Source organism: Juglans microcarpa x Juglans regia, chromosome 7D (assembly GCF_004785595.1).
Source record: "Juglans microcarpa x Juglans regia isolate MS1-56 chromosome 7D, Jm3101_v1.0, whole genome shotgun sequence".
NCBI classification, from domain to species: Eukaryota; Viridiplantae; Streptophyta; class Magnoliopsida; order Fagales; family Juglandaceae; genus Juglans; species Juglans microcarpa x Juglans regia.
Window position 1 is genome coordinate 10,578,581 of NC_054606.1, and position 112,083 is coordinate 10,690,663.

The following is a 112,083-nucleotide window of genomic DNA, read 5'->3' on the forward strand; positions in this document are numbered from 1 at the left end:
GAGACAACTTTTTAATTTGTTAATGGTTGTGCCTTTTACCAACCATTGTCTCACCAATGTTTGTGTCCATTGCCAATCAGTGCCCCATGCTCTATAAATAAGGACTATTTGTGCACAATGAAAGCACTTGATTCCTCTTTATTCATCACCAACTTGAGCCACAAATACTCTACGGGAGTGTGATCATATTGTCAAAATTCTATCTAGTTTTTGTCCATTTTTGTTCTCCAAATTTTTACGATCATATCAAGAGCATGGTCATGACAGATGGGTTAATTTCGCGCATTGCAAAGACAATTAATAGACAAATACTTGGTTTGGCAACCATACTTGCATATTATAATCATCCTCAGAGATTTCCGAATCCAAGGGAAACAATTTTCCAAATTACAATGGAAGGCCTAGAGTATACTAGAAATTTTCAAAATCTTGTAAGTTGTTATTATTTTGAAGAAAATTATTGGCACATTTTTTCACAAAGAAATAGTGCACTATCAAGAAATTGTTCAAATATTATTGATGTTTCAGCTGGTCGCCGGAGTCCCTCACCGTCGTCGGGATTCGAGAGTGTCAAGGACACATCAGAACCTTGGTCTTCATCGTCCATCTCGCCGGAAGGAAGCACTAATCAGTCATTTACAAAGATCAGTTCTTATCTACGCGAGGAAGAAGAAGGCAACGTTTCTAGTCGAAACGACACCGTTTCAACTAACTGTCGGCAAAGTTCAAATCATTCTTGGCTAAACGACATTGTCGTTCAGCCAAATGAGGAAGAAAACGGCGTCATGTTACTTTATAGGAGTGGCTTCCAACATTCTTGGAAAGACGTCGTTTGGTCCCTTGCTCAAAAATACGTCAAAATGAACAACACCATTTTGTCTAGAATGACAGTTCGAATTCTGGCTAAACCTCCATCCCACTTCACCGAAGCTCGTGGGCTCATAAAGAACTGGGCTCAAAGCCCAAACCGAAGTCTCCAGCCCATAAGCCAACCCACCATCTACAAACTCAAGTCGAGCCACAAGCCGATCTATAAGCTAAGCCACAAGTAGAGAGAAGGAATGCGCCGTTCGCCAAGCCGTTGACCGAGCCACTAACAACTAGTTTGGGCTAGTTTTGGTATTTTGGGTCATTCGGTGTCATTTCAAGCCCAATTTAGTCCATTCAAAAGCCGTTAAGCTATAAATTTCGTGCCAAATCATTATATGAGATTGGTCGAGATTATCGCCAGAAATTCCTTGAAAGTGGAGAAACATCAAGAAATATTCGTAGAAATACTTGATCGAGACGTCACTTCCATTATTCTCCTTATTTAAAATATAATAGGAGAGTTACAAGTCTGCCACCTTGGATTAGATCCAAAGATTATTATTATTATTAAGTTTTTAATAATTTTATCTTCTCACAATTGAACTATTGTATTTAATTTATTTACAATAGAACACATTTATTATTTCTACATTTGTTTTTGTTAATTTTTTAAGATTTATTATTTATGGCGTTGAAGAAAGGTATTGATCCCTCTGGGATAGAAAAATTAAATGGAAGAGATTTTTAGTCCTAAAAAAGGCATATAACTTTTTTTCTAATCCATAAAAAGACCTTATATACATTGACAACACTAAAGCCATCAGAAAGTCTAGAAAATGAGCTGAATGGATGTGGAAACAGCGTACGAAGTAAAGATATGTGGGAAGAACATACTGCATGGCAAAATCTTTTAATTTTGCATTGTATGAATGATTATATCATTCCTTTATTTGAAGACTATGAAACTGCCAAAGAAATTATGGATGCAATTGAGGTAAAGTATGATTTAAATTTGGATACTTATATATAGTTATTATTGGATAAGATAACGGAACTTGCATTAAAGAGAACGATGGCTTGGCGATCATTTACTTCAAATGGAGTTGATTGCAAAATGGTTATATGATGTTGGTCATTCTTTCACTGATAAAATGCAAGTTACAACCATATTGAATAGTTATCCTTCATCTTGAGATCACACTGTTAATTCTTTAACACCTAGTGGAAATGAAATAAAAATGACATTTCTTCCAATACATTTAGTGCTTGAAGGAGAAAGAATGAAAAGAATTAATAAAGACAGTGAATCATCCAATTTGTGGATGGCTCGGGACAAATATTCTACACAAAACAAGATGATGCTAAAATCGTTTAAGAAAAAGAAATGGTTGAAAAAAATAAAGTAAACCATTTACTGGAAACGGTTTTAAATGTGGAAAGAATGGGCATTACAAGTTAAAATGTCCTAATATGGAAAAAGCACAAGAAAGCAAGAAAATTGTAATAACAGTTTCAGAAGTAATGCTCATGGAACCAACATCAGATTCATAGTAGATTGAGTTTGCAGCAACAAGACATATATGCAAGAATATAAATGTGTTTGTCAAACTTGAAGAGAAACAAACAGAAGAGCATAAAATGTATATGGGCAACAACATATACTGTAATGTTTTGGGACAATGTACATAAAATTTAAAGTGAATAGTTCCATTATTTTACTTAATGATGTATTATAAGTACCTAGTATTCGTAAGAACTTAGTATCAGTGCATGTATTAGATCAGAACGGCTACACAATTGAGTTTAAATCTAGAACCATTATAATAAGTAAGGGTAATGTATCAGTCAAAAACGTGAAAGATCAAGATATGTATGTACTAAATGTTGATATTAATAAAGTATTTATTTCTAATTATTTGAATGTGTCTACCGATTGTGCATATTGATGACATTTAAGATTGGGTCATATAAATAAAAATAAGACAATTAGAATGTATAAAAGTGAATTTATACCACAAATAAACTCGGGTAATTTTAATATATTGAACTATGTATCAAAAGAAAAATGAGTAGTAAATCTTTTTCTAAAAGTTATAAATCCACATATTTACTTGAAATTATATATTCTGATATTTGTGGACATTTTAAAACTAAAACCCATAAAAAGAATATAGTATTTTATTACTTTTACTAATGATTATTCAAAATATTGGCATATCTACTTACTCAAATATAAATTGAGCAATTGATAAATTTAAATAATATAAAGCAGATGTAGAAGTCTAGTTAGGCAGGCTCATTAAAAGTTTGAATAGTGATAGAGGAGGTGAATTTAAACTTTGGATGATTTCTGAAAATTGAATGGTATAAGACATATTTATACTACGTCATATAAGCTTTAACAAAATAACATTGCAGAAAGAAGAAATATAACTTTATTGGATATCACAAGATCGATGATGGCATATGCTAATTTGCCAACATATTTTTTGGGTGAAGTATTATCGACTGCGGCATATATACTAAATAGAGTTGAAACCAAATCAAAACGACTTATACCTTACGAGATATGGACGGGATATAAACCAAGCTTAAGTAAACTCAAAGTATGGGGTTGTAAAGCACAAGTACTTATTCCAATGCCACTAAAGGATAAATTGAAAAGTAAAACTTAGGAATGCAAGTTTATTGGGTATGTAGAAAATGGAAGTGGTTACAGATTTTATCATTCTGAAAGAGGATTGATAGAAAGTAGAAATGTCATTTTTTTGGAAAAGACAAATATTATTATTTCAGTTCATTATATAGATTTATTAAATGATTTAGAGAATCAATAGATCTCCACAAAGTTTGACAGTGCAAATTCTAATATTATTCAGATACAGAATAATAAAAATAAAAGAAATTCAGATGAAACTCAATCTTCAGGTATTAATGTTTGAGACAATGGGAGTAAAAGAATCAAACAATCATCGATATTATTTCAAGATCATTATGCACTAAATACCAGTTTGAAAAATTTTGAAAATGATCCTAAAAAATTTTCTAAGACAATCAATAGTATCAATTCAGATAAATGGCTTGAGGCCATAAAAGATTAAATAAAATCAATAAATAAAAATAATATTTGGGAATTAACAAATCTTCCAAAAGATAGAAAAACTATTGGTTGTAAATGCGTTCTCAAAAGAAAACTTTTGATGGTAGTTTGGGAATGTATAAAGTAAGGTTAGTGGCCAAGGGATATACTCAACAACCAGGTGTAGACTTTGTGGATATGTATTCGCCTGTGGTGAAGTTAACATCCGTAAAGATTATCATGTCTATTGTTGCTAGGATCAATTTTGAATTATATCAGATAGATGTAAAGACAACTTTTTTTAATGAAGAATTAAAAGAGGATATCTTTATGATCCAACTAGAAGGATTTCAAATTAAAGGACCTTACTGTATGGACTTAAGCAATCTTTAAGGCAGTGATACTTGAAGTCTAACCAAGCTATTTTGAAAATGAGATGTAAAATGAATCATCTAGATCATTGTGTATACATATGAAAAAATAATAGTAAATTAACATTATTATCATTATATGTTGACGATATATTAGTAACAAATAATTGTCTAGATATGATGAATGAAACAAAAGAATTCTTAAAATCTATGAAGCTGTCTATGTTCTTGGTATAAGAATTTATAGAGATAAAAGTTCAAATATGTTATATTTAGATTAATAAAAATATCTAGAAAAAGTACTTAAAATATTTGGTATGAAAAATTGTAAATCCTTAAATACACCTATTTGCAAAGATCATGATTTAAATAAAAGTATATGCCCAAAAGATGAGGAAAAAATAAGCGAAATGCTTAAAATTCCCTATACTCAAGCTGTGAGAAGCCACATGTATGCAATAATAAGTACAAGACTAGATATTCGTCATGCTGTAGAATTGGTTAGTATATATCAATTTGATCCAGTTAAGGAACATTGGCAAACAGTGAAGCATATTTGAAGGTATTTACAATGTATCAAAAATATAAAATTATGTTTTGGAATCAGTGATCTAAAATTAATCGTTATAGTGATGCTGATTTTGAAAGTGATATAGAAAATAAAAAATCTACAAGTGGATATATATTTCTATTTGGTGGAACAATAGTTTCTTAGTTGAGTAAGAAATAGGGCTGTATTGCTGAGTCTACTATAGAAGTAGAAATATTGCTTGTAGTACTGTAGTGAGTAATGCGGTGTGGATGAAATGCATTATTGAAAGCTTAAATTTATATACATCCACAGAACCAATTAATGTGTTTTGTGATAATCAGTCTATCATCTCATTAATAAAAAATGGAATATGGAGTTCCAAAAAAAAATACGTTGATGTGCATTATCATTATATTTTAGATATAGGGGAAAGAGATGAAGTCAATGTTAATCTTATTTTCTCAACCAAGATGGTAGCAGATTCAATGACCAAAGAATTGTCTCTAGAGAAATTCAGAGAACATAATAATAGAATGAGATTGAGAGATACCTAGATGAAGTAACCAAATGGTTGACATGCATAACTCAGGAAATTATAGGGACGCCTAGAAAAATGGATTTATGGTGATATCCAAATAAAAAATTTTGATCATTTGTAAAATCGTTGATAAGGTGATTAAGGAAAACCTCAGGAATGGCTTTAAGGTGAGTACTTGATAGAATTTCAATGCAGGTTGATTAACCAAATAATTGATTAATCATTTGTAAATTCGTTGATAAGGTGATTAGGGAAAGTCTCAGAAATAATATCTAGAGGAAGTACTTAACGAAAATTTAGTGCAAGTCGGTACATGTGTTATGTATTCGGCTGAAGTTTTCGATTGTGATAGGGATATTGATTATTAATCCAGTCACAAAGAATTGATATCTTTTACTAAAGTTTTAGTAAAATGAAGTCACCATTTATATGTGGTCAGTGAGAGCATATATGGTTGAGGGTGCGGTCTCAGTTAAGGTAATGACAAAAGCGTGCACACATAGAGGCTTGTCATGCTCTCATGTCAATCTATAAGAGTATGTAGATGAGAGTTAGGTAGTTAAAAGCTTATATTGGTACCAAGTTAAAATACTCAACTGGATCATCACCATTTTGTATGATCGAGTGAGAGATCTAATTCTAAGAGGTGTGATCACCAAGCAGTGTACCCATTAGAATAACACCCTCTCCATCGTGATGATTCCAATGGGGGTGATGGTTGAGGAAGTGTTAAGAGACACAACCTTTTAATTTAGTCAAAAGATTGTGTTGCTTATTAATGGTTGTGCTCTTTGCCAACCATTGTTTCACCAATGGTTGTGTCTCTTACCAACCGATACCTCATGGTCTATAAATAATGACCATTTGTACACAATGAAGATACTTGATTCCCCTTTATTTGTCACCAATTTATGGAACACATACCCTCACAGGAGTATTACCGTATTCAATGATGGAACCAACAATTTTTCTCGAGGGGGGCAACTTTTCTATCGCACGAGCTGTTTATGTAAAATAAAAAAATATTACAAAATCATAAAGCATATATAAAATTAAATTTTGATAATTTTCCAAATAACATAGAAATGAAAGTTTAAAAACACAACTTAATGTCTGTTTCAGATTTTTTACGACAATATTTCATAGAATAATATTCATTCATTATTATTTTTGTAAATATGAAATATTTAGAAATTATTTTCCTCATAGAAACTATCAAGTGATCTTTTAGAATGTCATCTTTTTTTTTTCTTTTTTTTTTTTTAAGAAGAGTTAGGGTCACCTGTCTAGAATGTCATCTTTTATTTTAATACTAATTTATTTTAATATTTAAACTAATTTATCAAATTTCAAGTAAAACCTATCTATTTTAGTGTCACATTAAGCATATAATACTACAACTGAAACCTTAAATAAACTTTTCCTTGCTCAATGAAGTTTAAAGGATAAATCATTTCCAATATTTTTCATATAAATCATCAATCTTAAATGGTTTTTCTGATATTTTCACTTTGGATTCTATATTAAAAAAAACTTAATATTATATAATAAAAAGCTTCGGGGTCAATGCTAATATTTTATTATTTCTCAAAATTTTAGTTTTAATTTAATTTTAGTGTGGCTACATTCTTGAAAATAGATCATATATAGAAATTATACAAAATCTAGGTGTTATAGGAAAATAAAAATAGAGATAGACATTTCTATGTATATTGAAATTTTACAAAATTTTAGAAAGCATATGGGAATAAGGAAATTATAAATTTTTTTGGAGGGGCCAATTTCTATATATATGGAATTATGAATAAAACTTAGGAGCTATTTTGAATTTTGAAACAAATTTGGAGGGGCCATGGACCCCTTCAAGCTATATGTAGATCCGCCAATAACCATACTGTCAAAACTTTGTCCAATTTTCATCCATTTTTGTTGTCCAAATTTCTACAAATAAAAGCCAAAATTATTGCCTATAAAAGTGGCAGGGCCGGCTATTACATAAGGCGAGTTAGGCACTTGCCTAAGACCCCGCAATGAAAGAAGGCCTAAAAAATACTAAAAGTTAATTATTAAAAAAATCTAAACTAAATGTTGTTAACCTTGAAAATTGAAAAAAATCAATTCTTAAATCCACGGTAAAAAAAAGATAGACGTTAACAGGTTTTATATAGACTCTGCAACTTCACTTAGAAAAGTCAAAAGTCACAATAAAATCTCAAAAAAAAACGTTCCAATCTATCTATAAAAAAAATTTTAGAACATCTCAAGTACTCTTATTTTATACCTGAAATTTACAAATTTTATTTCATCTCTCTTTGTACCCTAGATTCTAGTCTATAGTCTCTAATCTAACTCTCTTGCATCCATCTTATTCGTATTTGGCACTAGCAGCCTCACTCATCATTGCATCTCACTTACAGACGTTGAGCGGTATCTCTGTTGTGCTATGGTCAACGAAGGTAAAGGTAAAGATGAAAATTTTGTGTTATATATAGTGAAATTTTATAGCAATAAAATAGCCACGTGACTTATCTTCTAATCTCTAGAACATCCTTTGTTTTCTTTTTTTATTGTCTTACTCTTCAAGACTTCAACCGATCATGCATAGCTACTAGAGGTTTTATAATTGATTTCACATGGCCAATGGCCAATGGGCCACATATTCCTTGACTTTTTTGTCAAATTTTGTTTTTTCCTCAACTTCTATAATGTATAATTTATTTATTGATTTTGAATATTAATATTAATATATTTTATTTTATTCTACAGATTAACAATTTTATATAAAAGTAATGCTTATCTATTATATAAAAGTGAAGCCCATTTGCTAAACTAGGTTCTATTGATTTATGTTAATATTTATTTTATTTTAGAATATTCATAAGCAAGGTAAGAATATTCTAACCATATTATCAATTGAGAATGAAATATTAGAACTTGAATATAAAAATTTAATTAACAATTTTACATCTCAAAAAACAAGAAGAATAATTTTTAAATAAAAATATACTTTGATACAAAAAAAAATATCACATTTTAACTTTGGCTTTAGGCCTCAAAATCTATTGAGCCAACCCTGAAAAGTGGTAATGATTTATAATTTACATATCCGTTCCTCCTTACTGCATGAAACTGGATTTTATAAGTGATTTTGTGAATAAAAACTTCAAAATTACTAGTTTTTTGGAGTAATAACTCAGATGTAGCCAACGCAGGGCATAATTCTTTTAGCATTGACTGCAACTCTTGATTTCTTGAGACCACATCCAGGAATAAAATGAAAACAAAAATAAGATCCGGATCACATTCTGTAAATTGTCAATGCTCATGTCTACTTTCACCGTGAAAGCAGCCCCACTCCAACACCTCTGGCTATCGCGTTTTATTCTCCATCTCGGTCACCTTCTAATCTATGTCATTTACTATCTATATTTGTCTCCATCTCCATGAACGTCACGCCTACCACCGTGCTGTTGAGTGGTTATTGGCCTCCTCAATTTCAAAACTAGCTCAAGAGGTGAGAAAGTATAGGGGTTGTCCCACTTCCGATTGTACAAGAGGCTGATAATCAGTTTATAAGTATGAGGGAAAACTTTAAAACTAGCTAATACTTGGAGCCAACAATCAAGTTCACCCCTAATATGGATGGCAGAGAAGTAAACGTGCCAAACGCCAGTAGCAAACGAGGCGGATGGATCACCTTCACCTTCATCACCGGTCTCTCTCTCTCTCTCTCTCTCTCTCTCTCTCTCACACACACGCGAGCACAAAATGTTTTGGGCTGGCCAAATTCGTTAGTTGTTCACATGCATGTTATAACAGGGGCTGCGGCGGGCTTGACACTTGCAACGGGAGGTTGGTTGTCAAACTTGATTGTATATCTGATTCAGGAATTCAATGTCAAAAGTATAAATGCTGCTCAGATTTCAAACATAATGAATGGCTGCATCAATCTATTCCCCGTCATTGGAGCAATTGTTGCCGACTCTTTCATAGGTTCTTTCTTCGTTGCCTCCATCTCAGCCTGCATCTCTTTGATGGTAATACTCTCACGCTGTTACAAAACGTGCCTGCTGTTTCCTGTATTCTTCTCTCTTTCTTTCGACACTTATTTTTTCCCAACACAAGGGATGCTGTCTCTGAACTGTGTCTGCAATCTTTGTTTCCTTTTCATTTCCTTAAGTTCCAGAGCAATTTGTTTAAGTAGTAGGATTTCAACAACTATGTATTTACCTTTGCAGGGAATAGTTCTTTTAGAATTGACTGCAACACTTGATTCCTTGAGACCACAGTCATGTGATGATGGATCAAGCTTGTGCACACCACCATCAAGACTCCAATATGCGGTCCTTTACACAGCTTTGGCTCTGGCATGTATCGGGTGTGGATGTACTCGCTTTACTCTGGCAACAATGGGAGCGAACCAATTTGATAAGCCTAATGATCAAGGGAGGTTCTTTAACTGGTATTTCTTCACTCTTTACACTTCTTCAGCAGTAAGCAGCACGGCCATTGTCTACATTGAGGACAACTTGAGTTGGAGATTGGGATTTGGCCTCAGTGCCATTGCTAACTTCATCGGCTTAGCTTTCTTGTTATTGGGAAACCGTTTCTACCTTCATGTTAAACCACTTGGGAGCCCATTCACTGGTTTAATTCGTGTTATAGTAGCCACGATAAGGAAAAGAAAGGTGCAGCTCTCATCCAAAACCGAGGATTACTACTATGGTCAAGATGGAATTGCAGAAATTCCTCCACCATCTAAAAAGAGGTTCCGGTAGGAAGTCGATTTGTTAAGCTTTCTCGCTTTAGAATCATAATTACTTAATTGCTGTGCCACGACAGTTTTGTATTGAATTGAATTTGAGTCAACTTTTTTCAAAAAAAAAAAAAAAAAATTGAAAAATGCTAGAAGGGATTCCTTTTTTTGGGTAAATTATTGGGGGGAATTGTTCTCTCTATGCAATTTGCACAACAATTTCCAGGCTCATGGAAATGCATGCACCTATGATATATGCAGGTTTCTTAATCGTGCAGCGCTCAAAACAGAAGGAGATGTTCAATTGGATGGTTCAGTAGCAAAACCATGGAGGATATGCACAATGCAACAAGTAGAAGATCTCAGAAACCTGATGAGAATATTACCATTATGGTCAACAGGAGTCTTCCTAAGTACCCCAATAGGAATCCTGTCCAGTTTGGCAATCCTCCAAGCTCTAACCATGGACCGTAGCTTTGGTCCTCATTTCAAAATCCCATCTGGATCTATCCTGGTGTTGGTCTTAATCTGGACCTCGATTTCTCTCACCATTATCGATCGTTTCTTATGTCCCATGTGGCAAAAGCTCACTGGTTCCTCTCCAACACCCCTCCAACGAATAGGGGTAGGCCACGTGTTAAACACATTGAGCATGTTGACGTCAGCGCTAGTAGAATCGAAGCGGCTCAAAGTAGCCCACGCGCACCACCTCCGAGACCAGCCCAGCTCCATAGTGCCCATGTCTGTCTTGTGGCTAGTTCCACAACTAGCTTTGGTTGGCATTGGAGAAGCATTTCATCTCCCTGGACAAGTTGCATTGTATTATCAAGAATTTCCAACATCACTCAAAACTACATCAACAGCAATGATTTCAATGATAATTGGGATAGCTTATTATCTGAGCACGGCTTTGATTGATCTTGTTCGAAGGGTCACAGGATGGCTACCAGACAATTTGAATGGTGGAAGGGTTGATAATGTTTATTGGGCATTAGTGGTGGTGGGGGTACTCAACTTTGGTTACTACTTGATGTGCGCTTGTTCATACAGATAACAAAATGTTGGAAAAGGATCAGAAGATGCGGCACTGATAAATGATGCAGATGGTTAGGCTTGATTAATAATGTATTTATGAACAGTACTGTCTTAAAAAGTCATGTTCTTATGAAACCTTGCATAATGGAGAATCTATATATTGATGTTTGTGGTTTTATCTTTTTTTGACCAAAACAAATAGCTGGCCATAATCCTTGAAGACGCTTCCAGAGTGATTGAGGCACTCTACGTCTCGAAATCTATTGAGACAAGCCCCTTTGTTTCAAGAAGCTCTTCAGCAACATTTCAACAATACTTGGTCTACAAAAGAATCTTAAAAAATAACTTACAAAATTATATTGTCTGATACGATGCATTAGATAGTATAAAGAAGCATAGAATAATGTCTCATTTGGATCTCAATCTCATCTCCTCTAAAACATCACTCAAATACAAATATTTTTCAATTTCATATCTTCAATTTTTTCATTTAAACATTACGACTTTCCAAACTTTTAAACAAAACACAAAAAATAATTCAATTTTTTCTAATTATAAAAAAATATATATATTATAATAATATTTTATCTTTATAATATTTTTATTCAATTTTTTTCAATTCTCTTCTAAAATCTAATAAAATATCTTAACTCAAATATGGAAGCAAAAATATCGCTTGTAGTACTGCAGTAAGTAATGCAGTGTGGATGAAACGCTTTATTGAAATCTTAAATTTGGGTACATCCACAGAACCAATCATTGTGTTTTGTGATAATCAGTCTGTCATCTCATTGATAAAAAGTGGAACACAGAGTTTCAAGAAAAAAAATACATTGATGTGCATTATCATTATATTTTAGATATAAAGAGATGAGATCAAGGTTAATCTTATTTTCTAGACCAAGATGGTAGTAGATCCGATGACCAAAGAATTGTTTCTGAAGAAATTCAGAGAACATATGAATAGAATATGGTTGAGAGATACCTAGATGAAATAACTTCATGGTCGATATGCATAACTCAAGAAATTCAGATGACATGATGCCTAAAAAAATGGAGTTATGGTCATTTGTAAAGTCGCCGATAAGGTGACTAAGAAAAACCTCTGGAATGGCTTTAGGATGAGTAGTTGATAGAATTTCAGTGCAGGTTGATTAACCAAATAATTGGTTGATCATTTGTAAAGTCGTTGATAATGTGATTAGGAAAAACCTCAGAAATAATATCTGGACAAAATACTTAACGAAAATTCAGCGTAAGTCTATACATGTATTATATATTTGGCTGAAGTTGTCAATTGTGATAGGGATATTGATTATTGATTCAGTCATGGAGAATTGATGTCATTCACTAAATTTTTAATGAAATAAAGTCACCATTTATATGTGGTCAATGGGAGCACAGATGGTCGAGAATGCGGTCAGTTAAGGTAATTACAAAAACGTATGCACATAGAGGCATGTCAGCTCTCATGCTGATCTACAAGAGTATGCAAATGAGAGTTGAGTATTGAAAACGGTGTACCCCTTGGAATGACACAATCTCCATGGTGATTGTTCACATGGGGTGATAGTTGAAGAAGTGTTAAGCGACACAACCTTTTAATTTAGTCAAAAGGTTGTATCGCTTGTTAATAGTTGTGCCATTTACCAAGCATTGTCTCACTAATGGTTGTGCCCCTTGTCAATCGGTGCCTCATGGTTTATAAATAGGGACCATTTGTACACAATGAAGGCATTTGATTCCTCTTTGTCATCACCAATTTGTGGAACAAATATCCTCACAGGAGTGTCACCATATTCAGTGACAGAACCAGCAGTTTTTCGTAGGGGGCCAACTTTTCTATCGCACGAGCTGTTTATGTAAAATGAAAAAATATTAGAAAATCATAAAGCATATATAAAATTAAATTTCGATAATTTTCCAAATAGCGTAGAAATAAAATTTTAAAAACACAACTTAATGTCGGTTTTAGATTTTTTACAACAATATTTTATAGAATAATATTCATCCATTATTATTTTTTTAAATATGAAATATTTAGAAATTATTTTCTTCGTAAAAACTATCAAGTGATCTTTTAGAATGTCATCTTCTATTCTAATAATTAAGCTAGTTTATCAAATTTCAAGTAAAATCTATTTATTTTGGTGTCACATTAAGCATAGAATACTACAACTGAGACCTTAAATAAGCTTTTCCTTATTCAATGAATTTTAAAAGATAAATCATCTCCATTATTTTTCATATAAATCATCAATTTTAAATGGTTTTTCTGATATTTTCACTTTGAATTTTATATTAAGAAAGTTAATATTGTAAAATAAAAACTTTGGGGTCAATGTTAATATTTTATTCTTTCTCCAAATCTTAGTTTTAATTTAATTTTAGTGTGGCTACATCCTTGAAAATAGATCATATATAGAAATTATACAAAATCTAGGGGTTATAGGAAAAAAATTAGAATATTCTTAACATATTCCTTATTTTTTTCTATTTAAAGTATAACATAATAATTTTATTAAAATCCTACTAAATAGACAAAGGAAATATTAATTAAAATATTAGGCTCAATAGTATACTTTAAAATATATCTCAAATTCTTTAAACACTTTCTTATAAAAATGAGCCATGACTAATATATTTATTTAATTAAAAACTTTGGGTTTAAATTATCAACCTAGTCTTAATTGAGAAAACGGTCCATTTAAAATAACTAGAATAGTTTTTGTAAAAGTGTAACCTGGCCCATATTACTTTTAAAACACAAATTCGTTTGAAAATAAGCCTAGCATACTTAGGGCCCAAAGGCCCGTAGTGTAACGTTCGTCCTTGTGGTGAGAATTTTTATAAAATGATTTTAAAAAGGTCGACGGGAATTACCGTTTGATTTAAAAAATTTTACTTGCATACCCAGGGTACAAGACTCTACGTTTATAAAATAAAATGTGCTTTTAGAATAAAAGAGGTTTACAGTGGAAAATATTAATCTTATAATAAAAACGTATCTCGTACAATTAAAACTCATGCCTAGACTTCCGTGCTCTTCTCCATGGGCCGTGTTCGTCCTGATCATTCAGTTCTTGTGGGGGGAAGGGACATGCATAAAAACTAAAATGAATCGATGACTCGTAAGCATTACTTCATACAGTTAAAATATAAAACATATGTTTTCATTCATACATTACTCATTCATACATACTATACATACATGCGTGCATGCATACGGGCGTTCATTTGAAAATATCACTGGACGGGGTTTTCTTTTAAAAGGGGTTTTCTTTTCGTAGAACGTTTCTCCTATCAGTACCTTCATTTCTTCAAAGTTTGTGCGTTCATGCGTTCATACATTCTTTCTTATCACTTTCATAGGCTAGTACATACTATTACACCCGGTGTGTTGGGGTTAGCGGTCTTCCTTTGGACCCTGACTCCGCCCGTGGCCACGGATTGGAAATCCCTTTTCAGTCAGGGAGCAGCACTAGGTGCACTTTCAGTACTACTTACCCGGCATTGCAATCTGCCCATTCATTAGTACCCTTTGCATTCATTCATGTGGTCGTTACATATCTTCATACGTTAAAGCATTTATTCATTCAGTACTTTCTTACAGTTCAGTCATTTTCATTTAACAGTTCAGTTCATGGAAAAACATCGTTTAAGACATGGGTTTAAACTTTCAGTTCATTTCAGCTCTATCTTTCATTTAACAGTTCATTTATGGAAACCGTCATTTAAAAACATACATGGGCTTAAACGTCGTCTTTCATGGCATCCAGAAGCATCACCTCATGGCATTCATAAAAGCATTGGTTCGTAGGATCCATAAAAGCATCAGTTTAAGCTTGTCTTTCATGCATTTTCATCAGTTCATGGATTTTCTTAAAAAATACATACAATAGATACAGCGTATAGTCATCCATTCACATGTGTATAATTAATACTTTTTTTGCGTAAAAAGGGGCTGTCAAGGAGGGCTGTACATATGTATACCTTTGAACACTTAGCATTTTCTTTCGTAAAACATCTTTCATGTCTTTTCGTAAAGCATCGTAAGGAAAAACGTTTCGTTTCGTTTCTTTATATTTTAGAAGACTCTAGAAGAGTATGAACGTAACACTTACCTGGACTCCATGCTACTTGTATATCATACAGTCCATTCATGTGCATGTCAGATGGCAACCTACATGCATACACATAACCTTCACTTCATTCACTGTCTAATGCATAAGCAACTTAAACTATAAATAAAGCTACACATCACTTGGAACACTCTCCTTCTATCTCGTACTCTTGCGTGTACTTTACTATGCTAAACCCTTTAGGGACCACTTACGGTCACCACATCTTCCAACTCAAGGTCTTGTCTCGAGTGTTCATGCACTAAAGTGAACTCGTGATTCACCTTAGGATTAAGACACTAAGATCTTCGTTTTACTCTTCTTACTAACCATATTCGACGCATGATTCTAACCGATGGAATCACGCATCCCAATTCTAAATAATACACCCATCACTACCTCCATGCACCTTAGCTCACACTAAATCCTCATTTCCATCCATATAAGTCACACGACTGAGGCTTAAGCACTGTATAACTGTGCTAAGGACAGATTACCCATTACATAGGGTGAATCCGTTCGGCACACGTGTCTAACTAGATTACACATATACTTTACCCCTTTATCACCTAAGACCAACATATAACATGTTGATCACCTGCTCGTAGAGACAAGGGCCATACTCCGATACCAACCTTCTCTTAACCCGGCTAGCATGAGTTTTCATACTACCCGTCCCTTTTGACAGTTCATCCCAACACTTAACACGATGAGACTCCATTCACCACTACACCTTATATCACGTCATATAGCTCGAGACTATACCCAAGCTACACCATGACTTTGTCATGTCACCTGACATCCGGCTATGTCATTTCTATGCCAACTCCTAACTCATCACGAGTACGGTTCCTCACGTACTCCTGTCACAGCGTGACATCTCATCACGTTCCTGCTACACTATTTCTACACTAACTCTTCACCCATCATAAGCACAACTACCAGTGGTCATGTCACTTCATGGCATTCCCCATTCATGCTTCCACTGCACACTCTTACACTTGTTCTGCTGCTTCACACATAATCCTAGCCATAAGTCAATTACGTTGACACCTGGCACCTCAGATTATAGGCCACATCACAGCAACTTCGGGACACTGTTCCACACTTCCCGACACTACTAATCACGTTCCACACCCATCAATCACACAACAATCCTCATCTCTGCGACACGCCACCTCGTGGAGTACACTCCACACATACTCCCTTCACACACACTAGGCCACATCACTATTATGGCATACCCGCCATATGGTGCATCACTCCACCACTTGGAGTACACTCTACATGTACTCTTCCTATTCCACAATACGCTAAGATGGTATATTTTACATATACTCTCCTTATCTCACACTACGCCACACACAGAGTACACTCAGCATGTACTGTTCCCATTTCACATGCCATGTCACTAATACAGCACATACTCCAAAACCACACTACACAGCACAGTCCACAACACTTCAATGCACACTTCCCAACTACGCCCAACACTTCACAGCACACTACATAGATATGCCCAACACTTTACTACATAGAACATCACATCTCCATACAACACAACGAACTCCACAATACTAATAGTACAGTCCACAACCTAATCAACCAATTAACATTTAATATAAATAACAAGGGATAGAGGGTTATACCATTGACGGGATAACCCGTGCATTGCTCGTTGACCGTCGCAGCCGATGATGTCAAAAGGGTCGTACGTGGCGGCTAACCCACGTACGATGACTGTTTGGGCGTTTGGATAGCGTTTGGATAGCTAAATGTGGTCTTGGAAGGGCTCAAGGTGGCCTTGTAATGGTGGCAAGAAGCGTAACACGGCGGATCTAGCCGTGTTCAGTGGCGGTCAGCCACGCGTAGTGGCTGTCCATCACGTGCAGTGGCTACCCACCACATAAAGTGGTGGTTCAGGCTTAGGGTTAGACTCAGGGAGGTTGCTGGTGGAGCCGTGGAGGCTCGGTGGTGGTGGCACGGTAGTCCACAGTGGTGGAGAGAGGAATGGCCGTGTGAGAGGGAGAGATGCCGTGAGAGAGAGTGAGGGAAAGTGTGCATGCATGGGTGGCAGATCGGGGCCAAGGGTGGTCGGGATGTGTCGGTGGTGGCTAGAGGAGGCTGGAGATGGCGGTTACATGCCGTGGGTGGCGGCGTACGGTGGTGGAGGGTGAGAAACCCATGCGGTGGAGGAGTCCCATGCGATGGATCTAGGGAAGGTTACCGGTCGTGGGTCCAAGGGAGGAGGAAGGGGGAGACCAGGAGAAGCTTGTGGTGTGTGTCCAGTGGCCAAGGTGGCCGCGCACGGCTGTGCTAGGGACGTGCACAGTGAACCTGTGCATGGGGAAGGTGGCTGCATGGAGGGGGCCGAGCTCGCTGGAGGGTAATGGCCGGTGGGAGGAGGAGCTACCGTGGAGGTGGTGGCGCCAGAGGACAACGCACTGCAGCGCAGCAATGTGAAGCCCATTCGGGCTGTGCACTACCGAGAGAGAGGAAGAGAGAGCGTGAGAGAGAAGGGCCGGCATGGGAGAACTCACCGGAGGGAAGAGGTGCCGACGGTGGCGGAGGTGAGGTTCACCTGCACAAGGCAGCGCCGGGCTGGGCAGTGGAGGAATCGGGCATGGGGAGGGTGTCATGCAGTGCAGCCACGAGGGAGAGGGAAGAGAGAGAGAAGGCTGGGAAAAAGTGAGGGAGAAGGAAGAGGGGTCTGGGTATTTAACCCAGTCCCTTCATCTTGGGATCTTCAAAACGATTTAACGGTGGGGGACTAAAATACTGATTTGAAAATGCGTAAATATTAACTTAATTAAAAGCACTTAGAGGAATTAAGAATTAATAACACAGATGTAGCCAACGCAGGGCATTATTCTTTTAGCATTGACTGCAACTCTTGATTTCTTGAGACCACATCCAGGAATAAAATAAAAACAAAAATAAGATCCGAATCACATTCTGTAAATTGCCAATGCTCATGTCTACTTTCACCGTGAAAGCAGCCCCATTCCAACACCTTTGTCCATCACGTTTTATTCTCCATCTCTGTCACCATCTAATCTAAGTCATTTACCATGTATATTTGTCTCCATCCCGGTGAACATCACGCCTACCACCGTGTTGTTGAGTGGTCATTGGCCTCTCTCAATTTCAAAAACTAGTTCAAGAGGTGAGAAAGCATTGAGATTGTCCCACATCAATGAGAAAGCAGTATGAGGAAAAGTCTCACCTCTTAAACTAGCTTTTAAACTTGAGAAAGGTCCATGACCACTCAACAAAACTCTGTGACTTGGTTTTGACTCCCCTCCAACCCAATTTTGCATTTTCAATATTATGTTCAATTTTTTACCACATTTTGCATTTGGCCCATTTTTTAGAAGTGCCCTAAAACGATCTAGCTTCTTCATTTTCTTTAATTCAACTTAATTTACTGTAGCATGTGCTACTTCTAGTTTATAGTAAGAGACGTGTGCCTGACAAGACTCTTTACCAGACAGGGCAGTTGTAGCATGTCCTACTTATATTTTATAAAAGTGCGGCTATACATCAGCCATACTCTCCGCACACTACGCATATGATTTTTTTTTTTTTTTTCAACTTAACACATGGGTATGCTGCGGCTTCAGGCTGATGTGAATAATTTCTCATTCTATAATAAGAGACGTGTGCCTAGTCGTTTTTCGTCATTTTTGCAATAACAGGTTTGCAAATTTTTGAAAAATCTTTAGTCTCACCCAACGCTGGGTTGAGTGAGGGCAAAACTTGGGCACAGCTTCAAGCTCAAAGAGTGCAGTAATTTCTTTTTGAAACGTAATTGGCAAAGCGACTTCAGGTCACTATATTAGTAAAGCATTCTTAAGATTGAATAATTAACAATTATTAGGACAGATGGAGAACAAATTGATCAGTGGCCGACTGGCATCTGCATCTATCATTATGCCTCTTGGATTTTAATTTATATTCATCATTAAGCTGCCTTTACAATGGAATATGGAACCATGTTTGTTGCTAAATCCTCCATTTCCAGAGGAAAACTAGTTTAAAAATATTGGGAGCATCTATCTAGTGGAACTTTAGGCCATTCTTCTAGTTCAAGCTGTTAACAATAATGTTTAGGGTAGACTAGAACATTAAACAAGAAGTACCTTAATTCCATATACATATATATATATATATATGTATGTATGTATATGTATGTGTGTGTAAGTGTGTGTGTGTATATATATATATGTATGTATGTATGTAGGTCGTGACTTGGACAACAAAAGTAGGCCATGCAGGAATTATCTGACATGGAGTGATTCGGGATGGACGACCTACCTTAATCTGAAAAATTATTGATACATCTTTCTTTGCGTTCAACAAGTACCATTGAAAACGGCTACTACTTAGTGAAGCCAACAACGAAGTTCACCCCTAATATGGATGGCAGAGAAGTAAACATGCCAAACACCGGAAGCAGACGAGGCGGATGGATCACCTTCACCTTCATCACCGGTCTCTCTCTCTCTCTCTCTCTCTCTCTCTCACACACACACACACACACAGACGCGAGCACAAAATGTTTTGGGCTGGCCAAATACGTTAGTTGTTTCCATGCATGTTATAACAGGGGCTGCGGCGGGCTTGACACTTGCAACGGGAGGTTGGTTGTCAAACTTGATTGTATATCTGATTCAGGAATTCAATGTCAAAAGTATAAATGCTGCTCAGATTTCAAACATAATGAATGGCTGCATCAATCTATTCCCCGTCATTGGAGCAATTGTTGCCGACTCTTTCATAGGTTCTTTCTTCGTTGCCTCCATCTCAGCCTGCATCTCTTTGATGGTAACACTCTCACGCTGTTACAAAACGTGCCTGCTGTTTCCTGTGTACTTCTCTCTTTCTTCCGACATTTATTTTTTCCCAACACAAGGGATGCTGTCTCTGAACTGTGTCTGCAATCTTTGTTTCCTTTTCATTTCCTTAAGTTCCAGAGCAATTTGTATTTACCTTTGCAGGGAATAGTTCTTTTAGAATTGACTGCAACACTTGATTCCTTGAGACCACAGTCATGTGATGATGGATCAAGCTTGTGCACACCACCATCAAAACTCCAATATGCGATCCTTTACACAGCTTTAGCTCTGGCATGTATCGGGTGTGGATGTACTCGCTTTACTCTGGCAACAATGGGAGCAAACCAATTTGATAAGCCTAATGATCAAGGGAGGTTCTTTGACTGGTATTTCTTCACTTTTTACACTTCTTCAGCAGTAAGCAGCACGGTCATTGTCTACATTGAGGACAACTTGAGTTGGAGATTGGGATTTGGCCTCAGTGCCATTGCTAACTTCATCGGCTTAGCTTTCTTGTTATTGGGAAACCGTTTCTACCTTCATGTTAAACCACATGGGAGCCCATTCACTGGTTTAATTCGTGTTATAGTAGCCACGATAAGGAAAAGAAAGGTGCAGCTCTCATCCAAAACCGAGGATTACTACTATGGTCAAAATGGAATTGCAGAAATTCCTCCACCATCTAAAAAGAGGTTCAGGTAGGAAGTCGATTTGTTAAGCTTTCTCGCTTTAGAATCATAATTACTTAATTGCTGTGCCACGGCAGTTTTGTATTGAATTGTATTTGAGTCAACTTTTTTCAAAAAAAAAAAAAAAAAAAATTTGAAAAATGCTAGAAGGGATTCCTTTTTTTGGGTAAATTATTGGGGGGGAATTGTTCTCTCTATGCAATTTGCACATCAATTTCTAGGCTCATGCAAATGCATGCACCTATGATATATGCAGGTTTCTTAATCGTGCAGCGCTCAAAACAGAAGGAGATGTTCAATGGGATGGTTCAGTAGCAAAACCATGGAGGATATGCACAATGCAACAAGTAGAAGATCTCAGAAACCTGATGAGAATATTACCATTATGGTCAACAGGAGTCTTCCTAAGTACCCCAATAGGAATCCTGTCCAGTTTGGCAATCCTCCAAGCTCTAACCATGGACCGTAGCTTTGGTCCTCATTTCAAAATCCCATCTGGATCTATCCTGGTGTTGGTCTTAATCTGGACCTCGATTTCTCTCACCATTATCGATCGTTTCTTATGTCCCATGTGGCAAAAGCTCACTGGTTCCTCTCCAACACCCCTCCAACGAATAGGGGTAGGCCACGTGTTAAACACATTGAGCATGTTGACGTCAGCGCTAGTAGAATCGAAGCGGCTCAAAATAGCCCACGCGCACCACCTCCGAGACCAGCCCAGCTCCATAGTGCCCATGTCTGTCTTGTGGCTAGTTCCACAACTAGCTTTGGTTGGCATTGGAGAAGCATTTCATTTCCCAGGACAAGTTGCGTTGTATTATCAAGAATTTCCAACATCACTCAAAACTACATCAACAGCAATGATTTCAACGATAATTGGGATAGCTTATTATCTGAGCACGGCATTGATTGATCTTGTTCGAAGGGTCACAGGATGGCTACCAGACAATTTGAATGATGGAAGGGTTGATAATGTTTATTGGGCATTAGTGGTGGTGGGGGTACTCAACTTTGGTTACTACTTGATGTGCGCTTGTTCATACAGATACCAAAATGTTGGAAAAGGATCAGAAGATGCGGCACTGATAAATGATGCAGATAGTTAGGCTTGATTAATAATGTATTTATGAACAGTACTGTCTTAAAAAGTCATGTTCTTATGAAACCTTGCATAATGGAGAATCTATATATTGATGTTTGTGGTTTTATCTTTTTTTGACCAAAACAAATAGCTGGCCAATATCCTTGAAGACGCTTCCAGAGTGATTGAGGCACTCTACGTCTCGAAATCTATCGAGACAAGCCCCTTTGTTTCAAGAAGCTCTTCACCAACATTTCAATAATGCTTGGTCTACAAAAGAATCTTAAAAAATAACTTACAAAATTATTTAGTCTGATACGATGCATTAGATACTAATAAATTAGAAGCATAGAATAAAGTCTCATTTGGATCTCAATCTCATCTCCTTCTAAAACATCACTCAAACATAAACATTTTTCAATTTCAAATTTTCAATTTTTTCATTTAATCATTATAATTTTTCCAAACTTCTAAACAAAACACAAAAAATAATTCAATTTTTTTAAATTACAAGACAAAAATAATATTCTAAGAATATTTTATCTTTATAATATTTTTATTTAACTTTTTTCTATTCTCTTCCAAAATCCAATAAAACATATTAACTCAAAAAATTTTACTACTATTTACAAACTATTCTAAACAAATCCTAAATGTTATTCTTCTCAGCCACCATTGATGGGCCCACAAGTCAACAAAGCTAATTGCGATTGAGAAACCAACCGAACAGCACAGTAGCCACCACCACCACCACCAAAAGTACATCCATGTCGAATCCTTCAATAATGAAAAGCTTAATGCGTTTAAAAAGTTATAAACCATTAACGAGGGGGTCCATATAAAAGGAAAAAAACAATGTACATTAATCTCCCATTAATTTCCTAACTAGTTATTATTATGTCTACATATATGTCGTGGAGTATATACAGTTAATGCTGGGAGGAAATCACAAGAGAACAAAGAATTTCTCTTGTTTTTTTTGTTTTTTTTTTCAGAGCAAGGCATTAATTGTGGCAAATATATATTGCGTGATTCTAAATCAGTCAAGGTTGTGTTAGAGACACATCGAATTCCTCGAATTGTTATTGAGAACTAGAAGGTGGGATGTTGGTGTATTTGGTACAGTCAAATGGTCCGACCCCTTGGCTATTTTTTCTTCTCACCTGGAAAACACCAATAAGAATGACAGATGTCAGGTGAAATAATTCTTAACGAAGATTAATTTCTTCGTCCTTGTAAATCAATACAATTATGTTGGTAACCAAAAAAAGCCTTCTTAACTTGCAAAATATGCCAGGGAGTTGAGTATAAAAGAATATCTATTCAAAGTAGATAATGCTACTCCTCGTATTGAATGTCATTTCAATCAGACGTGGTACGAGTTTAGTGACTTCTTATGTCAATCCATTAATTAAAAGTCACTCAAAATACACCTCATCGATTGATGTGACTAAAATTAAGAAATGAAAATTTTATCTATTCAACAATAAAATTAAGAGCAAAAATATTAGAGTCACCCAATGTTGGATCCCAATTGGGTCCCAACAAATTTTTTTTTTTTTTTTTAATTTAGTGATCAAGGATGTGGTTTTTTTTTTTTTTTTTAGTAATGTTGTAAATTTTTTTTTTAAAAAAAGGTATTTAAGAATATAAAAAAATGAATGAAAAAAAAATCAAAAAATTAAAAAACATTTTTTTTTTAATTTAGTGATTAAAGAAGTGTTTTGTTTTTAGTGATGTTGTAAATTTAAAAAAAAAAAGGTATTTAAGAATATAAAAAAATGAATGAAAAAAATCAAAAAATTAAAAAACATTTTTATTCTTATTGGACGGGTCTTTTGCGGTGGATGTAGTATTGCTCAATTAAGAATGAAGAACATCATCTTTCCTACAAAAAGTGAGGAGTGCTGGAGATGGCTTAGAATAAGTTCACTGATGGTGATCACTTTACAGAATCACAACTTTGTAATCTCTCGTGTATCTAAACCTACCTGCATAATTCTAAATCAGGTTGAATTTCTCTTCCGAATATGATATTTGAAGATAATCTCAAAGTATTTACCAAAAGATTACCTAAATTTTCCGGTCTAAGCAATGAATTCACCTTATTAAGTAATTAATGACTAAATCCAATCTATGTCCGAGAAAAAACTTGTATCTAGAGAATTGAGTCATACCGGGGACCAAGGACCGGGCTCAGGTTGAGACTTGTCTGGGGGTGAGTTTTGCACAGCACCACTTTTCCTGGTTAGAATTTCCTGCGCAGAACTCTGTATGAGATGTCCGATAACAAATAGAAACAAACTCTAATGATAAATCATGATAATCACAAGCAGTGAATGCTATGACATTTAAAATGAATAGAAATTGTTCAACTACATCCATTAATTGATAAGAATACAAGGTTTCAAAGGTTTAAAATCAGACAGCTTCGATAAAACTACTATCAATAGCCATGAACCACTAGCGGAGATAAAGCTTAACATCATTCAGACCAATAAGTTATTTTAAAGGTTCGTGTCAGAGAAGTAATCCCCTTAAATGATATCGTCAAGTTCAAGATTTTCCTTCACAACCTATTTTTAAAATGGTAAAACTCAAGACTGTCCCCTAAAAATGTTGATAGCTATAATATTTGAACTTTCAACAAATAATGCTATAATTGGAGGAAAAATAATGAATACATAACACGTAATATCAAACTGCAATAAGAAAATAATGAAGTTTTAATTTAATTAAAAAAATTCTTTTAAATCCTATGACCCAAATGAAAATACTGGATACTATCAGACTGCGGTGATCTAATTTCTGTTCAGGTCCATGGGTTGGATTTGAGTTAGAATTTCCAGTCCACCCCATTTAATAATATACATGCATATAGAAGTTTGACGCCATTGCATCCGCTTTTATATACCTCGAACCTAATCTACCCAACCCATTTCCAACTCTAGATGTCATTCATCAGTTTTTAAGGTACACAAACAAGAGATTGCACCCATGCAAGGACAAAATATTCAAAATAAAAGAACCCTAAGTAAGTGCAAGAGTTTAGTGGTGCATGTCTATGAAAGAGAATAATATACCTCCCCAGCAGCTTCAATTGCAGCTAACCATTCATCAGAGAAAGGAACAACATGAGTTGGAGGTTTTACCACCACATGAGCTTCTTGCTTCATATCATTCTCAGGTTTCATCCTGCCATTAAAAATTGTTAAGTTAAAGCTTCACTTAGAGGACTAATGCTAGATTCAATTTTAGAGTGTACAAATCCCATGTAGTCCTTTGGAAAAAAAGTAGGATCCACCATAAAAAAAGTGAGTTCTTCACATGAGTCCCAGGTGAGGTGTGCCTTGCTTTTTTAATAGGGACTGCAAGAACTTTACACCCTAGAACTCTACAAACCATTTTACCAAGAGACTTACAATTGAATTGTTGCATCCCTATTTCCACTAGGATACATGTCCTGGTCCAACTCTTGTGGCATTTCACAGGCATGAGCGAGATTAGTTTCAACTTCACCTTGCAAACTTCCACTCTTCAATAAATTGCCATTTTTTGATCCCTGATCAATTATGACAGATAATCCTGATTCATGCCTCAAAGAATGGAAGGCATTAGAACTGCCAGTGTCTACTGCCCCTGAAATTTGATCTGTGCTCATTTTTCTGGATGAATCAAATTCCAAAGAAGATGCTTGAACTATGAGGCCACTATCATGCCTGAGATTTGTATCACTACAATCGTCATGTTTTTCAACCAATGGGTCAATGGCAACCGATCCTGTCACTGCATCCTCCACGTGCAAGCACTCAGCATTGTGATCCGCATTCAGGCAATCATCTTGCAAAGAACCTGTCAACGCATCCTCCACATGCAAGCACTCAGCCCTGTGATCTGCATCCAGACCATCATCTTGCGAAGAAGTTACCTGAGACAAAAGGTTGGAACTTTTTGAATAACTTCCATACACCTCAGATTGTTCTAAACCACTTTCAAAAACAATTTCCTTCTTGAGTTCCTTGGGTGTAGTATTTGCAGGTGCCAAGTCATCCTTTAAACACAAACCAAAATAATTATCCTGGGAAACTTGCTCTACTAAACTCATAGAGTTTTGAGACCTGGGATGTGAAAATTGTTCACTTATGTCATCAACTACCACTAGATGCTGATTCTTTGCTGCTGAAAGACTCGCATTACTGTCCCAACTGGAAACTAATATTCTGCCATCTGGGGATTGCACTATATTGGGTTCCTTAAACATGTCGTTAGGTCCATCAACTTCTTCAATTGCCTGATCCGCATATCTGTGTTGAGATAGATCATTAGGGTTTTCCAATCCACTTCCACTAGAACCTTGGACTTTTAAATTATCTGCCACAGTCCTGCAATTGAATTTCATGGACCCTTCAAAAGACTGACTCTCCTCAAACAAGAGGCTATGATATGTATCTGGACTATGATTCTCCTTATAAGATACAGTATCAGCTTCACAAGGGCAAGCCAAAATCAGCTTTGCTTGTTCCCCAGACTTTTGTTTGGCATTGTGCTTACCACTCATTAGATCTACGTACGCTTCTGAAGTATTCTGGTGAATGCCACCAATGTCATCTCCAGGCTGAAAATCAGAGATGGCATGGGGAATTTTAGTTGACAAATTGCATTTTTTCTCTTCCACGTCTTCTTGCTGGACCACATCGTCTATACAAGAGCCATCTTTAACTTGCACTGCATGGCTTAGATGGCATGACAGATGAGGATTTTCGAATTCAGTCCCACTAAAATCTCCAGTTTTTGGACAACCATTACCAGTCGTATGATCTTCACCCATCATATCCAATTCGAGTGAAGTAACTTGACCACAGAGCTGCAAGCCATGTCTAAACTGTGTATCAATAGAAGAACTGCGGCATTCAACCACTGGTTTTCTGTCTTTGCTGTCTAAAGAAACTGAAGGAGAATCTAGTAAACGTTGGCACTCTACCGTCTTAGCCACCTCATCACTGCAGTCTTGTATTGCAGGTGATCTCAAACAAAGAATACTCCAACGTCTTGATTTACTTTCACAAGAACCACTTGCTTCCAATACAACAGACTCGAGATTCTGAGGGATGTCCAGTTGTTCTCCAAATCTTGTATGTACTTCATCAACCATTAACAGTTTATTATCAGCTGTAGAAGTGCTTAGGTTTTCATTTGACACATCACCATCTAAAGACTCTGCTCGTGCATCTCCAAGTGATTTTCTGCTCATCTTACCATCCCAACTCGCATCATCTTTTGCCTGCTCCAATTCAGTTTCACTACCATCTTGGACTTTATGCTTGACATCTGCTATACAATTTAATGTTTGGAACTCTTTGGACGCTCCACTATCCTCAAGGAAATCACAATTGTTTGCCCATAACCTCTGACTCGAATTTTTATCATCTTTACAAGTGAAATGCTTCGTCAGCTTAGCTTGATTGCCAGATTGTTCCTTGGCATTATGTGCACTGCTTAACCAGTCAGCATTCGCTTTCGAAGTACTCTGTGTACTGTAACACCTGGCATCTGCAGATTTTGAACCTGAAAAGGCATCATTATTTTTAATTGCCAAATTGTATAGTTTGTCGTCAACAACTTGGTGAACAATCAAGTCATTTGTCCCAGAAGCACCATTATCTTGAACTGGAAAACTAAGGCAAGACATTGAATGGTGATTTTCCAATTCAGTCACGCTTAAATCCGGTTTCCTCGTGCAAACATCGGTGACCTTGTTGTCATCAGATTTCTCCGACTGTCCACTGGTTTCCCCCTGTTTGAGAAATTTTTTATCAATGCTCTGCAATTTTATGTACTCCTTTTGAAAAACCATTTCAGTTTTATATGATTCTGCATGTTCCAAAACTTGTTGATCAGCATCATCAAGAATGCCGTGAAGCTGTTGCTGGTCTTTCATCACTTTATCTCTCTTACAGTCATCAAATGGCACCTCCATTACCACCTTCTGCTCATTATTCACTTTGGTGACGGATGTTATTTTTTCATCTTGTCTATTTTGTGAAGCGGGGTGAATAGTAGCTGGAACAGAGCATCCCAAAGTCGAGCTCAATACTTTCATATTTCCATTTGTTGTCACATTGTTGATCCCATTGGAAAAATTGTCTGGGTGAGCTGGGGGCCTCGGATCACGAATGTAGTTTATGGCAACAGGTTTCCTCAAATTAGGAATATTAGACTTAAACAGATTGTGTGGTTGAGAACTTCTCTGTCCTGGGGTCAAAGATGTAACCTTTGGCTGAAAAGAAGACACAAAATGGAGATGGGATTATTTGAGTCAAACACCGCCTCAATCTAATTAACCATTCATGGGAAACAAGGTTGCATACCTGACCAAAAAATCCCAGGGATGGTGATGGCATCCGTAACCCTGAGGGTTTTGTGATTTGGGGTTGTGCATGTTGCCTGTTTCCACCAGTGTAGCAAGCATTTTGAAAGAGGGAAACTGCAGTTTTGGCGCCTCCACAATTATGACTGTTTGTTGTATGACTGGTATGAGTTAAAGGATCTGGAATGACCCCAAAGCCATTATTTGTCTCAGTAACTGGAGGATGCGGTAAATTGGTTGACAGGATTTTTTCTGATGCCGAATTGACCTGCACTTATATTAATTTAAACGAAAAAAGGCACTTATGGTTGCTAATTAATAAAAAGATGCTGATGAAAAGTATAAATTATTAGCCTTGTCCGACAAGTTTTTAAAACGTTGAACACAAATGCTGTTGCTTCTAACAGCTTCAAGATCTCACCACATTTCTTCTAGATTGTCTAATAGAGGTTCCGGCGGTTAAAGATTTGTTAGCAAGACTAGCTTTCGGTTTACTTTGTGCACTTCTAATTTTGTCTGAAGCCTTTGATCCATTCTTCCTCTGAACATTAACTGCAGCATGAGAGAAGGAAAAAAACAAAATGCAATAATTGAGAAGAAAATTTATAAACGAAATGCAAATGATGAGAAGTTCAATCTACATTCGGAAAATTTATAAACAAAATGCAAATGATGAGAAGTTCAATCTACATTCGTCCTTTTAACATACATGTTCAAAGTCCAGAGGAGAAAAAAACGAGAGGCAGGGTTACAAAACTACCTAGTTGAGCAATCTGATTACGCTTTGAGTCGCTTGCACCTAGTGCAGCACCATTTGTAGTCTTAGATAGCGCACCCAAACCTGGCTTTGGAACAGGTATTTTAGAAACTTTTGAGGCTTTAGTTGCTGCTTTATTCGTGTTCACAACAGCAGGCCTTTTCAGTGTTCAAAGAAGTTAAGGCCAGTTCTTCAAACTAAGATAGATAAAGCACAGATTCACTCAATTAAACCACTGGAAACAATCATATTTCTATTAAAAGGATATGAAGAGGGAGCAACAGATCGAGGGCATCCACTGCGTTTAGACCCACTTTTATTGGCATCATTGGATGAAAGCACCTTTTTCTTGCCCTGAAGATCACATATTAAACATGATTGCAGTAGGTGACGTTTCAACCAAGTTTCATCCAATTAAGAGTATGTGAAAGCAGCAAACGCTGGACAGCTTAAGCTATTAATCTACTCTTCCACAAAAAAGAAGAAAAGCATATCATGTTCAAACTTGAGAACTACTAACCACGATATCTGGGGCCGGTTTATCTGCAGATGGTGAACCGTGTTTCGGCAGTACGCAACAACCGCTCTTTCTATCTTTGTTCAGAGAACTTGTCAATGATTCCTTGAATAAATTTTCTTCAATTGCTTGCAAATCTGGTGAATCACGTGTGCCTTCCAATTCATTAGACAACGATTCTCTCCCTTCTTCAGGGATATCTGACAAAATCTCCCCACCAGACTTACTAAAACTTCCACTAATCATAGATAGCTCTAGGGGGTTCAAAACACCTAGACAGAGAGCAACTAATGCGTTCATCTTCAATAATTCAAGCTCAAACTTTCCAAACCAAGAATAAAAATCAAGTAGTATAAACAAAGAGGTTCAAAAACCTTCTTCAGTAAAAAAGGCTCTGTCCCAGGCTAAACTTTTGCGCAGATTGTATCCTCCACCCTTTTTCCTTCTCTTCATTTGCTGGGGCTCCATACAGAGTTTTGGCATTTCTGACTTGTTCGCATTGATGTTTTCTTCGCTAATAATATCTGTTTGCAATGAAGATATTGGTTTTCCACCATCCTGAACAGCTACTTTACCCTCCGCTGTAAAACAAGTCATCTATCAAATAATTATACCGTCCCAAGGATTAGTAAAATCTTAATCACTCTCTTCCAACAAAATAATTTCCTTCACCCCAGCTGTATCAACCAAAAAGCTTTTACAGTTTGATCAGAAACTAAGAGAATGAACTAAGGTTGACTGGATTTTCTCAAATATGATGAGTCCAAATTACCCTAACAGACTTTACGAGTACAAATTCATACAAACTTACCATACATAGTTATAATACCAAATGCACACGAAAGGTACTAGTATAAAACCACCATTAATTGCAGGGGAATTTGAAGTACATGTAAGGCATTGAAGTAAGCACATTCTGTATGGAATTACTCCGGAATTCCAAGTTCATAAGAAGATAAAGAAAAAAAAGAACAAACCTAAAGGATAAATGAAACGAAATTGACGGAAAAATCAGAGAGAAAATGGAACGTTGGAAGAATGAGTGAGAACCCTAACCAATTGGAGGGAAACGAGGAGGACGAGCAACGGGGCGCTTAGATCCGGAGATTTGGAGAGGCGAGCAGTAGAAATGGTTGTTGTTGTTGAGGGTGGAAGCGTCATCGTTTGGAATCTGTAGCAGCAGAGAATCGTCTTCGCCGGTGATCTCCAAGAGAGAGAGATCCGACTCCATATCTCTCTCGCAGTCTCTCTGAAAGAGAAAAGACCGGATGGGGAAGGAGGAGGAGTGATCTGAAATCTAAACGGTTTCTTGATTTTTCTCCTTCCTTGGTTTTGAGGTGTTGGGCTCTGTTCTGTTCCGTTCTGTGTGGAATATTTTTGAAAGGATTTGGGCAGCGGGAAGTTATTTTGGGGGACACAGAGAACGAGACGGCCACGTGAATTCAATTGGATTCAGCGGGGGTGATTTTGTAATTACACGTGTATCGGTGCCACATTCCCCACAAATTTTTACGTTGGAGTTTCGATTTGGGGTTCGATTCTCTCTCTCTCTATGAATTTGGATCTTGAAATGGGCTGACGATGTATTGACATCACTGGGCCGTGGCCCATAAAATTGAGTACAATACTCAAGCCCATTATCCATATTTTCTTTTTGTCTTTGTTGCAGATGTGGTCAAACTATGGACCACTCCTACTTTTTTGTTAACAAGGAAATTACAATGAGGGGGTGTCGAAGGGGCCCAAAGTAGAATATATTTGAGGGGGGAAATTTTTCGAAATCAGTTTCCACAATATCACGAAAGGTAGCTCAGCTATGTAGGTTGTGAGTAGAAAAGCGGACACCTTTTAGATATGAGTAATATTGCATATAGTTGGAGAGTGTGTAAGTATTGTACAATCATTTTAAAAAGAGAAATGATTTGTACAAGTTTCAAATAGACAAGCTTCATACAAGTTTTTGTAAAAAAGTAGACCCCACCTTAGAAAAGTGTAAAAAAAACTATTATTTATTAGTGGGACCCATTATTTTACAAAAGGCTTGTATAGGACTTGTCTATTTGGAGCTTGTATCTAGCATTATTCTTTTTTTTTAAAAGAATTGTGCGATGCTTGTGTACTTCAAAATTGCAAATATTATTTCTTTTTAGATATTTTATAGATTAAATATGATGGGAAGTATTTGAAGAATATGATTATGTTATTTTATAATGGAAGCGATATTATAATATGTTGTGAAGTGGCTTTGTTAGACGGCGGTGACAAAGTCGGGTGTTTTGAAACCAATCGACTTTCATTGATGAAGACCTCTATAAAAGAAATTGAATACATTGTGGACTTTCCTCCATGTCAACATAAAAATTAGGAATGTCTAAAGCATTATTTCCTAAAGTGTGAGCAACTACATTTGATTCCCTATTGATATGTTTAATCGACCATTGAGCATAACTTTGAAACTTATACTTGATATCAGATACGAGCATTTCTGTGTAATTAAAATCTGTCATTGATCCTTGAATAGCCTTTACCACTTTAATTGCATCCCCCTCTAGTATTATTCTCCTCGGTCTCAAATCAATGCCAAAGATTGTTGTTTGGTGGGCTGCATAAGTCTCTGCTAACGTAGAATCTAGAAACAAATCTTTCTTTTCTCTCATTGTTGCCATAATATTGCCCTCCCAATCACGAACTATAATCCCAATTCCAACCCTGCAATTCATCCAATCTACTACAGCATCCCAATTGATTTTGAAAAATTTCCTTGGGGGAGCTTCCCATCCACCTATCTGACTATTTGCAATTGCTTCCTAACTAGTAACCTTACATTGAGAGTCTCTAAAGTTTTGCAGTAGCTAGTATACATGTTGCACCAGAGAATTTGGGTGGGTGAGAACTACCTTAAATACAAAATCATTTATTCTCCTCTAGAGTTTCCAAAGCACTACTGTCATTTATTTCATCTCCTCCTTATTTCATCTGCTCTTTTGAATCTTCTTTGAACATTGCCCCCACACATCTCTTGTAGCAACAAATTCCCATAGTGCATGTTCAATAGATTTTGGTTCCTGTAAACAAAAAGGACAATGAGGATTTTCCACTATTTTATTTTTGAACAAGTTTAGCTTAATAGGCAACACATTTAGGCAAGCTCTCCATAACAAAACATTTCTGGCATTTGGGATTGCCAGCTTCTAAATCTTAGTCCATCTTTCTCTTTTTGTGTTGCTTTGAGAAGTTTGGCCTTGTGATCTACTTTGATACTTCACCTTGAAGATGATATGCACTCATGACCGTAAAGAATCTATTATCTATGCACCTTCACATTATTTGGTTTGCTCTGTTGCTTAGACTTATGGGAACTTGACAAATTATCTCTGCTTCAACATCTAAGAAAACTTGTTTGACCAAATTGAGACTCCAACTCCTCTTGTTTGCATCAATAAGTTCAACTACTTTAGTCTCTGTATTTAGAATTTTCACTACACTATAAGGCTTGAAAGACTTTTTTTTTTATAACGAGGTCTACAAGAACTTGGTTAAGGAAACCATTTGTCTGACCAAATTCTAACAGATTCTCCATTGCCAATTCTCCAAATGATTCCTTCCTCAAGTAATGATATTATTAATAATATGCTCCTCCAAACAAAAGATGGATTCCTGCCCATCTTTGCTTGAAGAAAACTTTAGGGAAATATTTAAGTTTGAGAACTCGAGCAGCAACTGAGTTTGAGGACTGTAACAACCTCCAATCTTGTTTTGCCAACATTGCAAGGTTAAAATTCTCAAAATCTCGAAATCCTAACCCACCTATTAACTTTGCCTTTCCATATGGTCCCATTTAGTCCACTGAACTCTTCTTTCCTGGCCTATTTGACCCCACCAGTAACCTTGCATAAATTTGTTAATCTCTTGTAGAAGGCCTTTGGGAAGTTTATAAACTCTTATATTATAGGTAGGGATGGTTTTTATTACTAATTTGATCAATATCTCTTTTCCAGCTTGAGAGAGAAACTTCAGCTTATAGTTGCTTAATTTACTCCTCACCCTATCCACAATACCTTTGAAAGATTTGGATCGAGATCTTCCTACCAGAGCTGGCAAACCAAGATACTTTTCATAGGAACCAATGGATCAAATGGTTGCAATGCTAGTAGTTATGTCTTTTGTTTCTTTCCTAGTATTATTGCTGAAGAATATAGATGTTTTATCTTTATTCAATCTCTGGTCAAATGCTTGTTCATAAACTTCCAGTAGATAGAGTATCCTACTTGATTCCAAAGAACTAGTTTGGCAAAATAACAAACTGTCATCTACTTAAGTGATTAATGTATAGTTGTCCTCTTACCATGGGAATATCATTAATTATTCCAGTTTCTTCAGCTCTAATTAGTAGCGTGCCAAGAGCTTCAAACATAAGATAAACAAGTAGGGTGATAGAGGATCACCCTGCCTAATGCCCTTTAACGGTTTAAAAGCTTTTTGTGGAACTCCATTTAGTAGTAGTCAATAAGAAACAGTGACGACACACTTCATAATGAGATCAACCCCTTTACTAGCAAAACTCATCCTTTTCATAACAACTTCAAGAAAGTTCAGCTCAATCCTATCATATGCTTTACTCATATCCAATTTTAAGGACATGTATCCAGCTTTCCCTTTCATTCTACTTTGCATTGTGTGCATATAGATTCATAGGAAACAATCACATTATCAGATATTAATCTCCCAAGGATAAAGACACTTCGGGTGGGGGAGATGATCATTGGTAGTATAGTCCTCAATCTATTGGCCAGCACTTTTGCAATGATCTTATAAACTATATTGCAGAGACTTATTGGCCTGAACTCAGAGACTTTTGTGGGATTTTTGGTCTGTGTAACCATAGCTATAAAGGTCTCATTTATGCCATCTGTCCATCTATTAGAGTTTAGGGCTACCAGAACTACATCACAAATATCTTGGCCAATTATGTTCCAATGCTCTTGGAAAAATCCTTTTGGAAAACCATCAAGGTCAAGAGAACTTAAAGGATTTATTTTGAAAACAGCTTCTTTGACCTCTATGGCAGAAAATTCTTGAAGCAACATAGCATTCATCTCCTCAGTAACTAATGAATGCATAGGCTTGGCATTCTGCAATTTCTTTAGGCTCAGATATAGTGAACAACTCTTGGTAGAAATTTTGAAAAATTTGACTCATCTCCTGTGAAGAGGTAGTTTTATTGCCATCCTTATTAGTGATGTTATTGATAGTGTTTGTCTACCTTCTCTGATAAGCATATTTGTGAAAAAAAAAATGTATTCATGTCCCCCTCCTTTAGCCATCTTTGTTTAGCTCTTTGGTTCCATTTCAAATCATATTCTTCAAGTAGAAGAGCTATTTCTTTTTATACCTGTTTTATTTCCACAATGTGGAAACCTAGGTTAGATTCTTGAAGAGATTTAACATGTGCTAATTTAGCCTCAGTATCTCCCTTCTGATTTCCTTGTACCTCCTTACTCCATTTAACCAACCTAGTTTTGCACCTATTCTGGCCTTTTGTAACTGCTTTCAGATAATTATTTGACCTTGAAGAGCAGCTGCTTTGATTAAATCACTACATTCCCCCTCTTCTACCCCAGCTTGCTTTATACCTAAAAATTCTTCTATTTCTTTTGATAGATTCTAGCCCATAACTCATTGAGATAAGAATTGGACTATGGTCCGAGCTATAGACTCCTACAGTGCTGACACTTATTTCAGAAAAGAGGTTGAGCCACTTAGAGTTTTCCAATGCTCTATCAAGTCTTTCTTTAGTGAAATCATTCCCCTCTCTATTATTATTCCAAGTAAATCTGTCCACTTTGTAACCTAAGTCAGAATCCTCGATGGCTTCTCTAAATGATTTCATTTGCGCATAAGGTCTAACAGCTCCTCCATATTTCTCATGTTGCTGAAGAATTTTATTAAAGTCCCTCATACAGAGCCAGACCCTATTATCCAAGGGTTTTAACTCTTTAAGCAATTGCCAACTTAATGGTCTTTTAGCAGTAGTAGGATCGCCATAAAAACTAGTAGTTAGCCACTCCGCCCCCTCTTTCATTTTCAGTGACTTTAATAGAGATATGCTTCCTAGTGAAAGTTTCTAAATTCTAATGCCTTCATGGTAGACTTCCAAAATATTGCTAAGCTGCCACTCCATCCTCTATTATCTATGACAAAACTTTGATCAAAACCAATTTGATTTCTAATTATTTCCACTCTTTCCCTACCACTTTTTGTTTTTATAAGAAAACTATGTTAGGGCACTTTATCTTCACCAATAGATAAAGTTCTCTAATTGTTCGAGGGTTCCCAAGCCTTCAACAATTCCAGCTTAAGTAAATCATTGCTGCTAGTGAGGCTGCCCAACAGCCTCCACCATTTCATCCTGATTTATACTCCTCTCAGGATTGAGCTTAGTTTTGGAATTCTTTGGAGAATTGTCCAAAGTAACAGTTGCACAGTCATCCCTCCTTCTCTTCTTCACTACTCTATCACCACTATTTGGTCCATACAAGTCAAAGATGTTTTTTCTAATAGGTGAGCCCTTCTTGCTCTCCTCTTCCACCCAATTTTCTTTGTAAATTTAGCAACAGTAAAGTTCAAATCCATACTAGAATTTTCAGTAATACTTACTGGTTTGGTGCACAAACTAGGACTCTCAATGGTCCTAGAAGAGAGCTTGTCTTTAATCTTTTCGAGCTTCATGCTATGAGATAGCTCCTTATCCTCCATTTCTTTTGATTGCCCATTCACTCTAGTAGCTAATTCAGGGTGACTAACCATATCAGGATCACTACCATTTGCGCAATTGATAGGATCATGACCTGGAGAGGATCCCTACTTTGTATTTATATTATTAGCCTCATGATGCTTCTTGGGATAGTCTTCAGAATCTACAGCAATTGCTTCCATTTGAGAGGCCTTTAAATGTGCCACCAATTTTAGTATGAATAATCATCATTTTCATTTGTAGATTTGCTGCTCTCCCTTATCGGAGTTGCCATGCCGATGAGCCTTTGTCTGGATTTTGTCTGTTCTATCCCCATATTTTCTGCCTCTATAAACACTCGAATTAACTGAGGATGCTCTCAACCACCGGCCATACTGTGATCTTCCTGCCTCAATTGGATGATTCCTTATTTTTTATGTTGTACACGCCCTCTCCTTATACTTAAGGATGGCATAGTGAAAACATAAAATTGGCATCCTTTCGTACTTGAAATCAATCCATAGTTGTTTCCCACCAATGTTTAACAGTCTCCCTCATGCCAATGGTTTTGTAATGTCAACCTTCCCTGCCAACATCTACTACTATAACTTCACTAATTGCAGAGCCTATCCTTTCTCTCCTTTCTTTTGTCATAGTAGCTAATCGCATATTGTGGAGCTAAACCCCAAAAAGGTTCAGTAATAAACAGAATATCATTAGGAAGGGTACTACTTTCAAACTCTGGATACAGACCATATGACTATCAAAGGACCATGGTCTACCAAGTAGAACTCTTTCTTTATCAGCCCCTTTTTGAAACTCCAATAAAAATCGATTCTCCCCCACTTCATTGAAGGCTATCCATCCTCCTGGACTCCAAATTTTTGACATGGTAGACCTAAAGGCTTCTTTGTTTACACTTTTTTCCATAAAAATGAGTGCTATAAGGCATTACTTTCCCCTTGAAATGGAATTTTTAACAACTTCTTCCGGTAAGGAAATCTCCACCCTCTCTTCTTCCGTGAGTTTTAGGCCTTCCCACAACTGAGATAATTCTTCCTCCATATTAAGAATCAACAATCACCTCTTCAGACACAAGTCTAAAAGGCAAACATTTGCTAAAAGCAAAGATCTTTACCTTACCCTTCAAAGAAGGAAATGACTCTCGATAAAATCAAGAGTGTTTGTAGTATTTATTTCTTTTCTTATGAACTAATATAATATTTATATCTGTTTTGAACCGTAATTAGATGACTCAAAATTGAACAAATTAGGAAGTCCCTTCTCTCACCCTAAAAATAACATAATCATCATATTGGATTCTATTATCTGGTTACTATTTAGGACAGAGATAGATAAGTTTTTCCTCTCTCAAAATGCCTCTGCCGACAGACATATTTGGAGTAAAGGATGAAGTCGGTTCTTCAAATGACAAGGACAATCTCTCAACCAATCTACCTATGCATCTTATGGATGAAGTTAGATCGTTTGAATCAAGATTTTCTAACAATGTTAATACAATGTTATAAATTTATTGAGCGTAGATTACTTTCGCTTTGGGATTGTTTGGTCCATATTCCTTTGTCCATTTAAGTTGGTGGATCTATCAGTATTTTGCATATGGAAGCCAGCCATGAGAAAGTACGTCGCAGTTGTTGGGCAAATGAGCATGTCATTCTTCCTTTTTGGGGCTGTTGTTGGTCGATCATGCATCCCTATTCCCTAAGCTCATCTATTTGGATAGTGGAAGTATTTCATCTTTTTATTTTATCTCATCATTACAATTTTTCTAAATTCTTATACAAAATATAATAAAAACTCGACTTTTTCAAATCTCAAAACAATAATAATATTAAAAATTAATATTCTAATAATATTTTATTAAATTTTCATCTAAAACTATCTTATCTCGTCTTACTATCCAAACCGTTCATTAATTTCACTTCATTGATTCAGTCCAATATGTTGGGAGGGTGGGTGACTTAATCACTTGAGGGAGCATCTGTATTTCCCAAGTGTGGAATTGTCCCCACGTCCAAGGAGAGAGTATCGACCTTCAATCACCACCATTTTAGCCCTATTTCCGCTTTTCGTTTCGTTTTTTTTTTTTTAAACAAAATTGCAAATCCTTTTTGTAATCAATTTATATAAACTGTGAAAGTGCCACTTCGTTAGGTTGCCATTCAGAATGTGAAAGAGCTCTTTACATTATACTCCATAAATAGAATAGTATTCTCGAGTGGACAACAAAAGGTAGGCATGAGAAATATGCACTCCTTTAAGATCATCCAGCAAATTTAGGTTGTGCAAGACTTTTTTTTTTTTTAATTGCTATATATTTTTTTTACTTTTCAAATGGTTTTCTGGATTCGTCTAATGTTTTATATACTTGACACAAACGTGGTTTGCCAAGTACTACATGACAAACTAACATCGTTGCCAATGTGACCCTTCCCAAAAAGAATTTTGATGGTGAACCAATTTGATCGCTTTTCTCTTTCTTTATAAGTTGAGAGTGAGATTTATTCTATTCATAACCTTCACATACTATATACCACTCTTTTTGTTAATTTTTTTTTTTTAATTTTTTTCTCTTACCAAATGTGTAGTATCTAGATAATGAGTAAAAAAATTCAATTATTTTAAGACGAATAAAACCAAAAAAAAAAATTAAAAATAAAAAAATAAAAGAAAATGTGGTATGTGAGGCTTATGAATAGTAAAACTCGAAAAGAAAATTGGTAGAAGCGGGTGTGCATTCAAAAAATCAAGATAAAATAAGGGTGTTATTAATAGGAGTGGGGAAAAAAAAAAAAAAAAACATTCGATCTAAACGGCCCAAATCATAGAAATCTACATTTTTAAGGATTGATGGGAAAATGTGCAAATGAGAAGTAATTTACATGTTTACCCAAGAATCTATAGACATTTATCCTCCTGAGATGAGAGTTTGGCATACAAAATGAACATGCATAATCGATTAACAAGAAGTCTAAATGGACAACATGCTGCATTACCTTTGTGACTAAGAAGCATAACAGTATCCATAGCTTCATAACATCATAGCAATTCAACAATAAAAACAAACCTATCATCATTATAGATTAGAATTTGTACGATAATATGGTTGAATATTAAGACGGTTGCAGCCGCATATGGAATTAACCAAAATACTAGATCCTTACAAAAATGGGACTCATTAAAACTGTGATGAAAAACCATTACATCAAAGAGTTACAAATAGAAAAAGGCTCAATTCCTAGTAAAATCCACCCTAGCTTTTGTGTGTGTATAAGATTTTGTAATTCTGCCTTCTCAAAGAACCAGAATCCAGAAATTCTACATCTATTCCCACCTCCTCTTTACAACATGAGCGTCCCCCCTCCCCAAAAATAAAAGAGAAAAGAAAAAAAAAAAATTTCTTGGTCATGGCTCTTAGCAGAGCCCTTTTATGCCAGTACATCCAAAGAATACGAGCCAGGGTTTATGGTTCTACATCGAAATAAAGTGTTAGAGAAAACCAACGTCCAATCCGGGCTGCTTCTTTTGGCGATGTTCATGCCTCTAAATACTACATTTCTTTTCAGAAACTTAAAGCAAAATGAAATGTGGGAGATGGACGACTAGTCCTCATCCTCGATTAAGGTGGTAAAAGAGAAAGGTCTGAATTTGTACCCATCACCATGATAGAATTTGGTTTGAAATTCTACCCAATGAAGACGCAGGGCATGAAGAAAAGCGCTGAGAGTCTCCATCATGAGTAATATAAAGGCAGTCGCAAAGGCAAAAACGGCTAGCCCAAATAACCGGATGATGATGTTGTCATACCTGTCATAACCATCCATAACGGTAATATCACTCACAAAAGAACAAGCAAAACCAGTCGCATTTATAACAGAGGGTATATGACTAATTGTACTCAAACGCGTGAATGGTTATAGAAACTGAGTGAAAATGTTGTGGATCAACAAGATACGACAGAGTATAATGTATTTGTAGCATGTATTAAGTGTTTTCAATTGAAGTTCTCAAACTGTTAAATGAAGAAAATAGATGGATAAATAAAAAATTAAATAAAAAACCAAAATTAAATAGAAAACTAAATTTTTCTTCACTAAAACAAGATATTGATTAAAGCAAATCAATCCATCCAACTACAGCTTATTTTTTCATTTATGCAAGGTCTGTACACAACTGGAAAAACAAGTAGCAATAGAACCTTGTTATAGCTTTAATGGTTGTAATTACTCTGACGAAATTCGGGCATAACTACAAACTAAATGTCGGGACGCAATGTAGATCAGAGACTTCCATATCTTATTACTTGCATGTAAGATCACTTTCTTCAAATTAATTCAAAGGCCCCCCTTCTCCCACAATCTTGACTAAATTTTCAGTCTCTCATCACCCCCCCTCCCCCAACATACACATTTTGCTCGATGCAAACAAATAGCACGTTATGCAAAAGTCATAAAAATTAAAACTCACCCCCAAGCAAGCAGGAGGACTTTCTCGTAGAAAACAGTTGACAATTCCGAGTGTGCTAAGCTGTAATTGCAGCAAGCAAGAAAGATCAATTAGACAACAATGATTAAAAAAGAAAAGAAAAGAAGAAAGAGACTAACAAAGATTAGAGGATAACAGTCTCAGCACCTTAAAGCCCAAAGTCGAAGATATGATGCTGTATTTGAAACTGCACCCAGAACAAACTCTATAGAATGTATCATTTGGTGCACAAAGACCTCACTAAAATTGAAGTCCTCATGATGTAGCCTTGCAGAATCAGGTTCAACCTCAAGATCCATCTCAGAGGTACCTAGTATTCCATAGCTGCGACCTTGAAATCTCTGGCAATATCCATCAAGATAACTCAATTTTCAACCTTTCAAGCCCTAATGTATCTCCCCACAGTTACAGCTATTGTAGAGACATGAGTAAAATACTAGATTAAAACTGATTTTGGGTCCACAGACCAGTATGGGATTAAGGATTGCAATCGACAATTTATGAGGAATACGTGCAACGCATATTACATGAATCAAATCAATTGCTTTACTAGCACTCAAGGATGCTTAATAGGAGCACATAATGTGGATACATAACGGGACGCTGCAACCAAATTTTATATCCATGCTTTTTTACCCTTCAGATAAAAGTTTCAGATATGTTCAAATGATAAGTCCACCAAGTACCATATTAAGTGAAACATTATTGAGTCTTTCATAAAAATGATGACTATATAAGCATCTGAACATTCCAAGGCATAGAAGGCAGACAATTTGAAAAATCCAAAATCGCCACTAACCTATTTGTCTACCTAGCACTGCACCACAAGATCCCCCTCCCCCATTGAAGCAAGTGGTATAGTTAAACTTCACCTAGTGTCAAACAAGCTATTACTATAGACTCTCAACAGTTTATGGACTCACATATTGCCATGAAATATAAAACGTATCACGCACCATAATGAGTCAAGCAATGCATTTCTCTCATACCCAAAATCGAATTCCATTACTTCTATGGCATGTTAGTTCATGGGAAAATGTCTATTAATACCTAACCCATGTGATAAGGGTGCACGTGATGAGCATGATATGGGTATCTAATCCAGAAGGGTGAGAAGAAATGGCCCGTTGAGGGATGCAAGAAACACTTCTTTTACATCAACGGAATAAACTCCCAAATAAGAATTCCATGTACGCTAATGGTATCCATGTGATGTTAGGTGCAGCTGATGCGGACAATAATGGTGTCTAATCCAAAAGTGGGAGAAGTAGTGGGCCCAGTAGTTGGAGCAATGAGTCATACACAGACCCATATAGCTCAACTACTCTTAAGAAAATTGTCATAAGCACAATTTTGACCGGAGATAAGCCACTACACATTGTAGAGATTTTAAAGAAATGTATTTAGCCACACATTTGGGACGATCTAATATTACAAGCAGAAAAATCAGGTTGAAACTGTCCACCGCAGGAGGAAACTATGGAAATTGTTTAGGAAGAATGAAGAGTAAATGTAAACATCAATAATTTTTCCTATTATATAGCTCTAGATATTATTTTGTAAGTATAAACATAGGTTGAAGGTAGGTAGGAGAAGCTATACTTCTGAGCAAAAAATATATTAAAGGCAAGTATAAATTATTGTACCTCAGTATGAAGCCTCTTCAAAATGAAAGGTTTTGGAAAAAGCATCCATGGAACTGCGATTATGGCCAAGAGCAATAAAATGATCTGCAAAATTTGAGCATTAATTACCATATAGAATGACAGAAAAAAAAAATTAAGTCAACACATTCAGAAACAATGGAATGGAGATCATGCCTGGAGAGGTCTTTGGCCCCAAAACAACTGATTCTCCCCAAGATCATCAGTGGGGCTCAGGAACATGTAAATCATTACATGATAGAGGTCTGCCTGAGAACCAGTGCACCATTTTGTGATGATAAGAAGTGAAAGATACCCGAAAAGGCTGTTAAGAAATATCATCTGTGGCACAAACTGGTACCTATCAACAAGATGCAGAGTTAGCTCCGCACTTGAATTCCCTCAGGAAGAAGGGCTGAGACTAAATGTGGGTGTAAGAGCAAGAGGAAGGGTGAAGGGGACATGCCTTATATCCAGCGAGCTGCCAAAAAAGTGTCCATTGAAGTAACTTAATATGATTCCTAAATTCATCTGGGCCACACCCAACAAAATCGACATCTTCATTTTCAGAGAATTCAAAAAAGGCAGCTCTGAACGACTTCCTCGCCAACTGGGATCCACACCAAATGGGTATGGATCTTGGTATTTAACTAAGCCAGTGGTCTTTGCATCCCTGACAAGAGGAACAGACGTTAATTATAAAACTAGACAGCTGCATGACCAAATTCTTTTAAGAAAAAAGGTTCTGAATATATACAGCCATATAACATAAAAGAGCTAAGAACCTATTTAAGTTCGAAAGGCAGGTGCTGAAGACAACAAATTTGCAAAAGAATACATGAGATGCCTAAGAATCGACAAGAACGTCTCGGGAGTTCAACAATATGAGAAAAATGAATTTGCTTGTGTCCATCACTAGTGCTTAGTGATGCTTAGGCGTATTCTGTGTATACTTCCTTGTGTACTTGGGCTATGCCTTTTTCTATTAATAAAGTTTTACTTATAAAAAAAATGAATAATGAATAAATATGAAAAGCTTTCAATCTCAATGACACCTGAAAAAAACTACTAAATTTAAAGGTCATTGCCTAGTACTCAGGATTAGTCGAGACGTTGTTCCTGAACACCCAGTGCCAATCTAAAAAAAAAAAAAAAAAGGTCATTGCCCAGTACTAAACTTAATGGTATTTAAAAAGCCGTGTTGAGGGTTAAATTACAAAAAATAAAAACTATCCAATGGAAAATCAAACTTCCTCGCAACAAAAATCTCTCCACAAGAGTGTAAAGATGACTAAAATCTAAGAGAAAACGTATTAATGCAATTGAACACAGTCTGCTTACAGATTATATGGCATCAAGCAGATTCACCATCATGGTGACGGTGAACACACCCTAGACTAACCTGATAAAGATTTAACCAACCCTCCCCAATTCCTTTTTTTTTTTTTTCATTTTCTTTTTTGTGATAAGCCAATTTATTAAATGCAAAGGGCGCAACCGAAGCACACAAGATGTATACAAGAGAAAGCACCCAACTAGGAATTAATCCACATACAATTGCCTTTTGCTCATTTTAAAAACAAAAAATTCTACAAGCCATGTTTGTTACAAAGTTAAGATGCAAAGAAACAACATAAAATACAAAAGCAAATCTGCCCAATGCTGCAATGTAGATTTCCACTAAAACAGCCAAAGGATAGATAAAACAGAAATTTTTAATTTAATCAGAGATCTGAGAAATGCACCAGGTAAAACTGCACCAGATAATATATGCATCAGGAAGTACAAGAATATTACAATTAACACCAGAAATTTTTAATTTAATCAGAGATCTGAGAAAGGGATAGATAACACCTACCCGCATGAAGTCTCTCGGCATTTGTAAGCAGACCCACCAAATATGTGAAAAGGAACAGAGAAGAATTCATTGTAAATCAACCCACAGTAAATTGAAAATAGAGACATCAAAAGAAGCACATAGCGTCCACCATAGACCATCTCCATAATGCTTCCAAGTTTCTGCAGGAAGCATGTATGACATCAGGTGTTAAGACTCATGTGGTTAACACAAATTCCCTTGTGTCAGATGCACTTCTAGAAGCATACAAAGTTAACGGCCACACTTGTTTATACCAAAAATAGTTTATCCTGAAAATATTATGACCACATCCTTGCTTCATTTTCAAATACGAAGGGCCCTGCCTTGGAGAGGTTCCCCGACACTAAAAAATACGGAAAAAAAAAAATCACCACATGGTGATCATCATCAAGGTCATCCATTAAAAAAATAGTTCAGCAGCATTATTATTTTCCTAATGTTCCTCCCAAAAAGAGATATCACCCATTAGAGGGGAAAGGATTAATAGCTGTACGCTAATTCAATTCTCCCACAAATGGAACAGAATTTCTCTTCCTGCTACCATCAATTTGCAGTGCTGCTTCAATTACCAATACCCCTATGGCAAACATTGTTGCTTTAATTACATAAGCTCTTACTGAGTGGAGTAGAAACAGTACCAGTGGCAGCCATCAAAGATGTGGGAATCAGTGGAAATAATGCTATTGTGGTGGCTACGACTATCACAGTTGAGCTCAAAGCATGTTTTTAGCATTATTATGACTTTTTTTTTTTTGAGGATTATTATGACTATATGGCGTATTACATTTTCATCAGCCGCTAACAATCAACCCCTGGTAATACAAAATGCAGGACATATTGTAATACAGCACTAGCCAAGTATTTTTTGCCTCTTTGAACACATAAAAGAACATACCCGTGTACTAAGCTTGCTTTCACGAGCTATAAGAACTATTGCTCCCAGCAACAAGCATATTCCATGACCCCAGTCCCCAAACATCACAGCAAAAAGAAACGGAAACGTAACAACAGTGTAAACAGAAGGGTTTGCTTCCTGATATCTTGCAACGCTGCATACAAATTGTTTCATTATGTCTCTAATCAAAAAGAAAAAGACCTGTCCAACATAAATGATAGCAGCACGTTTCAACCCTCCCCTCTGATGAGTAGCATTTTTTACTTACCCATATGCATCAACAATTTCTTGAAATACATTTGTAAATTTGTTGGTTCTGAAATATGTAGGAGGTGATTCCACAGCATCCATCACATGAAATATTATGCCCACTTGTGAATTGCTATCAAATGTTGCACGTTGTAGTGCAGCCTGAATCTGTTGAGTCATTTGAAAAAAAAAATTTAAAGTAACCGTAAGCATGAAAGTATTTATCAACAAGTAAAATTCAAGTAACTGCAAAGCACATATTTAACCAAAAAAATATCATAATAGTCAGAAAGCAAAACAATTTACCTGATTTTTTGCAAATATAGGGCACCAGCCCTCTCCAACAAGACATTTTTTTGTGACATCAAAATTTAGCATATTCAATATATCATAGACAGCTTTCTCCCTTCTTACCTGGGAAAGTATAGGAAACATGAAAATAGTTATTAGTATCACAATAATGATAAATCACTCTCATGTCATCACATCTGAAGTCACTAACTAAACAAGACGAAAATTCTCTGAAGCTTACCATGCTGATCCATTTTGCCAGGTGGATACTTATGGAAGCTAGGGCCTTGTTTCGGTGACGGATCCCGGCATCCAAAGTGGCCTCCAATTCACCAAGACGTGATGAAACCTGTAACAAAAAGCTTGAGCTCTTGGCCGAAATAATAGAGTGCCCATTATTATTATAGTTGATAACTACCGATATTAGTAACATTAGGTAAGAGTTAGAGGAAGGCAAAGTTGAGTTCAGTCAAATTTTTAATAACTTCTAAATAGTCCTGAACAATATCATTCTATGAAAACTGAGTATGGACATCCTGAAAAAGAAAGAGCAAATCAATAACCCACAGGGGTATACTCATAAAAAAATGAAGCAGAATGAGAAGACCCCATGAGAAAAGAAACATAAAAAATTTAACTTTGAGATTTTTAATTTTTTTCCCAATAAAACTAAATAGAGCCAACATCCCTGTCAGAATACTTACTTCTCTAGTTATTTGCCTCTGCTTAGTTATGTCTTCGGGAACAGGATAGAAATTTGCCCCAAATGCTTCACAAATTTTAAGAATCTTTGTTTTTGCCTGCTCACCCGAAAAAAAGACTACAAATACGGTTTTCTCAACCTGCAAGGGTCAACTCAGAGGAATTAGTATGGCAGCATAAGATGATTCAATAGCTTCTTTTGAGAAACAACAAAATCAACCAGGTCAGTATAAAAAGGGACATGAATGTAGAAACTCAAGTATTAAGAATTGGAATCACAACCACATTTTGCAGACAGCAAAATCAAGGGCAACAGAAATTATCAAAGCAATCAACAATAATGAGAAGTAAGCAGACCATTTCACTTGACACGGGATCCATGATCTCTTCATCAGCCGATGCCTGATTGAAAAGCATATTGCCCCTTGTAGCACGAAACAACATCCTTTCAAATCTAAGAACTTTGGATTTACATATAATCCCACTAATAAACCTTAAACCAGATTGTTCTGATCTCCCAGATCGCATCTCCTGTAAAATGAATCACTGATGAAAAATGTAACCACATTCTAAACTAAACAATAGCTCCAACATTATTGGGCATATGAACAAGTACCTGCTCAAGTAGCAATGCTGTCTCAACATAGTCATCCTTTGAGTACACATTCTCATCTAATTCTCTTTCTGAAACTGCATGACTACCACTTGATACAAGAAAGCCTACTGCCTGGAGTTGCCCCCACAATCCATATAGGAGACGGGATAGGAGAAACAATCATTTGACATTAGATTTCGAATGTAAGAGTCATATATTATACCTTCTCAAAAATAAAAATGACCTTAATGTATAAGAGAGTTATATAAACCATTAAAAGTATAAGCTCGATGGAATAAAGAAACAGATGCTAAATTATCGAACTTTATTTTTTTTTTTTATAAGTAATAAGAGATTTTATTCCCAAGAATAGGCATAAGCCCAAGAACACAGGACGTATACAAAAGAGATACCTACTACTTTCTAAAAACAAAAGGAAATCTAAAACAAATTCTGGAAATTATCATCCATTACAAAAGTTTTAGTCCACAAGCTCAAAGTACTAAAGAAAAAATCCCTAAGGTCTCCCAATGAACGTTCTTTGCTAAATTATGGAACTAGTGCATTACCAACAGAATAATAAAACCGACTGTGAAAGCAAGACCCTACCTTGATAATAATGCTTGTAAATGAGCACCAATGCATCACATAAAGTTCTAATCTGACAAGAATATTCCAAAAATAGATGTTGAAAAAAATAAAAATTTTGAAAGAAAATCAAACACCAATGTCTCTTGACTAAACTTCCTTTGTGGTTTGTAAATTCTTTATTTTTCTCATCAATAAGTGTAGTTGGGAAATATTACTGATAAATTAATCAGAACTCAGAAACGGATAGATTACTAGCCCTGTAGCCTAGCAATATTTTTTGTGATACCCACCATATGATGTCAAAGATTGGGGCTTTTTCCCTTTTCTTTAACAAGTGGTGTCAAAGCCTGTAAGAGTTTATGGGCTGAATGTGGACAGAAATAGGAGGGTTTTATGGGATGAGATAGTTGGTTTGAGCAGTTGGTGGGACTTGCCTTGGTATATTGGAGGTGATTTTAATATCACTCGGTTCCTGAGTAAAAGATCAGGAGAAGATCGGCTTAGTCATGCTAGGACTGAATTCTTTGAGTTTATTTTTTATATGGATTTAGTGAATTTACCTCTGGCAGGGGGCACGTACACATGGTCCAACAATCGGGCTTGGTCTCGTTTGGACAAATTCTTGGCCCCTTCTTGGGAGGCTCATTACTCTACGTGTTGCTCCAGAAGAGATTACCTAGGGTCTGTTCGGACCATTTCCCGATTTTTCTGGATTATGGGGACATTCACGAGGGTAGTAGATATTTCAAGTTTGAAAATATGTGGCGCTGAGAGTTGAGGGATTTATGGAGAAGGTGACATTGTTAGTCCTCGTATCTCATGGTGGGCACACCAAGTTTTATTTTGGCTGGAAAAGTCAAAGCCTTGAAGAAGGATTTAAAGACGTGGAATGCTGATGTCTTCGGGAATATTGATAGTCAAAAGAGGTCACTTTTGGAGTATTTGCACATTTTGGAGGGGAGGGAGGTGACTATTATTTTTAAGGAGTCTTTTAGGAAAAGCTTTATCACCTTGGGAGCCCAAAAAGGTGCTTTGATAGAAGAAATCTCATGGAGACAAAAATCGCGAACCCTTTGGCGAGAACACTAGGTGGTTAATTCTCGCCATAGGAACAATGCCATTGAGATGTGTCAAGTTGATGGTCAGGTTTGCTAGGATCATGATGTTATTAAGAGCCGCATTGTCAATTATTAAGGTCTTCTCACAATACAATTCTCTTGATGGCCTGGCTTTTGAGTGTATTGACCAGTCAAGTTCAATTTGGTTGAAGAGACCCTTTGAGGCGGATGAGATTTATCAAGTGATTGGTGGGATGGCTAAGGATAAAGCTTTGGGTCTGGATGGGTTATCTATGGCTTTCTTCCATGATTGTTGAGGGGTTGTTGAGGAGGATATCATGAAGGTTTCTCACGAACTTCATCCTTTTCGAAAGGCACTCCTGGAAAAGTGGTTGTAGAGGTATCACTGGGAGGGAGAGGCTTTGTGGAGAGTAGTTATTGATTTCTATGTATGGAAGTATCAGAAAGGATGGTGTTTGAACAAAGTTAGGGGGTATATGGTGTGGGGTTGTGGAAAAATATTTGTAAAGTAGGGGGGTTCCAACTTTTTCAGATTTGAGGCTGATAGGGGCTTTGGTGTTTATTTTTGGCATGATGTTTAGTGTGGTGCAAAGACTCTTAAGCGTGTTTTTTCCCACTCTCTAGCGGATTGCAAGTGACAAAGAGGCTTTAGCAGCTAATTTGTTGGATTGATCCAATGGCTCTACCTAGTCCATGTTTGTTTCTTGCGAGCAGCTCAGGATTGGGAACTTGAAACCTTTGTTGATTTTTTCAGTTCATTGTATGTTTGACTTTTGATAATGTTCTGGAGGACAGGATGATTTGGACTCTAGTGAGAGTAGAAGACTCTTGGTGAGATCCTTTTACAAGGCCCTTTCGGGTTATCATAGTGACCACTTTCCCTGGAAGAGTATTTGGAGATGTAAGTTACCTCCCAAAATTGCTTTTTTGATTGGGCTACATTCCTTGGGAAAATTCTCGCCATTGACAATTTGAGGAAACAGGGTCTTATCATTATGGATTGGTGTTCCTTATGTAAGAAAAACGAGGAAACTGTGGATCACCTATTGTTACATTGTGGGATGGCTAGGTTTCTTAGGGATGAGATCTTTAACCGGACTGGTGTGGCATGGGTTATGCCCGGAAGGGTAGTGGACTTGGGTAATGTTCACATCACTGCTGTGTGGGAAATGATTCCTCATTGTATTATGCAGTGTTTGTGGATGGAGAAAAATGGTAGGTGCTTCGACGATCGGGAGCGTTCCTTGGATGAGTTGAAGAGATTCCTTTTCAACTCTTCTTTCTTGGACTTCGGTCATTGTTTGTAATGGGAATAGTTTTCATAATTTGCTTGTATCTATCACTAGTGCTTAGTGGTTATTAAGCGTGTTCTGTGTATATTTCCTGTGTACTTGGGCTATGCCTTTTACTATCAATAAGGTTTACTTATCAAAAAGGCTTCATACAGCTAAGTAAGAAAAGTGGAGATGTAGATAATGATATTATCTACATCTCCACTTTTCTTAGTTAGTTGTATAATGGATAATGGATAGGATTCTCTAGCACATAATAACTACACTGTAAATATACGTGGAGTGTGCATGTACGTGTAGGCCAAGAAATTTACCTTTTGCAATACTAACTTGAACTCCAAGAGCTCATTATATGATAGTCGAAGTTTCTCACCATTAGCATTCATTTCAATTAGCTCAATCTCATGCTCTGCAAGTTGTATCTGGAATCAAGAGAAAAAACATATATAACACACATTATAGGATTCCAATGGAGGGCATCCCTACATTAGGTGGCACTAGGTCAGTGCCTTCAAACACTGCTCCATGCTCTAACTGACACCATAAAAATTCCAAGGCAAAGACTGGGAACAACACAAAAATACACACACTTATCTGTAGAGAAAGAGCATTAATAGAGAAAATAACCTCTAATTCTTCCAGCTCAATATCAGATTGGATAACAGGATGTGCAGAGGATAGTAGACTGGCTTTACTAATTTGATCTTTAAAGAATCGTAGCTTTCTTGACATCTCTGCACATCGCTTCGCCTGTAAAAAGCTCTCAAATGGATTAAGATCTATCTCAAATATAGGAAACAAAACGGTAAATAATTCCAGAAGCTCAATCACTTCAGAAAATTCACCAGGTATCATTTAGGCCTTGTTTGGATAGCTATCTCAACACATCTCATCTCATTTTCTTCCCAAACATCAATCATACACAAATACTTTCAATTTCAAATTTTTAACTTTTTCATCTAATCATTACACAATCATTAAAATTTTTCCAAACTTCCAAACAAAACACAAAAAATAATTTCAACTTTTTTAAATCCCAAAACAAAAATTATATTAAAAAATTATATTTTAACAATATTTTAACTTTATAATATTTTTATTCAACTTTTTCTCTCTCCTTTTCCAAAATCTAATAAAACATTTTAACTCGAGCCATTTCACTACCATTCACAAACTATTTCACTACTATTTACAAATTTCTCATCTTGACATCCAAACGACGCCTTAGTTGCAGACCTAAGTTCAAGAGGTATACACACATTACTGAAAAAGAAAATATTAATAGAAATATCTTTGCAAAGATAAATTTAGGGCTTTTATAGTAGGTTACATTTGGCTGTGGGGTTAAGGATATGAAGAAAAATTGTTAGGCTAGGTTTGGATACAAAAAACATTTCATCTCATCTCATCATTACAACTTTTTCAAATTCCCACACAAAATACAATAAACAACTCAGCTTTTTTAAATCCCAAAACAATAATAATATTAAAAAATAATATTCTAACAATATTTTATTCAACTTTCAACTTTCATCTCAACTCATCTCATCTCAACTCACTATCCAAACCTACCCTAAGGAAAAGTTGCTTTATACAAATTTAACAACAGAATATGGAATGAGCTTTGAGGATTTTGCTCCGACAAAAATAGTGTTATCTATTTGAAATAACGTCTAATGCCTAATATTTCAAATCTATGATTTTGTTTGATGACCAATCAGTTCAGATCCACAAATTTCATCAATTTAAATCATTTCCTTTAACTACTTTATTATAATTATTTCATTTTATAAAGAGCGTAGAGGGGCACATCCCATCCCAAATCATTTTCTTTATATACTTACGTCCAAATGAACAAAAATGGAAACCCTTAGGGAATTATAGATATATATATATATATATATAAGCAAAGTATGGTGTTAAAATGCTTGTTCTTATGAGTTCACCGGTGTAATATCAACAAGAAGCATATAAAGCGCACATCAGATCCTATTCACTGGGATTACCAAATTCTTATATAAAACTAAACTAATGTTTAATACTTTTTAAGTTACCAAGATAAAACAGAATTACTAGAGAAAGATTTTGCAGTCTAAAGCATCTAGATTGAAGCAGTAGTTGTAATCATCACCAAGAAGGTACCTGATTAACAAATGTTCGTTGGAAAGGGCTTTTATCAGCATTTAACTGCCAAGAAAAATAATACGAGAGTGAGAATATGTGATTATTAATTTCCTGAGTAAAGCATAATTCCTTTCAATAGGACCCTTTTTTTTTTTTATGACGCTTTCTTTCATCCGAAAGGCCAAAAGCTTATTCTGCTATACTATGTGTGACAGGAAACAAAACATCAAAAGTAAAACCCATTCATTTTCAAAATGGAGTTCCCTGTTATCCCTTAAAGTATTGATTCCAATCACTAGGTACTTCTAATAAATTTGAGTTTAGACTACAAAATGAAACTACAGAAAAATGGATTTGCATGATAATCTTAAGTAGAAAGGGAAAATTGTAGTTCAATCTCCTAAGACTTTCATGTTAGTCAAGCAACTTAAATCTAGTAAGGATTTATTTTAATTCAGCTCAGCTGCAATCCAGCAAAAAATTGGTACAAGCCTCAACCAGTTTAAGAAGCGCAAGACCTGAACGGTTCAATATCACGCTGAACCCATGCACATATCTCATAAACCAATATCACGCTTGCCTCCATTGGCTCAATAATGGCCTTTTGACAAATCACTATATGGCTTGGCACAGCCTCTCACTGCCTCACGCAAAGTCCACATCAGAGTTGCCCAATCTTATAAACATACATAAATATTATGCTTCTAAAACTATACTAGATCAAAAAAAAAAAAAAAAAAGAGATTTTCTGTTCGATTACAAAGAAAATGCAGGAAAGAGAAGCAATCAAAAGTCCCAATTCTAATAAATCTACCAAATCTCACTACCCAAACACTACCAAAACGACGTACCCCCCCCCCCCCCCCCGGGATACTCGAATTAAATATCGTTCCATGCTTCCTCAATTGTCTCAGAAACAACGGCGAAACCGCCAATGCGAAATCTAACACAAGTCCAGATCGGAGTCAAAACTTACGTCTCGGAATTGGAGGAGGCCGAGTTCGCCAAGGTAAGAGACGGCTCGGTGAGCGGACTCGACGGGGATGATGAGCTGAACAAAAGTCATCTTCTCAGAGCGCATCAGATCCATGGGCGGCAAGTTGTCAACGAACCTCTCCATAATTTCTTAATCTTCTTCCTTTTCTTTTCAATTTTCCCGGGAACCAAGCATCAACAACTTGTTCTCCTGATTTACTTCAGATCTGAAGCGTCCTCCTTCCCTTCCTCTCTCGTCTCCGTGGCGTCCGTTTGGTGGCGTTTATTTGGGGAACTATGGTTTCAGTCTTCCCCCAACAACTACCATCTCCATCGAAAGAATTCGCTCTACTTTACGAAACTTATTGGAAGTTGCAAATTTGTAATAAATAACGCACTTGATTGTGTTGAAGTGGTGGTGGTAGTCGGGGTCAAAGGTCGCTGGATCTCGTGAATAATATTGGCGTTTAGATCCATCCCCTTTCATACCAAAAAAAAAAACAGTCAACACTCCAAAAAACAATAAAAATTAATCTAATTGTAACTGAAATTACAGTTTCCGTTCCTAACCATCGCATGTTTCTTTTTTAATTTACATTTTACACATCAAAATTCTTATTTTTCACTTTGAATTATCTATATTTTTGTATTCCGCCTTTGACGTAGATATGACTTTTTTTAAAAAAAAAAAATCATTCAGATAAAAAAAAGTTATATATGAAGAGGAGGGTTCCTTAACAAAGTCTCAGTATAATAACTATAGTGTAAAGGTGGAGGAAAAAAAAAAAAAAAAAGATTTCGAGACCAATTTCTTCGTCCCCACACTTGCCCTACTAAGAGGACGTCGTCTTAAGAGACAGTTTTTTACAATTCACATAGCCATGCGAATTGTGGCAACATCGCTAGAGGCGGTAAAAGTAAGTGCATTGCAGTTTGTTGTATTGAGATATTTTTTGGAGGGATTCGTATTTTCTTTTTCAAGATCATCGATTGGGAAAGCGTTAACATAATAGAAAGCACGGTATCGAATGGACTGAACAGCGACTGATCATCTTTCTTCCTGCACAACTGTACTCATTATCCTAATGTTATCATAATCAATTGCACAAATTGATATAACAAGTTTTAAATAATTTTGTAAATAGACCATTTAAATAAAAAAAAAATATTTAAATATGGTGCATTAACTTGAATGATAAACTTCATGATGAAAAAAAATATTTTTCATTATGTTCTTTAGGTAATCTTCCATATATTTTATCAGACAAGTCTAAATCGATGATGTACACAATAAGTACTAATTCAAAGATGAAAAGGTTAATTTTCTTCTTACAACAATTGTATATAGAATCACTTGCTCTTATAAAAACTGAGTTATAAAGTCCATGTCACAAAATTCAACATTATTAATTAGTACCTTTTCATTTTTTTTTTTTTCCGTGTTGACAAGGAACCAATAAATACATGACTCTCGGTTCCATTTTTTTATTGCTAGATATTGGCAAGTGAGAAGTAGAAATAGTCCCAACGGCCCACTTCTCAAATTTAGTTCTGGTAGAAAGAATTATCTCTTCAAATCCTCTTTAACAAACACACCTTTCAAGCAACTATAAAGGTTGCTTGGAGCTTCATGATAGGTCTCATGATCGAAAAAAGTACGTTTGATTATTAAACTCATCTCAACTCATCATTATAATTTTTTTAAATTTCAACACAAAATATAATAAATAATTCAATTTTTTCAAATTTTAAAATAATAATAATATTAAAAAATAATATTCTAACAATATTTTATCATCTCAACTTAACTCAATTAAACATCCTAACGCAGCCATAGACACCAACACATTCATATTCACATTCTCAACCTACCAAGAAAAAGAGCGAGTCCTAGCAAACTGTTCGTGGAATTTCAAAGGTTTTCCTATGGTACTTCGACTTTGGCCTTCAAGTCTATTTATGAAGTGGCTCTTAATTGTTGTATCTTCTAGGTTCAAATCCATGGCTTACAATTACAGATTCTCTCAAAACATAATTAAGAGAACATAGGTTTAGTGTTGGGCAACCTCGTTGAAGTAGATGATTTTTCCATTTTTGGAGTTGCACTAAGATGTTTTCAATTGATTAAAGTGGAGATTAATGTCAATCAACCTCTACCCAAAAGCTTCAATCTAGCTCTTTCCAATAGAGAAGCATCAAAAATATTCTTCAAGTATGAACATCTATCAGACTTATGTTACTGTTGTGGCCAACCAAATCATATCCTTCAAGCATGTCCAGATCATATAATACTTCGTTAGAGAATCATCAGTATGGTCCATGGATGAGGGTTGACAATCCAAACAACAGACATAGCCATCCTTTTGAGCTGTAGCAACCAGCAAATCCACCACCGACCAGAATCATTCCCTCTTCACAGACTTATTTGCCTCAACACTCAATTTTCATCAAGAAAACAATGGAGGGAACGTCTCAAGTAAACCGAGATCCAAAAAACCACCAATCCAAAAAAGCGGAAGAGAAAATACATTCAGAGCACAAGACCCAAACCCTTTGTCCTGAAAATAAGGGAAAAGCTTGCACATCTTCAACATCTGCTTGAGAAAAGTCAAAAGACCAAGAAACAACATGTGGTAAGGAATAGTTGATCAAATTGGCGGTAGAAGTTCTATTTAATGTTGGTAGCGCAAGTCCCCTCTAGTTCCCTCAAATTCAACCCCTTGGATCTTAAGCAATCACACCAAGCCCTCAGAGTAGGCTTCCACATGGACATTCATGTCCCATGAACACCAAGCCATCACACCAAGCCCTCTTTCCACCTCTATTAATGCAATCAAATTCTCATGTTATTAGTCTCAACCCCCACTCAGTGAGTGAGTCCCGGGTGGGGCGCACGAACGGTTGCTCCTTGAATCATGAACTTGAATATTACAACCCAACAACACTTGGCCCATCAATCTTCAAACAGATCATAGCTAAATTTGAAAAACTATCAGACCCAATCTATAGCCAAAAACCCAAACACTCATATTCACTTCTGGTTAGCCCATTTGGGAAAATTTGCCTAGCAATTACTTCCATCTGACGTCGGACAGAATAATAATTATTCTGCAGGCTAGTTTCAACAGATAATTCACACGAAATAAGGCAAGAGAATCACTCAAAAATACAGAGAAATGCCTCTGATGTTCAATTCACAATTATCAAAATTCAATAATAGTTTCATCAACCCACAAGTCGGGCTGTAATAGCTAAAAATCGATTATATCAAAATTTTACCAAAAATAGCAAAATCTCAATAATCATGCCAACATTAAATACGTAATAAAAGAAATAATCTGTCAAAAATCTAGCCCAAATCAAGTTCAAAATCACTTCCTAATCAATAAATAAAATATTACCATAAAAGGTAAAAAATAACTAAAAATAGGAATTCAAATGGGAAAACAGTAGAATTGGCCTCGAAAATTATGCACACTGAGCGTAGCTGGGTCCCCATGACATGCACACCGAAAAGAGCTTTCCAAATTGGGGTCATATGCGCGATTTTTATGCTTGTAGCCAAAGTCATGACCAAAATGTGTCCAAAATTGCCCAAATCAATGAAAGATCACGATTTTTTGTCATCTTTGCGCTGATCTGCCACCTCAAGGTACTTTAGCGCAGTCAACGTGCAATCTGAAAACTCAGCATCATCTTACTCGAATTCTCCTGCATCACCATCTCAGCAGTCAAGCCCACCCCAATAGAGGAACTGTCCCCCACAGGCCTCACTTCAATCTTCCCCTCACTAAAAGCCCAGCAAATACAAAATCCTTCTAAAGACATCTCGTCGATTGACTCAAGAGACTCTCACCCCTTTCTCGATCATTTGAACCACTGACCCCAGTATCTAAATCTCTTGCAAACTCTCCCACTACAAGAAAGAGGGACCAGTTCACTCAAAGGAGGAAATTCCTCTAAAAAAGCGCATTTCTAAGTATTAAGTATCCTCGATTCCTCAAGAAGCTTCGCGAGTGAAGCAAACTATCACTGGAGGAACATTTCTAGAAGAGGACCAAGCCTTAGCAAAGCTGCTCAGGAAGCCCCGTAGCAACAAAAAGCATAGAACAGTAGAAAAGCAGCGCAAAAAGCCCAAATTCTCTCTCTATTAGAGGCATCCAGTAAAAGCACTTGTTGGTAACATATCTCAGATCCCATCTTTTGTAATCCCTTTAATTGAAGCGGCCAATGAGCAAGGCCTAACCTGCCACCAAGCTAGACATGAGGCTGCTGTATTGGAATTGTAAAAGAATAGCCCATCCCTCTACAATGCGAAGTTTAAGGGCACACATCATGTGCCACCAACTTAATATGGTCTTTTTTATCAGAGACCCTTTTGACAGATGTAAAAACATATGGTATTGTCAATAGCTTAAGTTTTTCTTTGTTTATGCATGCTCCCTCACATAGTAAATAGGGAGGGCTTTTGTTTATGTGGTGTTCAGGTATGGATGTCGAACCAGTACATATTTATAGTAATGTAATTGATATTTGGTGTACTAGGATGTTGTCCATATGCCCTAGTTGCTTGCTCTTGTTTATTGCCTAGCTCAACAGTGTCAAAAGTAAGGCTGTAACCGGTCCGGTCTGGTCCAATTTTGGAAAAAATTTAGAACTGAATTGGTATGCACCAGTTTTGTATTTTCAAAAACCGATTACGCACCGGTTATCCTTATAAACTGGTACCTCTGGTTTTACCGGTTTTGGTCCAATTCGGTCTAATTTTTTGGTTTTACTAAAATGCAATGATACTAAATAACTATAGACTTATAGTGATATTAATAATAACATATTAAGTTAACTATACTATTATACGTATATTATGTTATAACTCTTATAATATATTAATATATACTAATACTATATATTATACTATTATAGTGTTACTACTACATATAGTATATTATATATATATATATTATAGTGATATAGTGATGTTAATATTATATTTTATACATCATGGAATATATATTATATATTATATAATAATACATTGATACTAAATTATTACTAATACTATATAATATACTAATAGTGATATTAATACTATATAATAATATATGGTCATAGTGATATAGTTAAAATGATATTAATATTATATATAGTTATAGTGATTTACTTATAGTGAATTAGTGATTAGCATAACTATATAATAGTATTAGTATTAGTATAACTATATATTAATATTAGTTTTAGCGATTTAGTATAACTATATTAGTATAAGTTATAGTGATTTAGTAAAACTACAATAGTATTAGTATATATATTAGTTAAAGTTATAGTGATTACTGATTAGTATAACTATATATTATAGGGGTGCTACCCGCCCCCTACGGGGCGGGGCCACCCCTCCCCCGCCCCGTAGGTGTCAAAATTTTCCCCATACACTGCCCCCCACTCATGCTGGAGCGGGGTACCCCATCCGTCTGCCCCCTACTGGGGCTTCGGCCCAGCACATTTTTCTGAGCCCTAAATGGCCCAGAATTTATTTTTGGGCCACTTTGGACCCATCATCCATTTTTGGGCCACTTTGGGTCCAGAATTTATTAAAAAAATAAATATATTTAAAAATTGAAAAAATATATACATATATATAGATAGAACAATTAACTATAGACTAAATTTCAACTATTAACTAATTAAATAATAATCATCACTAAGGCACTAGTTATTACAAATTAAAATTTACAATTATACAAATTAAGACTCTAAGAGAACTAATAAACTTCAATTATTACAATATTACAAACTCTTCTAAAAATATTAAATATTACAAATTGTACTATTAACTATTGTAGCAACATTACACTTAATTGTAAATTAACAATTATAACTCATAACTTTTCAATTTGATCAATTTGGGATGGCGCTATGGCTGTGAGTTTATTGGGTGGTGAGTTGTGTCAACTACTATGAGACTGAAAATTAATATCATAAACGTTAATAAGGTATAAAACCTGAAATATTAATAAGTTAAAAATAAAACAAATTAGAATTATAAAGTTATAAAATGAAACAAAAATTAAAATACAAAATATTAAAAGTACTAACCAAGATGAGATTGGGATTGGGCAATTGGAATTTGAGATGTAGATGAGGCAGATGAGCATAGATTGGTCATTAGGATTCGACATATGTATATTGAGAATATAAAAACTAAAAAAACATTCAAACAAAATAATTAGATACTAAAATATGATATAAAATTATAAATGCAAAAAATAAATAAAGGACAAATTGTGCAAACCATAGCAATTGTGGGTCCAATACAAAGTCATATTGCATCGGAGGTAGCCGTAGACGCCGTCTCCTGTATCACTAAAACAATAAAATTTAAAATAAAATTCATGAATACCAATTAAATGAAAATAAATAAATTAATAAGAAATTTAAAAATGAAATTAAAATAAATACCAGATCCAAGCTTATCACCACTCTCCTCCTCGACGTCGGCCTCCTCATACTCAAGAACATCCGGAACATGAATTAGAGTTCCCTTGATCCAATTCTGCGTGCAAATCAAAACCTCTACAGTGGTAAGAGCTAATAAACTCCGAAATGAATGCAATACACGCCCTTTGGTGCTAAAGGCCAACTCTAAGGCTATGATGCTAACAGAGATGGCCAAAAACTGCGGTCTATCTCTCCAAGGATGGGATACTTCACGACATTCACTTTCCACCAACTTAATATATCGAAGTCTCGTGAAAATGGTATTACCTCCGTTGCTAAGTATCTGTCTATCTCTGACTGAGCCTCTACATAACTCCACATTAAGGGGGTCTGCTCAAACCTCTCACCCCAGTCCAATCTACGTCTTTTCCCACTATCGACTTATTGAACCGGTGGGGGGTAGGTGTAGGTGCTCAATATTACTATCCCGCAGGATGATAAACTCATCAAATAATCTACTAAGGGTTTCCTGAACCATTGCTGCAATAAGCTCTGCCCATGCTTGCTCGTACGCAAGGCCCAATCCAAATACCATACCATCCACCTTAAATCTCAGGTCAAAGACGACAGCTACATATAACAAAATATTAGGCCTAGTAAAATCTCCCCAATACTTGTCGTATTTTGACCTCATAACCAATGTCATCTCCCGCATCCTAATGTGACCACCCGCGACCATGTCATCTAATTTTTCTTTTACCCTACATATTTGTTGACAGAATTGATGGGATGTAGGGTACAAAATTCCAGATATCGTCATTGTGACCTCATAAAAAAGCCTAAAAAATTCTTAAAAAATAGATACAATCTCTCAATCATCATCTACGGGTTTCCCCAATCCCCCGTGATCATCAAAATATTTAACATATTGGATATCTTCATCACCCAATAGTGCAAATGCCAGCCTATATTTTTGGGCCGCCTCCAACATAAAAAATGTTGACATCCATCGTGTAGGCATACCAATACAAATGCCTTTTTTAGATGTTAGGCCCGCAGACATTGAAGCAACCTTGAATTTCTCCAATCTTGAAGGAGAAGATCTCACCCATCTCACAGCCGTCCTGACCTGAGCAATCGAGTCATGAATATATCTCAAACCATCAGTAACAATAAGATTTAGAATATATGCCGTACATCTCACATGCAGACACTCACCATCCAAAATTGTCTTATTTGCCTCTCCAAGATAGGTCTTCTGATGTCCAAATACGACATCATTAGACAAGGCATTATCAACTGTAATTGTAAGAACTCGGGTCAACCCCCACTCCTTTATTGGGGCCTCTAAGGCCTTCCCAATTGTCTCACCCTTATAATCGGTGATTTGACAAAATTTTATAATTTTCTTATGCAATGTCCAATTACAATCAATAAAATGCACAGTTAAAGACATATAATTAAAATTTTGGACTGATTTTCGAGTATCAGTGGTAAGGCAAACAAATTGACTGGCCAATTCACCCCTTAACTTCTCTTTTTCAGACCAAAAATATTTTTTTACATACTTTGCCACCGTGTGACAAGAAGGAATATTAAACCTTAGTTTCAAGTAGCGAGCAAACGCTTGTAACCATTTCTCATCAACAACTTAAAAAGATAACTCGTCCATGATGACCATACGAGCTAAGTGTCTTCTACACTCATCGAAATCATACTTAGTATACCCCCTCAAAGTTGCACCACCACAAGTCTCATCCACCATTTTTTTAAGTCCAATTTCTAGCCTAGATTGGCTCTTCTCTTGTAATGATTTTATTATTGGACTTTTTTTACATTGCTCTTCTAAGTGCACCGTTAATTATAAGATGCCATGTTTTCTATAGTAGCATTCATAGATGTTTCCACAATGGTTACACTTGACTTAGGGTTATTGAGGTCACCACCCTCTAGTTTGGTGAAATGAGCCCAAACTATAGAGGCAGGTTTTTTGTTGGGCTTGGGGGCAGGGCAAAGTGCCATAGGGGTAGGTGTTGAGCCAGGGGTAGGGGTAAGAGTAGAAGTAGGAGTAGGGGTAGGTGTAGAGGTAGGGGTATCCCTAAATTAATTTAGGGGTTCCAATCCGAAACCCCAAATTAATTTAGCCTAAATTATTTTAAGGTTTCGAAAAAAATGAAAAAATAAACCAATCACGGAGAGATTCACACACAAACACACTGAACAGATCAAACCTCAACCATTCAAACTAGTGAATCACATGCACAATCAAGTCTACACAGCACACAATTCATAAAATTTCATCATCCATCTCCGATAAAACCTCATCCTTCCTCCAATCATCATTCTATAAAATAAATATCACAAAAAATTGTAGTAGATTTAGAGTTTCTTACCTTTGGCGAAGGGGATGAAGACGGAGTCATAGAAGGCTGCAGCGACGACTACAGTGACAGCGAGCGACGGAGTGAGACACAGAGAGCGCGACAACTGGCAAGCAACGGAGAGAGAGAGAGAGAGAGAGAGAGAGAGAGAGAGAGAGAGAGATTCTGGGTGAGTGGGAGGGTGACTCACTGGGGGGCCAATCTTAAACAAAAAATGAAACAACGCCGATTTGCCATTGACGAAACGACGTCGTTTCGTTATGGGTATATTTAAAAAAAAAAACTCAGGCATGAAACAACTTGGTTATTTATATATATATATATATATATATATATATATATATACTTGTATATATTTATAATACGGGGCGGGGCAGGGGTCGCCCCTATCCCACCCCCACCCTCGCCTTGGGGGTCAGATGCGAGCAGGGCCACCCGCCCCCCGCATCTGACAGACGGGGTGCTCCGCCCCGTTCTGCCCACCCTTAATATATTAGTATTTGTTATAGTGATTTTAATTTAGTATAACTATATAATAGTATTACTATTAACTATCAATATAACTATATCACTGATAGTTATACTAATATTAACTGTAGAATATTAACTGTAGTATTAGTATTACTATTACTATGTCACTATAGTACCATATAGTGATATAATATTAGTATAACTACTAATACTGTAATAATTTATATAGTTTTTTATATATAGACTTAAAATAGATTACTAATACTAATAGTATTAGTATTAGGGCATAAAATGCAATTAATATTTAATATACTAATATGCATTAGTATACTAATATATACTAATTAATTAAAGTAAAATGTAATTAATATACTAATGTATATTATTATTACTAATGTATTATGAATTTATCAAAATGAATATGTTGAGAATTTATTTGGCCATAAAATGTTATTACTATATATATATTTATGTTTGAAGCATATGATCAAATAAATTTTCATGTTTAATATTAAAATTTTATGTTATAAATTATATTAACATTATCTTATGAATAATGAAGGGTTACTACTCTACTACTACCCATCTACTACTCTTTTTGTATTTGATTTTTTTTAATTTTTTATTTTACTTAATGATTAAGGAAGTGAGTATTAATAAAGTTATATATTTTTTTAATTTTTTCTTAGTGATTAAGGATGTTATAAAAATACTTAAAATAAAATGATAAAAAAATAATTTTTTTAATTTGAAATGCTCTTGAGTAGTAGATGAGTAGTAATAGGGTAGTAAACCTATCACTACCCTTATCTTATATATAATTATAATATATATTATTATAAATATTATATATAATATTAAAAAATTAATTTAAAATATATAATATAGCAAACTAGTTCGGTCCTAAAGAGCATAGAATCGGACCGGTACTGGCCAGTTTTGAAACTAAAGGAACGAGTCTCGGACTAGACCGGTCCAAAACCGGACCGATTCCACTGGTTCAACCCGATTCGGACCAATTTTCTGGTTTCCTGATTAATTTTTACACCCCTAGTCAAAAGGCTCCCTCTTGGAGTACCCTGAATTCAATCACATTAGCATACCCTGGCCCCTTGTTAAGAATAGGTGACTTTAACTCAATACTTCATCAATATGAGAAGATAGGAGGTAGATCATTTACTTCATCCTCCTATCCTAGTGGTTTGAGACTTTTTATGTGTCAAAATGGCCTAGCAGACTGAGGATTTTTAGAGCCAAAATTCACCTAGTCTAATAAGCACCAAGGCCTTGGTAATATTTGTGAAAGGCTAGACAAAGACATTGCTAATCCTCAATGGACCCTTCTTTTCCCTGATACTAAGATTCTTTGACTACCCATAAACTCCTTTGATCATTCCCCCTTCTCTTGAACAGTTTTGGAATTGGGGACGCTCCAAAACCTTTTAAATTTAAAGAATTTTGGGTCGAGGGTCTTGCTAGCTTAACCTTGGTTAAAAAAAGCTTGGGATCTTCCTTTTTATGGCTTTCCAACTTTTATTCTTTTCTAAAAGTAAAAGTTGTAAATAAATAAATAAATAAAAAGGCTCTAAAACTTTAGAATATGAACAGTTTTGGCTATATCCAAACTCTCATAAAAGACTTAAGTTGTCACTTATCTCTTCTTCAATCTCAAAATCCCTCTGACAATTTCTTTTATTTGGAAGAACAAATAAAACTGAACAGTTTAGAAGGGAAGAGATTCTGTGGCACAAAAAGTCTAGGATTCCATGGCTAACTACCACTGACCTGAATACTAAATTCTTCCATGTCCTCCACTATGAAGAGGAGAAATGATAATGATTGTTTGGAAGATCACTCAAATCAGTGGGTCAATAATCCCTCAATCATACAAAATATGTTCCTAAATCATTTCCAAACAATCTATCAATCTTCGAATCTCTAGTTCCTGAAGATTTGAAAAATCTCTTCCCTAATAAGATTTATGATCTGGACAATGAATTTCTTTTTAATTTCCCAACAAATGAATAATTTTTTTCAACCATTAGGCAAACATCCTCATCCAAATTTCCTGGTCCTTATGGTTTTTTTTTTATTATTATTATTTCATTTATAAACACTATTGAGAGATTGTAAAGATTGACGTTATTGTTGTCATAAAATATTTCTTTACCAATGGACATCTTTCGAATAAGTTAAATCATACTCATATTGTTCTAATTCAAAAACGGATTTCCCAAACACAGTTCATCAGTATAGACCTATCAACCTTTCTAATGTTTGTTATAAAATCATTGCCAAGATCCTAGTTAGCAGGCTTAAAGTGATCCTTCATAAGTTCATTTTCCCCCATTAATCTGCTTTCCTTCCAGGAAAGTCAGTTAAGAAAATACTATTATGGCTCAAGAAGTTTTCCATCTTCTAAACAAAGAGGGAGGAAAGGTCTTATGGTTGTCAAGATTGATATGGAGAAAACCTTTGATTTTATGTAATGGGAGTTTTTGTTTACTGTGTTATCTCACCTTGGTTTTCATCAAACGTGGATAAATTGGATTAGTAAGTGCATATCCTCTATCTCATACTTAGTGGTCATTAATGGGAAGCCTCATGGATATTTCTACTCTTCTCGGGGTGTAAGGCAATAGGACCTTCACCCTTCTTATTCATAATAGGAAGTGAGGTCCTGTCTAAATTTATATGTATGGAGATATACAGCGGATTAAAATCAGCAAAGAAGGCCCTACTCTTTCACATCTTTCTTTTGTTAATGATCTAGTTCTTTTTGGATCTGCCTCTACTCAAAATGCCCAAACTGTTCTTAAGTGTCTTGATCTATACTCTCCTTGGTCTAGGCAAAAAAATTCACCCTGGTAAATCATCCATCCAATTTAGCAAAAGCTCCCCCTGCCTCTCCACAATCATAATAGTTAAATATCTAGGCTTTCCTCTCAGTTTAGATGCCTCCAACAATTTCCATTTCAAAGAAATATTAAAAAAAATTCAAGAAAAATTAACTAGTTGGAAATCTAAGTTGTTATCCCAAGCAAGCAGAACAACTCTTATTTTAATAGTAACAAGTTTCATCCTTTCCTACATCCTTTCCTACACTACGTCCAATGTGTGGATTCCAAAAAACATCTAGAGGAATATTGACAAAACTTGTATGAAATTTTGGTAGGGACTTGATCCCAAAAAATCTCACAATTTTACTCCCAAATCTTGAAGTTCAATATGTAAGCCTAAATTGACTAGTGGTCTTGGTCTGAGGTTAACTTCCCGCTTCAATAAAGCTTTGTTAAGCAAGTCGGGTTGGCTATTACTTTGTGAGAGTAATGGTGTTTGAAAAACTATTCTTTCTACTAAATATTTGAAAACTCCTATTGGTTAACAATTTCAGCCAAATATTAAGACTCTAGATTATAGAAAGGGTTAGGGGTGTAAATTTAAATCAGAAAACCAGACCGGACCGGACCGGACCGATTGGTCCGGTTTTGAACCGGTCCGGTCCGGAACTGGTTCCTGTATTATGAAAACCGGCCGGAACCGGTCCGGTTTCGGTTTCGTATTTCCGGAACCGGACCGGTTGGAAAAAGTATATATATAAAAATTAATTTTATATATTATACAATATATTTATATGTATAAGTTTTATATATAATTATATATCATATATGAAATAATTTCATATTATAATTTATAAATTATAACATAAAATGTTAATCTTAAATATGAATATTTGTAATTTGTTTGATCATATGTTATTAATATAATTATATATAAGATAATGTTATTATAATTTATAAAATAAAAGTTTAATCTTAAATATGAAAATTTAATTGATCATATGCTTTAAACATAATATATATATATATATATATTAAATTATTAATAACATTTTATCATAAGAAATAACACTTTATTATATGTTTTTTATATTTTAAAAAAATCAGAAAACCGGACCGGACCAGACCGGATCGAAAATTGGATGTACCAGTTTAGGAGGGTAATCGGGATATAATCGGTTTTGAAAAATAAAAAACCGGTACATACTGGTTCGGTCCTAGATTTTGTCCAAAACCGGACTGGACCGGATAGGTTAGACCCCTAGAAAGGGCTTCTAAAGCAAAGAGGATTCTTAGCTTCTAGCTTCTACATGCAGATCAATAATGGCACCAGTCCAAAAGCTTGGATAAATCCTTGGATCCCCTCATTGGTCTCCTCTACCCCATCTCCACTCTCTTCCTCTATTACCGAACACACCGACTTAAGAGTTTTTTAGTTAACTCTAAAGGAGCTAAGGAGATAGAATTCCCTTCTTCTTAAAACCCTTTTTTCACAAGAATTTGTCCGTGAGATCAAAAAAATTCCCTTGGCCCAATATCAATTTCAAAATGTTAGAAACACAATTCAAATGGTCCCATCATTCTTTTGAAATTTTTTCTGTTAAATCTGCATGTGCAACAATCTCAATCCAGTCAAATGTAGCAATCTCAACCCTCCTCTATTTAGAAAAAATTGTGGGCATTGAGAATGCAAGATTGTTTAAAACTTTTCCTTTGGAAGGTGTTAAATAATATTTTGCCAACTAGATCCCGATTAAAAGTCCACATCCCACTTAATGATGACCAGACCCTTTGCCCAATATTTTCATATGGAAGAAGAAACTACATTTCATCTTTTTTTGAAGTGTCCCTTCTCAAGGATCTTGTGGAGACAATCACCTTGGCCTCTTGATACCTCCTTAGCTAGTCATGACATCAATGATTGGGTTATGGTAATTCTCAATCCTAATAATAATCTAAATCCTATAACAAAAGAATTTCATCATTTCCAATTGTTTGTTATTCTTACCATGGATAATCTTTGGTTCTTGAGAAATCAAATCATTCATGAGGCCCCTAGCATCACCATTGACCAATTTATCTCTAGAACCCTTTGATCTTATAGAGACCATTACAATGCTTGGGACTGTAAATTCTTAAATAGCAACCCTATCTAGTCTCCTCCTCCGCTAGAATACTTCTCAATCTCCTTTGATGTAGTTGTAAGACCAAGTGGTGGTACTGCAGCGGCAATCTGTCAAGCACACGATGGTTCCTTAACATTTGTAGTAACATATTCCATAATCAGTACCAATCAAAACCAAAGTGAAGCCATGTCAACATTCAAGAGGTCTAAGAAGATTTTTCTCAACACCTTAGAAATATCATCATTGAAGGGGACTCTTTAGTAACCACCAGAGCCATAGAGCAGCCTAAAAAAGTATCATAGTGGACAATGGAAGGAATAGTCAGAGACACAAGATTCCTACTCCAGGCATTTGAAAGCTGGTCAACAGTCAAAATACATTGATTCCATAATCGTTGTGCTCTTTATATTGCGCAACGAGCAGCTTCTAACAACTTGTATGGAAGCATCCTGCTAATAAAAATTCCACAATACCTATTGGATTTTTATAGTAAAAAAGATTCTCCTGTATAATTATTTTTAGGCTACATGCTATATGTTTGTATCAACTGTTTTTATTAATGAAGTATATTAGTTGTGAAGAAAAAAAAAATGATAGGTTGATATTTTTTGGAAGTTTTCATGACCCACTTAAGCAAGAAGTTTAAGCAATGAAAGTTGATAATTGTTTTTCTTTTTCACAAACTGTACATATCAATATCATTGACATTTTGTATGAGTATTATCATTCAAGTTAACATTGTATTGATATGTATTAAATATTCACCGTACGTTGTACATGATTAAAATTGAGCATTTTGAGATGTGGCGACAGCTAAAGGTTAGATGAAGCTAAAAGTCTACTATTAATTTTCTTGGTTTTCAATTAGCAATGCAATAGATATGGGGAGATAGTAGAAGGGGGATAAAATACATTTAGAAATATTTTACATGGAAGACTTATTCCACACATTTTCATCTAAGCAATTTGTGATTTGTCACTTTTACCTTTATATCTTAATGTCTAAATATATGTGTATTTAAATAAAATAACAGAAATGACAAATGAAATGTTGGTTAAGTGGAGACGTATGGTGTAAAATTTCCTTCTAATAGTTTTTTAAAAGAGGAAATGCATAATTATTGTAACGACATCGAGGGAAGTTACCTTCGGTGATAAGGTTGTCAAAATCAAAGAGTGATGAACTCGTTTACGACAAGAGAAGTGGTCTTAGCATAACTTAATTAACTGTAGGTTTGGAGGTGGAATGAGGCATAAAATTCTCATTACACATTTTTCAAATCTCCATACAAAATATAATAAACAATTTAACTTTTTCAAATCTCAATTCAACTTTTTCAAATTCTAAAATAATAATAATATTAAAACATAATATTTTAAACTTTCAAACAAAATATAAAATTTCCATCTCACCCTCCAAACCTGTCAGCATTGAGCTCTCTCTTTTCCATTTAGAAAGAATGAAAATTCCACAACCCATCGAGTCTATTTCTTAAGTGTGCAACTCAAACTCCACCATTAAAATCATGAGGTGTATTAAATAAAGTCACCCATTCTCCAAGCAACTCAAACTCCACCATTAAAATCATGAGGTGTATTAAATAAAGTCTCCCATTCTCCACTACCGTCATTGGGCCATGTACTAACTACTCTTATTAGTGGGTAATCCACATAAATACGCATGTGCATGACCAAACAAAAGTTACCAATTAATCATATTTTTTTTAAATCCTAGCTATGCCCATTTGATTGATTCCAAACTATATTTAAGAAACTAGCTAACTCTAAGATTTCGTTTGGTTATACAGATGAGCTGAGAATTGAAAGTTAAATAAAATATTGTTAAAATATAACTTTTTAATATAATTTTTATTTTAAAATTTGAAAAAGTTGAATTGTTTATTATATTTTGTGTGGGAGTTTGAAAAAATTATGATGATTAGATGAGATGAAATGAGATTATTTGTGTAACCAAACGATACCTAAATGAATAGTTATAGTAGCATTAGGAACATAATTGAATAGTTGCACATTCATGATTGTGGTCCGTGGAGGGTTGGATAGTTGAAACCCTCGGCCTATTGTCTTTAAACAAGAAAGGAAAGACAATCTTAGGAATTGCTTTTACAATCGCAATGCATAAAATTACTTTAATTCATACAATCATCTCGCTTAATTAAGATAATCAATTAAACACTAGTAGTTATGACTCAATCGTGCAAGAGTGAGATCACCCTCAAATAAGTACAAAAATCAATTAAAATATGACCCAAAGAACAATAAACAAATAATTAAAATATATTACAGTAATATTATTCTTCATCTTTAGTCACCCCAATTGATATATTATTTTTTTTAAAAAAAATTATATTCACCAGCCATACACTACACATCTGTTGAGAAAAAAAAAATGTATTTAGTGAAAAACTGCTGAATAGAAACAACTCTTTTTTAAATGGATCCGTCAACTAAATGAATAATTACTTACAATTGAGTAAATAGCAATAAGTATGATTGGATGATAAAATTTATGATCAAGATCAGTATTTCTCAAAATATTAATGAGAATAGAGGGGTAGATTAAAAAAAAAAAAAAAGTAAAAAATGGATTATCAAAAACAAAAGTAAGAAATGCATGTCTTAAAAATCAAAAGGCTCAAATTACGAGTCTGCCATATCTCGAAAGAAAATTTTCCCCCCTTTTAGCATAAAATATTTCATATAAGATCCTTTAAAAAAGCCGAGAGAGAGATGGAATGAGAGACATGGGGCCCCAGAATATATTATGTTATAATGTTAGTGCTGAAATGGCAAGGTATTGCTTATGATCCACGCATGGTATGTATGATCTTTTTTATTTCTTGCTCTGGCCTCTCAGCTAAGGTTATATTTAGACGTTAAGAGTATTTCGATCATCTATAAGTAGTAGTTAAATAATTTATAAATAATAGTAAATAATAATTAATTTTTTGTAAATAATAATGAAATAGTCGAAACTCCCAAACACAACTAGCCTAAGTGTTGGGTTTATTTCCTTATCACTACATACGAAAGATAAGTCGTTTAATATTAAGAAAATTAATTTGGTCGGTATATAACTTAAGGAAATTGATAGATAAATGCAATTATTCATGACATGTTGTATTTGTCAGTAATAATAACCAAGTGCTGCCTCATTTGATGGATGGATGGATTATAATAATCCTTTCAAAAGTTGGGTTTTTAAGAGACTTTCTCTTTAACTCTCTCTCTCTCTCTCTCAAATTGGAGTGGAAGTTGAAGGCACCCAACTTGCCAAAAAAAAATTGATAACATTGTATTGTACCAACTAGATGGGGGAAGTTTGTTGGTTGTAGGCACGTTGGGTTTTTTTATCTATAAATCATTTTAGGTGAGGTCTGGATAGTGAGATGAGTTGAAATGATTTTAGATAAAAGTTGAAAGTTGAATAAAATATTATTAGAATATTTTTTTAATATTATTATTATTTTAAGATTTAAAAAAGTTGAATTGTTTATTGTATTTTATGTAAAAATTGTAATGATGAGATGAAATTGATTAAGATGATTTTAGTATCCAAACTGAACAGTTTAGTATTTTTCTCGAATAAGATGACAATTAATTTCTATATTTTATCCGCTCCTAAAATAGCTGATTCAAGGCTATATGAATTTAGCTTGACAGGTAGCCAACGTAACACACTAAGATATGATAATAATGCATCAGCCATGAACTTTTGCAACAAGGTAAAAGCCATGACTAGGTTGGTTCATGGGGTTCGAGAGGCATCGTAGCAGAAACCAAAATTTCCTTAATTCATACTCTCTTTCTTCCTCCCTCATTAGAAATGTTTGTATTAACTACACATCTATACAGAGATATTATTGAAATGTTAGTTGTTGTTGCATTTTCTGGATAATTGTAAAAGAGCATTTTTTTTTTTATTAATTTCTATATAAAGATATTTACATAAAAGGACCTTTGACAAAAGGGAAAATCTTCTGACCGGTACATCTATTTTTGGGCTAAAAACAGCCTCCAATAGGAGCCAACCATATAGCCTACCAATTTCACTAATAATGGGATGCAACGCAAAAAAAAAAAAAAAAAAAAAAAAAAAAAAAAAAAAAAAAAAAAAAAAAACCGGCACCAAAGGACCCTCGTCTAACTCTCGCCGTCCTCTCTCAGCCACTTCAAACTCTCCTTAAGCGCCCCCTCTCTCTCTCTCACCCTTCTCTCTCTCTCTCTCTCTCTCCTGAAGTAAACAGGTAGCAAGTCAGACAACCCTCGTCTCTCTCTCTCACCCTCATCAAATCTGCAGCTATGAAAATGGCGTGAGCTGAAGGAAGTTGATGGTGGCTCACAGAGAAACAAGAAATGAGCATGGATGGTGCTCCAACGCTGTTCGCAATGACATAAAGCCATGGGCACGGCGGCGTACATGGGCATGGAAATCGGTGCTCACTATCTTTTTGTCGGATGCTCTGTTTTGAGAAACCAAAAACAGGGCTGGCCGAGGTTCCTTCGGTTGTGCACAATGAGGTTTGCGTGGTGGTTCCTGGTGGCGTGGTTTTGGAGGTTGGTGGAGGAGGCTTTAGCTATAATGGTGCAAAGAGGTTGGTGGTTGCCACGGAAGAGGCTCACGGTTTTTTCAAGATGGTGCAAGGCAGAACTATACATGGTGATAGGCAGAACCATACATGGTGATGGTGGTCTCACGAGGTTGTGTTTCTACATGCAGGTGGCTGGTCTGAACTTCATACTGCATCAACGTGGTGGTTGTGGGTGGCGTCGGACTGCGTGGTGGCTGTGGGTGGGTGAGTGGCGTTGGACGCACGACTGCATGGTGGCTATGGTTGCAGCTTCAGATTGGTTGGTGTCTGATTAGGTGGCTGCGTCGGGCTGCCTGCCGTTGGCATTGGAATGGATGTGGCTGTGGTGTCGAGCTGCTGGCGTGGGATGGTTGGGCAGCGATGGGAGATAGTAGCGGGTAGCAAAAGAGAAGGGAAAGATGTAGGGTATTTTAGGTATTATGATGTAGTCATCCTCATTGTGCTATAGTGTATATTGCTAACGTGTTAAAATCTTATTGACAGCTGATCTAAAGGTTAAAATGGACATGACCACTCCAAAGCGGAACTCTTGACAAAAAGCCCGACTAACTTAAATAATGACATTTTTATATAAAGATACTTTATGGGCAATAGCTAGTCCTCAATTTTGAGTTTCATTATATAAAAACATTTTTTATTTTTATTTTGAAACAAGCCAAAATTACTACACAAAACTAGATAAAAGAAGAATATATGATAATATGGAAAAAAAAAATAATTAATCCGATGCTGAGTGCATTTTAAATGGTTTAGCCAAAATATAGTAAGTACTTAACTAATTTTATCTAGGGGTGTAACCGGTCCGATTTTGGACATATTTTAAAACCGAATCGGTATAAGCCGATTTTGATATTTGAAAAATCAATATCGCACTGATTACACCCCTAAACCGGTACTTTCATTTTTACCAATTTCAGTCCAGTTCGATCTGATTTTTCCAGTTTTAGTATAATATTAGTGGATTATATAGTTAATATAACTATATTATAGTGATATATAGTGGGTTTATATAGTGATATAGTATTAGTATAAGTACTAATACTATAGTGATTTATATAGTTATTTATTATAGTGGATTACTAATAGTATTAGTATTAGTATTAGTGTGTGTGTGTGTGTGTGTATAATAGTATCATATAGTGATATAGTATTTGATTATGTATGTTAATAATAATATACTTATGATAATTTGTTAGTATAAAACTTATTTATATATTTGATTATATATGTTATTAATAATATGATGGTTACATACACTTTTTGTATGAGTGTATTTGATAAAATATATAGAAATGTATTTATCAAAAAAAAATATACATTATAATTTATTACACTATAAAATGTATTTATCCTTATAAAAAACATATTTATCCTTCATATATATATTTTATATTAATAACATGTTCATATTTAAGTTAAAAATTTTTTGTTATATTAATTTTATGTTATAAAATTAAAATCTTTAATGATAATGTTATATCAAATGTTATATTAAGATTTATAAGATTAATTTTATGTTTTTAGATCATTATTATACATGAATAATAGGATTTTAAAATTTATTGTTATCTCAATTAGCAATTTAGCATATAATATAAAATTATTTTATATATAATTATAAATAAAAATTATATAAAAAATATTTTATAATATAAAAAATTAAAATATATGTATAAACCAGTCTGATTCGATTCAATCCGACGTTAAAAAAAGGAAAATTAGAACCGGACAACCGATTTTGAGAAAAATAAAATAAGTACCAGACCGAACCAGTTTTAAACCAAACTAGTCCAATTTACCAGTTTTTTTTACCCCTAATTTTACCAAGAATTTCAACTAATCCAAAGCATTGTGAAGCGTGACATCCTATCATCTTTCTAGTTTGAGATGGCATCCTCCTATCTTCCATGGACTCGGAAGGACACAGAACAAGGACTTCAGGATGGAAAATAATAAATACAACCATTTCTATAACTATATTTTAAATGAAGGACACTTTTGTAAAGTAACTTATAAAATAATTATAAAAATATCATCATTTTACTAAAATATCCCCATTCATAACATAGCTTTAAAAATGGTGGTGGAAATGATTGTGCCTATCATTAGACAGGATTCGGGCTGGTCCAATTCCTTGAAAGAATTGAAGAGAAATAACTGAGATATCAAATATGACCGACCAAATGAATCTATAGAAATATATTTGATTTAAAAAGCATGGATACAATAGAATTATTAAAAATACCTCAACTGAAACTGGCAACTACATGGTTATATCGAGAAAAAACTACAAAATTGGGTAAGAACCAAGTTCTGTAGTGGCAGTGATCCACTTCATCGATGAAAAGATATGAGCTCTTCTGAGAAGAAATTTAATCAATTTCCTGAAATTTGAGGGCAGAGACAAACAAAAGCTGTGAAGGAAACCACGTTTGTATAAAACCATATATCTCTCCAGGGGCCCTGCATAAGCATTGGCAAGAGCGGAATGAGAATCAGAAAGGCCTTGTTTGATTATACAGATGAGATGAGATGTTGAAATTAAATAAAATATTGTTAAAATATAATTTTTTAATATAATTTTTGTTTTAAGATTTAAAAAGTTGAATTGCTTTTTGTATTTTTGTTTGGAAGTTCGAGAAAATTATAATGATTAGATGAGATGGTTTGTGAAAACAAATCAGGCCTTAGGGGAGATTTGGATAGTGAGTTGAGTTGAGATGAGACTTAAAAGTAGAATAAAATATTGTTAGAATAAAATATTGTTAATATTATTTTTGTTTTGGATTTTAAAAAAGTTAGATTGTTTATTATAGTTTGTTTGAAATGGTTTTTGAATCCAAACAAGGCCTTAAACTTCGCAAGAAGCAGATTGCAATAGAGCAAACTTAACATCAGAACAAATTTACATTAACTGAATATGATTATCCAAATTTTCTCCTAAAATTGGCTTACAAAAAGCAAGAGTATCTGCAGAAGCATCAACTACAAAAGTACATGTATATGAATGCAGAAACTAATTCCCCTTTTGCAATGTGCCCTCCAAACTACTATCCCTTTTGCAATGGACACTCCAAATTATTATTTTTTTATTGGCACTAGGTGTCCAGAACAGCGTCCCGACTAATCCCTAGGGTGCACAGGCCCTTGGGAAGGAGTTTCCCACAAGTGCACCTCGGGTAATTCAAGAGAAAATTCCCCCAATCCGATGGCCCCTAGAGATTGTTTGCACCCACGGAGATTTGAATCTTAGACCTAGAGGAAGCATACCCTAAGCCCAAGGCCTTTAACACTTGAGCCAACCCCTAGGGGTTCAATGGACACTCCAAATTATTAAGCACTCCAAACCATTAATTTGTCACATTGCATCCTTAAACTAACAAAATGTTGCTGCAACTCCCCGATTCAAGTTAAATACCAAATTGTGTTTGTATTTGAGGTATGAAAGGGCTGCATAGCTGTCAAGTTACATGCATGAATGATTTAAAGGAACTCAACTACATTGAGTTGGTAAGTTATGAAAGTGTTACATGAGCATCAGGTGCCACATGTATGCTGGGCGGTTTTGGAGTACAACGCATATGTTGCTAGGGCTTCCTTCATCATTATAGCTACGATAAGCACCATCCATTAATATTTGGTCGACAAGATGAATGGAGGTGTACATGACAACTTTTTGGTAGTACGAGAATGCAACATGACAAAGTTGGTAATTTGAGTGCACATTGCAAAAAGGTTGGTAGTTTGGGATGCAAGGTGACAATTCCCCCACTTTTTTATTTAATATTGTGTATTCCCTGTAAGGGTATCGAGATAAAAAAAATTTCAGAAATTGGATACAACACTTTTCCTCCAATGAGATGGACTCTTACCACATTTAAAGGTCATTTATATCATGCTAGTATCCACAGGATAACTTCCAAGCACTCGCAAGTAGGTAGCAAACTCCTGCGAAGTGTAAAATCCATTAAATTAATCATTATGATTGTTTCCTCTAACAGGGGAGATTAAGGCAGGAGGATATGGGGCCAGGGCAGGGAAAAAACACACCTTTAGATGCCTTAGGGCATTCTGTGCTTTCTCATCAGCCATTGATGCTTCAAAGTCCACATAGAAAAGATAGTCAAAGTATCTGTGAGAGCACATCGACATGATCAGGTCAAAAAATGTTCAGCAGCCAAGCATCTCATAGATACACCTTTGAAAGCATGTTGCCAAAATTCAGGATATGATGAAATAAATAAATAAATATATATATATATATATATATATATATATATCAGCACTCTGAAACAGAAGGTGGCTAAGTTCTTGTAGAAAAAAAACATATATACTTTGGATACCCATTAGTGCCATCGTCTGATGCTCCCAACAGCTGCTTCCGCAGGGGACGACTTTCAATCTGGTAAAAAGAAAGGCATTAGCACAGCCTGAACATATACCAGTATATGAAACAATGAAAAGGTACAATACAAAGAGTATGCGAGAACATACCTTAGTAAGGTTGATTTGACGCAAAGCAAAAACAGCAAGTGCCTTGAAAAGAACTCCTGGACCCTCCTCTAGTGAGAAAACGATGCTTGTCTGAGAAGTAAATACCACATTCAGTAATTAAACTTGCATTCAGTAATTAAAGTCAGTTTGAAAAAAATGGTAGGCATGATGTCCAACTGAGAGCAGTTTTTTTTTTTTAACTTAGATAAAAAAAACTAAGAGCAGTTTTCAACTGCCAGTAAATTTGCATTTGTAAGGGCTGACCTTAAATGGCCTATCAATGCCTGGAATTATGGGTTCCCTTGCTAGCATTAGAAATCGAGTAACATTATCAGAATCATCCTATCAAAAAGAAAAGGGAGGGGGGGGGGGGGGGGGGGAAGGCATATGAGCAATCCAATATAGTGATGATATCTGGAGGAAATCAATAAACCAAAAGGCTTAAATACCACCTGAATATCTTGAGCAAGTATATTCAACCCATATATCATGGCAGCGGTAGTGCTAGCCACAGCTCCTGCATCTTTTAGTTTGTATGATGCAATATGCTACGTAGTTAGAGCAAAAGTTAAAAAGTCAGCAACAGCAATCTTTTTTAACAAAAGGGCCATGAATGGTCACAACTAATTAAAATAAATTCAATTAGACCAAAACCAATAATAAAGTACGACAACATAAGACAAGGAATAAAAAAACTGGGTTTACCCAGAAGGCTCTGACCCGACTGAGAGGCAAGAAGAGTAGCTTCCTCCCCCAATAATCAGAGTATCTCAAATATACCATTACGTACCATCAGAACCAGTAAAAAAAAATGGAGGCGAACAAACCACCTGGTCCACTATCAAATCTAGGTGTACCTTTGCAGCTCCAGCAGTGTCGTCAACTGCTTCCTTGACCAATCCCAACCTTGATAATGTGTCCTCACACTGAGAAAGAGCCTTCAAAATGACCCAGATTTTGATTAGATCTCAGCAAAAACAGACAAACAAAGCAAAATGTATACTATATGACACCTGGGGATGACTAAGAACCCTTTTCAGGTCTTCAACTTCAACACCATGATTAGCCAATAAGCAATGGCGAACTGCAAATTTAACTTCACCTACTATATGCAACCTGTGCCGCAGTAAAAGATCATAATTTCTGTGAATGCTCCCACCTAAAGAATTTTCAATTGGTAAAACTGCTCTGTCCACAAGCCACTTTTCAACAGCCTACAGTGAGAAGAAGGCAGATGAAGATTTTTAGTCGATCACTAATTAAGACCATGACATGCTCATTCAGTGGAAAACGAAGTTATTTTCCTAACACAGATAGAAACTTTAATTTGTCAACTCTTGCTAAAAGATATGGGTGAACCATAAAAGGGGGCTTTGGATGATTAATCAAACTTTGACATGATCAACATTACCATGCAACAATTAGGACTATATGTCATTATAGAAGCAGTTTGATGCTCTAAGTGCTCCCCCAACAGCTCCTAGCAAGTTTACCTTGATATCTAATTTCCACATTCATATCAACTATTCAAGTTGATTTACAGAAGATAATTGCGCTTTTCTTTGGAGGGTGGGTTTTGCCATAAATAGGTGGATACTAGATTCCTGACTAGAGGGGAAAGATGCTGATGAGATTTCTGAAGTATTTTTAATCAATAAAATTACAACATCAAAAACTAGAAATCTCATCAAAATGAAAGCAGCAGTTGTTGAAGGATATAGGATAAAAAGCATCAATAGAGAAAAACGAATCCAATGTTATTGCCAAATTCAAGTTAGAGCAATGTAAAGACTCGTGTGGGCAGCTAGCAAAAGACCGCAAAAGATCCGACAGAAAGACCTAAAAATCTAAAATTTCAGAAATCAGCAAATTTGTACAATAATCTTCACAACAAACATTAATCTGCAGTATATCTATGACTTCCAAAGAAATAAGCATTTACTGCAAAATTTAGACCCAGTCCCATACCCATTGGCATATATAAGGCAACTCATATCAACGGACATGTATATGTGTCTAGTGGCCCAGTGGGTGTCAACAAGATCATATATTATTACCGTTTGAGGAAATGAGTGGAGATTTATAAGTAAGGGCAAAAAGGGGTTCAAGAATTCACCTCAAAAGCAGTGTCGAATTGTTCGCAGGGCACCGCTTCGCAATTGGGGTACGCTTTCTCAGCAGCGGATTCGCTGTACGCGCCGGGAACTCCCTGGATTTTAATGGAATATTCAACAAATGTAGATAATCAAACTCATCCACATGCATATAAATCCATGAATATGAATATTTCACCTGATAAGCAACCCGAATACGGGACCCATCGGATACCGAATTAGATAATTGCGTTGAAGATAAAGGCGCTGGAATCAAACAGAGAAATTACCAAAAAAACAAAGCAAACTCGAAACTGAATTACAGTGAAAACCCCTAAAGTTTCACAACCCGATTGGAACTAAAGAAGAAAGGCCAACGAAGGAATTGAGACTACTTGGAAGCATAGTCGGGTCATTGGGGATGACGTCGTACGGGAAGTCATCTAGGACCCTCTGCAACTCGAGGGCCTGGGCGTTCCTGTCGTTGTTTCTGGTGGTGTCCCCGTGAAGAGAAGCCAGAAGAGGGACATGACGACAGCGTTTTGGATAATGCCCGTGAATTGTGACGCTCGTTTTCGACAGGTGATCGGACGGCGAGGGTCTGCAGATGATGTGGCGGGCAATAGGGATTACAGGGGATCGTGCTATTGAAGACACCGCCATGTGACTCGAAGCTCCGGCGCATCACAGAGAGAGAGAGAGAGAGAGAGTCTGGCGGGTTTTGAACGGCAAAATAGGTTACTTTCTTTCCTGTAATCTGTATTCCGGATGTGTCTGCTGCTTACGCGGTAACAGGTCCGTAATCTTGTCAGCGACTCAGCCGTATGAGCTGGGTCGCAGCATCTCGAATACCGTATTTCGTTTCCACGTGCAAAATGCCAAAAAAATAAATGAGAAGAATACATGTGAGTCAATAATAAATGTTTAGCCAAAGATTCACGAGAATAAATTTATAAATTCTTTATGCCAAAATATATTATTTTATCTTATTTTATTATTATAATTTTTTTAATTTTTAATAAAAATAAAATAAATAATTTAATTTATTCAAATCTTAAAATAAAAATAATATTAAAAAATATATTCTAATAATATTTTATTCAACTTTTTAACTTTAATCTCTATTTATCTCATCTACAAAAACAAACGAGCCTATATGTCAATAAATTTATATTTATTATAAAATAAATTTAATTTATCATATAAATTTATATCAATTATAAATTTATTTTTATAAAATCTTTTTGTGATTGCAGTGTTTATTTATTATTATCGCCAAAACGTTTTGAGAAATAATAGATTCATCGAAAATTTCTACAGACATTTTATACCGAATTCTCTTTTTATTTATTTATTTTTATTTTTACTTAATAGTGAAAGAATTTTTTTTTTTTGAATTTGTGATTTTTTTTATTTTTAAAAATATTTAAATGAATTAAAAAAAATATTAGAAAAAAAAAAGAAAAAAAGATTTACATTGTTAGATATAAAAAAGGTGAATAATGATACGTTTGGATAATGAAGTGAATGATTTATAAATAGTAATAAAAAAATAATAATAAATAAAAATAATAATTAAGTAAAAAATAAAAAATAAATCATTCTACTATCTAAATACAACCTAAATCTCTGCAGCCCTATCACCACTCAAACGTTTTATATAAGTTATCTTAAAAAATAATGGATGTTTTGACTTTTTAAGACTATAATAAATTAGATAATAAATTATTATTTACCTACCAAGTTATACCCAGCGAACTTCCATAACTTTTACACGAAAATACTAATTTCTCTTCAAATTTCTATAACTTTTATTTTGACTTTGACATGTTTGCATTAAAATATATATATATATATATATATATATATATATATATTTGATTATGTAAGTATTTCAAAAGTTGTAAATTAGTTGCCATGTATCTCACTTCTCTTCCAAATGGCTCATAGGAAGGTCTCACCTATTTTATTTTGGAATTGTCTTCATATTTATAATTCTTCCTCTCTATATTAATGACGTGGTAAAATTTGAATGTAAAATAATCAGCTTCCCATTATTATTGTGAAAAGCATGCGAATTGAAAAATCTGATTAGTGGATGGGGGAGAGAATAATCTCCATCAAATAAATAAAAAAAAAAATTAAAAATTAAAAACTCTGGCTTATATAAATATTAAGAACTAGATTCAAATTCATGTTCCATTTTGATATGGAAGTAAATCAGCACAAGAATGCATGGATAGATCGGCTTTGACTGAGAGATACAACCCTATTTAGTTGACATCGATTCGATGTGTTTGATTGTTGGAGTGAGCTCAACTCCTCCCAAAACCAATCGTTGATGTAACTTATTATTTTTTCAAATTATCGTAAAAAAGTTAAACTCATATCAACTTTTCATACTTTTAAACATATATCTCGACATATTTATATTTAAACATATCTCAATAGTACTTACAAAATACTACTATTTATATATTAACTTAGATCATTTGAGGTTAACTCAAGATTCAAACACAGTAAGCATTCAAAAGTTGTGAAATTTAAGAAATATGATCGCTATCCAATTTTTTCTTTTTTTTTTTTATTTTTATTTTTTCAGTAAAGCTTAAATAGGAGCCCACTCCGGTCGAGCCCAATTCATTGGAGACTTTACTTTACCTCCGGACAACGGGCTTGAGTTTCAGACTCAGCCCAACCTAATCCCTATATACGAGCTGGAGTGAAATTCCAGCTGCATCACAGGTTCAAGCTGTGATCTTTCTTTGTTTATTTTTCATTAAACTAAGATTTGATTATATGATCTTTCATCACATCAAATAGCACAAATTATCTGTCGTATTGCCCATCCTTTATATTCATATATTCATATATATATATATATTTGTTTATTTAGCGATAAATTGAATTATAAACACTCAATTCTCGAACATTCTTATGTAAAAAATAACAACAAATATAATTAGGAAGATATAAAAAATAATAAGTTAATATTAATATACAACGGAGTTTAATTAATGTATGGAGGGAACAAGTGACAAGAATTTCCCTCCATATCTACTTTAGCAAACAAATAAATATTCCCTTTGACATTCCTCAACATCATCTCAATTTGATTAAAGTTTCCTTAATGGATAACGCAAATCTGCTTAGCTCACCATATTTGAATTCCAACAAACACTTTAATTTTTTTTCTTAGAAAACAAATGCTTGTGGGAAGACTTTGCTAGACCTTTGTATTGTGTGTTTCCATTGGAATTAGATATATATACTATGTATTAGTTACTATTCATTCTCATACCTCATATCTATAACTTTTTCATAGAATATGAAGGTGTTTTTTATAGGAGGCGGGATGGTAATAACTTTTCATATATATATATATATATATATATGTATGTCATCGTTGTCAATAAAGCAGCTTACCGACACTCCGCATGATAAGTAGGAATACTTCGTGTATTTTCATAGGGAACTTAATTTGCTCCAGCATCCATTTGGTGTTTTTAATGTTTCTTTTTTTTTATTATTATTATTTTGTCGAATTTTTAATATTTTTTTATGTGTTTTATGTAGAATGCTGTGTTCTTCATCTTCTTCTTCTTTTTTTTTTAATTTTTAATTTTTAAAAATCAAATTGAGTTTGTTTGTATAGGACACGTGTCTTTCTCTAACAGCATTTAGTTAGAATAGGGAAACCCAAGAAATCAAAGAGTTATTATAAATCTCTCCCCGCGCGTCCACAACATGTACTCATCACGTTTGATAAAATGTCACATACAATGATCATGTACTAAACGACACGTCCGTTACAAAAACGCAAGCTTGGAATGTAGCACTAGTTTCAAAACGGACGCATTGTTTTTACATGCTCTATACGTACCACTCTCGTGCCTCGCGTGACCTTCTCTTATTTTTGACACGTGTCAAATAACCAGCCCCTTAGTTTGTTTGAAACAAGTGGCTATATATGGTGCTGGCATGGCCGAGTAACCTGGCCTATTCCATTTATTCTATAGTTTAAGGGATTAAATATAAAATTCCTCCATGGTGGTGGGTCCCTATTCCACTCATTCTATGGTTTTAGAAATTGAAAAAAAAAAAAAAAAAAAGAGTTTAAATGTAAAAGTTCTCATCTCACTATATTTTGAATCAAAATCAATTTTATTATTACGTCTTTTTATTGAATTTTTTGCTTTTATGATTTTCATAATGATCAAATTGGTTTCTCCATCAAATATCCGTTACTAAATGTTAAGATGTGTCATATCAACACTAACTGTTATTTGCATGTTGTCACTTAAAGACTTAAAAGATTTATGTGTGTGTGTGTAGTGACTTATGATTAAGAAAGCATTAACAAATTAAGAAAATAAAAACTAGTTTTTAAAAAAAAATAGAAATGTTACAATGCTCCATAATTTATATCACTCATTTTGCGCCTTAATATGGTGTCACGTGACTTATTAAAAAAATTAAAAATATAAACATAAAAGGGTAGAGGGAATATAGGGTATTAGTTTTCTTATTTTTGCGTTTTCAAATGCCCTTTTATTTTGAATATATATATTTTAAATTTATTTAATAAGTCACTCGTGATAAAGTGAGTGGTATAAATTAAGAGATATAATAGTATTATTCTTAAAAAAAGAACAACCCTTCCCTCCAGGTTGGTGGGTTGGGAGAGCATAGGGAGAGGTTTTTGAAATAAAAATATTTTTTAAAGCTTTTATTTTCATAAGTTTTTTTAATATGAATTTTAGTTTTTTATTTTTGACAAAGCGATCAATATGATACTAATTAAAATTAAAGTAATATTAGATATAGTCTTAAAATGTGTAAGTTTCGCTTACTCTTTTTGAAAAAATGTGAGATCCGCTATTAAAAAATAATAATTTCTCATGTGTATCATAGATTTATCTATTTTTTTTAAAGAGATATGCAGCGCTTACACACTTTATGACTGTAAATATTATTTTTTTAAAATCTTGATTAAAAAATTGAGTTAAGGGTAATATGATTTTGAGAAAATCATATGGAGCGGATTTTTAAAAAATGTTATTAATAAATTAGCATGGTATGATGAATATGAGATACATACAAATTCGACTCAATAAAAAACTTCTTTTTTCCTTTGTTATTAATTTTCTTATTTTATTATTAATAGTTTATTGTAGAAATGGTAGGGTTGAAATAAGAGATGCCTTGCCGGAAGACAAAACTAGGGAGAACCAATGGTTCTTCCCCACAAATTTTGGGCCATCTTCGGTAATGTTTCACTTAAATTAAATTTTGTTTTTTAATTGTCTTATAATTTTTACAAGATTTTTGTTTCTTTCAAGAAGATCGAATCATCCTTTGCTTGGGAAGGAGGAGAAGTATCGGGTGGTGAGGGGCCCACCAAAAGCCCCACTGTAGTACCCAGCCACCCAGGGGGGTTACGAGTCCGACCAGTTGTTCTTTCCTCGTAATCTGCAATATTCGTCACGTAGCCGCATTTTCCCTGCCACGTGTTCGGTCAGATATCTGGCATCATTCGCGGTCCCCACTCCACACCGACCAAATCACTCCGCGCCTGTCCCCGTCTTGTTTGCTTCCCGCCTTCTACTTCACGCTGACGCACTTTTCCTTCCTTTTTTTATTTTTAAATAAATAATATATATATTTGCGTTTTATTTATTTGTACTAGAATGGTGATGAACTTATGTAACTATTTTGTTCACGATTTCACCCAGATTTGGGTCCGTACTCGTACGGGACTAGTGTAGAGTGAGACCGTTTTCCTTTTCTTTTCTTTTTTTTTTTTTAAATTATTATTTTAGCAAAATATTTTTGAAATGCAAAAGCTTTCTTGTTAGTCCCATGTCTCTGTCCAATTGATGCACATGAGTACAAACTACATGCTAAATTGTATTAAATTATTTGTGAGGTTTACGTTTTCTCTATTATTTTGTTAATTAGAAAGGAATTTTAAAAATTCTACTCGACATCTCTACATGGCACATCACACATAATTTTTTATTTTTAAATTTTTTTTCCTTTTGGCAAGTATGTAATATATGGATGATGAGTATATAATAGAAGAATTTAATTAGTTTAACAAAAATAAAATAAAAAATAAAAACAAGTATAGTTTATACTGAATAGAATGATGAGTAGCAAAGCTCTCGAAATAATTTGGGTTTTCTCTATTAATGGTGCTTTCACTATTTTACAAAAGAGTAATACTACATGCAGTCGTGGAGTACACAAGCGTCGTGCAGGCACTTTGAAAAAGAGTGGAATTCACTATTAAAAAATTAATTTTTTTCATGTGAGTCCCGTATTTATTTACTTTTTTCAAAGTGATTGTACGCCGCTTACGCACTCACAACTGCAACTATCATTTCTCTTTACAAAAATATCTTTATTTTAAAGCATGTTTTATGTAAAAGATTGTAAAAATTGTTGTATGTTAATTTATGAATATTACTCAGCCAATATGGCTATTGTTAATGGAATTGTAAAGAGCTTTGGCAACCGCAATAACATGATGTGTAGACAAATTGGAGCGTGTATGCTCTCTCTCTCTCTCTCTCTATTTCTCTTAATCTTGTATTCGCACTAAAAGACTTTGAGGGGATTATCATTTTCTTGGAATAGTCTTTGTTTTTAAGAAGAAATTGATGGCCCAATAAGTCTCTAATCATATTAATATACGATCTTATATTTTCAATCAAGGGACTCTCTTCTATCCATTTCTTGCCCCAAGTGACAAGCTGAGGGTACATTATTAATTGTCTCTTTTCCAACTTGTGGGGGATGTTGTTACCCAATCTATCACGACAACCTAGCTTCAAATATTCCTTCTCATCCAAGATTCCAAGCTCAAGAATCATGTCACCGAATCATTATCGCCGGCCGGGTCGTTGAAACTGTTCAAATGATCTAGACTCCTAATGATCATCACCAAATGGGATATTGCGTGAATTTGGTTCGCATTAATTTGTATTTCCTTAACTTTGTAATTCTACCTTCGAATAATCAAAGTCTTTTGTCTAGCTAGTGTTTATATATGTATGTTTTAAAATGATGCACAGCTTGATGTACTTTTGAGATTAAAACAAAGAAAACTAAACCCTTCAACAACTAGATGTTTGATGTTTTACATCCCAAACCATTAAAACAGATAAATTAATCATATTTAATCGTTTAATAATGTGAAATATTAAATGTGAAATGCATGTTACTCGGAAACAATAAGATTATGTATAGAATAATTTGAAAAGTACTTTAAATTCAAAACAGCACAAACATGCATGCATCGACCCACATCAATCAATTCGTCGGCCGGACCACCACTTCATGTATTTTATTGAAATCAAAATTGCATCAGCTAGCTGATCTATCAACACCACGTCGTGTTGCATGCAGCTGCTGCAACTAAGAACAACGTATATATAAGTTTTTCTAACAACTTTTCCATGAAAATCTCAAATCTCGTGACTGATCATGGAGGATCCATGCAATTTAAAACCCTATATACTGTCCAACAGGAAATTAAGGAAGAAAATAAATCGAAACAAAAGCGCAAAAAAAAAAAAAAAAAAACATGCGTAGAGTACTAATGTCTGTTCCAACGACTCAGACTCAGTGCAGATTGCTGATAAAACCAGCACATATTCAGATGTGATATTAACCTCACTCCTAGATTCTGAAGATCGTGGAATGACAGATTCTTTTCTTCACAGATGATGCTCTCTCTCTCTCTCTCTCTATGTCTTGGGCACAGTTTCCTATTATACTTTCACTTTTTTCCTTCTCTTCTGTGTTTTCTTTGACTGATAAATTTGACCAGTCAACTAATTTGACCGATGATCTCTATGGTAATATGTTCATAAAATTGGCCCCCCAGTAGTATTCATCTCTGGCCCACCACAACGTTTGCCCCCCCACCCCCAAAGTGCGTTGCTGCCTAGCTAGCTCTTATATAATCAAGTTTTCTTTTAAATTACAATAATTCGACATAAAAAAAAAAAATTATATTCCTTTGTTTGCTTTCGGAAGAAATTGGGAGCCTAAAGCAAAATTTCATGGGATCCAAAGTATATCAGATCAGTGGAATCAATCATTGTTTGCTTATATATATATATATATATATACTCGTAGTTCTCATATATACATGATCATGAGGGTTTAGAATTTTTGTTGACAACTTCGACTTTCCCGCCAGCTACTCCAAGAATCTTGGCCCTTAATTGGTACTATATTTTCGGGGGAATAAAAAAAAAAGTAAAGGTACTGCATATAATTTCGGTACGTACGTACGTACGTATTTCCCGTCTAGCTATGATCTCAATAATTTGATTGATTGACTGACTGATCATGATCATATGTATGAGTGCATATATATAATTACATGTTCTTATTTTATTTTATATATGGGAACAATTGAAGGCATGCAATGATGGGTTCAATCTTTTATTTATTTATTTATTCATGAATAAGTTATTAATGTTACCTACTCATGTTCTGATTTTAATTAAAGTACTTGGATAGACTTCGAATGATGGAAGAGCTAGGAAAGCTGTTTCCAACTGCTATGTGCATGATAAGTAACAATGAATGATTAATGATCATGATATATATATTTATATATATATATATATATATATATAAAAGACAGCAAGTTGAAGATTATCTTTCATTTTCTATATGGAATTCATCCAATCAAACATGATGCATATTGCATGCCTTAATTTTGTTTGTACCGATTACAGAAAAAAGGGTACCCATATCGATCGTCCAAATCCAAAAGCACAATCAGTAGTAGTACTAGTCCTCGCCCTCATGAATTATTTTTCTTGAAGATGTAAATAATGATCGATGTTGGCGAAGTCTCGGGATTGTAGTATTGTAATAGTGATTTGGAAATGATTTTGAGAAATGAAAATTGATGAAGATCATTTAAAGAGGTACGTACGTGTTTGTCATCTTTAAATGTATCTGCCTTTATTAACGTCATAAAAAGATCAGTACTGAGAGAAAGAGAAAGTATTTTCCCAGAAAAAGAGAGAGAAAAAGAAGCTGGAAGCTGACTACTTAGCTAGCTAGCTATGATTAACTACTAGAATTCTTGCTGAAGAAAAAAAAAACTCTTTTGGGGATCGCATTTGTTTGAATCCATGCACGTTTGATGTTCAATAATCCTTGATATATATATATATATATATATATATATATATATATATATATATAAGTTGCAAGCCATTATATTCATGTAGATTTGTAATTTGAATATTCTTGGTATTGTGGTCCGTTAATGTGATGAACTGATGACTAAATTAGACGATCGAAATTACAATCAATATCATTCGAAAATTCTTTTTCTTTTGTTGGGGCTGGCCCATGCTGCATCAAACCAACATGTATTCAGAGTCATATATGTCTCCAGCTTTAAGCTCTTGGGTAACTCTCTTTTTCCAACATATATAACCCATGTATATATTCTATGAGATTGAACCTTTAGGCAGGCAACACATGGAGAACATGCCATAGAACAAGTAACAATAGTACCGATCCGACGAGATTTCTTTAATTTGGTACAACATGATCATCATGAGATCGTACGTTTTAAAGACAGGATATACACCCACCATCGAGTAACATAGATATATATATATATATATATGTATATATATCATGTCTAACCTTGCATGGTATATACTTTCAGTACTCCTTCCATTTCTTCGAATAGATGTTTTTAACTAAATTATAATAAAGCTGCTTATTTGTGACCAGTTATTTTTAACAAAAATAATTATTTCTTGACCAAATGAGCATGTTCTTGTCATAAATAATCGTTATCATTACAAATAATCCGTCACAAATATTTCTTTTTTTTGTAGATATACGTACTGCTCATATTTATTACATATTCCAGCCTATTTGAAGAAATTAATATAGGTAAATATTATATATAGTAAGATCTTACTAAAATCATATATTTTTTTTTTTTTTAAGTTGGATTTTTACTATTTTATTTATGATTAAGAATCATGTCAAAATCTAACATTTCTCTTTCATTATATATGAATCCAATTAATAATATGGGAACAAGCTAGGGTACCTAATCCATGGTCTATGAATATTATAGACTTTAGAAGGTGACCAAGACCATATATACACAGATGGAGTTCTCACAATTTTGGACCACTCCAAAGCAAAAAGAAAGCAAAGCAAAATTCGATGGTGGGCCATATATATGGATGGAGCTAGCACATGATGATCAGTATCTATATGTATAACACATGAAATAAGATCATGTTGAATGAAGATTGAAGAATAAGAAGAAGAAGATCAAAGATCCTGCTGTCACTGCCACCAATGTCCCCTTTGTCTGTCACAGCCATCATTACACAAAGTCCACATCACCACAACCTTCACCAAACAACAACAGCAACGTATACAGCAAAGAACAACACCCTAGATAGATAGATAGATATATCGAGTCAATCAACATTTTTTTTAGAAGTTAGAATGTGGGGGCGCCCCCATACCCACAACAGTCCAAAACAAAAAACTAAAACCAGGATATAGGTTCGGACCAAATCACCTAGACATAGGCAAAATCTCTGTGTTTTAATATTTAATGTGGTTTTGGAACACGAGGTTTGTGTTGGTGGCTTTGTGGGGAGGGGGGAGGGAGAGGTGGGGTCGGGATGGTTTTGGCAAGGAATTGGAGTGGTGGTGGTGGTGGTGAGGGTGTGTGGGGACCTGATGCTGCTAAGGGACATCAGGGTGTGGGGTCCATAAAATAGTTGCATCCACGCGAGAAAGGGACCCACGAAGACAAAGACTGTGTGGGGTTTCTCTCTGGTCTCTCATATGAAACCGTTGCAGAACAGATCATTTGAGAAGAGAGAGAGAGAGAGAGGACTCGAATTTTCTTAAATGCTTTCTCTGCGTGCAAGGCTAAGCCAACCTCATCGATCATCCCGTACGGGAATCCCCATCATTACTCTCTCTCTCTCTCTCTCTACCACTTTTTATCTCTCTAAAACTCTTCTGATCTCTCTCTCATGGGGATTGCTTTATATATCCAGAGAGAGGTGGCTCTATTTCCTCACTTTGCATGACTGCCTAATCCCTCGCTCATTCTCTCTTCTTTAAAGTACTCCTTTCTCAGGTCCCCTCTCTTTCTTTCTCTCTCACAGACATCCACACAAACACACACATACAAAGATTTCTTTTGAGTGGAGGAGTGGTGTTAAATTATTTGCATGGGATGGATCCTTCAAGTGAACAACACCAGGTAGGACGGGAAGCTTGTTTGTAATCATGAAACGGCTTGCTCTTTCTTTCTCTACTTGTACTTTATTCTCTATCTCTTTCCCTTTTATGGTTCTCTTTTAATTTAGTAAGGGATTTGGTGTTCTGGGTCTTATTTGGAAAGATGCAATCTTTAGTTATGATGGAGTTGTAATAAGCTGCTTTGGTGTCACTAAAAGGTAATTGGAGAAGATAAATGTCATTGATTCTTAATCCTTGTTTTCTGTTCTTTCTGTTGGGGTTTTCCTGCAAAGGATACAGCTTGTGTTGTAGCTTGCTTAATTATATGGCCTTTCAATGGTTCGCCTCTGAGTTTCAAATAAATAAACTATTTGTTCACACCTGATTTGAACAAGAAAGAATTTTGGCTTTGATTTTGTTCTTTAATTTCTTTTTTCCTCAGAAGGCTGGAAATTTGGGTTGTTTTGGGTTTAGATTTTCAATGAAACTGTACATATATAATAATCAAGTTCTCTACCTTCTTGTAAATGATCTTTTTGTCAGTGAGAAGAAAGGAAACGATAACTTGAACCTTTTCAGTCTCTACCTCTTTGACCCAATTTTCATTTCACTTAATTTGCCTCGAAAATCGTTTTCTAGGCAGTCAAATGGAAATTCAATCAGATTTTTTCCTGGCAATTAAAGTGGTAGAGAAGATTTTGTTATTCACCAAGACTGCAGTAAGTATTAGGGTTGTAAATTGGATTTATAACCGATTTCCCACATGCAGATCCAGAGAAAATATGCAGAAAGTAAAGCAACCGTAAACTCTCCTTGATGACCTAACTATACATTGAATGTTGCATCATCATATTCTATGTATCAATGTGTGTATCACTGTCTGATGATTAGTACAAAAGAGTATTATAGCATCATGTCAGTACCCACGATGTATTTTTTTTTTTAATGTGTACGGCCTAAAAAGAAACAACCCTAGACTTTATAAGCTTCAGGTTAATGATTCTTGTTAGAGATGTTTCTTAATTTATCTTATTTTTTGGTATAATTCAGGAAATGCCTGCCCATATGCTGGAAAACATGATGGTATGCTTAAAAGCACAGCCTGATCAGAGGAAACCAAGGCCTCAACCAGAGCAAGCTCTAAAATGTCCAAGATGTGACTCCACCAACACCAAGTTCTGTTACTACAACAACTACAGCCTCTCTCAGCCAAGATACTTCTGCAAGTCATGCAGAAGATACTGGACCAAAGGAGGAACATTGAGGAATGTCCCAGTTGGAGGAGGCTGCAGGAAGAACAAAAGATCATCATCTTCGTCATCAAAGAGGAGCCAAGATCAACCACTCACACCCAACACCAACCCACTGGGGAGCCTCCCATCCCTATCTTATGAGTCTCCCAATGATCTCAGTCTTGCATTTGCTAGGCTCCAAAAACAGTCATGTGGGCAGTTGGGTTTCGATGACCATGATTTCCAAATGGGAAATGCTGCCGCCACCCATTTTGATTTACTAGGAAACCCTGAAGGAATGAATGGCTCTGCAAACACGACTCCTCCTGGTTTTCTTGGTTCTCTTAGGAATGGCTTTCTTGATAGCCAGAATATTTTCCCTAATTTCTATTATGGGTATAATGATAATGTGAACATGGGAGAGGCTGACAATGGTACTGGTGGAGGTGTTGTTGAGGTTAGTGGAGAAATGACTCTGCCATACGAAGAAATGAGCAATGCAGCAACAACAACGGCTGTGACGGTGACAACCATGAAGCAAGAATTTTGTAATGACAGATCAGAAAATGATCAGAATCGGGTTTTGTGGGGCTTTCCTTGGCAGCTCAATGGGAATGGAAACATGGCTGATCTTGATTCCGGAAGAGAAAGCTGGAATAATGGAGCTGCTCCATCTTGGCATGGCCTCATTAACAGCCCTCTATTGTAGACACTGGAAGTTCGATCTTAAAAGTTTGCAAGCAGCCACAAACAAGGAATAGAATTTCCTCTCTTATTAGACTCAAATATTAGTTTTTTAGCCTTTTGGGTTTTGTTAAGAGAGATTTGATTCACCTCGTCACGAACTGAATCATCTCTAGCTATTTTCGTCTCATGTATTTTTTGTTTTATTTTTTTTTTTCTCGTATCCTTTTATTGGTTGATAAACTAATGAAATTTTAGATTTGTTTGCTAACCAAGCCAAGAATCTTGCGTAGGTTGATAGTTGATAAAATACCGTTCTATATTAATGTAGAGAGAGAGAGAGAGAGAGAGTGATGTTTCATGGTTTCTGCAGTCTGAACTCTCTGAAGGATTTGAAAGGTACATGATAAGCAGGACTTTGGGCTTTAAATGAGTGGTTTTTTCAAGATATTCTGCCATGATTGCGTCTTATTTTCAAGTAGATTCTAAGAACATAACAATAGAATACTAAAACGATATTGGGTCTCTCTCTTATGAGCATTAGAATTTCAGTGAAGCATGTGGCACCAAATTCGGGATGGATTTTCTTTCGTCCCGGCAGACAATATCCAACTTAGGATTTGCGCGTGAGAGAGTGTGGTCAGTAATCAGTTTGAAAAACATTATTGGGAATGCATATATAAATTAATATTTTATACACTGACAGTCGACAGACACTGAAAATTTCCAAGGGACAATGGTCAATTCCTTTTATTTTATTTATTTTTTTATATTTTTGACAGACAAAGGTCAATTGCCAGTTAACATAATTTGAAATTTTCACAGGCAGTAGCCATTCAATTCGTAGCTATGTTTTGGTTTCTTGGCCAACTGCCCTAATCCAACTTGCTTTTTTAAATCTAACGGATTTGGCCTATTCAAGACATTATTTTATCTTTCTTCTGATGATCTCTTTGTAGAGTAATAATTTTACATTACTTAATAGATAATGTTTTAGACATATTTAAAAATAATAAGTAATTTTTTCTTATTGAATCAGTTTTATGAGATGAGCTAGGTTCATAAATTTCTTCACTCTTGAATTATGTCTTATTAATATGTGTTTAAATAACATAATAAAAATAACGAATCACATATTCTGCACGTGATCAGAAAAAGTGGCTACTTACTAATGAAAGGTGATGTCATTATCCATTTGGTTAAGAAGGTCCAAACGCATGTCCCAACTTGGGACATCAAGAGTATATATTATTGTTTGTCATCAATTTCTCCAGTTAAGATTTCTCAAGATTTTCTCCTCTTTTTTTTTTTTTTTTTTTTTTAAATATTATAAAAAAAAATGGGGAATGACAGAATTTTGTCAAATTTTTCGCTTAACTCTTCCATTGCCATATTATAAACAATATGGTGTCTTCCACTTATTTACTAGTTTATTAATTTATTTATATATTTTTTAAATCTAGCTTATAGGGACATTTCACCAGTCTCCACATTAAGAAAATGTTAGCATTTTCATGGTATCTTCACATTGAAGGTACATATATATACTAATATAGTGAATTAAGTTTGCAATTTGTTTAAATAATTTGAACCACAAAGGAAAGAAGATGCATTTCATGAATAAGATCTAAACTCGCACAAAAATTATATTATCAAGCCGGTGTATAGAGCACACTTAGCAAATTGCTTACATGACACAATTTAATTTAGAAGATAAATTTTAAAATTTGAATTTTAGAAATTAAATCTTACAATTTAAGTGATATGAATGGTATACTCTACATATCGACTTGAGAATATAATAACTCTAAACTCGCGGCACCCAATTTCAAAGTAAATTCTGTACTAATCATAACCTATCACCAAATCAAAAAATTTCGAATGAAATGTATTTATGGGAGATAATACAAACATGAAGACCATAATATTAAATTTATATGTGTAAATTATAAAAGGTGTTGGGGTCAACAAATTATTTAAAAAAAAAAAAAAATCTAATTCCTAACTAATAAATGGCTGAGGTATGGGCCATGGCACATGCTATGAACCTCCTCATAAATGTATTTCCCACTTTCGTGCTGGCAAAAGTGGGAAGTGTTCTAGCTTCTTTGGACAGTAAATTATAGTGAAAAAAACATTAATTTTAGTAACACCTCGCACACTATACATCGTTGTTTGGGACCACCATGAGTGTCCGATGTGACCTTGTTAATTATCCAATGTGTGAGACAATACTACTTCAGTACTTGTTCGAGAGATTAGTTGAGACAAATTAAATAGCCTTGAATATGTTGTTTTTATTTTTTATTTTTTATTTTTTAAATAAGAGTATTATGTACTCACCGGGTATTGGTGGTCTACAATATATATCTCCCCTGTAATGTTGGTCTCTATATTTTCTGAAACTCCTCACCATTCCTTGGGGAGAGGGAGTCCACATGGGTCACCGTACAATAGTATTACTACATCTATAAAAGAATTAAACAAAAATAATTTCACAAATTGACGTAACTTCATATGATCCGTTAGATCTACTTTATAGTAAAAATAATTTTATAATCTGACGAATCACATCAAGCCACATCAGTTTGTAAAATTACTTTTATATATAATATTGATGGCATGGAAGCAAATTCCAATTAAAAATGGAGACATATAACACTTTCACCCTTGAGAATGTGGAGTAGAAAGTAGACTCTTACCAAGATTGTCTAAAACATATTTGTTGGATTGAACACTTAAGTTTAAACATATTATTAAAATTACATATACTAATTTTTAATGATATAACATATTACGTTAAGATAAAAATACCACGTGTTTGTATTCCAATATTACCTAATAATTACTGGTTCTTATAATTACCCGTGAGCCGCGATACAAAACACTGAATTCTTCCATGTCTCAAGCATTTTCCATGCACTATGAGCCACATTAAAAAGTATATATGTTTAGTTTATAGTATAATGACTCCAAAGCGTAGAAGAAAGAGCTTCAAACAGAGAATTATATCGTGTGAAAAACATGTCTATCATTAATTCCATCATTGTCCTGGAGCATGATACGAATCTCCTTCAGAATTTAAAAACAGGGCAACTCAATTTTTTGCATAAAGCATGAAATTTGCTACTACAGTATGTACGTTCTGGGTTAACATAACATGACCTCAAAAGGCTGAGAAAATCACTGCCATTACACCTACAATCTTCGGGAGAGTGAGTGCAAGCATTTTACTTCAGAATAAAACAATTTGGTTGTACCGACCAACCAAAATCTGTCAAAAAGAAGAAACATGCAGTTAGGGAATAAAAAATATGTACGTACTAGGGAAATAATAGGAGTGCACCATGGTATAAAACAAACAACCTGTGTCATTGTCTTCCTATTTCTGTGGCTTCTTCCACAGCACTCCAATCTTCTTTAGCATGTTACCATTTTTCTTCTTCATCAAATCATCCTCGGTGTCTTCCGAGTAAGGCGAGCTAATCTTCCCTGCAACCGGATTATAGTTGCTGTCCAAGGACCCAGTTCTTTCCATGAGCTTCCCATTATTCCCGGCCGAAAGCATGGCTGCAGCTGCTTCTGCAGCCTTCCTCCACTGGTCAGACTGCACCTTTAGCTTTCTCAACTCTGCTTCCATTTCTGAATTTGCTGATTGTGCTGCCTCAAGCTGCTCAGCCACCCTCACTGCCCTCCTGTTGCTCTTATCTGCTTCCTCCATCACAATCCCAAGCTTCACAAGAGCCTCTCGCTGTGCAATCTTCGCTGCCTCTACTTCTGCAGCCACCTCATCATTCACTTTAGCCCTGTTCATTTCCCTTTTCTTGACTTCCAATTTCAGAATTCCATTTTCCTCCGTTATACCCTGTAATTCTGTCTCCTTATCCATCAAATTGGCCCTCAAGTCTGCAACATGTTCATTTAATTTCTTCAGCTCCTTTCCCAGTTCATATTCTTTCTGGTATGAGTGGTTCTTCCCAAGTTTTGAATTCAACCCCTCATTCTCCTCCAAAACACCCTGTAATTCAGTTTCCTTATCCATCAGATTTGCTTTCAACTCTTCAACATCTGCTTTTGTGTTTTTTAGCTCTGCCTCTAGTTCAGCCTCTCTCAGACTTGATCCAGATTTTATCTGCTCCATGAGTTCGTAAGCACTTCTTATCTGCACCGTGCTTCGAATTTGTTCTTCATGGAATTTGGTCTCAGCACTTTCTAGAGCAGATCTTAACCGTGCCACCTCAGACTTCAAAGAATGAAGTCCTGCTTTACTGTCTATTGATTCCTCGATCTCGTGGTTTCTTACAAGTTCCAGCTCAAGGTCATCATCACCTGAAGGATTTTGATAAAGCTCACCACTAGCATTTTTTAGGTCTGCCTCAAGTTTTCTAACAAGTCCCTCTAGTAAGTTCACATGTGCCCTTGACTGGTCTAGCTCGGAGCCAATGGAATTGTAAGCTTCAATGGCTTTCATGCTATCCGACCTGAGCATCTCAACAGTGTTTTTAGCAGTTTCCAGTTGCAGCAGAGTTTCAGTAACCATTGCTTTGGCATGAGCTTCTGATTCTTTGCAATCCTGTAGCTGGTTTTTCATGCTCTCCATAAGACACACAGTTTCTGCAAGGTTTCCTTTCAAGCTCTGCATCTCTGCATTTGCTAATTCTACCTGCTTGGTTTGTGTAGCCTCAGATTTAGCTACCATTTCAAGCTGGAACTTAAGCTGCTGAATCTCATTCATGGCAGAAGCCAAGGCAGCTGAATCAACTGAATTCTGCTTCTGGATAGCCTCAAGCTCATACGGCCTTGCTCGATCATGTTCTTGTGAGATCTCTTGGAGGTTAAACACACCAGCTTCCCCAGAATTGGACAGCTCCAGAAGCTGCTTCTGGGACTCTTCAAGCTTTAAGGACAAGGCCGATAGTTGCTTCTTGGACTCCTCAGCATCTTGCTGCGCTTGCTGCTTCCATGATTCCGACAAACTCAGCTGGTCTTTTGCCTTCTTCAGTTCCTCCCGAAGTTGAGAGACCTGGGATTCCAATTCTGATATTCTGCTTGGGCGCTTCTTCTGGAGCAAGAAAAAAGCAGATTTAGAAATCCTCAAGTACTTCCGACCTCTAACTTTGTAGCAAACAGGCAGAAAGTATCAATACAACATCCATGGTTCCATTTCTAAGACAGTAAAAAGTGATGCTAAATCAAGAGAAAAAAAATGCACAGGAGAAACAGTTATGTAGATGAAAACTAGATAAACAAATACCACTATTACACAAATAATGATGGAGAGAAATACACCATGTAGCAATCACGTAAGATAAAGAAACAATGCAGTAATTCAGATGGTTTTACGTGGTTTAGTAATGTGCCTATATCCACGCGCAACAAGAAAAAGCTACTTTAGAAAAAAGAATTACAATCTTTCTCAAGTTCAGAAACCAAGTTCCTAACTTCATTCTTGTAACACTAGTTGTTAGAGACATCAAGATATTTTCATCAAGAATTTGACATTGAAGTAAATGGTTGTGTACTCTAACGTCCAACCACATACTACCGCAGGGGGGAGGAGAGATTCTCGTAATAATTGATTCCAAAATTATTGAAAACTTCTCCAAAGTTTGTAATTGCAGCAAGGTTGCCATAAATATTTTTTAAGAATACCTCAGACGCGGGGCTTCGTGGTGACCTGCGTTCAATAACTTTTGGGCTTCTATCTTTGGATGCTTTACTAGTTTGAGTTGAGGCAGATGCACTGTCAGTCTCTAATGCAGCCGGCTTGAGTTGGCGGCGCACAGCTCGAGGAGAAACTTTTTGAGGCACCTCTGAGGAGCCACTTCTAAAATCAAGGCAAGTGCATGGGAATCAGGTATGGGTTATAACTGGTATAAAAAAAAAAAAAACAAAACAAAACAGAAAGAAAGAAAGAAAAACCTACAGATTCAGCAACTGGGAACTGATCATTTAAGTCCCCATTAAAAACTAATATTTAAATCATGACATAAAATGAATGACAGTCTGGTTAGGTTCAAAGAGATTAAGCCACTTCATCAATATATTTAAACCATACTCTAAGCCAGACAGGCAAAGTATAAACTAGGCAGCTGTGACATCCTTTTACTCCATGAATTAATTTTTTCTAGGGATTTATACAGAGATGTGAGAAATTCTTTGAACAAGATGAGAAAATGTTAATAACAAATATAGGCACTGATTATTAAAAAAATAAACAAAAATCCCCAAACATTGGCACTGATTAGAAGTACAAACTAATTTTGGCATTAAGTTTCAACCGTCATGAGATTTAGTTCTTAAAATTTGTTGATGGGACACAATATATATCATATGCTAAAACTTTACTATATTAGATTAAAAATTTGCTCTTTAAAGAGAGAGAGAGAGATTTCAAAGAGCAGGGAGCGGATCAATGCACATAGCAACTCTGTTAACTGTTAAGACATTCTTAAAACTTGATGAAGTTTATGGCTGATTTTAGGAAATTCTGCCACTAGCACCTTCTAGAGGAATGCCTCGGAGCAAAATGTATCCTAGCCACTGCCATTTAGGTCTCGTTTGTTTTCACAAAACTTCTTAACTCATTTTATCTAATCATTACAAATTTCCTGAATTCCCACACAAAATAAAATAAAAAATTCAACTTTTTTAAATCCCAAAATAAAAATAATATTAAAAAAATATATTCTAACAATATTTTATTCAATTTTCAACTTTAATCTCAACTCATCTCATATCATCTCATCTGCGAAAACAAACGAGGCCTTAAATTACTAAAATTAAAATGATTACCAGTACTTCACTGAATACAAATTGCATTTAGTGACATGTTTCTTCGTACATAACCTAAAATGTTTTAGTTAGCTATCTGAACCGATGATTCAAAGTAACATCAACTGGAATGCAGTCAACCATGCCTCTAGTTTGCTTTAAACACCAGAGGTCCCCAATCTCACAAGGGGGATAGGTAATACGGCATTAGACAGAACAATAAGCAAGCAATCCAACATGGCTATGGAAATAATAACAAGGCTTCTTTTCCCCAGCGCTAGGTGGAGTCCCCCTATGTTTCCGAGGAAAGAAAAGATGATCCCAAGAAAAAGTCATGCGTATAGAAAGCACTAAAAGATCACGGATCTCGGGCAGTCGCAATAATTAAACTATACGCCATTCAAAAGCAGCAAAGTTAGGTTACGCTTCTGCACCTCTGCAGTACTTCTTTAGTACAGCTTGTTCCAACAGACCATAAATATAGCCCACATGGCAGAAAAAAGATCAAGCATAATATTTGAATTTAAACTGCATTAACCAGCCAACCTCACCTACCAAAAAGATAAAAAAAAAAAAAAAAAAAAAAAAAAAAAAAAAAAAAAAAAAAAAAAAACCTTTTATCCCACAAAGAAACATTCCAAGAAGCCTCCAAGAGAAAGAGAAAGAGAGAAAACAAGCATTTGAGGCTTACCTTGCTTTTGGGGTCTGCATGATTTAACAGCCTTCCCGGGAACAAGTTGCAAATGGGGTTGATGTATGAACTTAGCTACTTCAATGCTGCCTGACCCACAAGGCCTGGCACATTTCAGAAAAAAAAATCACATTTGAGACAAGGGAATCCAATGTGAAATGAAGAAGATGAAATTAATGTGTTCATGATAGAGGGCATCTGCTCCTTATCATCCCATGGGAAGCCATAAAGGCAAAAGATATGCTTACTATAAATTTTCTTGTAAATAAATAAAAAATAAAAAATAAAAATCAAAGCAAAAAGAAAAAAGAAATCCCAAAGAGGGAAGGAGCGGCTCAGAGCATTTTGAGAAAGTTAAGCCAAAGATCAATGAGTCAATTTCACCTTCACCTCCACCCACTCTTACCAGTGTTCACTGTATAACATACTGAAAACCCATTACTCATTTATTCTCGTCAAAGGGGCCCTACGGCTACAGAAACAGTGGGCAAATTACAGAAATCACCGTTATCTCCACATGACAGACAAAAAATTCAAACGTTGAATTTAGTCCATAGTGGGGCATTTTTATAATTTCGAAAGCGGAAGCTGTCATCCCCTCCAGTTTCGCCGCGATGAAATGAGAACACTGTGCAATTTGGGGTTTTGAATTTTTTTGGGCACAAAAAAGTTGTCCAAAACAGCTCTTACGCTCTGATTGTGTCCCGAAAACACCGTCAATGAATGGTTTCTCGGAATCTTTTTCCTTTTAGAAAATATAAATGAATTTTAAAGGAACCAGAAATAAAAATGAGGAAAAACCTTGGATTAACTTCTCAAGAACTTATTATCCATGTTGAAAATGGATGTTCAGCTTTTCAAGTTAAAATGAATATATTTACACGCACACATAAATGTAAGTTTTCCCGGAAAATTTACCTGGAAACAGAGACAAACAGATCTAAGGTTTAAGAAAGGAAATCAGAGAGAAACTCCCCAATGGCAGGCAATGCTCCACAAATATATTAACGAGAACTTAAGATGCCCTTTTGGATCTTCAGAAAAAAGAAAAAAGGAAAGTTGTAAAAAAAAAATTATATAATCAGCCTTCTCGAGATTCGATTTGCTTTTAAAGCCTGCAAAAGATCAAAAAGCCTGCTATCTTCAAGCTCCAAGAAAGAGTTACAGTATAGTTTTCTGCAGAATAACTTTTCTATACATCAAATTAGATTTTGTCCAAAAAGAACTTCAAAAGAAACATCATTACAGTCAGAGAGAGAAAACAAAAGGTTAAAAAGATCAAACTTCACAATCCGTAAAAAATAGAAATTAGAAAAATAATAATAATAGAGAAAGCCTACGAACTCGTTTAATTGGTTGCCGAGAAAACTTGAGAAACTAGACAACAAGGCGCAATGCACATGAAACCGTTGCTTTTGCTTTCGGTGGAGTCTGAGGAAATTAAAAACAGGAAAAGGGCAAAAAAAAAGAACAGAGAGACGGAAAAGGAGCAGCATTTATGCATCTTGAGTTTACCTTGCGAATCTCGAATCTTTTGGAGAAGATGGCGAATTTGCAAGAGATTTGCAGCTATTCACTGAGAAGACCAGAATCAGACATTGGTGCGGGGGAGTAAGAGGTGCAGTGGCATCTGTTCCTTGGTGCTTAATCTTCTTTCTTCGTCTTTACTTAACTTGTTTGCAGTTTCCGAGGCGCTTTCTCTTTACTATGGTTGAATTTGGGACAGTGGGGTCGGGAGTGAGTAGAGTGATAGAGACACTCAGTACAAAACATGGGCGTACACATTTGTCGTTAGTCGTTACAAAGAAACTGTAAATTTGCTTTAAACCGAGCTTTACGTCCGGATTTGTTTTCTTATATTTTCATTTTTTTCCTTAGAAATAATCATGAACATGCCCCAAAAATTTAGAATTAAAAAATTATATTTAAACAGTTTTTTAATTTTATAATATTTTATTTATTTTATTTATTATTTTTTAAAATATAATAAAATATCTTAATTTAAATCATTTTACTACTATTCACAAACTATTTTATTATTATTCATAAAATTCTTATTCCATATTATTACCCAAATATGGCCTTATTGTAACATAACAAAATTAATATAAATTATAAGTGAGAACATATAATGAGATTTGTTGGGTTTGTAGAACTTGGTTTTATTCTTATGACAACCTGATTTGATGACCCGATCCGACAATGATTCATCATAATTTTTTGATAGATTTTCAATGAGGCTTGGACCAATAGGTCCAAACTGAAGTTTGTTCGAAGTTGATGCAACAAATCACTCAAACGAAACTTAGGCCTTGTTTGTTTTCAGAAAACATATCATCTCATCTCACCTCATCATTACAACTTTATCAAATCTCTATACAAAATAAAATAAACAATTCAACTTTTTCAAATCTCAAAATAAAAATAATATTAAAAAATATATTATAACAATATTTTATTCAACTTTTTAACTTTCATCTCATCTCATCTCTGAAAACAAACCAGCCAGGCAACGAATTCGCTCGACTCTCACTCGATGTGCTACTCGAGCGAACATAAGACAAAATGTTTGCTCGAGACTTACTCGACACTTTGCTCAAGCGAATAACGTGATAATTGAAAATTTAGAGATTCCATCGTGTAACCCTATATATATATGTTTATTATAAACAATATGTTTATTTTGAGTATTGTAATTTTGTCCTACAGTGTACTTTAACATTTTTCAAAATAATAAAATCCTCTACAATCCCTGAGACGTAAACACTTTGTCAAATCACGTAAATTTTTTATATTGTGTGATTGATTTCTTGTTTTACTCCACCTTCTTGCATTGTTTTTTACAAAGGGATCATGTTCACTTCAAGTTGTTGTCTAAATTTAAAGGTTTTAAACGTCATTTTAAGTAGATCTTACCACATTATTGTTGCATGTATAGATGTTTTGGGCATGAGTTGCATTTGGGTAATGATGTATTTTAAGGTATTCTATAAATAGTAGTAAAATGTAATAAAAAATTAATGAATAAATATTAAATAGTAGTAAATAGTATGTAAAAAGTAATAATAAAATAATAAATAATAATAAGATATTCTGAGAGTACCTGAAGTATTCTCAATATCCAAAATGTCATGCCTATTTTATAAATATATCTCTCTTCTATTCAAAATTCTCGAAACTAGACAACAACTCGAGGAAGCTTTTTCTTGTATATTGTATTCTCATCATATTTTAATTTACATTGAAATAAGAAGAATGTTAGGGAGCTTTGGATTGATTCTCAGATATAGAAGAGCAATCAACTATACATTTAAATTAGTTAATTTGGCGGATATAAGAGTTTTGAATGAGGTTAGAGTCCAGCTAAATCAAAAAATCTAAATCAAAGTCTTTGGAATAAGGAAAATGATTTATACTTAACATTTTTTTATAATATTTTTATACAATTATATTTTAAATAAGAGGTATTTTTATAAAATATCTTATAAAAGTAAAGTAATTTTATAAAAATATTTTTATTTTATAATATTATTATATAATATATTGTGTATATATATCACCTTGGAATAAATAAAGATCACCAAAATGTTATCTGCAGTTGAGGTTGAAAGGCCATCACGAGGGACGATACGTGGCAACCCCACGCGTAACGCTTGGCTTGCATAAATGGAATGGACGGTGGATCAACTTACTATGAAGATCGATAAATCGCTACTAATACGAAATTTGAAAAACATATATATAAAAAGAGAGAGAGAAAAAAAGATAATCCGACAGTGGTACGAAGGATAAATATCAAAACTAACATTTTGCATAATTAAGGGAATAGAAATGATATTTACAATTTGATGTTATGTAAATCTTGTAACTTCATTTTTATAAAAGATGATAAATTCAAAATTTGCATGAAAAAAATTATTTTTTAATATATATTTTTAAAATGAGCATATGAAGCTTGCACACTCTAATGACGTGTCTAATAGCATTACTCTTAAGGAAATATGAAGGATTTGCATACTCTAGGTAAACTGCAACATACTGAGTTATGAATTAGAGTTTTATTACATATAAATCAGTGTGTTAACATATTGCTCATAATAAAATTTATTCTAATTAAAAAAAAATCAAAATTTTTTATTATAGTTAATGTGGAAAGCTTTCATATCAACGATATATTGGATGTATAAAAAATAAGACTTATAAATATATTTTCTAATAAATTATTGATAGATAAACTATACAACATACTGATTTTTAGTTGTATAAATTATAAAAAAAGCCCTTAGCTAGAGCATGCAAATTGTAGTTTTTTTAAAAAAAAAAAAAATACAAATTGAATATTGCTACTTCCACCTAAATTTTTAGTTCATAGGTACAGAAATGAAAGAAAATCCTTTCAACCTTTTCCAACTTACACATAAATGAATAAGTGGAAAGATCGACAAAGCTAATCATAAAAAGTAGTCGCTTTTTTTATCATCGAGTACTAGACAACTTAGCTTATTGAAAAAAGATTTCTAAAAAATAAATTATTTTATTTTCAAATTGAACAAACGTAGATGATATTTAGAGTATATTATTTATATAATTTATGTAGTATAATTTAATTTATCAAATTTAAAATTTAAAATTTATTTTATAAATTAAATTATATCATATAAATAATTTATTAAATGTATTTTATCCACTAACTTAAAAATATAAATTTTCTTAAAAAATAATCGGGGAGGCATATTTACCCACTAGGATTATTCCTTACATAAATGATATTGATGCTTTTATGTAATGATTGTTGGGTTGACAGCAGGCTTTTATTTATTGATTGATTTGTCATGTTCGAACATAATTATTTGCAAAAAAACAATTTTTAGATTATGAAAGTTTTCAGACTATTTTTTTCTTTAAAAAAAGTAAATATGGTTTTTATATAAATAATTTAATTTTTTAATAATATTTAAAAAATAAATAAAATATGAAATTAACCTTTTTAATAGTAGGTTTTAACTTTTTTCAAATAAAATATCTAAAATTTATATATCTTAAAATTGTATATGAGATTACTCAATTATTATTACCTAAAATATAACAATGTAAAATGATAACTTATTTTTTCAGGATAAGACCTAACGGATGCATCCATCACACCTATTTACGAATGAAATAACTTTTTCTCGTCACACCGATTTAACATCTTTCATTTGTCTGATTACAGGTGGCATGTCACCAAAATTTCATTGTCTAAGATCGAGGCATTTTACTGAATTCATTTTAAACTAAGAGAGTTAAAAAAGAAAATTGAATAAAATATTATTATTATTTTAAAATTTGAAGAAGGTGAATTATTTATTATAATTTATGTAAAAATTTTAAAAAGTTATAATGATTAGATAATGAAATGAGATAATTTAAAAGTCTTGTTGTATCCAAACATTCCCTTGCAAAACAAAATATATTAAAATCATTAGGTCTTGTTTAGTTATATAAATAAGATGACATGAGATAAAAGTTAAAAATTAAATAAAATATTATTATAATATTATTTTTATTTTAAAATTTAAAAAAAATGAATTATTTTTTATATTTTTTATAAAAATTATATAAAATGAGATTATTTGATTCTTAAACCAGGCTTAAAACGCTATTTCTAAAAACTTTCATCTCTCTTCTATCAGCAAAATCAAAATAGTGTTTCAGATCCTATAAATTTCGTGCAGTTCTTTTCAAAAAAGTAGACTAATTTGGGAATATACATGAAAAATACATTTTTTAATATATATTCGATCTCATTATATTCAAAGATAATAGGTAAGACTTAATATTAAAACTGTACCTAGCTAACATTACTCATCTTAAATGATTTATGTTGTGTACTATCATTAAATACAGAGTTTGTTTTGTTTATCAGTTTGGAATAATGTATGGACTGGATTAAGGGTATAATCGGTTCGATTTTGGACAAATTTTATATTCGAATCGATATACACCGATTTTACATTTTTAAGAACCGATGTTGTACCGATTATCCTTCTAGATCGATACTTCCGATTTTACCTGTTTCGATCCGGTTTTTAACATATAATAAATCTCTAATCTCTTATATTTATATTTATATATATATTAATATATATAAATATTAGTAATACACTAATACTATTAGTATATAGTAATACTATTGGTATAGAACTATCACTATATGTTAGTGATAATATAATAATTAATATACTAATGTATATTAATATTATTAATATATTTATAAAAAAAATGTTGAAAATTTATTAAGCCATAAAATTTAATTAATATATATTTTATATTTAAAACATATGATTAAATAAATGTTCATGTTTAAGATTAAAATTTTATGTTATAAACTATAATATAACATTATTTCATATATGATTAAAAATATTATATATAATATTATAAATATATAAATATGTGAACCGGTCTAGTCCAGTGCTATAAAATATAAAATTGAGATTAGATTATGACTACTTTTTAAAATGGAGGAACCGATCTAAAATCAGATTGAATCAACCGGTTCGAGTCAGTTCGAACCGATTTTCTGATTTTCGATTTATTTTTACGGACCTAGATTGACATTGCCAAACGAATTTATTTATTTATTAATTTATTTCTGGCTGGTTAACGAACGCTCATGTTGGCATGCGGAGAAATGAAACCATCTGTCTGCTGGTATGAAACATTAACGTCGACCTAACATCATTTGTCTAGCTCTGCGTGTATCATCTAATTCTTTATTTGCTTTTCGTTGAATTGGAGTAGACATGCTTGAGAGTAATTTAGTCTTCCAATTAATGGGTCCGAAGATCTTTTAAAGACATTAAATTAAAGAGCTCGTGATTGTTTCGTTCTAACTATGGCTGTAATCTAGCCGAGTCGAATAGGGTTGATTTTTGACTTGTTGAGCTCGGATAGAGTTGTTTATTTATTTATTTATTGAATAAAATTTAATAATTAATAAATTAAACAAATAAAAAAAATTTAATATTAAATTTGTACAACTAACAAGTAGAATCTCTATTAAATTATAAGATTTAAAAAATTTATAAATAATTATTATGTAGTTAGTTGATATTCATCTATAATAACAATATATTATATGTCTACATAAGCTATTAATACATACACATAATATGATAGTATATATCTATTTTATATATGATTCCCACAAACTAGCAGATAAAATTATTAAATCTTATCGACTAATTATTGAACAAATTATAAAATATAGCTTATATAGGCATAAGTAATTAGGTTACATATTATATATTTAATTATAAAAGTGCTATGTATATATTATTAGCTGATACATATATATATGTATATATATAGGTGTATGTATATATTTATCGATATATGAATGAGTTTTAATCAAGTAAAGCAAATAAGTCAATTCCGATCTTAATGAGCCTTAGTCGAGTCGAGTCGAGTTTAGTCGAGTATATATAATTTACTAATTGAGTAAGTATCTGCTTTTATGATCGAGTTTTTTTTTTATGAGTCGAGTTTGATTTGAATTTAATCGGACAAGTACTAAGCAGACTATCGAATATATTGATTTATTTACGGCCCTAGTTTTGACTTTAGTCTTGCATGGGAACTCTTTTTCAAGTGATCAATAAAAAGTTCAAAATTTAATTGATAAAAAAGTCTAAGAATAAATTCTAGGAGATATGCCTCCATATATATATGGACTACATAATTACGTGGAAAGTTTAAAAAATAAAATGATTATGCTCGTATTGAATAGACCAAATTAACAAAAAAAAAAAAAAAAAGAATAGACCAAGTCAATTAATTTGGAAATTTAAAAAGTATCCGTCCAAACGCACTTGCCATCGAGACTCTTTTCACCCCATTTTCAAGAAATTAATAACCCTGAAAATTATAAACAGATTGGATCTATCCATGTATTGTTGCAGTTAGACTGATAAAAAAAATAAAATAAGAAACTTAATTATTTAACCAATAATTGTACGCGGTAGTACTAGATATAGTTATGTGCACTAAGTTTTTAAGCCATTTGTACCGCAATGAATTTATGCATGCACTAATTTGAAAATATCTTTAGTTAGCATTATAAAAACAATACTACTACAGACAACCGTCTGTAGCAACCGCTGCATAATCGGCTGACGTGGCAGTCAGCCAGTTTATTTAAAAAAAAAAAATCGAAGGCAGACATAAAAAGGAGGGAACTTTTACATTTCAGAACCAAAAGCAAAACAAAATCCAGCAAAAAGGCAAAATTGTGGAGGAAAAAGAAGATATTGAGCTCCGAGGCAGTCGATTATTTGGTCTAGAAGAACCGTAGATCTCCTCGTTCGTGTTCGCATGAACAGTTGTGAACATCTCTTCCATCTCTGTTCTTCAGCTTCGTGTCTCTTCCATCTCTGTTCTTCGCTAGCTTCAGGTAAGACATCCCACATCGTTTGCTTCCTATCTTCGTGGCTTCCTTTCTTCGTATGTGGTGTTTTTGTTGGCATTTTGGTGGCTAGAAACATCTATAAGCATTTTTAGTTGTTAAATAGGAAGGCTTCAAAGCTACAATGTTCGTCGAGGTCGGCCAAAAAATGTAAGAAGTAGGAAATAATTTGTTCGCATTTTATAGATGTTAGTATTGTTCATTTTGCCACTTGTTGTGTAGATAATGTGGTAGTGCAAAGGGTCTGTTTTTATTGGCTTCTTCGTTGGCATTTTCTATTTTTGTTTTTTTCTTGCCACAGGGTTGGCCTTTTGTTTTCCTTGGATTAATGGCACATTCCCATGTTTAACTACATGAATACATTTCATATTAAAAAAATAGAAGACAATTCTTTACAAACATAATGCAAACAAAAGGGTCTGTTACGATTCAATGAGTACGTGGTCATTGGTTCAGTGAATAGTTTGGATTGGTGTAGAGTACCTCCTGCAAGAACAAGAAGAAATTTAGATAAAAAATTAAGTCAAGAAATATTATGTGAGATAAATCAATTGAAGTGGACATGAGGAAGAAAATAGTAGTGTATTTTTTTTTTTATTCCATAGTCAATTTTTTGCAGAATAATTTCATATTAGGTTCTAAATTTCTAGTAATAAAGGTGAGTGATAGCATTAGTGAGCTGATTTTGGGGTTTAGAGACTAGGTTGTTCAAACAAAACAATTTCATTGTTAAATTTTTAAGAGATTTTCAAATGAAAGAGTTCATTCTTCAATTGTTTTTAAACAAATCAATTTCTTTTGCTAATAAATTTAATTCATTGCACATGCTAATTATTAATGTAATTTTTTTGTTAACTTGTTTGGATCATTTACACTGATGCCTCTAACCTTTGTTTTCACAAGGATGATCAACTTAATTTGGTGATTTTCTTCTTATTCTTGTAGGAGGTATAGTTTTCCTTGGGATTGTTAGCATGGAAAAAGGAGAAGACCACTCAGTTGGGCTAACACCAAGTAGCTCAAATTCTCCAAGCGCGGTATGTGATATTATTTTAAAGATTTGTTGGAATGTGTTGAGTTGATGTTTCGTGGTTGCGACTCTCATTATTATTTTTTACGTTAGGACATCCCAACAACTGCTCCAAACCTTTCAAATTATACGCATGTTTGGCATGGACCAATGCCTGCATGGTCACTGGTGTTTATGCCATATCCAGATGGCAACCAATATCCAATCAACATTCAGGTGGTGATGCAACTTTGTTAGTATTTCTTTTAATAAATATGTTTTTTCAGAAAGTTTAATTGCGTTAAGTTTTGTGATTTATGCAGAATGCTGTCTACAAATTTCAATATGGGATGGGACCTCCTACTCCTTTCATCACCACCAGCTCCGTAACGAGTTCAAGAGTTCGTATAGAGGATCCACCCAATTGCTTTGAAACTGAAAAACCTGATACATCCTCTAGACTTGATGAGGAGAGTAAAGAGGATACACTAGATTCACGGGATATCGAGGAGGGCAGTGCCGGGACACCTGAGTGTGTCCAAATGGAAGGTAGTGATACGATTGAGGAGCCAAAGTTGAGGATGGAATTTAATTCTTTTGAAGAGTTATTGACCTATTATAAACAATATAATAAGAAATGCGGGTTTGGGGTGATGACAAAAAGGAGTGAAAAGGCTGAGGATGAGACTATTAGATATGTCACCCTAGCTTGTGCCCGCAGTGGGAAAGCCCGAAATAGAACGTTGAATGTCGCCAAACCACGTCCGACAAGAAAGACGGAATGTAAGGCAAATATTAATGTCTTAAAAGTTGAGGGAAATGTGTGGTTGACAACATGCCATAACATCCATAATCACGGCCTCAGTCCATAGAAATCCTGTTTCTTTCATTGTAATAGAGAAGTTAGCGAGACCGTAAAAAGAGTTCTAGATACAAATGACCTGGCTGGGATTCGAATAAATAAGAGCTTTGGCAGTCTTGTTGTTGGAGCGGGTGGATTCGAGAACCTCCCATTTTTGGAAAATGATTGTCGTAATTATATGGATAAGGCAAGACATTTGAGACTTGGAAAAGGTGGCACTGGAGCGCTTCGAGATTATTTTTTAAGGATGCAATACAAAAATTTCGGGTTCTTTGCATTGATAGACTTAGATGATGAAGGGAGGTTGGAGAATGTCTTCTGGGCAGACTCCCGTAGTAGGGCAGCATATCAATATTTCGGTGATGTGGTTACATTTGACACCACGTATCTGACCAATAGATACGGTATGCCCTTCGCACCATTTGTTGGTGTAAACCACCACGGCAAGTCAATTTTGTTGGAAGCAGGAGTGATATCCAGTGAGGATACCGAGACATTTGTGTGGTTATTCTAGACATAGTTGAAATGTATGGACAGTATAGCTCCGAGAGCCATAATCACAGATCAGGACAGAGCAATGAAAAATGCGATTGCCATTGTATTCCCAGAAAGTCGACATCGATTTTGTTTGTGGCATATACTGAAGAAAGTTCCCTAAAAGCTGGGCTCCCATAGTTCATATAAAAGTGGCATGAAAACTGCTTTAATGAAATGTGTGTATAACACTCAAAGTGTTGAAGAGTTTGAAAACTGTTGGGAGTAGCTAATCACCACGTACAACTTGCATGAAAATGTCTGGCTACAAAGTTTATATGATAAGTGTGAGCATTGGGTACTGGCATTTTTTAGTGACGTATTTTGGTCTGGAATGAGTACTACGCAGCGGAGTGAGAGCATGAATACATTTTTTGATGGTTACGTTCATGCTAAGACAAATTTGAAAGAATTTGTCGACCAATTTGACAACGTATTGAAAAAAAAATTGAGAATGAAACTGCCGCGAACTTCCAATCATTTAGTGTCTCAATTCTCTGTATATCTAGATCGTCAATTGAAAAGAGATTTCAAGATTTATACACGAATGCTAAATTCAGGGAAGTTCAACAACAAATTACCGGCATTATTAATATGGATCCAAAGTTACTTAAGCATGATGATACATTAAAGACCTATCATGTAGAGGATGAAGTTCTAGTGGAAGAGTTCACTAAGCCGGTTACACACTATGTGGACTTTAGTGAAGAAGATACAACTGCAAAGTGTTCGTGTGGGTTGTTTCAGATGAGGGGGATATTGTGTAGGCATATTTTGACAGTATTCAAATGTAGCGGGATTAAGTCTGTGCCAGAAACATACATTTTAGATCGATGGAGGAAGTACATCAAAAAGATGTACACATTAATCCATAGCAGCTATGACGCAGGGGATCAACAGGCAGATGCTAATAGATATGCAAGTCTGTTGAATATCTGTTATCAGATGATTACTCATGCTGCGGGTTCATTACAGCATACTGAGGATGCAACTAGAAAATTGAATGCAATGATTGACTTATATCGTGCCAATCAAGAACCCCCATCGAGTCCCATAACTCGGGCGAATGTTAGTTGTGCGGCAAATGATACAACTACAGCTGGTAGTTCAAAGCAAGTACTCAGCCCGAACGTTGTAAGAGGGAAAGGCAGACCTCCATCTCTAAGGAGAGCATCGAGGATGGAGAAAGACATGCGGAAAGTTAAGCAAAGACGAAGAGAGCAGCAGTGAAGGGGAAACGCAAACAGGTGCATATTTTAAATATTAACGGATTATTTGTGTAAATATGACAAAAATGCTAAACATTATTTGTGTATTGTTCATTAGCGAGATGGAGGAGAACCAATAGTCGTGGACACTTGCAGGAAATTATTTGGCCATTCGGAGATGGATACTCCTAATGTTGAACAAGTCTAGGCCCGAGAAATGGTGATTGGTAGTCAAGAAAGTGTAAGTGGATCTCTTGTATTGTTGATATTTTAATAGTATTAGTTCAAAGCAAACTAAGTAGGTGTTTATCATTTACAGATGCAATTTGAGTTAGATGGATCCCAACCCGGCATTCTTGGGTTGAGTGAATCACAACCGCCGCAATGATTTGATTCATTGAGTACGTTATTAATAATACTGACATTTAATGTTGTTACAATTGATATTTTTAGTTGTCATTTTGGAAACTGAAGTGATTTATGTTGTATGTTTTGCAGGGCTTAGAAGACTTGTTGGTAGTTGTGTATATGGATCCAATTTTTGCTATTTTGTTAATTGGGAAGCCATTTGTTAATATTTTTGTGTATTGGGACATTTGTTGGTATGTATGTATTGGCAATCAAGTGGCAGGTTTAGTGCTGGCAAAAGTTTGTAAAAAGTAATATTGGCTTGGCGATGTGGTTCATGAAGTTTCAGTACTTCTGTGCTCAATTTGAGAATGTTATGTGGTCTGTGTAATTCTTGCTATTTTGTGTAATAAAGTTTTGTGTTTGGCATTTTGTGTCATTATTTTTTACAAAAATGCTCAATGCTCAAAGTGACATAAACTTTGCAAGCATCTTAGAAAATGCTTTACAAACTGCATCCATACAA

At 34.7% G+C, this 112,083-nt stretch overlaps 8 protein-coding genes and 1 long non-coding RNA gene across 21 annotated transcripts; 4 read left to right on the plus strand and 5 right to left on the minus strand.

Moving 5' to 3' along the window:
* Window positions 1-8,996: 8,996 nt before the first annotated feature.
* Window positions 8,997-11,297, plus strand: LOC121238407 (protein NRT1/ PTR FAMILY 2.7-like). The gene is made up of 4 exons (XM_041135257.1): window positions 8,997-9,044; window positions 9,150-9,367; window positions 9,569-10,104; window positions 10,348-11,297. Exons 2-4 carry the CDS (start codon window positions 9,263-9,265, stop codon window positions 11,138-11,140), a joined length of 1,434 nt encoding a protein of 477 aa, XP_040991191.1. The 5' UTR covers window positions 8,997-9,044; window positions 9,150-9,262; the 3' UTR covers window positions 11,141-11,297.
* Window positions 11,298-19,494: 8,197 nt separating this feature from the next.
* LOC121238391 (protein NRT1/ PTR FAMILY 2.7-like) lies at window positions 19,495-21,947 on the plus strand. 2 transcript variants are annotated; one of them, XM_041135240.1, is made up of 5 exons: window positions 19,495-19,736; window positions 19,852-20,069; window positions 20,243-20,390; window positions 20,496-20,778; window positions 21,026-21,947. In XM_041135240.1, the coding sequence occupies exons 1-5, from the start codon at window positions 19,661-19,663 to the stop codon at window positions 21,873-21,875; spliced, it is 1,575 nt and encodes a 524-aa protein (XP_040991174.1). In that variant the 5' UTR covers window positions 19,495-19,660; the 3' UTR covers window positions 21,876-21,947. The 2 variants fall into 2 exon arrangements, with proteins under 2 accessions (XP_040991174.1, XP_040991173.1); XM_041135239.1 differs by having other exon boundaries at window positions 20,243-20,778.
* A 985-nt stretch (window positions 21,948-22,932) lies between these two features.
* LOC121238123 lies at window positions 22,933-30,876 on the minus strand. The gene is made up of 11 exons (XM_041134969.1): window positions 30,548-30,876; window positions 29,866-30,072; window positions 29,495-29,763; window positions 29,243-29,328; window positions 28,978-29,141; window positions 28,639-28,769; window positions 28,219-28,485; window positions 25,273-28,127; window positions 24,934-25,045; window positions 24,028-24,108; window positions 22,933-23,013 (listed from the first exon to the last, which is right to left on the minus strand). Exons 1-11 carry the CDS (start codon window positions 30,720-30,722, stop codon window positions 22,933-22,935), a joined length of 4,428 nt encoding a protein of 1,475 aa, XP_040990903.1. The 5' UTR covers window positions 30,723-30,876.
* Window positions 30,877-39,351: 8,475 nt separating this feature from the next.
* On the minus strand, window positions 39,352-53,518 carry LOC121239234 (V-type proton ATPase subunit a1-like). 2 transcript variants are annotated; one of them, XM_041136426.1, is made up of 18 exons: window positions 53,047-53,518; window positions 52,089-52,133; window positions 50,574-50,696; window positions 50,261-50,368; window positions 47,006-47,116; window positions 46,747-46,920; window positions 46,392-46,529; window positions 45,929-46,036; window positions 45,703-45,810; window positions 45,416-45,564; window positions 45,148-45,301; window positions 44,232-44,392; window positions 42,840-43,046; window positions 42,551-42,734; window positions 42,377-42,460; window positions 40,878-41,071; window positions 40,713-40,772; window positions 39,352-40,052 (listed from the first exon to the last, which is right to left on the minus strand). In XM_041136426.1, the coding sequence occupies exons 1-18, from the start codon at window positions 53,188-53,190 to the stop codon at window positions 39,848-39,850; spliced, it is 2,457 nt and encodes an 818-aa protein (XP_040992360.1). In that variant the 5' UTR covers window positions 53,191-53,518; the 3' UTR covers window positions 39,352-39,847. The 2 variants fall into 2 exon arrangements, with proteins under 2 accessions (XP_040992360.1, XP_040992361.1); XM_041136427.1 differs by lacking the exons at window positions 50,574-50,696; window positions 52,089-52,133; window positions 53,047-53,518 and adding an exon at window positions 47,594-47,645 and having other exon boundaries at window positions 50,261-50,365.
* Window positions 53,519-66,130: 12,612 nt separating this feature from the next.
* Window positions 66,131-84,885, minus strand: LOC121239317. The gene is made up of 3 exons (XR_005935289.1): window positions 84,706-84,885; window positions 83,716-83,719; window positions 66,131-66,146 (listed from the first exon to the last, which is right to left on the minus strand). It is a non-coding gene; the product is annotated as an uncharacterized LOC121239317 (long non-coding RNA).
* Window positions 74,096-79,387, minus strand: LOC121239316 (arogenate dehydratase/prephenate dehydratase 2, chloroplastic). 5 transcript variants are annotated; one of them, XR_005935288.1, is made up of 13 exons: window positions 78,894-79,386; window positions 78,698-78,765; window positions 78,522-78,614; window positions 77,419-77,619; window positions 77,263-77,343; window positions 76,858-76,953; window positions 76,670-76,747; window positions 76,406-76,495; window positions 76,246-76,313; window positions 75,962-76,043; window positions 75,784-75,859; window positions 75,442-75,522; window positions 74,096-74,374 (listed from the first exon to the last, which is right to left on the minus strand). XR_005935288.1 is itself a non-coding variant. In XM_041136535.1 (12 exons), exons 1-11 carry the CDS (start codon window positions 79,159-79,161, stop codon window positions 75,800-75,802), a joined length of 1,176 nt encoding a protein of 391 aa, XP_040992469.1. In that variant the 5' UTR covers window positions 79,162-79,387; the 3' UTR covers window positions 74,096-74,374; window positions 75,784-75,799. The 5 variants fall into 5 exon arrangements, 3 of the variants coding, with proteins under 3 accessions (XP_040992469.1, XP_040992468.1, XP_040992471.1); XR_005935287.1 differs by having other exon boundaries at window positions 75,442-75,601; XM_041136535.1 differs by lacking the exon at window positions 75,442-75,522 and having other exon boundaries at window positions 76,255-76,313; window positions 78,894-79,387.
* A 4,485-nt stretch (window positions 84,886-89,370) lies between the features above and the next one.
* On the plus strand, window positions 89,371-91,956 carry LOC121239773 (dof zinc finger protein DOF3.2-like). Of its 3 annotated transcripts, none has more exons than XM_041137092.1 (2): window positions 89,371-89,791; window positions 90,820-91,956. In XM_041137092.1, exons 1-2 carry the CDS (start codon window positions 89,765-89,767, stop codon window positions 91,708-91,710), a joined length of 918 nt encoding a protein of 305 aa, XP_040993026.1. In that variant the 5' UTR covers window positions 89,371-89,764; the 3' UTR covers window positions 91,711-91,956. The 3 variants fall into 3 exon arrangements, with proteins under 3 accessions (XP_040993026.1, XP_040993028.1, XP_040993027.1); XM_041137094.1 differs by lacking the exon at window positions 89,371-89,791 and adding an exon at window positions 89,809-89,987; XM_041137093.1 differs by lacking the exon at window positions 89,371-89,791 and adding an exon at window positions 90,085-90,108.
* Window positions 91,957-94,699: 2,743 nt separating this feature from the next.
* Window positions 94,700-100,851, minus strand: LOC121239353 (interactor of constitutive active ROPs 3-like). Of its 5 annotated transcripts, XM_041136593.1 has the most exons (6): window positions 100,666-100,851; window positions 100,069-100,265; window positions 99,151-99,254; window positions 97,338-97,512; window positions 95,052-96,747; window positions 94,700-94,959 (listed from the first exon to the last, which is right to left on the minus strand). In XM_041136593.1, the coding sequence occupies exons 3-5, from the start codon at window positions 99,168-99,170 to the stop codon at window positions 95,068-95,070; spliced, it is 1,875 nt and encodes a 624-aa protein (XP_040992527.1). In that variant the 5' UTR covers window positions 99,171-99,254; window positions 100,069-100,265; window positions 100,666-100,851; the 3' UTR covers window positions 94,700-94,959; window positions 95,052-95,067. The 5 variants fall into 5 exon arrangements, with proteins under 5 accessions (XP_040992527.1, XP_040992526.1, XP_040992525.1 ...); XM_041136592.1 differs by lacking the exon at window positions 100,069-100,265; XM_041136591.1 differs by lacking the exon at window positions 100,069-100,265 and having other exon boundaries at window positions 95,049-96,747.
* Window positions 100,852-108,955: 8,104 nt separating this feature from the next.
* LOC121238125 (protein FAR1-RELATED SEQUENCE 6-like) lies at window positions 108,956-109,981 on the plus strand. Its single transcript, XM_041134970.1, has 2 exons — window positions 108,956-109,388; window positions 109,509-109,981. The coding sequence occupies exons 1-2, from the start codon at window positions 108,956-108,958 to the stop codon at window positions 109,979-109,981; spliced, it is 906 nt and encodes a 301-aa protein (XP_040990904.1).
* Window positions 109,982-112,083: the final 2,102 nt, after the last annotated feature.

What these genes read in the sequence shown, in the direction of transcription:
- LOC121238123 (XM_041134969.1), bottom strand. Translation starts at nt 30,722, where the DNA reads ATGGAGTCGGATCTCTCTCTCTTGGAGATCACCGGCGAAGACGATTCT. An exon ending in TCCTCGTTTCCCTCCAATTG is followed by an intron (nt 30,073 to 30,547) that starts GTTAGGGTTCTC and finishes CTTGTTTTACAG; the next exon opens with CGGAGGGTAAAGTAGCTGTT. An exon ending in CCCTGGGATTTTTTGGTCAG is followed by an intron (nt 28,128 to 28,218) that starts GTATGCAACCTT and finishes TCTTCTTTTCAG; the next exon opens with CCAAAGGTTACATCTTTGAC.
- LOC121239773 (XM_041137092.1), top strand. Translation starts at nt 89,765, where the DNA reads ATGGATCCTTCAAGTGAACAACACCAG. An exon ending in CTTCAAGTGAACAACACCAG is followed by an intron (nt 89,792 to 90,819) that starts GTAGGACGGGAA and finishes GGTATAATTCAG; the next exon opens with GAAATGCCTGCCCATATGCT.
- LOC121239316 (XM_041136534.1), bottom strand. Translation starts at nt 79,161, where the DNA reads ATGGCGGTGTCTTCAATAGCACGATCCCCTGTAATCCCTATTGCCCGC. An exon ending in GGGTTCTTAGTCATCCCCAG is followed by an intron (nt 77,344 to 77,418) that starts GTGTCATATAGT and finishes GTCATTTTGAAG; the next exon opens with GCTCTTTCTCAGTGTGAGGA. An exon ending in GCATTGATAGGCCATTTAAG is followed by an intron (nt 76,496 to 76,669) that starts GTCAGCCCTTAC and finishes TTTACTTCTCAG; the next exon opens with ACAAGCATCGTTTTCTCACT.
- LOC121238125 (XM_041134970.1), top strand. Translation starts at nt 108,956, where the DNA reads ATGGGACCTCCTACTCCTTTCATCACCACCAGCTCCGTAACGAGTTCA. An exon ending in TCCGACAAGAAAGACGGAAT is followed by an intron (nt 109,389 to 109,508) that starts GTAAGGCAAATA and finishes GTAATAGAGAAG; the next exon opens with TTAGCGAGACCGTAAAAAGA.
- LOC121239234 (XM_041136426.1), bottom strand. Translation starts at nt 53,190, where the DNA reads ATGGAGAGGTTCGTTGACAACTTGCCGCCCATGGATCTGATGCGCTCT. An exon ending in GAAATTGTTGATGCATATGG is followed by an intron (nt 45,302 to 45,415) that starts GTAAGTAAAAAA and finishes ATTTGTATGCAG; the next exon opens with CGTTGCAAGATATCAGGAAG. An exon ending in GGCAGCTCGCTGGATATAAG is followed by an intron (nt 42,735 to 42,839) that starts GCATGTCCCCTT and finishes TCTTGTTGATAG; the next exon opens with GTACCAGTTTGTGCCACAGA.
- LOC121239353 (XM_041136592.1), bottom strand. Translation starts at nt 99,170, where the DNA reads ATGCAGACCCCAAAAGCAAG. An exon ending in ATGCAGACCCCAAAAGCAAG is followed by an intron (nt 97,513 to 99,150) that starts GTAAGCCTCAAA and finishes CCTTGATTTTAG; the next exon opens with AAGTGGCTCCTCAGAGGTGC. An exon ending in CACGAAGCCCCGCGTCTGAG is followed by an intron (nt 96,748 to 97,337) that starts GTATTCTTAAAA and finishes TTCTTGCTCCAG; the next exon opens with AAGAAGCGCCCAAGCAGAAT.
- LOC121238391 (XM_041135239.1), top strand. Translation starts at nt 19,661, where the DNA reads ATGGATGGCAGAGAAGTAAACATGCCAAACACCGGAAGCAGACGAGGC. An exon ending in CAGCCTGCATCTCTTTGATG is followed by an intron (nt 20,070 to 20,242) that starts GTAACACTCTCA and finishes TTACCTTTGCAG; the next exon opens with GGAATAGTTCTTTTAGAATT. An exon ending in CCATCTAAAAAGAGGTTCAG is followed by an intron (nt 20,779 to 21,025) that starts GTAGGAAGTCGA and finishes TGATATATGCAG; the next exon opens with GTTTCTTAATCGTGCAGCGC.
- LOC121238407 (XM_041135257.1), top strand. Translation starts at nt 9,263, where the DNA reads ATGAATGGCTGCATCAATCTATTCCCCGTCATTGGAGCAATTGTTGCC. An exon ending in CAGCCTGCATCTCTTTGATG is followed by an intron (nt 9,368 to 9,568) that starts GTAATACTCTCA and finishes TTACCTTTGCAG; the next exon opens with GGAATAGTTCTTTTAGAATT. An exon ending in CCATCTAAAAAGAGGTTCCG is followed by an intron (nt 10,105 to 10,347) that starts GTAGGAAGTCGA and finishes TGATATATGCAG; the next exon opens with GTTTCTTAATCGTGCAGCGC.